Source organism: Ranitomeya variabilis, chromosome 2 (genome assembly GCF_051348905.1).
Source record: "Ranitomeya variabilis isolate aRanVar5 chromosome 2, aRanVar5.hap1, whole genome shotgun sequence".
NCBI lineage: Eukaryota > Metazoa > Chordata > Amphibia > Anura > Dendrobatidae > Ranitomeya > Ranitomeya variabilis.
The window spans coordinates 237,027,029-237,171,207 of NC_135233.1; the positions used below are offsets into that span (position 1 = coordinate 237,027,029).

Sequence of the window (144,179 nt, forward strand, 5' to 3'; positions counted from 1 at the left end):
TTGGAGTGTTTTTTTGTTTATTTTTCATGATTCCATAATTTTTTCCCACATAATTGAGTGAGTCCATAATTTTGCCCCTATACTTGTTCTAATAAACTAACAAATACTGACTACCACATTTTTTGTTCTTGATTTCTTTTAGTATTTATTAAAGCCAGAAAGTTGCCATTTGAAATGACTGTAGTTATGTGCCATGTCCGTGATCTGCTTTTTTTTAAAAAAAATAAACAACTAAATGAACATCCTCCAAAGGCCGGTGATTCCATAATTTTTGCCAGGGGTTGTATAGCAGAGGGAAGTGAGCTGAGACAATCTGGTTGGAAAGCTCCAAGAGCTTCAACTGAACAGATTATCCCTTGCACTCTTAGCACGGAAAAACCTGCACAGTTTAATACGGTGGTGAAGTACTTCTAACCAGTGCAGGAGTGCGTTAAAACAGGTGCCAATATATTCTGGCTTTTTCAGGGCCGGACTGGGACTAAAATTCAGCCCTGGCATTTGAAGTTACACAGGCCCACTTGTCACATGGTGACTGTATAATATCTTTGTACACTTGTAGGCAGGGCCGGCCCCAAATGCTAACATATTGCACATCACACAAAAGCATTTCTGTTGTATTTACGTGCGCTGAGTTCAGGCCGCTAAATGAGTTATCGACAATACGGAAGTTGTTCAACGCTTGTTTCCCGGCCTCTTTCCACCAACTGAGGAATAATGATGGGACAGAACGATCACTAATAGATCACTAACAGATCATCAGACAGTATCATGTTATCAGCAGCACATGTACAGTTTACGCTGGCGATGTGCTGCTGAGAACAATGATTTTTGTTCCAGCAAGAACAATCTGAATATGCAGCATTTTACTTGTTTAGTAAAATACACCCCATAGTCCTCCATATATTATAATGTGCCCCACAGTCCTCCACATAGTATAATACACTCCTCACAGTGCTCCATATAGTATAATGCACCGCCATAGTCATCCATGTACTACAATTCACTTCCCATAGTATAATGCACCCCATAGTTCTTCATATAGTATAACGTATTCCCCATAGTCCTCGATACAGTATAATGCAGCCCACATACAGTATAATGCAGCCACCACCCTACAGAGTATAATGCAGCCACCCCAGAGTATAATGTAACCCCCCATAGAATATAATGCAGCCCCCCATAGAATATAATGCAGCCCCCCATCTATATATATAATTGTCTAAGGGTTTTTCCGTCTGTGCTGTATATAGTACTCTGTGGGCTGTGCTGTATATAGTGCTCTGTGGGCTGTGCTGTATATAGTGCTCTGTGGGCTGTGCTGTATATAGTGCTCTGTGGGCTGTGCTGTATATAGTACTCTGTGGGCTGTGCTGTATATAGTACTCTGTGGGCTGTGCTGTATATAGTGCTCTGTGGGCTGTGCTGTATATAGTACTCTGGGCTGTGCTGTATATAGTTCTCTGTGGGCTGTGCTGTATATAGTGCTCTGTGGGCTGTGCTGTATATAGTTCTCTGTGGGCTGTGCTGTATATAGTACTCTGGGCTGTGCTGTATACTACTGTTTGGTCTGTGCTATATACTACTGTGTGGGCTGTGCTGTATACTGCTGTGTGGGCTGTGTTATCTACTACACGTGCTGTGCTGTTATGCAGACTGTGCTATATACTATACGGTTTGTGCTATATACTATGCGGGCTTTGCTATATACTATGGGGAGTATATTATATTCTATAGGGGAGGCCATGTTATGTACTATGTGGCTGTGTTATATACTATTGTGGGGGTATATTATATACTATGGGGGAGGCTGTGTTATATTCTATGGGGGAGGCTGTGTTATATACTACTAGACTGTGGCCCGATTCTAACGCATCGGGTATTCTAGAATATGCATGTCCCCGTAGTATATGGACAATGATGATTCCAGAATTCGCGGCAGACTGTGCCCGTCGCTGATTGGTCGAGGCAACCTTTATGACATCATCGTCGCCATGGCAACCATTATGACATCGCCAGGCCTCGACCAATCAGCGACGGGCACAGTATCGACGTAGATGTCATAATGGTTGCCATGGCGACGATGATGTCATAAAGGTTGCCTCGACCAATCAGCGACGTGCACAGTCTGCCGCGAATTCTGGAATCATCATTGTCCATATACTACGGGGACATGCATATTCTAGAATACCCGATGCGTTAGAATCGGGCCACAGTCTAGTCTATATATATAATTGTCTAAGGGTTTTTCCGTCTGTCTGTCTGTCTGTCTGTCTGTCTGTCTGTCTGTCTTTCTGTCTGTCTGTCTGTCTGTCTGTCTGTCCTGGAAATCACTCCATATAAGGTATGGTCTACAAACAGGATACCTTATATGGAGTGGTCGGCGGTTTGTAGACCATACCTTATATGGAGTGGTCGGCGGTTTGTAGACCATACCTTATATGGAGTGGTCGGCGGTTTGTAGACCATACCTTATATGGAGTGGTCGGCGGTTTGTAGACCATACCTTATATGGAGTGGTCGACGGTTTGTCGGGCGGCCTCGACCAATCAGAGATGGGCACAGCATGGCGACGATGATGTCATAATGGTTGCCATGGCGACGATGATGTCATAAAGGTTGCCTCGACCAATCAGCGACGATCTAGAATATGCATGTCCCCGTAGTATATGGACAATGATGATTCCAGAATTCGCGGCAGACTGTGCCCGTCTCTGATTGGTCGAGGCCGCCAGGCCTCGACCAATCAGCGAAGGGCGCAGTATCGACGTAGATGTCATAATGGTTGCCATGGCGACGATGATGTCATAAAGGTTGCCTCGACCAATCAGCGACGGGCACAGTCTGCCGCGAATTCTGGAATCATCATTGTCCATATACTACGGGGACATGCATATTCTAGAATACCCGATGCGTTAGAATCGGGCCACAGTCTAGTAGTATATAACACAGCCTCCCCCATAGAATATAACACAGCCTCCCCCATAGTATATAATATACCCCCACAATAGTATATAACACAGCCACATAGTACATAACATGGCCTCCCCTATAGAATATAATATACTCCCCATAGTATATAGCAAAGCCCGCATAGTATATAGCACAAACCGTATAGTATATAGCACAGTCTGCATAACAGCACAGCACGTGTAGTAGATAACACAGCCCACACAGCAGTATACAGCACAGCCCACACAGTAGTATATAGCACAGACCAAACAGTAGTATACAGCACAGCCCAGAGTACTATATACAGCACAGCCCACAGAGAACTATATACAGCACAGCCCACAGAGCACTATATACAGCACAGCCCACAGAGAACTATATACAGCACAGCCCAGAGTACTATATACAGCACAGCCCACAGAGCACTATATACAGCACAGCCCACAGAGTACTATATACAGCACAGCCCACAGAGTACTATATACAGCACAGCCCACAGAGCACTATATACAGCACAGCCCACAGAGCACTATATACAGCACAGCCCACAGAGCACTATATACAGCACAGCCCACAGAGTACTATATACAGCACAGCCCACAGAGCACTATATACAGCACAGCCCACAGAGCACTATATAGAGCACAGCCCACAGAGCACTAAATACAGCACAGCTCACAGAGTACTATATACAGCACAGCCCACAGAGCACTATATACAGCACAGCCCAGAGTACTATATACAGCACAGCCCACAGAGCACTATATACAGCACAGCCCACAGAGTACTATATACAGCACAGCCCACAGAGCACTATATACAGCACAGCCCAGAGTACTATATACAGCACTGCCCACAGAGAACTATATATAGCACAGCCCACAGAGCACTATATACAGCACAGCCCACAGAGCACTATATACAGCACAGCCCACAGAGCACTATATACAGCAGAGCCCACAGAGCACTATATAGAGCACAGCCCACAGAGCACTAAATACAGCAGAGCCCACAGAGTAATATATACAGCACAGCCCACAGAGTACTATATACAGCACAGCCCACAGAGCACTACATACAGCAGAGCCCACAGAGCACTAAATACAGCACAGCCCACAGAGCACTATATATAGCACAGCCCACAGAGTACTATATATAGCACAGCCCACAGAGCACTATATACAGCACAGCCCACAGAGCACTATATACAGCAGAGCCCACAGAGCACTATATACAGCAGAGCCCACAGAGCACTATATAGAGCACAGCCCACAGAGCACTAAATACAGCAGAGCCCACAGAGTAATATATACAGCACAGCCCACAGAGTACTATATACAGCACAGCCCACAGAGCACTACATACAGCAGAGCCCACAGAGCACTAAATACAGCACAGCCCACAGAGCACTATATATAGCACAGCCCACAGAGTACTATATATAGCACAGCCCACAGAGCACTATATACAGCACAGCCCACAGAGCACTATATACAGCAGAGCCCACAGAGCACTATATAGAGCACAGCCCACAGAGCACTAAATACAGCAGAGCCCACAGAGTAATATATACAGCACAGCCCACAGAGTACTATATACAGCACAGCCCACAGAGCACTACATACAGCAGAGCCCACAGAGCACTAAATACAGCACAGCCCACAGAGCACTATATATAGCACAGCCCACAGAGTACTATATATAGCACAGCCCACACAGTAGTATACAGCACAGCCCACAGAGCACTATATATAGCACAGCCCACAGAGTACTATATATAGCACAGCCCACACAGTAGTATACAGCACAGCCCGCATCTCTTCTCTTCCTCCCCCGCCCCAGAATGGCCCCACACAGTTCAGTAAAAAAAAAAAAAACTCTCCTCACCTCTCCTCGTGCCCCGCGTTGCTTCCTGCTCCTGTCTCAGCAGCTGCAGTCTGCCCGGGACACAGCAGGTGCGCGATGATATGACGTCATCGCGCACCCGCAGTGTCAGAGGCAGAGCGGGGAATGATGGGAGAGGGAGCGTCTTTAGACGCTCTCTCCTCCATCATTGCGTTCAACTGTGCCGGCGTCTATACGCCGGTATAGTTGAATGCGACGGCGGGGGCGGGGGGAGGCGGATCGAGCGGCCCACTACTGGCACCGGCCCTTCTGGCATTTGCCAGAAGTGCCCGATGGCCAGTCCGGCCCTGTACCCATATGACTCTTTTGACTTTTTCCTTTCTTTGCAGTTAGTTTTCTTCTGTGTTGGTTGTATTTTAGATCTGATCCAGTAGACAACAGCATAGATCAGTTTTTACCAGAAGGAGGTATAATGGGAATCTAGGGTTGTCTGAAATCAGCCTTATCAGATTCTTCTGCTAGGACCTGATCTGGACCTGGAAATCTACTGTAGGGAATATTACTGGCAGAAAGGGCCATGTTTTTACAGTTTGTGCACCTAAATTTAGTATTATGTTGATGCAAAGTAAAGGTCCATGGTCTTCCAATCACATGAGCCTCTACCCCTTCACTAAATATTCTGCTCATATGCATCAGCTAACGGAGACAAAGGTGTGTCTGGCTATTTAAATGTGTTTAAAAAACAAACAAAAAACAAACATTGAGAAGTGTGCCTCAATTTACCAAACCCCCAGTGCTGCCAAAGTCCCCTGCTAGTTTCTGTACTTCATGCTCCATTTGGACAGACATGTGACTGCTGTAGCCAATCAGTAGTGGAGACATGTTGGTCATCATTGTGGACTGTAATTGGCTGCAGTGATCACATGTCTGTCCAGATGGAGCAGGAAATACAGAGACCTGCAGTCGCCCAGAAATCGTCACCATTGGAACAACAGGTAAGTGAGCGTAAGGGCCTCACACACATTAGAAAGCTATTGGCCCTGAATCCCCCAAACACAGAATCTCTTGGTCTGCTCCTGTATTCTCTTTAAGGGGGCTGCTGACAGACTTTGGTGGCTTAATTCCCGGAGAACAAAGGATCTGACATTGCAAATCCAACCTGCTGGATCCTTCTCTAGGGTCCCATACATATTAAACTGCAGGCTGATCCCACTGATACTGGCGAGTTCAGCTGACCTTAGTGGAATGTGCTTCTAGGGTCTCATACACACTAGACTGTCAACCGATCCCACTAATATTGGCGAGTTCAGCTGACCTTACGGTAATTTGTTTCTAGGGTCCCATACACACTGCACTGTCAACCGATCCCACTGATATTGGTTCAGCTGACATTAGTGTAATGTGTATGGTGCCTTTTCCAGTTTCTTCTTTTCTACCATTGTGTTTGGTAAAAAATATAATTGCATAATAATCACTGATGTACTGGTCCGAGGAAAACGGGTCTTAGGCTTCTTTCACACTAGCGTCGGGCTCGGCCCGTCGCAGTGCATCGGGCCGAGGTTACCGACGCTAGCGTTGTATACGCCGCACAACGGGGGCAGCGGATGCATTTTTCCAGCGCATCCGCCGCCCCATTGTGAGGTGCGGGGAGGTGGGGGCGGAGTTCCGGCCGCGCATGCGCGGTCGGAAAAAGCGGACCGTCGGCAGCAAAAGCCGGATTACTCACCGGTAATGCTCTTTTAATGAGTCCACGACAGCACCCCACCCCATAGGAACAGGAAACCTACAGAATAAAAGGAGGCGGTCCCCTCTCCTCCTCAGTTTAGTTTACAGAGTATAAAAAGGGAACCGCAAAAGCTTTAGTATTAATTCTTATTCAGCAAAATATCTTAAAAACTCTATACAACCATTATTTGTGAATTAAAGAAAGGGCTGTGCATAATCAGGGAGGGTTGTAAATGGGTGCTGTCGTGGACTCATTAAAAGAGCATTACCGGTGAGTAATCCGGCTTTTTACCCTTCGCCACGACAGCACCCCACATGAGAGACTTTCAGAGAGTCATTACTCGGGTGGGATTACTGTACTAAGCACAGCTCTACCAAAGGTCAAATCAGAAGATGAAGATAGATCAAGTCTATAATGGTTGTAAAAGGTAGAAGGTGTAGACCAAGTTGCGGCCTTACATATTAGATGGATCGGGACATCCGCTTGTTCCGCCCAGGAGGAAGCCATGGCTCGTGTTGAGTGCGCTTTAATACCCACTGGAGGAATCTCGCCTTTCGATGTATAGGCCAAGCAGATAGCATCTCTGATCCACCGAGATATGGTAGCTCTCGTGACCCCATGTCCTTTCTTGTGGCCCTGAAAGGAGATAAACAGAGCCCTACTCTCCCTCCATGTTTGACACCTTTCTATATAAGTCAGGATGGCTCTTCTGACATCTAAGGTGTGGAACTTATGTTGTTCAGGGGTTACAGGAGAATCAAAAAAGGAAGGGAGAAATATTTCCTGTGACCTGTGGTAGGTGGATGCTACCTTAGGGAGGTATGAGGGGTCTGGTTTTAGGACTATTCGATCATGGAATATCAGTAAGAATGGTGGGTCTACTGATAGGGCCTGGATGTCGCTAACACGTCTGGCTGAGGTCAGGGCTACCAAGAGGGCTACTTTATATGTGAGGACATTTAGAGGTATAGAATCTAGAGGCTCAAATGGGGAGCTGGTTAAGGCTTCTAGCACTAAATTTAAATCCCACGGAGGTAGACGGGGAATATGTACCGGGTTACTTCGTTCACAAGACTTAATGAATCTGGAGACCCATCTATCAGCGGCTATATTATATCCATATAGGGCTCCTAACGCTGATATCTGGACTCTTAAGGTGTTCACTGATAATCCTAATTCTCTACCTTTTTGTAGGAACTCTAGAATAGGTGTTATCGGAACCTGTTTAGTGAATGGTATTGTATGAAAGTCTAAGAATTTTTTCCATACCCTGCTATATATCAGGGTGGTAGATCTTTTTCTACTTAGTAGCAGGGTTTTTACTAGCTGTTCTGAAAAACCCCTTGAGCTTAGTAACTGCCGCTCAAGTTCCACGCCGTCAAGTGAAGCCCTTTCACTTGCGGGTGGAAAAACGGCCCCTGGAACAGGAGTTCCCTGTCCAATGGAAGAATCCATGGATCACATAGACACATGCTTTGGAGGCAGGAGAACCACGGCCTCTTTGGCCAGAAGGGTGCAATGAGGATCACCCTTGCACGTTCCCTCCTGATCTTCCTGATCACTAGCGGAATTAGAGACATTGGAGGAAAGGCGTAAGCCAGTTTAAAGTTCCAAGGATGATGTAGGGAGTCCAGCATGTCTGGATGATCCATGGAGTTCAGGGAAGCGAATCTTTCTACCTGTCTGTTGCCTCTTGTGGCAAATAGATCTATCTGAGGCACTCCCCATGCTCTTGTTATTAGTCTGAACTCGGTTCTGTTTAAGGACCATTCTCCCTGGCGCAGCCTGTTTCGACTGAGGTAGTCCGCTTTGGTATTCTCTATTCCTCTGATGTGTAGGGCTGTTAGGGACGTAAGATGAGTCTCTGCAAACTGGAAGATCTCCCCTGCGATGGTCATCAGACTTCCTGACCGTGTACCGCCCTGACGGTTTACATAGGCCACTGTGGTGGAGTTGTCTGAGAAAACTCTTACATCTGCTCCTTGAATCTGTGGAAGAAAATATTTTAAGGCTTTCCCTACTGCTGTTAATTCTTTCCAATTTGACGAACATGATGATTCTGACTGCTTCCAGGTATCCTGGACTATGTCATCCTCCATATGTGCACCCCATCCCGTAGGGCTGGCGTCTGTAGTAATTATTTTGGATGGATCTACTATCCACGGTACACCCCCTGAGAGGTGTCACATATCTAGCCACCAGGATAGAGATTCTATGACATCTCTAGAGAGAGTTAGTTTACTCTCTAGGTGTCCTTTCCGTCCCTGGGCTGACAGTACTTCGTACTGTAATTGGCGGGTATGGAATTGAGCCCATGGTACAGCCGGGATACATGAGGACAATGATCCTAGTAAGGACATAGCCTTTCTTAGAGTCATGTAGGGGTTTTTTATTGCTTCTGACACCTTTGACTGTATAGTCGTTTTCTTTGAATGCGGGAGGAAGCTTTTTTGACTTACGGAGTCTAGCTGGATCCCTAGAAACATTTGAGTAGTGTCTGGATTCAGTCTGGACTTTTCGAAGTTGATAATCCAACCCAACTCCTGCAAGGATGAGATTGTGTTAGACAACCGCAATTTACATTGAGCCACAGAATTCCCTATCACTAAAAAGTCATCTAGGTAGGGTATTATTAAAGTGTCCCGTTGGCGTAGATGAGCCATTACCTCTAACATCACTTTTGTAAAAATGCGGGGGGCCATAGAAAGCCCAAATGGCATTGCTACATATTGGAAGTGACGAACCTGTCCCTCCAGGATGACCGCTACTCTTAGATACTGCTGGTGTTCGGCATGTATAGGAAGGTGATAGTAAGCATCTTTTAGGTCTATCCCGGCCATGACACACCTAGGAAACAAAAGCTTGATGGTAGAACTAATGGATTCCATTTTGAAAGTGTGGTTACGTAAAAAGGAGTTAGTTTTTTGAGGTTTATGATGGTTCTGAATGAACCATCTGGTTTATTGATCAAGAATAAAGGGGAATAGAACCCCCTCCCTTCTTGATCTCGGGGAACCTCTATCAATACTTTTTTAGAAGCGACAGGATCTCTGATTCTAGAGCTTCTTGTTGTTGTTGACCTCTCGGAGATGTTACAATAAAAGAATCCCAAGGGATCCTATCAAATTCTAATCTTAATCCATTTCCAATGATGTCCAGAATCCAAGGACTAGATGTTATCAACTTCCATTTAGAAAAGAAATATTTCAATCTACCGCCCACTTCATAATTAACGGTACTTATTACGTTTTTGGTTATAGGATCCGGAAAACAGAGCACCTCTTTGTTTTGGATCCTTTGCCTCCCAGCGCTCCCTTTGTTCAGTAGGTTTGTTCCTGGTGAAGGGGCGCCTCCTGAAAGCTCTCCTGTAAGAGGGAAGGTACTGGTTAGGGAAGCCTTTCTTCCGCTCTCCTGCCTTATTTAAGAGCTCATCCAGAGTTTTCCCAAATAGGAACTCACCCTGGCAGGGGATCGCACAAAGTTTTGCCTTGGCCTGTGCGTCCCCTTTCCAATTTTTCAACCAGAGTGCTCGCCGGGCTGTGTTTACTAGGCCGGCTGACCTGGCTGTTAGACGTAGCGAATCCACCGACGCATCGGCTAGAAATGCTACTGCATCTTTCATTAGAGGGATTTTCGACAGAATTGTATTTCTCGAAGCTCCACTTCTAAATTGTTCCTCCAGCTGCTCTGTCCATACTAGCAGTGACCTTGCAGTACAGGTGCTAGAGATGGCTGGTCTGAATGCCCCCGTATTAGCCTCCCATGACCTCTTAAGTAAGGCTTCTGCTTTTCGGTCTAGCGGATCAGTTAGAGTCCCTGAGTCCTCCACAGGCAAGTCCGACTGTTTAGAAGTTGAAGCCACTGCCGCATCAACTTTTGGTATCTTTTGCCAGGAATTAAGTTCTTCATCACTGAAGGGGTAGCGTCTTTTAGCAGAGGATGGTAAGAATCCTCTTGTATGTTGTTTCTCCCACTCTTTTTTAACCAGCTCCTTAATTGTGGGTATGGCGGGGAAGGACCTTCGTTTTCTTTGTCCTAACCCCGCGAACATGATGTCCTGCGCTGACTTCTTTCCCTTCTCATCTGGGCACCCCATCGTGCTCCTGACGGCTTTAATTAAACTGTCTACACTACTATTTGGTAGACAAAGCCCTCCTTCATATTCCGATGAACTTGGCTGGGACTCCTCTTCATCAGAGGATTTTTGTACTACCTCTGACTCCGAGCTTACTGGAGATCGGGACCTGCTAGGCTGACGGGTACTGGTGCTACTTGTATGCGCCAGACCCTGCATCTCTTCACGAATTATGGCTCTAACGACAGACGGAGTCATTACGTTTTCTTGTCGTAAGGTCAATATGATGCAGTCTGCACACAATCTCTTAGTATATGAGTCCGGGAGGGGTTGCAAACATAAGGCACATTCTCTGTGTTTGGTTTTATGTGTCCTTTTCTTAGTCTAGAGGAAGGGGATATAGGAGGAACATATATCAGCATATGGGAAGAGACTCTTTTAAAACTCACCCAGTGAAGCTGACAGGTACCGGTTCTGGAGGCGGATTCTTAGCTGAAAGACCTTTCTGTTTGGTGGCAGATCGCTTTTCCTGGGATCGATCTCCACTTTTGGTGCTGCTCCTGGCGCTTGTCTCCTTACTGGGAGACTGCTCTGTTGCAGACAAGTGCGCTACATCGGCCGGTGAAGCCATACTTACACACACCGGCCGACGCTAGTGCTGCACTTTTGAATCTGGCGCCGAATCTCCTGCCTCCCCGGACCCAACCCGGAAGTGCTCCAGCGACTTCCGGGTTAGACGCGCCGCTCCTCCTTACCATGCGGCGGCTGCTGGATAAGAAGCCGGCCGCTGAGCGCGCGCGTCCTCATGGATCCGGGCGGACCAGCGGCACCGAACCCGGACCATGGCGACGATCAGACGAGGGGGGAGGCTGCAAACAGTGGCTCCCCCGCCGCTGCCTCTGGTACCGCAGCCCCTGCCGTTCCCACAGAGACCGACGCAGGCGGGTGCATGGCCCAGGAATCCTCTTGGACTGCAGGTACTTCGGATTCCCATAGAAACAGGAAACCTAAACTGAGGAGGAGAGGGGACCGCCTCCTTTTATTCTGTAGGTTTCCTGTTCCTATGGGCGGATCCCTCTCTCATGTGGGGTGCTGTCGTGGCGAAGGGTAAAAAAAACGTTACATGTAGCTTTTTTTGTGCCGACGGTCCGCCAAAGCACAACGCATCCGTCGCACGACGGATGCGACGTGTGGCAATCCGTCGCTAATGCAAGTCAATGGAGAAAAAACGCATCCTGCAAGCACTTTTGCAGGATGCGTTTTTTGTCCAAAACGACGCATTGCGACGGAGGACAAAAAACACTTGTTTCCCGATAATCACCCACTGTGTGAACAGGCTCCAAATCACCCGACGAATTAACAAAATGCTTGATTGTCGCTAAGATGATTTTTACGCTTGCTTAAAATGAATTGCTCTCAGCGGCACATTGTCCTCTGTAAACGTGCTACCGAGAACAATGACAGTCTATGCACAAAGAACCATCTATTACTGATCCAGTGTCTAAACACTAACAAGTAGCTGATCAGCAGTCATTTAATGGACCTAGAACACAAAGTGTGAAGGCCCCTCAACTACAACACAAGCAGTCTGATATCAGCTGGGTGACAATACCAATAATGAGACACAAGACCAGACAGGAAATCTGTGGATGAGACTATCACGCTCACATCCTGCGCTGCTGATACTGCAATGCTAGATGCTTTTACATAAAGAAAATGTATAAGAACTGGGGTACAGATCCACCAGCAACTAAGAAAGTACTCTGTAATTGTGGAAGACCCCATCATGAATGAAATTCATGGTAAACCCCCAATCCAGACATCTGATTAGGCTTCATTCACATGTCAGCATTTTTCATCTGTCAGTTTTATCCACAGAGGACAGGCTCGTTATTTTAGCTGGGGCATTTCTCATGTCCGATTCACACTGCAGACTGATGATCCACATGAAGAACCGACCATGCTGTGTGCAGCAGAGCTCTACTGGAGTGCATGGCAATGACTGGACGCTGGGGTCCTGCCATGGGTTCTGCTTCACTTCCTTTATGAAGCGTCTGGTTTTCTGGGTCAGTTAACAGATGAACATTGAACAAGCTCCATCCTGTCGATCCCCCTCTGTTCTGAACTCCAGGAATCTCTGCCTGGAAACCACAAACAAGACGCCTTCCATTAGGTCTCAGGGCAGTGGGTCTCTGAGGGACAAACTCCAACCGGACTGATATTTCTATGTCACATAAGGTAATTATATTTATACTAGATGGAGACCCGATGTTATCGCATCAGGAGGGCGGTAATGTCACGATGGGGGCAGGCTTTGCTGCGTTGAGAATCTCTCCCCTCATGTGCTCACCCACCTATCCACTCTGTCTTTCCCCATGTGCTGACTTCTCCCATCTGTGCTCTCTTCTTTGACCTGTCTACCCCATGTGCTATCCCCCTTGTCTGTGTCTCTCCTTCCTGTGTTCTCCCCTTATGTGCTGTCCTATTTGAGCTATCTCCCCCCTGTGCGCTTTCTCTCTCCCCCATCTGCTGTCTTCTCCTCTCATGTCATCTCTTCTTTGATCAGCAGTAGATCGCAGAGGATACATTTTGTGAGGAAAAATATTGCTTAAAAACAGTCAGTGAAATATTTTGCCTGACAAAAGAAATCCTCTGTGATTCCCTGCTGTAATGTCAGTATTGTCTTTAGCTTCCTCCCCTGCCCAGGAGATGTGGTATGCTGCGTACACGGTCAAACACAGACAATTTTTAAAATGAACTTTCGTTCGTGGGAAAACCCCTTTAATGTGACCGTCTTCCTCTGCCTGTAGACACGTCGCACATCTGCTGCCAGGATCAGCCGAATGATTCACTGTGCCTGCGCGGAATTCGCGCAGGCACAGTAAATCAGACCGCCGCCATCTTTGTGCAGACAGATAGCGACGGTCACATTAAAACTTCGCATGCGCTCCACCTGTACAAAGATGGCGGCGGTCAGTGAATCATTAGGCTGATCCCAGTGGCAGCGTGTTCGCGAAGGTATTCCGCTGGTGGTACCACGCAAGATGCTGTGTACGGCGTATACAGTGTGTGTGTGTGTGTGTGTGTGTGTGTGTGTTTGTGTGTGTGTCGCGTACAGTGTATAGTGTGTGTGTGTGTGTGTGTGTGTGTGTGTGTGTATGTGTGTGTGGTGTGTATGTCATATACAGTGTGTGTGTGTGGTGCATACAGTGTATACAGCGTGTGTGTGCGTGTGTGTGTGTTGTGTACTGCGTATACAGCATGTGTGGTGTTTAGAGCAATGGCGTGGACACTGAAAAAAAGACACCAGGTGCAGGCTGAACTTGGAGTAGATCCAATTAAATCATAAATTTGAAGAAAACAGCCGCACTCTAAATTTGGATTTTCAAATGCGTATCAAAAGCAAGCGTTTATTGAAGTCACCACAGTAAAACATAAGGGTGTTGAGGTAACGTTTCGACCCAATAGCGGGTCTTTTTCAAATCTCACTAGAAAAAGCAATAGAGATACACCAAATTAGACATTATAAAGGCAAAAGCTTGCTGTGGAGAGCGATCTGCTGCCTGCAACATCCTTCAGCATGACCGGATTGGCAGTGGGTCAGTAATGGTGTGGGATGGCATTTCTTTGGAGGGCCGTACAGCCCTCCATGTGCTCATCAGAAATAGCCTGACTGCCATTAGGAACCGAGATGAGATCCTCAGACTCCTTGTGAGACCATATGCTGGCCCGGTTGGCCCTGGGTTCCTCCTAATGCAGGACAATGCCAGACCTCATGTGGCTGGAGTGTGTCAGCAGTTTCTGCAAGATGAAGGCATTGAAGCTATGGACTGGTCCGCCCGTTCCCCAGACCTGAATCCGATTGAGCATATCTGGGACATCATGTCTCGCACCATCCACCAACGTCACGTTGCACCACAGACTGTCCAGGAGATGGCGGATGCTTTAGTCCAGGTCTGGGAGGAGATCCCTCAGCAGACCATCCGCCGCCCCATCAGGAGCATGCCTAGGAGTTGTAGAGAGGTCATACAGGCTCATGGAGGCCACACACACAATATTGAGCATCTTTTCCTTGTCTTGAGGCATTTCCACTGAAGTTGGATCAGCCCGTAATTTGATTTTCCACTTTGATTTTGAGTATCATTCCAAATCCAGACCTCCATGGGATATTCATTTTGATTTACATTGATAATTGTTATGTTTTATTGCTCTGAACACATTCCACTATGCAATGAATAAAAATTTGCAACTGGAATATTTCATTCAGAGATATCTAGGAAGTGGTATTTTAGTGTTCCCTTTATTTTTTTTGAGCAGTGTATATATACACCATATTTTTATGTACTCCATGTATGTATGTATATATGTATGTATGTGATATATATATATATATATACACACACACACACACACACCCACCATGCTTGTATGTACTCCATGTGCATATATACACCATATTTGTATGTACTCCATGTATTTATATGGCATGCTTGTATGTACTCCATGTACAGTGCCTTGCAAAAGTATTTGGCCCCCTGGAACTTTTCATCCTTTTCCCACATATCATGCTTCAAACATAAAAATACCAAATGTAAATTTTTGGTGAAGAATCAACAAGTGGAACACAATTGTGAAGTTGAACGAAATTTATTGGTTATTATAAATATTTGTGGAAAATCAAAAACTGAAAAGTGGGGCGTGAGATATTATTCGGCCCCTTTACTTTCAGTGCAGCAAACTCACTCCAGTAGTTCATTGTGGATCTCTGAATGATACAATGTTGTCCTAAATGCCTAATGATGATAAATATAATCCATCTGTGTGTAATCAAGTCTCCGTATAAATGCACCTGCTCTGTGATAGTCTCAGGGTTCTGTTTGAAGCACAGAGAGCATCATGAAGACCAAGGAACACAACAGGCAGGTCCGTGATACTGTTGTGGAGAAGTTTAAAGCCGGATTTGGATACAAAATGATTTCCAAAACTTTAAAAACCCCAAGGAGCACTGTGCAAGCGTTCATATTGGAATGGAAGGAGTATCATACCACTGCAAATCTACCAAGACCTGCCCGTCCCTCTAAACTTTCATCTCAGACAAGGAGAAGACTGATCAGAGATGCAGCCAAGAGCCCCATGATCACTCTGGATGAACTGCAGAGATCTACAGCTGAGGTGGGACAGTCTGTCCATAGGACAACAATCAGTCGTACACTGCACAAATCTGGCCTTTATGGAAAAGTGGCAAGAAGAAAGCCATTTCTCAAAGATATCCATTAAAAAGTGTTGTTTAAAGTTTGCAACGAGCCACCTGGGAGACACACCAAAAATGTGGAAGAAGGTGCTCTGGTCGGATGAAACCAAAATCGAACTTTTTGGCAAAAATGCCAAACGATATGTTTGGCGTAAAGGCAACACAGGTCATCACCCTGAACACATCATCCCCACTGTCAAACATGGTGGTGGCAGCATCATGGTTTGGGCCTGCGTTTCTTCAGCAGGAACAGGGAAGATGGTTAAAATTGATGGGAAGATGGATGGAGCCAAATACAGGACCATTCTTGAAGAAAACCTGTTGGGAGTCTGCAAAAGACCTGAGACTGGGACAGAGATTTGTCTTCCAACAAGACAATGATTCCAAACATAAAGCAAAATCTACAATGGAATGGTTCACAAATAAACGTATCCAGGTGTTAGAATGGCCAAGTCAAAGTCCAGACCTCAATGCAATCGAGAATCTGTGGAAAGAGCTGAAAACTGCTGTTCACAATGATCTCCATCAAACCTCACTGAGCTCGAGCTGTTTGCCAAGGAAGAATGGGCAAGAATTTCAGTCTCTCGATGTAAAAAACTGATAGAGACATACCGCAAGTGACTTGCAGCTGTAATCGCAGCAAAAGGTGGTGCAACAAAGTATTAAGATAAAGGAGCCGAATAATATTGCACGCCCCACTTTTCAGTTTTTGAATTTCCACAAAAATGTAAAATAACCAATAAATTTCGTTCAACTTCACAATTGTGTTCCACTTGTTGTTGATTCTTCACCAAAAATTTACATTTGTTATCTTTTTGTTTGAAGCATGATATGTGGGAAAAGGTTGAAAAGTTCCAGGGGGCCAAATACTTTCGCAAGGCACTGTATATATACACCATATTTGTATGTACTCCATGTATGTATGTATATATATATATATATGCGCCTTGTATGTACTCCATGTATATATATGCCATGCTTGTATGTACTCCATGTACATATGTATATGCCATGCTTGTATGTATTCCATGTATATATATGCCATATTTGTATGTACTCCATGTATATATATATATATATATATTTATATATATGCCATGTTTGTATGTACTCCATGTATGTATATGCCATGCCTGTATGTACTCCATGTATATATATATGCCATATTTGTATGTACTCCATGTATGTATATGCCATGCCTGTATGTACTCGATGTACAGTATATATATATGGCATGCCTGTATGTACTCCATGTATATATATGGCATGTTTGTATGTACTCCATGTGTGTGTATATATATATATATATATATATATATATATATATATATATATATATATATATACATATATACATACCAAACAAAACACCCTCACATAAAGGCCAAATGATAGAAAATATAAACTTTTATTGATCTAAAAAACAGCGTATATAGCATATAAAATAGTAAGGGGTAGTGACCACCAGTGCAGGAGCAATGGTGGGTCACACACAGGAATCAACCTCAATAAACACAAAAGTGAGGCAGCAGAGAGTACTTATTGATGGAACACATATGGCAACAAATATATAGCAGGTATAAAAAATCCATCCGCATAGAGCATAATAGGTACATACATATGGCATATAACGCGATGTCCAAACATAGAGTCAGTCAGCTAAGGTAGCTTGGCAAAAGTACAAACATACTGCATGAGAATAACATAAATATAAATATAGTTACCAGGAGGAAGAACCCGGGGACCCACCACACCCGACGCGCGTCTCGCACCGAAATGCTTCGTCCGGGGACGAAGCATTTCGGTGCGAGACGCGCGTCGGGTGTGGTGGGTCCCCGGGTTCTTCCTCCTGGTAACTATATTTATATTTATGTTATTCTCATGCAGTATGTTTGTACTTTTGCCAAGCTACCTTAGCTGACTGACTCTATGTTTGGACATCGCGTTATATGCCATATGTATGTACCTATTATGCTCTATGCGGATGGATTTTTTATACCTGCTATATATTTGTTGCCATATGTGTTCCATCAATAAGTACTCTCTGCTGCCTCACTTTTGTGTTTATTGAGGTTGATTCCTGTGTGTGACCCACCATTGCTCCTGCACTGGTGGTCACTACCCCTTACTATTTTATATGCTATATACGCTCTTTTTTAGATCAATAAAAGTTTATATTTTCTATCATTTGGCCTTTATGTGAGGGTGTTTTGTTTGGTATGTCATTATGGTTGTACCTTCACGGCCTAATTAGGGATATCTGTTTGGTGTTTTTTATATATATATCTATATATATATATTAGCAAAAATTGGAACAGCACAAATCCTTTACTTATCCTCGGGTGTAAAGCCCCTAGACCACTCGTTCACCGGTTGTCTCTAGTCCATAGATTTCCAAAAAAGCAGGCAGCACTCCATTTTCTTAAAGGTAATATGCAGGAATTATTTAAGCCCACATGTCTCTGCGACGTTTCGGCTCTGAATGAGCCTTTCTCAAAGGCTCATTCAGAGCCGAAACGTCGCAGAGACATGTGGGCTTAAATAAATCCTGCATATTACCTTTAAGAAAATGGAGTGCTGCCTGCTTTTTTAGAAATATAAATATATATATATACACACCATATTTGTATGTACTCCAGTCTTTTACACCAGGATTAGGTAACTTCACATTATGTAGCCATTTATGGATATGGCCATGCAGATCACACAGTGTGGCCCCTTACTGTACTTTGTAGTGAATGGACTCCGCATTGGGGGTGTAGATGTACACCCTGGTGGTGTAGATTGTGGATGCACCCACAGATTTTCACTTGTCGTCACCCTTTATGCCAAGTTCAGACGTTACTGAGAAAGTGACCAGCTACGGCTACTTTCACACATCAGGTTTTTGCCGTCAGGCACAATCCGTCAAATGTTGAAAAAAACGGATCCGTCGCAGATTGTGAAAAACTGATGCGACAGATCTGTTTTTTTCTACGGATCCGACTAGCTGATCCAGCTAATTGGATCCCAAAAAAATTGAAGCATGCTCAGTTATAAAAAAACAGAATCTGGCATTTGACGGATTTGGCACCTTCCGGCGCCCATAGGCTTCCATTCTAGCAAAAAGCCGGATTCGCCGCAGACAAAAACGTTACTGTGCACGTTTTTTCCAGATACCGGAAAACAAATGTTCGCTGGATCTGGCGACAAATGGATGAAACGTATGGCCATCCGGCGCTAATACAAGTCTCTTTCGCCGGATCCGTTTTTTTCAAAATTAGCCAGATTGAGCCTGACGGCAAAAACCTTATGTGTGAAAGCAGCCTAACAAACACTATGGCGGCTTTATCAGCTCGTCACTTTATCTAAAATGGCGGCAGAATAGCCATCACTCTGGCTTTATTACTAACTAGCTGTACTACCCGGCTTCGCCCGGGTTAATGACTGCTGTTAGCAAAATAGAATGTGTTAACAAAAATTTATTCTGCACACAAAAACCACAAAACAAATAGATAGAAATGTAATTATTAAAAGGCAAAAACTAAGCAAATAGAAGCATTTCACAACATATATTAGCTTTGTTATACTGAGAATGTCTTTGTTGCCTATATTAACCAATCAGAGCTCAGGTTAATTAACTGTAGCAAAATAGAAGCTGAGCTGTGATTGGTTGCTATTGGCAGCCTGATAAATCCCCAGCCAACAGGAAGCCCTCCCCCCTGGCAGTATATATTAGCTCACACATACACATAATAGACAGGTCATGTGACTGACAGCTGCCGTATTTCCTATATGGTACATTTGTTGCTCTTGTAGTTTGCTTATTAATCAGATTTTTATTTTTGAAGGACAATACCAGACTTGTGTGTGTTTTAGGGCGAGTTTTATGTGTCAAGTTGTGTGTGTTGAGTTGCGTGTGGCGACATGCATGTAGCGACTTTTGTGAGATGAGTTTTGTGTGGCGACATGCGTGTAGCAACATTTTGTGTGTTGAGTTGCATGTGACAGGTTAGTGTAGCAAGTTGTGTGCAGCAAGATTTGTGCATGGCGAGTTTTGCGCGTGGCGAGTTTTATGTGTGGTGCATTTTGAGTATGTGCAAGTTTTGTGTGAGGCAACTTTTGCATGTGGTGCAACTTTTGTACATGTGGCAATTTTTCTGTGTGTGCAAGTTTTGCATGAGGTGAGTTTTCCATGAGGTGAGTTTTGCACGTGTGGCGAGTTTTGCGTGAGCCTAGTTTTGCATATGGCGAGTTTTGCATGTAGCGAGTTTTGAGTGGTGACTTTTGTGTTTCGACTTTTATGTGGCGAGGTTGGTGTGTGTGTGTGGTGAAATGTGTGCTGAGGGTGGTATATGTGTTCAAGCACGTGGTAGTGTGTGGCGCATTTTGTGTTTGTGTTCATATCCCCGTGTGTGGTGAGTATCCCATGTCGGGGCCCCACCTTAGCAACTGTACGGTATATACTCTTTGTCGCCATCGCTCTCATTCTTTAAGTCCTCATTGTTCACATCTGGCAGCTGTCAATTTTCCTCCAACACTTTTCCCTTCACTTTTTCCCCATTATGTAGATAGGAGCAAAATTGTTTGGTGAATTGGAACGCGCGGGGTTAAAATTTCACCTCACAACATAGCCTATGACGCTCTCGGGGTCCAGACGTGTGACTGTGCAAAATTTTGTGGCTGTAGCTGCGACGGTACAGATGCCAATCCCGGACATACACACATACATACATACACACATTCAGCTTTATATATTAGATATACCTGTATGTAATCTCCTGTATATAGTATATACCTGTGTGTCATCTCACCTATATATAGTATATATCTGTGTGTCATCTCCTGTATATAGTATATACCTGTATGTCATCTCCTCCTATACATAGCATATACCTGTGTCATCTCCTCCTGTATATACTATATACCTGTAGGTAATCTGCTCCTGTATATAGTATATACCTGTGTGTCATCTCCTCCTGTATATAGTATATACCTGTATGTCATCTCCTCCTGTATGTAGTATGTACCTGTATGTCATCTCCTCCTCTATATAGTATATACCTGTGTGTCATCTCTCCTGTATATAGTATATATCTGTGTGTCATCTCCTCCTGTATATAGTATATACCTGTGTGTCATCTCCCCTGTAAATAGTATATACCTGTGTGTCATCTCCTGTATATAGTATATAGCTGTATGCCATCTCCTCCTGTATTAGCCCTCGTTCACACGTTATTTGGTCAGTATTTTTACCTCAGTATTTGTAAGCTAAAATGGCAGCCTGATAAATCCCCAGCCAACAGTAAGCCCACCCCCTGGCAGTATATATTAGCTCACACATACACATAATAGACTGGTCATGTGACTGACAGCTGCCGGATTCCTATATGGTACATTTGTTGCTCTTGTAGTTTGTCTGCTTATTAATCAGATTTTTATTTTTGAAGGATACCAGACTTGTGTGTGTTTTAGGGCGAGTTTCGTGTGTCAAGTTGTGTGTGTTGAGTTGCGTGTGGCGACATGCATGTAGGGACTTTTGTGAGATGAGTTTTGTGTGGCGACATGCGTGTAGCAACTTTTTGTGTGTCGAGTTGCATGTGACAGGTTAGTGTAGCAAGTTGTGTGCAGCAAGTTTTGCGCATGGCGAGTTTTGCGCGTGGCGAGTTTTATGTGTGGTGCCTTTTGAGTATGTGCAAGTTTTGTGTGAGGCAACTTTTGCATGTGTTGCAACTTTTGTGCATGTGGCAATTTTTCTGCGTGTGGCAATTTTTCTGCGTGTGCAAGTTTTGCGTGTGGCGAGTTTTGCACGTGTGGCGAGTTTTGCATGTGGAGAGTTTTGCGCGTGGCGAGTTTTGAGCGGCGACTTTTGTGTTTCTACTTTTATGTGGCGAGGTTGGTGTATGTGTGGTGAAATGTGCACTGAGGGTGGTATATGTGTTCGAGCACGTGGTAGTGTGTGGCGCATTTTGTGTGTGTGTTCATATCCCCGTGGTGGTGTGATTATCCCATGTTGGGGCCCCACCTTAGCAACTGTACAGTATATACTCTTTGGTGCCATCGCTGTCATTCTTTAAGTCCCCCTTGTTCACATCTGGCAGCTGTTAATTTGCCTCCAACACTTTTCCTTTCATTTTTTCCCCATTATGTAGATAGGGGCAAAATTGTTTGGTGACTTGGAAAGCGCGGGGTTAAAATTTCACCTCACAATATAGCTTTGACGCTCTCAGGGTCCAGACGTGTGACTGTGCAAAATTTTGTGCCTGTAGCTGCGACGCCTCCAACACTTTTCCTTTCACTTTTTCCCCATTATGTAGATAGGGGCAAAATTGTTTGGTGAATTGGAAAGCGCGGGGTTAAAATTTCACCTCACAACATAGCCTATGACGCTCTCGGGGTCCAGACGTGTGACTGTGCAAAATTTTGTGGCTGTAGCTGCTACGGTTCAGATGCCAATCCCGGACATACATACATACATACATACATACACACACACACACACATTCAGCTTTATATATTAGACTAGCTGTACTACCCGGCTTCGCCCGGGTTAATGACTGCTGTTAGCAAAATAGAATGTGTTAACAAAAATTTATTCTGCACACAAAAACCACAAAACAAATAGATAGAAATGTAATTATTAAAAGGCAAAAACTAAGCAAATAGAAGCATTTCACAACATATATTAGCTTTGTTATACTGAGAATGTCTTTGTTGCCTATATTAACCAATCAGAGCTCAGGTTAATTAACTGTAGCAAAATAGAAGCTGAGCTGTGATTGGTTGCTATTGGCAGCCTGATAAATCCCCAGCCAACAGGAAGCCCTCCCCCCTGGCAGTATATATTAGCTCACACATACACATAATAGACAGGTCATGTGACTGACAGCTGCCGTATTTCCTATATGGTACATTTGTTGCTCTTGTAGTTTGCTTATTAATCAGATTTTTATTTTTGAAGGACAATACCAGACTTGTGTGTGTTTTAGGGCGAGTTTTATGTGTCAAGTTGTGTGTGTTGAGTTGCGTGTGGCGACATGCATGTAGCGACTTTTGTGAGATGAGTTTTGTGTGGCGACATGCGTGTAGCAACATTTTGTGTGTTGAGTTGCATGTGACAGGTTAGTGTAGCAAGTTGTGTGCAGCAAGATTTGTGCATGGCGAGTTTTGCGCGTGGCGAGTTTTATGTGTGGTGCATTTTGAGTATGTGCAAGTTTTGTGTGAGGCAACTTTTGCATGTGGTGCAACTTTTGTACATGTGGCAATTTTTCTGTGTGTGCAAGTTTTGCATGAGGTGAGTTTTCCATGAGGTGAGTTTTGCACGTGTGGCGAGTTTTGCGTGAGCCTAGTTTTGCATATGGCGAGTTTTGCATGTAGCGAGTTTTGAGTGGTGACTTTTGTGTTTCGACTTTTATGTGGCGAGGTTGGTGTGTGTGTGTGGTGAAATGTGTGCTGAGGGTGGTATATGTGTTCAAGCACGTGGTAGTGTGTGGCGCATTTTGTGTTTGTGTTCATATCCCCGTGTGTGGTGAGTATCCCATGTCGGGGCCCCACCTTAGCAACTGTACGGTATATACTCTTTGTCGCCATCGCTCTCATTCTTTAAGTCCTCATTGTTCACATCTGGCAGCTGTCAATTTTCCTCCAACACTTTTCCCTTCACTTTTTCCCCATTATGTAGATAGGAGCAAAATTGTTTGGTGAATTGGAACGCGCGGGGTTAAAATTTCACCTCACAACATAGCCTATGACGCTCTCGGGGTCCAGACGTGTGACTGTGCAAAATTTTGTGGCTGTAGCTGCGACGGTACAGATGCCAATCCCGGACATACACACATACATACATACACACATTCAGCTTTATATATTAGATATACCTGTATGTAATCTCCTGTATATAGTATATACCTGTGTGTCATCTCACCTATATATAGTATATATCTGTGTGTCATCTCCTGTATATAGTATATACCTGTATGTCATCTCCTCCTATACATAGCATATACCTGTGTCATCTCCTCCTGTATATACTATATACCTGTAGGTAATCTGCTCCTGTATATAGTATATACCTGTGTGTCATCTCCTCCTGTATATAGTATATACCTGTATGTCATCTCCTCCTGTATGTAGTATGTACCTGTATGTCATCTCCTCCTCTATATAGTATATACCTGTGTGTCATCTCTCCTGTATATAGTATATATCTGTGTGTCATCTCCTCCTGTATATAGTATATACCTGTGTGTCATCTCCCCTGTAAATAGTATATACCTGTGTGTCATCTCCTGTATATAGTATATAGCTGTATGCCATCTCCTCCTGTATTAGCCCTCGTTCACACGTTATTTGGTCAGTATTTTTACCTCAGTATTTGTAAGCTAAAATGGCAGCCTGATAAATCCCCAGCCAACAGTAAGCCCACCCCCTGGCAGTATATATTAGCTCACACATACACATAATAGACTGGTCATGTGACTGACAGCTGCCGGATTCCTATATGGTACATTTGTTGCTCTTGTAGTTTGTCTGCTTATTAATCAGATTTTTATTTTTGAAGGATACCAGACTTGTGTGTGTTTTAGGGCGAGTTTCGTGTGTCAAGTTGTGTGTGTTGAGTTGCGTGTGGCGACATGCATGTAGGGACTTTTGTGAGATGAGTTTTGTGTGGCGACATGCGTGTAGCAACTTTTTGTGTGTCGAGTTGCATGTGACAGGTTAGTGTAGCAAGTTTTGCGCATGGCGAGTTTTGCGCGTGGCGAGTTTTATGTGTGGTGCCTTTTGAGTATGTGCAAGTTTTGTGTGAGGCAACTTTTGCATGTGTTGCAACTTTTGTGCATGTGGCAATTTTTCTGCGTGTGGCAATTTTTCTGCGTGTGCAAGTTTTGCGTGTGGCGAGTTTTGCACGTGTGGCGAGTTTTGCATGTGGAGAGTTTTGCGCGTGGCGAGTTTTGAGCGGCGACTTTTGTGTTTCTACTTTTATGTGGCGAGGTTGGTGTATGTGTGGTGAAATGTGCACTGAGGGTGGTATATGTGTTCGAGCACGTGGTAGTGTGTGGCGCATTTTGTGTGTGTGTTCATATCCCCGTGGTGGTGTGATTATCCCATGTTGGGGCCCCACCTTAGCAACTGTACAGTATATACTCTTTGGTGCCATCGCTGTCATTCTTTAAGTCCCCCTTGTTCACATCTGGCAGCTGTTAATTTGCCTCCAACACTTTTCCTTTCATTTTTTCCCCATTATGTAGATAGGGGCAAAATTGTTTGGTGACTTGGAAAGCGCGGGGTTAAAATTTCACCTCACAATATAGCTTTGACGCTCTCAGGGTCCAGACGTGTGACTGTGCAAAATTTTGTGCCTGTAGCTGCGACGCCTCCAACACTTTTCCTTTCACTTTTTCCCCATTATGTAGATAGGGGCAAAATTGTTTGGTGAATTGGAAAGCGCGGGGTTAAAATTTCACCTCACAACATAGCCTATGACGCTCTCGGGGTCCAGACGTGTGACTGTGCAAAATTTTGTGGCTGTAGCTGCTACGGTTCAGATGCCAATCCCGGACATACATACATACATACATACATACACACACACACACATTCAGCTTTATATATTAGATATACCTGTAGGTAATCTGCTCCTGTATATAGTATATACCTGTGTGTCATCTCCTCCTGTATATAGTATATACCTGTATGTCATCTCCTCCTGTATGTAGTATGTACCTGTATGTCATCTCCTCCTCTATATAGTATATACCTGTGTGTCATCTCTCCTGTATATAGTATATATCTGTGTGTCATCTCCTCCTGTATATAGTATATACCTGTGTGTCATCTCCCCTGTAAATAGTATATACCTGTGTGTCATCTCCTGTATATAGTATATAGCTGTATGCCATCTCCTCCTGTATTAGCCCTCGTTCACACGTTATTTGGTCAGTATTTTTACCTCAGTATTTGTAAGCTAAAATGGCAGCCTGATAAATCCCCAGCCAACAGTAAGCCCACCCCCTGGCAGTATATATTAGCTCACACATACACATAATAGACTGGTCATGTGACTGACAGCTGCCGGATTCCTATATGGTACATTTGTTGCTCTTGTAGTTTGTCTGCTTATTAATCAGATTTTTATTTTTGAAGGATACCAGACTTGTGTGTGTTTTAGGGCGAGTTTCGTGTGTCAAGTTGTGTGTGTTGAGTTGCGTGTGGCGACATGCATGTAGGGACTTTTGTGAGATGAGTTTTGTGTGGCGACATGCGTGTAGCAACTTTTTGTGTGTCGAGTTGCATGTGACAGGTTAGTGTAGCAAGTTGTGTGCAGCAAGTTTTGCGCATGGCGAGTTTTGCGCGTGGCGAGTTTTATGTGTGGTGCCTTTTGAGTATGTGCAAGTTTTGTGTGAGGCAACTTTTGCATGTGTTGCAACTTTTGTGCATGTGGCAATTTTTCTGCGTGTGGCAATTTTTCTGCGTGTGCAAGTTTTGCGTGTGGCGAGTTTTGCACGTGTGGCGAGTTTTGCATGTGGAGAGTTTTGCGCGTGGCGAGTTTTGAGCGGCGACTTTTGTGTTTCTACTTTTATGTGGCGAGGTTGGTGTATGTGTGGTGAAATGTGCACTGAGGGTGGTATATGTGTTCGAGCACGTGGTAGTGTGTGGCGCATTTTGTGTGTGTGTTCATATCCCCGTGGTGGTGTGATTATCCCATGTTGGGGCCCCACCTTAGCAACTGTACAGTATATACTCTTTGGTGCCATCGCTGTCATTCTTTAAGTCCCCCTTGTTCACATCTGGCAGCTGTTAATTTGCCTCCAACACTTTTCCTTTCATTTTTTCCCCATTATGTAGATAGGGGCAAAATTGTTTGGTGACTTGGAAAGCGCGGGGTTAAAATTTCACCTCACAATATAGCTTTGACGCTCTCAGGGTCCAGACGTGTGACTGTGCAAAATTTTGTGCCTGTAGCTGCGACGCCTCCAACACTTTTCCTTTCACTTTTTCCCCATTATGTAGATAGGGGCAAAATTGTTTGGTGAATTGGAAAGCGCGGGGTTAAAATTTCACCTCACAACATAGCCTATGACGCTCTCGGGGTCCAGACGTGTGACTGTGCAAAATTTTGTGGCTGTAGCTGCTACGGTTCAGATGCCAATCCCGGACATACATACATACATACATACATACACACACACACACATTCAGCTTTATATATTAGATATACCTGTAGGTAATCTGCTCCTGTATATAGTATATACCTGTGTGTCATCTCCTCCTGTATATAGTATATACCTGTATGTCATCTCCTCCTGTATGTAGTATGTACCTGTATGTCATCTCCTCCTCTATATAGTATATACCTGTGTGTCATCTCTCCTGTATATAGTATATATCTGTGTGTCATCTCCTCCTGTATATAGTATATACCTGTGTGTCATCTCCCCTGTAAATAGTATATACCTGTGTGTCATCTCCTGTATATAGTATATAGCTGTATGCCATCTCCTCCTGTATTAGCCCTCGTTCACACGTTATTTGGTCAGTATTTTTACCTCAGTATTTGTAAGCTAAAATGGCAGCCTGATAAATCCCCAGCCAACAGTAAGCCCACCCCCTGGCAGTATATATTAGCTCACACATACACATAATAGACTGGTCATGTGACTGACAGCTGCCGGATTCCTATATGGTACATTTGTTGCTCTTGTAGTTTGTCTGCTTATTAATCAGATTTTTATTTTTGAAGGATACCAGACTTGTGTGTGTTTTAGGGCGAGTTTCGTGTGTCAAGTTGTGTGTGTTGAGTTGCGTGTGGCGACATGCATGTAGGGACTTTTGTGAGATGAGTTTTGTGTGGCGACATGCGTGTAGCAACTTTTTGTGTGTCGAGTTGCATGTGACAGGTTAGTGTAGCAAGTTGTGTGCAGCAAGTTTTGCGCATGGCGAGTTTTGCGCGTGGCGAGTTTTATGTGTGGTGCCTTTTGAGTATGTGCAAGTTTTGTGTGAGGCAACTTTTGCATGTGTTGCAACTTTTGTGCATGTGGCAATTTTTCTGCGTGTGGCAATTTTTCTGCGTGTGCAAGTTTTGCGTGTGGCGAGTTTTGCACGTGTGGCGAGTTTTGCATGTGGAGAGTTTTGCGCGTGGCGAGTTTTGAGCGGCGACTTTTGTGTTTCTACTTTTATGTGGCGAGGTTGGTGTATGTGTGGTGAAATGTGCACTGAGGGTGGTATATGTGTTCGAGCACGTGGTAGTGTGTGGCGCATTTTGTGTGTGTGTTCATATCCCCGTGGTGGTGTGATTATCCCATGTTGGGGCCCCACCTTAGCAACTGTACAGTATATACTCTTTGGTGCCATCGCTGTCATTCTTTAAGTCCCCCTTGTTCACATCTGGCAGCTGTTAATTTGCCTCCAACACTTTTCCTTTCATTTTTTCCCCATTATGTAGATAGGGGCAAAATTGTTTGGTGACTTGGAAAGCGCGGGGTTAAAATTTCACCTCACAATATAGCTTTGACGCTCTCAGGGTCCAGACGTGTGACTGTGCAAAATTTTGTGCCTGTAGCTGCGACGCCTCCAACACTTTTCCTTTCACTTTTTCCCCATTATGTAGATAGGGGCAAAATTGTTTGGTGAATTGGAAAGCGCGGGGTTAAAATTTCACCTCACAACATAGCCTATGACGCTCTCGGGGTCCAGACGTGTGACTGTGCAAAATTTTGTGGCTGTAGCTGCTACGGTTCAGATGCCAATCCCGGACATACATACATACATACATACATACACACACACACACATTCAGCTTTATATATTAGATATACCTGTAGGTAATCTGCTCCTGTATATAGTATATACCTGTGTGTCATCTCCTCCTGTATATAGTATATACCTGTATGTCATCTCCTCCTGTATGTAGTATGTACCTGTATGTCATCTCCTCCTCTATATAGTATATACCTGTGTGTCATCTCTCCTGTATATAGTATATATCTGTGTGTCATCTCCTCCTGTATATAGTATATACCTGTGTGTCATCTCCCCTGTAAATAGTATATACCTGTGTGTCATCTCCTGTATATAGTATATAGCTGTATGCCATCTCCTCCTGTATTAGCCCTCGTTCACACGTTATTTGGTCAGTATTTTTACCTCAGTATTTGTAAGCTAAAATGGCAGCCTGATAAATCCCCAGCCAACAGTAAGCCCACCCCCTGGCAGTATATATTAGCTCACACATACACATAATAGACTGGTCATGTGACTGACAGCTGCCGGATTCCTATATGGTACATTTGTTGCTCTTGTAGTTTGTCTGCTTATTAATCAGATTTTTATTTTTGAAGGATACCAGACTTGTGTGTGTTTTAGGGCGAGTTTCGTGTGTCAAGTTGTGTGTGTTGAGTTGCGTGTGGCGACATGCATGTAGGGACTTTTGTGAGATGAGTTTTGTGTGGCGACATGCGTGTAGCAACTTTTTGTGTGTCGAGTTGCATGTGACAGGTTAGTGTAGCAAGTTGTGTGCAGCAAGTTTTGCGCATGGCGAGTTTTGCGCGTGGCGAGTTTTATGTGTGGTGCCTTTTGAGTATGTGCAAGTTTTGTGTGAGGCAACTTTTGCATGTGTTGCAACTTTTGTGCATGTGGCAATTTTTCTGCGTGTGGCAATTTTTCTGCGTGTGCAAGTTTTGCGTGTGGCGAGTTTTGCACGTGTGGCGAGTTTTGCATGTGGAGAGTTTTGCGCGTGGCGAGTTTTGAGCGGCGACTTTTGTGTTTCTACTTTTATGTGGCGAGGTTGGTGTATGTGTGGTGAAATGTGCACTGAGGGTGGTATATGTGTTCGAGCACGTGGTAGTGTGTGGCGCATTTTGTGTGTGTGTTCATATCCCCGTGGTGGTGTGATTATCCCATGTTGGGGCCCCACCTTAGCAACTGTACAGTATATACTCTTTGGTGCCATCGCTGTCATTCTTTAAGTCCCCCTTGTTCACATCTGGCAGCTGTTAATTTGCCTCCAACACTTTTCCTTTCATTTTTTCCCCATTATGTAGATAGGGGCAAAATTGTTTGGTGACTTGGAAAGCGCGGGGTTAAAATTTCACCTCACAATATAGCTTTGACGCTCTCAGGGTCCAGACGTGTGACTGTGCAAAATTTTGTGCCTGTAGCTGCGACGCCTCCAACACTTTTCCTTTCACTTTTTCCCCATTATGTAGATAGGGGCAAAATTGTTTGGTGAATTGGAAAGCGCGGGGTTAAAATTTCACCTCACAACATAGCCTATGACGCTCTCGGGGTCCAGACGTGTGACTGTGCAAAATTTTGTGGCTGTAGCTGCTACGGTTCAGATGCCAATCCCGGACATACATACATACATACATACATACATACACACACACACACATTCAGCTTTATATATTAGATATATACCTCATTTGTTTGGGAATGTGATAATCCATGTGGGGATTCTAGATACCATTTTATTACATGTGAAGACACAAGCTGTACAGCGTCTCTGGTGACGCATGAGGTAACACTGGTGCTGACTACTGTCCTCCTGTCTCCATTCCTTTCCCACATCACTGAGGCACTGAGCTGTTACTTCAAACGACCGTTAACGCCAACTTCCCGCGCAGTGGGGGCCATGACCAACCAACCAATCATGGCTGTCCCAAGCAGCCTAGCAACCAATCAAAGAACGCACGCGCTATCTGTAGCGATTGCTAAAGATTGACTGGATGTCTTTTCCTTCGCGCTCTGCAATTTCATCCAATCAGCAGTGGCAGACATGCTCGAGCGCACCTCAAGTGTCTTATAAGCTGCGACCGTGAGCGGGAGACCTGGCAGTTGGCGAGGAGCGACGTGCTGACTGGAAGAGCTCTGAAGTGAAGCGGCGATACCGATCACCCAGCGCGGAACAAGAATCCTGCAGTAGACAGTACGTCCCTCTGCGGAAATAACTATGGTAAGAGAAAGCTTCCAGCCGCTCTCCAATGTGCGGAGCCCGGGCTCAGCTTAGAGGAGGGTAGCGCAGCAGCCATAGCCTAGCTGAGTGCAGGCCTGAAGCCAGCAGTGGATGACGGTGACGCACTATCAGTGGTGGAGGCGTGGCTACATTAGTGACCGCTGAGGGGAAAGTCAACCTCTCATGCTGCCGGTGTGTGATTGGCTGGCCCTATAATCAGTCCTGATAGGCTGGAGGGAGATGAAGAGCAGGGCTGTGTAATGTAAGGGATGTCGCTCATAAGGAAGGTCTATGGACAGGGCCCCCCTGTAATACCCGGCCCCAGTATATACCAGGCTGTAATACCAGGCCCCCCTGTAATACCCGGCCCCAGTATATACCAGGCTGTAATACCAGGCCCCCCTGTAATACCCGGCCCCAGTATATACCAGGCCCCCCTGTAATACCCGGCCCCAGTATATACCAGGCTGTAATACCAGGCCCCCCCCAGTAATACCAGCCCCCCAGTAATATCAGGCCCCCCTGCAATACCCGGCCCCAGTATAATACCAGGCTGTAATACCAGCCCCTGCCCAGCCACCTTCAGCCTGACAAACCAAGGGCAAGGTCATAGATATTAACATGAGCCCCTACAGCCGATTTCTACTTTCTGCAGACACTTGTGTTACTGGTCCCATTTTGGAACTTCTCTGCTTTTCTGTGGGATTTTTTCCACATCTTCGAGCCATAACTTTTTTATTTTTTTGATTGATAGACTTGTATCAAGACTCTTTTTTTTGTGATGTGAGCTGAAGATTTTATCATTAACTTTCAGGAGTTGGAAGTCACTAAAGAGAGCATATATATCTATTTATTTTTTTTCATTTTGGCATTCAATTACGGATAAATATACTGATATTTTATTTTAGTAGTTCGGACAAACCTACCAAATATGATATAAAAATATTTTTAGATTTTGTTTTTAAAATAATTTTTTTTTTTTATCGGACCTCTGACCACTTGAATGTGTTTACAACACATGAAAATACTGTATTATTTTAGGGTATTGTAAAATGACCTATTTTCTTTGAAGCCTAGCAGCATACTGGACTCCATAGGTGTAGAAACATGGCAGACACAGGGACTTAAGTAGACACCCCAGCTGCCCTGAAAACACCACCAATAAAATTGTAGGATGGGCGTCATTTTCAAATGCCACTGTCATGATTGACAGCGAAATATAAGAGGTTAAACTGCATTGATCAGAATTAGCCTCAGCTGTTAGACGCAGGGGCTGTCTCCGCTCCCTCTCCATAAGGGTCACATAATTTTCTAGATTGCACATAAAGATATAAATTCCACAGAAACTCACCCTTCACTACATTCTCTCGTTATTCTTGTAGCGCGAGTGCATTTCAGTCCACGTCGGCCAGGCCGGAGTTCAGATTGGCAATGCATGCTGGGAGTTATACTGCCTGGAACATGGCATTCAGCCTGATGGACAAATGCCCAGCGATAAAACCATTGGTGGAGGAGATGACTCATTCAACACATTCTTCAGTGAGACAGGAGCCGGCAAACATGTGCCCAGGGCGGTCTTCGTGGATCTGGAGCCCACGGTGGTTGGTAAGTAGTTCTTGTTCTATGCAACACCAAGATCTGACTTCATAATCACATAGTTAGGCTGCAGTCACGCGAGCGATTTCCGATTAAAATCGCAGAATGCTGCGTCTTTTTTCTGGTCCGATCGTGATCCGATCAGAGCTAGAAAAAAACCACAGATGAACAAACACACAATTGTAGAACAACATCGGTCCGAATTAATTCCAATTTTTTAATCGGACTGCATTCATCTGATTTCATAGCAAGTGGGAATGAGCCCTAATGGAGGATTTCCACATGAAATTACTAGACAAGGACACATCTCATTCACACTCAGCACCTGAATTTCTACTGTAGATTTTTGCTGCCGATTTCACCCCTTACTTTGGGCAAAGCCTTATGTACATGGACTCGCTCTAACAGTTTCTATGTTAGACTGTAATAACAGCAGAAATATTTCTTGCCCGATTGTCAGCTAGAGTCGTTTCTATAAGTAAAGCAGACGTTATGTTGGGTTACCGATTAGCTAGGAGCGGCTCACTACCTTCAGATCATGTCATGTATCATCTGGAATTAGTGCTTTTAGGGGTTGTTACTTATCACTGATGTGTTCCTGTGTAGATGAGGTGCGCACTGGCACATACCGCCAGCTATTCCACCCTGAACAGCTCATCACCGGAAAGGAAGATGCTGCCAACAATTACGCTCGGGGACATTACACCATTGGGAAAGAGATAGTTGATTTAGTGCTGGATCGTATACGCAAGTTGGTGAGTGCCAATAGCAAGTGAATGTGCTGCTGAATACTTATGTGGTATTATTTGCTTTAGTAATTAAAGGAAAAGTCAATTTATGATTTTGGGCTGCGCTGACGTGAAAATCCCTAGGATAGGTCATCAATATCAGACCAGCTCTGGCAGCTGATGGATGTAAGCGACAGCCACTAGCAGAGACTGCAGATCCTTGCATTAGTTAGTGACATCCTCTCTTATTACACCTTATGCTGACAGTATTAGAAGGGTCTAGTCATTGTTTAGACAACTGTCACACTCTCCAGGCTGAACTCAACGGCATCATAATAGCTATAAAAAGTGACAGCAGCCTCTATGGCCATGGACTGATTTATACATATTGAAGAGATTTACTAATGACAATTGTGTGTAATAGGTCAGCCTTGCCAGAACAATAATTACCTTCTTTCTTGCAGGCTGATCAGTGCACCGGCTTACAAGGTTTCCTCATTTTCCACAGTTTTGGAGGTGGTACAGGTTCAGGATTTGCATCTCTTCTGATGGAGAGACTATCTGTAGATTTTGGCAAGAAGTCCAAGCTTGAGTTTGCCATCTATCCAGCACCACAAGTGTCAACAGCTGTGGTGGAGCCATATAACTCCATACTAACCACGCACACAACGCTGGAGCATTCAGATTGTGCTTTTATGGTGGACAATGAGGCCATTTATGATATTTGTCGCCGAAACTTGGACATTGAGCGTCCAACATACACAAATTTAAACCGTCTCATTGGGCAAATCGTGTCCTCCATCACTGCCTCTCTAAGGTTTGATGGGGCTTTAAATGTTGATCTCACAGAATTTCAGACCAACCTTGTTCCATATCCACGTATCCATTTCCCACTGGTCACGTATGCTCCTGTAATCTCTGCAGAGAAGGCCTACCATGAGCAGCTGTCCGTGGCTGAAATAACCAATGCCTGCTTTGAGCCAGCAAATCAGATGGTAAAGTGTGACCCTCGCCATGGCAAATACATGGCATGCTGCATGTTATACAGGGGTGATGTAGTACCCAAGGATGTCAATGCTGCCATTGCGACCATCAAGACAAAACGCACTATTCAGTTTGTAGACTGGTGCCCAACAGGATTTAAGGTTAGTATTAAATGCCCATGTTACTGCAATAAATAAGACACATGTGACATTTTTCACACTATTAATATCCACAGGAAGCTATGTAGTCTTTGCTCTTCAGTCATCTGCTCCACCAGACAGGACTGCATGTAAAGGTTGATCATGAAAGATGATATCCTGCACAGAACTTATTAAATGAGTTTTTGCCAACTATTTTAGGTGAAGACGTGCCGCCATTATTATTAGTGGGAGTCCAATTTCTGGGACCTCCAGCGATCCTGAGAGTGAAGGTGATCCACACTATTATTCCTACACAGTGACATTTCAGCCAATTGCTGCTCTAATGCCTCTTCAGTCTCCAGATCGTTGTGGGTCTTAGAAAGTTGAACCCCACTGATCAAAAAGTGATGGCATATTCTAGCTAGGTAAAGATCATCAATATAGTAAGCCTGAAAACCGCTGTAACTGAGAGGGAAATTAGTCACTGCCTTATAGCATGTGAAAAAAAAAGTGCAAAGCAGCAGCTATTAGGCTATGTGCACACGTTGCGGATTTACTGCGGATCCGCAGCATTTTTTTCTGTGCAGAAACGCTGCAGATCCGCAAGTGATTTACAGTACAATGTAAATCAATGGGAAAAAAAAATTGCTGTGCTAATGGAGCGGAAAATTCCACGTGGAAAAGCTACAGATTTAAAAGAAGGAGCATGTCACTTTTGTGCGTATCTGCAGCGTTTTTGTACCCATTCCATAATAGAAATCCGCAGGGGTAAAAATGCATGAAATCCACACAAAATGCGCATAAAAAAAGCATCAAATTCCGCACCTTCTTTTCTGCCAAGAGATGCAGAATCCACACAAAAAATTCCAGAGGCAAATCCGCAACGTGTGCACATAGCCTTAGAGACATCGCTCAGGTATTAGTCTGGCCCTCTTGCATATTAAAATCTCAAATCTTTTTAAAAACTAGAAAGTGTAAAAATGAATGAAGAATAGGCCAAACTGCGTCTCCTCACTGTACAGAATCCTGTCAGTCTAGCTTACAGAACCATTGCTTTCTGTCTCCACAGGTCGGAATCAACTACCAGCCCCCCACAGTAGTGCCCGGAGGAGACCTGGCCAAAGTGCAGCGTGCTGTGTGCATGCTGAGCAATACTACAGCCATTGCAGAGGCCTGGGCCCGGCTGGACCACAAATTTGATCTCATGTATGCAAAACGTGCCTTCGTGCACTGGTATGTGGGAGAAGGAATGGAGGAAGGAGAGTTTTCAGAGGCCCGAGAAGATCTGGCAGCGCTGGAAAAGGATTATGAAGAAGTGGGAATTGATTCGGTTGACGGGGAGGCTGAGGAGGGAGAGGAATACTGAGGTGATAGAAGGAACCAGTCATATGTGATAGAACTGGTAGAAGTGTTATTTAGTTACTTGTTCTCTGTAGGTTTCAGTTTACAATTATTGCAATAAAAGTTCTGTTGACTGAATTGAGGATTCCCCTCGTTCTATAAAGAAATGTTTATTTACAGGCAACATACAAAACGCACAGATACTATTCATTGCTGAGATACTTCCTTTTCTTGGCCGTATTGGTATATGGATGCCAGCGCCACTCCACCTCTGCCGTGCCCTCATTCTCCAGGGTGCCCAGCTTTATCATATACACTGAAAAAAGTAACGGCCAGGTATAAGTAAGGATCACTGACACTGGGCCGATTCATCATTGCATTTCTGACAGTTTTTTTTGGGCATGCATACCTTTAATGACTTTGATTTGCAACAAATTAAAATCAAATTATTTGTTCTTTCATCAAGTTGTCGTTTAGTTTTCTTATTCTTACATCAATGTGGCTTTTCCCTGATACTTTAGACAAATTCATTAAATGCAACTTCTAAAAGGTTGCAAAATTTGTTGCAACTGCAATTCCCCTGGAGTGATTCTATCTACACCAGATATTTTGGCACATTATTTTTGCAACAATTTTGCACACGATGCAACTTTTCCCACCTGGTAGTTGCAAAACCAATTATAGACCAAAAAAATAAAAATAATGTTTTCAGTTTGGTGCAAAATTCATGAATCATGTCCGCTATTTTGATGAATTTGGATCAAACAATTTTAGCAGATTCCACTAATGAAAAAAAAAAAGAAAGGAGCTTAACCCCCCCCCCCCCCCCTGCAATTGGTGAATTGTGTCCTGTATGTGCAACTGAGAATGCTGTTGTGGGCCAGAAATCGGATGATCGAGGGGCATCTATGAGATAAAAAAAAAGCAACTGATCACCTTCCAAGTGTTCAGATTTCAGAGCTATATTGATGTCACCACCATTAAAATTAGTGGGATTATGGAATCTGCACTTATTGGAACCTGAAGATGTGGAACCCTGATCACGGACCATTACCTTATTACTGACAATTATCACACTTTATAGGGTGCAGGCATGTTGCTGGTCTATAATGTGGGTGTTGTAAAACTACAACTACAACTTCCAGCATGCCTTCACCATTGGCAAGTTCACAGCTGGAAAACCACATACTCCCTGGTGTATATTACTGCTGTTGATAAATGTACACTATGAATACCTCCTCATTCAAGAGTAGAGAATATATGATTAAACCTAAATCTTTCATTATTACTCACATTTCATCTCAAACCGCGGCCCAACTTCAGACAACTCAATATTGCGATGATCTGTCTTCTTGTAGACGTGGTGCCTGCAGTAAGAAACGGCTGTTATTTAGGTGAACCCTGGCACAGAGGGTACTGACCGACCAGGTCTGTCCCACATAACATACCTAAATGAAATGTAGTCCTCTTGATTTGCAAAAGTTATCACTCGTCTGCTCTCATCCTTGGGCACAGGGAATAAATACTTCATGATATTGGACACCTGGGGGGGGGTGCAGGAAAAGAAAGGTTTAGAAAAGGCAAATGACTGATGCATGTGGTGGTCTAGGAAGCCCATCTTACCCGCTGTCCAAGCCTGGAGGTGAAGTTGTGGAAGACAAGGTGTGGGTAAGCCTCCGACATCGTGCCCAGGTCTGGAATATCGTGCCTCATTACTACATTACAGAGGGTGAAATATGCAGTCGGCCCAAACGGAAGATGGCACACGATCAGCCCATCTAAAGAAAGAAATGAGCAAGCACTAATTACATGTGATTTACTGAGCCCAATACCTCCACATACAGCAGAGCTCTAGTTATTGAAAGGCAACCTCTCATCTGATTCATGCGCATCGGGAATCAGTGGCGGCATTACTGCAGCATCGTATGACTTGTCTGAAAAGCTGCAGAGTTTCAGAGAAAACACTTTAAGGCTAAGTTCACACTGGGCGATTATGCTAGGTTTTTAATGCTAATTTTCAGCTGCATTGTACAGTACCAGCTATGTCTATGAGATTGCAGAAATCTCATGCACATAGCTTGGTATTTTTTGTCATTGGTATTTAGTGCTTTGCTTGTTTTCTTGGACATGACGCATGTCACTTCTATGAATTGAAAAAAAAAAAAAGCATGAAAAAAAAAAAAAAACTGCAAAATCTGGATTTTTGCCGCAGCTTCTTTCCTGCCAAGCACTCAGGTTTTGCTGCAGAAAAAAAAAAACGCTGCAAAAATGCCCAGTGTGAACTTAGCCTAAAAAGATGACCACAGACTGACTAGACTGGCGGATTCTCCCTGCCCCCACAGAATGGTAGAGATCTTTCAGCCATGAGGATCAGGGGCAGGGAGAAGGGACTTTTGTCAGATTAGTCCCCAGAGATGCATGGTCCCTGACCTGCTTTTCATAATGTTTTCGCTGTAACACATACAGCTGCAGTGATGCAACCAGACTGATTCATGTTGCTGGTGATTTGAGCAGCATAAATCAGATGACAGGTTCCCTTTAATTCTGGATGAGTTTATAACACCACTTATGTTTCTGAAAACCACAAAAAAGGGATATTATGATAAACTCTGCTAATAATTATAGAGTGCCAACATATTCTGTAGCACTTAGGCTACTTTCACACTAGCGTCGTACGACGCAATGCGTCGTGCTGATGTACCGACGCATACTGTGAAAAAAAGCACAACGGGGCAGCGGATGCAGTTTTTCAATGCATCCACTGCCCCATTGTGATGTCTGGGGAGGAGGGGGCGGAGTTCCGGCCGCGCTTGCGCGGTCGGAAATGGCGGACACGATGCACAAAAAAAGTTACATGTAACAATTTTTTTGGCCGACGGTCTGCCAAAACACGACGGATGCGACGTGTGGCAATGCGTCGCTAATGCAAGCATATGGAGAAAAAACGCATCCTGCAGGCAACTTTGCAGGATGCGTTTTTTTCTCCAAAACGACGCATTGCGACGTGCGTCATACGACGCTAGTGTGAAAGCACCCTTAGTTAAGTGATCAGTCACCTAAAATCTGCAGGAGAGCCCAGCAGCAGCACCTAGAGGAAACCCTAAGTATTACACTGGTTTTATGTAAAAATAATAAGCTACCTGCATAATGTAGAAGTGTGACAGGTCCTCCACAACACATTATGCTCTAAATAGCTGCTCTGGTCTGGAGAATGACACAATATCCTCAAAATAGAATACATTATGACATAAGCAACATGTCAAATAAGGTCATATGTCTATATTACTTTGGACCTAGGACAGGCTCAGAAGGACACTCCTCTACTGGATTAGATACAGCGAACATGGGGTAGGAATCCAAAATCAGATGCAAACATTTAGGCTATGTGCACACGTAGGTCGGGTCCTCTGCGGGTTCTCCTGCAGCGGATTTGATAAATCTGCAGGGCAAAACCGCTGCGGTTATCCCTGCAGATTTATCGCGGTTTGTTTTGCAGTTTCCTCTGCGGGTTTACTCCTATACTATTGATGCTGCATATGCAGCATCAATAGTAATGTTAAAAATAATTTAAAAAATGGTTTATACTCACCCTCTGACGTCCCGATCTCCTCGGCGCTGCACGCGGCAGTCCGGCTCCAAAGATGCTGTGCGAGAAGGACCTTCGTGACCGCGACGTCATCTCAGGCCCTGCTCGCACAGCAACCCTGCAACCGGACGGCCGCGTGCAGCGCTGAGAGGGGAGTATATCATTTTTTTATTTTATTTCTTTCTTTTTTTTTTAATACAAATATGGTTCCCAGGACCTGGAGGAGAGTCTCCTCTCCTCCACCCCGGGTACCATCCGCACATTATCCGCTTACTTCCCGCATCGTGGGCATAGCCCCATGCGGGAAGTTAGCGGATCAATGCATTCCTATGTGTGCAGAATCGCAGCGATTCTGCACAAAGAAGTGACATGCTGCGGGTTGTAAACCGCTGCGTTTCTGCGCGGTTTTTCCCGCAGCATGTGCACAGCGGATTGCGGTTTCCATAGGGTTTACATGTAAATGTAAACGCAATGGAAACTGCTGCGGACCCGCAGCTGCAGAAACGCTGCGGATCCGCGGTAAAACCCGCAAAGTGTGTACATGGCCTTATTAAACACAAAGGCACATGAAAGATAAAAACGTAGCAAAACAAAGTCGTAAATATAGTGAGAGATGGGTAGAATAACATGGGTCTCTCTACCAAGGAGTAGTAAAGGGGCGGGAGGAGCAATCACAAGAAGCATATTGTAATTGGTTATAAAGTGCTAGTGCCACTATATGTGCAGGGATGCAGAGGAAGTGATAGCCACGTATCTGCCCAAATATAGGGGCCTGTATAATACCGTGTACAGTCCTGAACCATAAATCATCCTACATTCATACACATGATCATGACTTGCTCTTACCCATAGTTGCCCAGGAAAGACACCACGTGGATAGCCCCAACACGCATTTCGCATTGGTTTCTTCAGTGGGCTATACTTAGAAGTGTGTCTTAGATCTACCCTAGCGTGGATGTGCGCGCAGGTGATCTAGGTATAATGGTACGTGTCCCATCAATCACGCCGGAAATTATATCACATCCGACCGCCCATGACAGCGTGGCTCACGGGGAACTCCTCGATGACCCGCACGTGTCATCCTAGGGTGCCGCCGGCGATGATCCAGTATGTGAGAGATGGTAAACATGCGCACAGATCACTTCATGTCCAATGCTACAAACACTATATTAAGTGTGGGCACAAACCAGGGCAAGTATTAAGCAGTGTGTTATTGCCTATAATGCAGGAGAGGAGACTAGATGGAAAAAAAAATATTGTGTCACCCATAATGGGAACTGAACCTTGTCATAATACCGTCACTAAACTCTCCGCATCCAAGAGTAGCATAAAATGGTGAATACCCTAACGTATGTTAAAGTGACAGTGACATAATCAAGGACTACCACACAGGCCAATAATACATAATTGTGTACAAAAATCATGAATAATATAAGTGATGACAAAGAAAAAAGAGAGAGAAAATAAAAGGGAAGGAAGAAAAGAAAAAAGAAACAATAATTGTATAAGGGACCATACACGATGAAGCACAGGAGATACTGGAATGATTGAGACATCAGACTGTTAAAACCCTGCATCGTGTATGGCCCTTGATACAATACACACACACGTGGTCAAAATTGTTGGTACCCCTCGTTTAATTAGTCCATGAGCCAAGAACCAAATTTGACGATATCGGTACCAAGCGGAGTGACTAATTCTCTTTGGTATTTTTAGGTAGATGCATGTCTGTAGTTTATTTTTTGATATGATAGCCCTTACATATACGTAGCTTATTAACCCCTTCAGCCCTAGGCCTATTTGTACCCAAGTGCCTAAGCCAATCTGACCTGTGCCACTTCATGGGCTAATAACTTTGGAACGCTTTCACCTATCCAAGCCATTCTGAGATTGTTTTCTCGTGACATATTGTACTTCACGTCAGTGCTAAATGGGAGTCAATATATTTTACCTTTCTATATAAAAAAATGCTAAATATTCGGAAATTTTGGAAAAATCGGCAATTTTTTAACTTTGAAATTCTCTGCTTTTTACAAAAATACTGATACCCCCCATAATAGTTATTAATTTACACTCCCCACATGTTTACTTCATATTGGCATCATTTTGAAAATGAAACCTTATTGTTTTACGACGTAATAGGGCTTATAGTTTTATGCGCAATTTTTCACATTTACAGCAAAACCCACTTTTCAAAGGACCAAGTCACTTCTGAAGTCACTTTAAGGGGCTTACATAACAGAAACCACCCATAAATTACCCCATTTTGCAAACTACACCCCTCAAGCTGTTCAAAACTCATTTTTAAAAACTGTTAACCCTTTAGGTGTTCCACAGGAATTTTAGCATGAGCCAAGAACCAAATATGACGATATCGGTACCACCCGGAGTGACTAGATGTAGTATTTGTAACAAAATTTAATCCAAGTTATGTAAATACACACTGAACATGTCATGTGCATATATATATATATATATATATATATATATATATATATATATATATATATATATATATATATATATATATATATATATATATATATATATATATATATATATATGTTACTCCATAATATCTTCAACATCGGACTCTGAATCTGACTGTTGTTCTACTGGCTCGTCTTCAGTACCCTTGTTCTGGCATGTCTGTAATCTGCACATGTCTGTGCACTTCAGGCCATTGCTGAGGCAAGTACACTGAGGAAGTTCACATGACCGCACACACTTGCAGGACAGTAGCTGTATAATAGCTTCTGGTGCTGGTGCCCCTTGCATCCACTTGACAACAAGCTTTCCGTCGTTATCTATCATCCAACCGCAGTCTGTTGGGTTTGCAACCCATGGCTGGCTCTGCAGACTTCTCCTCCAGATCGCAGCCTGGTAGTTTGCACGCAGTGCATGCATGAAAAGGCAGTCCTGGCAAGGAGGGAGTTGACTTGACTCTACCACTCCACGTCTGGCACAGAACAGCTGATAACGGAGCCTGTTTACCTCAGTTGTTTGGGTAGTTGGCAGGTACATGTGGCAGGTGATTTCCTGTAACTTCTCAAAAAGTTCGGTAGACACTTCCCATGAACGACCAACTTCCTGAAAGGCATCCTGGTATGTCTTGTTCATCTTCAACTGCTTGAGTGTCGTCATCTTCCCACGGCCAGCGAATGCACTGACGGTGTCACAGCCTGTAAATGCATGCATACCAATCAATGAATCACATACGCTGCCTCCCAATGTTCGGCTCAGAGTGGTGATATCCAGGAATCTTGTCCGGTTCTGTGTACCGCATTTCTGGAACAGGTGGGATGGGATTTTGTGGCACATGCCCAGACACAGGACCATGACATCAGTATCCTCCGAAGTGATGATGACCGACTTGTAACCAGATTCTGCTGCATGAAGAGCATGGAGAAGGAGGCGTTTGTCTGCTTCTTCTTGATTTGACTTAAGGTCAGCAGCCTCTTCCCACTGTTCTTTGGTGATCTTAAAGCAGAGCTGCTCACATGTGACATACAGCTCCTTCTCCTCAAGCTTCTCCCTGTGGTGTTTCGCCTTCCATTCTTCTACCAGAAACTTTATGAGACTTGCCTTGTTGGAGGAACTACTTAGAAGCTTTTTCCACTGCTGGATGTTGTGCCCATGTTGAATGTTCTTGAAATGGATCCCTGTGCCTTCATATCTGTTGACTCTTTCTGTATCTTTGATGGATGTCTCCTTGTAGACGTCAAAGACAATATCAATGCGCTTGCTCTTAGCACCCTCATGGATAGCGCGACTCATTGCTGTGCCTGCTAGCTGGCCAAATGTTGCATTGTTTCCCTTCAGTTTCTGAACCAGGCTCATCCCATCAATGATGGTTGCAGAGGGCTCGGGGATCACTTCTGCAGGACGAGCATTCCTCTCCAACTCCCTTGCGAGGGCAGCCTTGTTGGTCTTGCGGATAGACCCATCACCATTGGCAAGTGCCCATGGCAATGGACCCAGGGGATGAGTCAAGACATCACTCATTTGTAGCTTTCTGTTCTCAGCTACAAGTATCATCTGGCCAAATAGGTTTCTGTCAGCCTTCAAAATTACCTCCTTGCCAAGACCTTGTCTGCGTGTCTTCATTTGGATGTTAGAGAACGTTTTAAGTTTGTTCTTCGTCATCTTGTCATGAAACAATGTAGTTGGCTTATCGGTACCCAAACGCTCATCCTTGAATGTTTGATATGCATCCTCTCCTATACTGTATGCCCCTTGAAGGTCTTTGGCTACATCTGGTGGTGCTACAGTCGCTGTTGACAAACTGATAAGTTCACCATTATGCTCTTTGTTGAAGGGGTTCACCCAACCTGTCTCCAGCAGTTGAACGAAAGATTGGACATCGGCTTCATCTCTTCTAATCCTAGACACCTGTAGGTCTGAATGGCTGAAGTCAGTATATTGTTGGCCTACCAGGGCCCTCAGCTGCCTCAAGTACATACTGCGGTACTCTGATGTCAGGTAGAACCTGGAAACAGCTCCAACTTTGAGGCTGAAGCCTTTTGTGCCCCCTGGTGTCTGGGTGTCTTTGTTGATTGTCTCTTCAATGGTCTGGTCCACAGGAATTCGTCCAAAAGGATTCTTGCTACCGATCTGGACCGAAAAGCCACCTTGCATGAAGTATTCATGGACCTCTGGGTGTTCTATGGGCAGCCGAGACATTGTGGCATAGTAATAGGTTAGGTATCGGGCATAGTTGACCTTGTCATAGGCAAAACACCATGGTATCATCTGTCGGATTGCTCCTAGGTGAAGCATCCAGTTGCCTTCTCTTGAAGCTCGAACCAGGGCCAGCATGGTCTCGACCATGTCCAAGTATGACATCCAGAATGCTGAGAGTTGTTCATTTCTGAGGGTCTCAAGATAAACTTGAAAGAGCTTCAGGGTAAGTGTGCAAGATTCATTATCCAAGAGCTTTTCGAAGGATCCCTGCGACACACTGATGCGAAAGTTTGTGATGTTCTTCAGTGTTTCATCCAGATGGTGAAGGTCCCTTGCATGGTTTTCTTCTAGCCATGGAAGGAAGTTTTTCCAAGCAAGCCTCATAAGTGCTTCATAGACCAGCTTGTGTAGTCTCACTGCTCTGCCTGGGAGGTGTCAGCCTCTACAGAGGGAGATAGGAGCTCTGCAGAGAAGACCGGAGAGTCCTGTTCAGCACAGAACGTGTATGTGTCAGTGTGTGTGCGTGTGTTGGGGCACCTCAGGGTGTCTTCAAATGTGACATAGCCCCCTAGATTTCTTCCAGTAAAATTTGCACTCCAAAAGTCATTTGGCGCTCCTTCCCTTCCGAGGCCTGCCGTTCCCCAATACTGCAGTGTACGACAACATATCGGGTGTTGTTGTGTTCGGGAGAGATTGGTGAACAAATAGTGGGGTGCATTTTTTGCTGGTACACCTCTTAAAAATAAAAAAATGAGCCTAAAATGACACCTTCATGTAAAAAATGCACTTTTTCCATTTTCTCAACCAAGTGTTTCCAACTACTGTGAAACACTGGTTGGGTCAAAGTGGTCACTATACCCCCTAAAAGATTCCTTGGGGGTGTAGTTTCCAAAATAGGGTCACTTTTTGGGGTTTCCACTGTGGGGGTACCTCAGGCAGCCTTCAAATGTGACATGGCCCCCTAGATTTCTTCCAGTGAATCCGCCACCCAAAAACCACATAGCGCTCCTTCCGTGTTGAGCTGTGCTGTGTGCCCATACTTTAGTTTACGAGTACATGTGGGGTGTTTCTATAAACTGCAGAATTAGGGTAACCAAGTTTGGGTTTGCCGTTAACCCTTGCTAGGTTGCAGGTAAAATTGGATTACAATGTAATATCTGGAAAAAAAATGAAATTTTGAAATTTCGCCTTCATTCTGCTAAAATTCCTGTGGAACACCTAAAGGGTTAACAGTTTTTAAAAATGAGTTTTGAACAGCTTGAGGGGTGTAGTTTGCAAAATGGGGTAATTTATGGGTGGTTTCTGTTATGTAAGCCCCTTAAAGTGACTTCAGAAGTGACTTGGTCCTTTGAAAAGTGGGTTTTGCTGTAAATGTGAAAAATTGCGCATAAAACTATAAGCCCTATTACGTCGTAAAACAATAAGGTTTCATTTTCAAAATGATGCCAATATGAAGTAAACATGTGGGGAGTGTAAATTAATAACTATTATGGGGGGTATCAGTATTTTTGTAAAAAGCAGAGAATTTCAAAGTTAAAAAATTGCCGATTTTTCCAAAATTTCCGAATATTTAGCATTTTTTTATATAGAAAGGTAAAATATATTGACTCCCATTTAGCACTGACGTGAAGTACAATATGTCACGAGAAAACAATCTCAGAATGGCTTGGATAGGTGAAAGCGTTCCAAAGTTATTAGCCCATGAAGTGGCACAGGTCAGATTGGCTTAGGCACTTGGGTACAAATAGGCCTAGGGCTGAAGGGGTTAATAAGCTACGTATATGTAAGGGCTATCATATCAAAAAATAAACTACAGACATGCATCTACCTAAAAATACCAAAGAAAATTAGTCACTCCGGGTGGTACCGATATCTGGCCCGGCTCATGGACTAAATGACAGAAAAACCCACAATGGTCACAGAAATAACTTGAAACAGACAAAAGTAATAATAAATAAAATATATATGTAAATGAACAAATGAAAGTCAGACATTGCTTTTCAGCCATGCTTCCACAGAATTAAAAAAAAATAAAACTCATGAAATAGGCCTGGACAGAAATGATGGTACCCTTAACTAAATATTTTGTTGCACAACCTTTTGAGGCAATCACTGCAATCAAACGATTTCTGTAACTGTCAATGAGACTTCTGCACCTCTCTACAGGTATTTTGGCCGACTCCTCAAGAGCAAAGTCCCCCAGTTGTCTCGTGTGTGAAGGTTGCCTTTTCCAGACTGTTTGAGCTCTTTCCAAAGATGCTCAATAGGATTTAGGTCAGGGCTCATAGAAGGCCACTTCAGAATAGTCCAATGCTTTCCTCTTAGCCATTCTTGGGTGTTTTTAGCTGTGTGTTTTGGGTCATTATCCTGTTTCAAGACCCATGACCTGTGACTGAGACCAAGCTTTCTGACACTGGGCAGCACATTTCTCTCTAGAATCCCTTGATAGTCTTGAGATTTCATTGTACCCTGCACAGATTCTAGACACCCTGTGCCAGATGCAGCAAAGCAGCCCCAGAACATAACAGAGCCTCCTCCATGTTTCACAGTAGGGACAGTGTTCTATTCTTGATTTGCTTCATTTTTCCGTCTGTGAACATAGAGCTGATGTGCCTTGTCAAAAAAGTTCCATTTTTGTTTCATCTGTCTATAGGACATTCTCCCAGAAGATTTGTGGCTTGTCAACATTTAGTTTGGCAAATTCCATTCTGGATTTCTTATGATTTTTTTAAACAATGGTGTCCGCCTTGGTCATCTCCCATGAAGTCCACTTTGGCTCATACAGCGACAGATGGTTTCGATCTGACACTGATGTTCCTTGAGCTTGAAGTTGACCTTTAATCTGTTTAGCAGTTTTTCTGGGCTCTTTTGTTACCATTCGTATTTTCCGTCTCTTTGATTTGTCATCAATTTTCCTCCTGCGGCCACGTCCAGGGAGGTTGGCTACAGTCACCTTTAACATGTTTGTCTATAATTTTCTTTCTCATCTCCTGAGACAACTCTATCCTTCGCTTCCTCTGGTCCATGTTGAGTGTGATACCCACCATGTCACCAAACAGCACAGTGAGTATCTGTAGCCCTATATACAGGCCACTCACTGATTCCAAGATTATAGACACCTGTGATGATAGTGGACACACTGCCACTTAACATGTCCCTTTTGTCACATTATTTTCAGGGGTACCATCATTTCTGTCCAGGCCTATTTCATGAGTTGGTTTTTTTTTCTTTTTAGTTCTGTGGAAGCATGGCTGAAAAGCAATGTCTGACGTACATTTGTTCATTTTCATAGATCTTTGATTTATTACATTTGTCAGATTCAAGTTATTTCTGTGACCTTTGTGTTTTTCTGTCATTAAACGAAAGGTACCAAGAATTTTGACCACGTGTGTCTGTGATCCCTTCTCTCCTCTGTGGGATGAGGGTAAGGAGCAGTTCATTAGAGGCAGATTATCCCAACTCCTGAACTATTCACATTTCAGGCAGACATAATGACTAGTCATGAGCGAGTATACTTGTTGCTTGGGTTTTCCCGAGCATGCTTGGGTGGTCTCCGAGTATTTGTGACTGCTCGGAGATTTAGTTTTTGTTGATGCAGCTGCATGATTTACGGCTGCTAGCCAGCCTGAGTATATGTGGGGGTTGCCTGGTTGCTAGGGAATCCTCACATGTATTCAAGCTGTCTAGCAGCCGTAAATCATGCAGCTGCGTTGACAAAAACTAAATATCCGAGCAGTCACAAATACTCTGAGATCACCCGAGCGTGCTCAGGAAAACCCGAGCAACGAGTATACTCGCTCATCACTAATAATGACCCTCATCATCCCTCCCAGTGCTGAGAACCAGCTGAAACCAATACATCTATGTGTGACCGATATCCACAATGATACTTTATAAGCTCGGGATATAGGGGTCTTATGAAGCACAACAGGTATCTTTTCACTTACCCGGCATGCCTCTGTGCTCGTGGACGATGACAAGGTCAGTGACATCATTGGCTTTGCAGGCCCGGACCAGCGCTCCCATCTCGTGCTTTCCTCTGTTCATACGCTGAGCATTGGGGAACACCAACTTCAACTCCTAAACAAGAGTATGAGATCACATCACAAGCTACAGCCTCATCCTCTCACTAACAACATACTGGGAGTTGTAGTCTTTTGTGTACACCTTATTGGATTCTATTAGTTATTGGGGTCACGTCTCGCTATGTTATGTCCTTATAGTTTGGACACATATGACCCACAGATGCCGTCCTGATTGGGTTACAGTACTCATTTTTAGTTTGTGAGTTGTACCCTGTTACCACAAGTTGGGGAAACCTGCCCTGTGCCACTAATACCTTGGCAAACATTTTCAGTCGTGAACTTGGGTCCCTTGATGTTGTGATCATGACCTTCGGATCTTCCACACCGGCCCACTTATACTCATCATCCACGTGCGAGGACACTCCTGTGAGGGGCAACAAAACAGTAAACTGAAATGATACCCAATTTCCGGTATAATATATAGTCTGGATTTAGGAGCGACCAGAAGAGCCTGGGTGGGAAAGGTGGCTCCCATACTCAAGTCCGGGTTTAACAGGTAGTTGGGTTGGCTCAGCAGAGTGTGTTGGAGCTGGAGAAAGACAGTTCATGGTGGACAGTCTATGCTACAGACTGAAGTGCCTGTGAAACCAAGCCAGTGAGACCGTTTTGATTTACTTTGCATTACCCATAGCAAGAACTTCATTTTCTTTTCAAATAAAAACCCTGGTTTCCATCAGGCACCACTGACACTTATAGTGCAACGACCCGGCATGACACAGATGTGTACATTCCACATCATGCTGGGTCTTGTAGTCCCCCATTTTTACCTTCACCACCTTCATCATCAAATTCGAGTTGCTTCTGAAGAGTGAGGGCTTCTCTGCGGATCTCTGTGGGGATAAGCCTGTTTTCTGTGGATATAGAGAAAGAGATGGGGGATCAGTGTCTGTATCCGGCATGTTTAGGGGTCATCTGATATCTACTGTCATGGCACTGACCTTCGAGCGCTCGCTTTAACCGCTGCTTCTTGTCTTCTATGCTGTGCTGTTTGGCCTCCTGGGCTTTCCTGTAGAGGTATTCCCTGCGTAGACGAGCCTCCCTGCGCAGCTACAGACAATAGAGGATTAGTCACTGGGAGCCCCGATCCCTGATGTGTAGAGGCCATGGACATATATAGCTCAATCCCTGTGCACAGAGGGGTCTCTGTACTGCGCCATGTGGGGGCGATTACACAACGCTACAAAGTGGAAGCCCTGCCTGACACAGGGGTAATATACGGAGCACTGTGAATGCAGCACAGCGCTTGGCTGGTCTCCGCAGGCCTATCAACTTTGCATCGGCCAGAGAGGACCATGCTCGACCACCACTCCATCCATATTCCTTCTAAGACCCCTTTAATAAAGCATCTGGAGATCTTACTGGGTCCGTGCCTGCTGTCAGCCAGTGTGAGAAGCAACTATGGAGTTCCCGGGCAATGGAGTACCACCAATGGCAGTAGGACATCTGCTACAGCCCAACCTCCCCCGACACGCGTCATACATGTACAGCAGCCGTGGGGGCATCTGTATGACACAGGCACGGACCCCGATCCATCCTCTGCAGGTGACGTTTACACCGCACACACCTCCCTAACCGCGGAGACTGGAGCAAACACAGTTTACGTAGATGCCGAGGTGACCAGTGACCCCACATCTGGTTACACGAGGGGTGGCGCATTGTCACTCCACACTGGGCTCCTGATGGGTTAATGGTAGCCAGGGGGGCTCGCTCCAATCCAGAATTTCACAATAGGGCCCCAAATACTAGGAGTGTGACTATGGAGGTCATCTGTTTAGTGCAATGCTCTCATCAGAGAAGGGACAGAAAGGTAAAGGGAGCTGGTCGGGCTGTGGTCAGCTCTGCTACCTCTCTATAACACGAGGTACAGGGGAGAAACACCCAGAGGCCGCGCACCCACTGCCCTCTATACACGGCCCATTATCCCACTGCCCTCTATATACGGCCCGTTATCCCACTGCCCTCTATACACGGCCCATTATCCCACTGCCCTCTATACACGGCCCATTATCCCACTGCCCTCTATACACGGCCCATTAGCCCACTGCCCTCTATACACGGCCCGTTATCCCACTGCCCTCTATGCACGGCCCATTAGCCCACTGCCCTCTATACACGGCCCATCATCCCACTGCCCTCTATACACGGCCCATCATCCCACTGCCCTCTATACACGGCCCATTATCCCACTGCCCTCTATACACGGCCCATTATCCCACTGCCCTCTATACACGGCCCATTATCCCGCTGCCCTCTATACACGGCCCGTTATCCCGCTGCCCTCTATACACGGCCCGTTATCCCGCTGCCCTCTATACACGGCCCGTTATCCCGCTGCCCTCTATACACGGCCCGTTATCCCGCTGCCCTCTATACACGGCCCGTTATCCCGCTGCCCTCTATACACGGCCCGTTATCCCGCTGCCCTCTATACACGGCCCGTTATCCCGCTGCCCTCTATACACGGCCCGTTATCCCGCTGCCCTCTATACACGGCCCGTTATCCCGCTGCCCTCTATACACGGCCCGTTATCCCGCTGCCCTCTATACACGGCCCGTTATCCCGCTGCCCTCTATACACGGCCCGTTATCCCGCTGCCCTCTATACACGGCCCGTTATCCCGCTGCCCTCTATACACGGCCCGTTATCCCGCTGCCCTCTATACACGGCCCGTTATCCCGCTGCCCTCTATACACGGCCCGTTATCCCGCTGCCCTCTATACACGGCCCGTTATCCCGCTGCCCTCTATACACGGCCCGTTATCCCGCTGCCCTCTATACACGGCCCGTTATCCCGCTGCCCTCTATACACGGCCCGTTATCCCGCTGCCCTCTATACACGGCCCGTTATCCCGCTGCCCTCTATACACGGCCCGTTATCCCGCTGCCCTCTATACACGGCCCGTTATCCCGCTGCCCTCTATACACGGCCCATTATCCCGCTGCCCTCTATACACGGCCCGTTATCCCACTGCCCTCTATACACGGCCCGTTATCCCACTGCCCTCTGTACACGGCCCGTTATCCCGCTGCCCTCTATACACGGCCCGTTATCCCACTGCCCTCTATACACGGCCCGTTATCCCACTGCCCTCTATACACGGCCCGTTATCCCGCTGCCCTCTATACACGGCCCGTTATCCCACTGCCCATTATCCCACTGCCCTCTATACACGGCCCATTATCCCACTGCCCTCTATACACGGCCCATTATCCCACTGCCCTCTATACACGGCCCGTTATCCCGCTGCCCTCTATACACGGCCCGTTATCCCACTGCCCATTATCCCACTGCCCTCTATACACGGCCCATTATCCCACTGCCCTCTATACACGGCCCGTTATCCCACTGCCCTCTATACACGGCCCGTTATCCCGCTGCCCTCTATACACGGCCCGTTATCCCACTGCCCATTATCCCACTGCCCTCTATACACGGCCCATTATCCCACTGCCCTCTATACACGGCCCATTATCCCACTGCCCTCTATACACGGCCCGTTATCCCACTGCCCTCTATACACGGCCCGTTATCCCACTGCCCTCTATACACGGCCCGTTATCCCGCTGCCCTCTATACACGGCCCGTTATCCCGCTGCCCTCTATACACGGCCCATTATCCCGCTGCCCTCTATACACGGCCCGTTATCCCACTGCCCTCTATACACGGCCCGTTATCCCACTGCCCTCTGTACACGGCCCGTTATCCCGCTGCCCTCTGTACACGGCCCGTTATCCCACTGCCCTCTATACACGGCCCGTTATCCCGCTGCCCTCTATACACGGCCCGTTATCCCACTGCCCATTATCCCACTGCCCTCTATACACGGCCCATTATCCCACTGCCCTCTATACACGGCCCATTATCCCACTGCCCTCTATACACGGCCCGTTATCCCGCTGCCCTCTATACACGGCCCATTATCCCACTGCCCTCTATACACGGCCCATTATCCCACTGCCCTCTATACACGGCCCATTATCCCACTGCCCTCTATACACGGCCCATTATCCCACTGCCCTCTATACACGGCCCATTATCCCACTGCCCTCTATACACGGCCCATTATCCCACTGCCCTCTATACACGGCCCATTATCCCACTGCCCTCTATACACGGCCCGTTATCCCACTGCCCTCTATACACGGCCCGTTATCCCACTGCCCTCTATACACGGCCCGTTATCCCACTGCCCTCTATACACGGCCCATTATCCCTGTGCCCTCTATACACGGCCCATTATCCCGCTGCCCTCTATACACGGCCCATTATCCCGCTGCCCTCTATACACGGCCCATCATCCCACTGCCCTCTATACACGGCCCGTTATCCCACTGCCCTCTATACACGGCCCGTTATCCCGCTGCCCTCTATACACGGCCCGTTATCCCGCTGCCCTCTATACACGGCCCGTTATCCCGCTGCCCTCTATACACGGCCCATTATCCCGCTGCCCTCTATACACTGCCCGTTATCCCGCTGCCCTCTATATACGGCCCGTTATCCCCCTGCCCTCTATACACTGCCCGTTATCCCACTGCCCTCTGTACACGGCCCGTTATCCCGCTGCCCTCTATACACGGCCCGTTATCCCACTGCCCATTATCCCACTGCCCTCTATACACGGCCCATTATCCCACTGCCCTCTATACACGGCCCATTATCCCACTGCCCTCTATACACGGCCCATTATCCCGCTGCCCTCTATACACGGCCCATTATCCCACTGCCCTCTATACACGGCCCATTATCCCACTGCCCTCTATACACGGCCCATTATCCCACTGCCCTCTATACACGGCCCATTATCCCACTGCCCTCTATACACGGCCCATTATCCCACTGCCCTCTATACACGGCCCATTATCCCACTGCCCTCTATACACGGCCCATTATCCCACTGCCCTCTATACACGGCCCGTTATCCCACTGCCCTCTATACACGGCCCGTTATCCCACTGCCCTCTATACACGGCCCATTATCCCTGTGCCCTCTATACACGGCCCATTATCCCGCTGCCCTCTATACACGGCCCATTATCCCGCTGCCCTCTATACACGGCCCATTATCCCACTGCCCTCTATACACGGCCCGTTATCCCACTGCCCTCTATACACGGCCCGTTATCCCGCTGCCCTCTATACACGGCCCGTTATCCCGCTGCCCTCTATACACGGCCCGTTATCCCGCTGCCCTCTATACACGGCCCGTTATCCCGCTGCCCTCTATACACGGCCCATTATCCCGCTGCCCTCTATACACTGCCCGTTATCCCGCTGCCCTCTATATACGGCCCGTTATCCCCCTGCCCTCTATACACTGCCCGTTATCCCACTGCCCTCTGTACACGGCCCGTTATCCCGCTGCCCTCTATACACTGCCCGTTATCCCGCTGCCCTCTATATACGGCCCGTTATCCCCCTGCCCTCTATACACGGCCCGTTATCCCGCTGCCCTCTATACACGGCCCGTTATCCCGCTGCCCTCTATACACGGCCCGTTATCCCGCTGCCCTCTATACACGGCCCGTTATCCCGCTGCCCTCTATACACGGCCCGTTATCCCGCTGCCCTCTATACACGGCCCATTATCCCGCTGCCCTCTATACACTGCCCGTTATCCCGCTGCCCTCTATATACGGCCCGTTATCCCCCTGCCCTCTATACACTGCCCGTTATCCCACTGCCCTCTGTACACGGCCCGTTATCCCGCTGCCCTCTATACACGGCCCATTATCCCACTGCAGATCTACTCACCATGGTCGCGGCCGGTCTCACACGTGGGAACAATCACTACAACTTCCCGGTCTGCCGCCAATCCCCAGCCAGAGATCAGATGCCCTCAGTAAACATGGCGCCGCATCATATCCGGAAGTGACTCATAAGACTACTTCCGGGGCTGGGAAGGTCATGTGAGAAGATCGTGTCAGAAGGTGAGGACAGGAGCTGGGGATGGGGTTGTGGCTAAATCCAAGTCGGCTAAAGGACCTGGTCCCTCTGCCGACTGGGAAATAGCCCACTCTCTGTGAGAAAGCTAAATCCCAGTCGGCTAAAGGCCCAGGTCCTTCTGTGCACTGGGATTTAGCTTTCTCACACAGAGTCGGCTATTTCCCAGTCGGCAGAGGGACCAGGTCCTTTAGCCGACTTGGATTTAGCCTGCTCTATATAAGAATGCTAAATCCCAGCAGATAGAAGGACCCTTATTGTGTATAGATAGATATGAATACTGTCATGTGATTTTTTTTGCAGTTATATTGAGCTGCAGCCTGGATATGACATCTGATTACATATTTATTTATATGTGACAATTATACACACAAATTTTCCCCGTAATCCCAGTGTGTACAATATTCTGCGCCAATCTCATCCTCGTCCCGTTTTATTTACTGCTGATCATTTTTGTAGATCACACAACCACAGATTTTTTTCCATGCATGCACCTAGGAGTGTTTTAACCCTCGGGCAATTTTCCGTTTTTTTTTTTTTTTAATTTCCTTCCCATAACTTATTTTTCCATCCACATCGCCATTGGGATTTTTTTGTTATTTTGGCGGGACGTTCTTATTGATACCATTTTGGCGCGGATACCATGTTTTGATCACCTCTTATTTCATTTTATTGCAATGTTGCTGCGACCAAAAAAAACGTAATTATGGCGTTTTTTTTCTCATTATGCCGTTTGCTGATCAGATTATTTTACATTTTGATTGGTCAGACCTTTCTGATCACATCAATTCCAAATTTATTTATTTTTTTAAATGGAGCAAAAGCGATATTTTTTTTTCTGATATTTTTATGATATATGATGTAAGGCTACGTTCACATTTGCGGTCCGCGCCGCAGCGTCGGGCGCCGCAGCGGCGCCACATGCGTCATGCGCCCCTATATTTAACATGGGGGCGCATGGACATGCGTTGTGCTGCGTTTTGCGCCGCATGGCCGCAAGCGTTTGATGCAAGAAACGCTTCAAGTTGCATTTTTTTTGCGTCCAACTTTCGGCCAAAAAGGACACATGCGGCGCAAAACGCAGCGTTTTAGCGTGCGTTTTGCCGCGTTTTTGTTTGCGTTGTGCGCTGCGGCGCACAACGCAAATGTGAACGTAGCCTAACTGCATCATGTGTTGTGAAGGGGTCAATACTATAATTATTGGCCAAATGGACCAGGTCCTTCTGCCGACTTGGAAATAGCCTGCTCTCTGTGAGAAAGCTAAATCCCAGTCGGCTAAAGGACCAGGTCCTTCTGTGCACTGGGATTTAGCTTTCTCACACAGAGTGGGCTATTTCCCAGTCGGCAGAAGGACCAGGGCCTTTAGCCGACTTGGATTTAGCCTGCTCTATATAAGAATGCTAAATCCCAGCAGATAGAAGGACCCTCATTGTATATAGATATATATGAATCTTGTCTTGTGATTTTTTGCAGTTATATTGAGCTGCAGACTAGATCTGACATCTGATTACACTTTTATTTATATGTGACAATTATACGCAAGAATTTTCCCCGTAATCCCAGTGTGTACAATATTCTGCACCAATCTCATCCGCGTCCCGTTTTATTTACTGGTGATCATTTTTGTAGATCACACAACCACAGATTTTTTCCATGCATGCACCTAGGAGTGTTTTAACCCTCGGGCGATTTTCCGTTTTTTTTTCTTCCCATAACTTATTTATTTTTCCATCCACATCGCCGTTGTGAATTTTTTTTATTTTGGCGGGACGTTCTTATTGATACCATTTTGGCGCGGATACCATGTTTTGATCACCTCTTATTTCATTTAATTACAATGTTGTGGTGACCAAAAAAAAGTAATTATGGCATTTCTAGTTTTTTTCTCGTTATGCCGTTTGCTGATCAGATTATTTTACATTTTGATTGGTCAGACCTTTCTGATCACGTCAATTCCAAATTTATTTTTTTTTAAATGGAGCAAACGCGATATTTCTTTTTCTGATATTTTTATGATATATGATGTAACTGCATCATGCGTTGTGAAGGGGTTAATACTATAATTATTGGCCAAATGGACCAGGTCCTTCGGCCGACTTGGATTTAGCCTGCTCTGTGAGAAAGCTAAATCCAAGTGGGATAAAGGACCAGGTCCCTTGGAGTGTTTTAATACTAGACCTAGCAGGCTAAAGGACCAGGTCCTTCTGCCAACTTGGATTTAGCCTGCTCACTGTGAGAAAGCTAAATCCCAGTGGGATAAAGGACCAGGTCCCTTGGAGTGGTTTAATACCAGACTTAGTAAGCTAAAACACCAGGTCCTTCTGCCCACTTAGCTTTAGCTTGCTGTATATAACAAAGTCTAGTGGGCAACGCAGTCCAACAGAGATTCATCAATGTGATGCACTGTAATGATTCCACTAGTTCACTGTCGGACTTCCATACTGTAGTGCCCCTGTGTCACGCTGGGGGCAGTCCGGCAATCCAACCTACTACAATGTTTCCGCCAGGTTATGCGTATTGCCGGTCACTGTGCTCCTTGAGTTCACCTCAAGTGACAGTTGACAGCTCAGAGGGTACTGTGATAACCGCAGACTGTCATCTCCAGTGACCTCGCAGGTGGCGGCTTCCATGCCCCCCTTAGTGTGTGTACGCCGGATACGGGGAGGGGTCACGTTTTATGATGTCACTGTGGCTTCTGTATGTATTGGAGCAGGGGATCGTCTTGGGACCTTGATGATGATGATAAATGGGTGAAAGAGGGTGTCTGTTTTTATATTTTAATTACCGTACATGTTTTTAATGTGTTTCTTTATTTTTACTTACAGTGTTAGTAAACGGGGTGTTTCATAGACACCTCTCTATTACTAACCCTGGGCTTGATGTCAGCTGTGATTTTTGACAAATCACAGTTGTAATTATACTTACAGCCCTGGCAAAAATTAAGAGACCACTGCAAAATGTCCAGTTTGTCTGATTTTTCTCTTTCTAGGTATATTTTTGAGTAAATTGTTCTTTTATTCTATAAACGTCTGACATGTCTCAGAATTTTCAAGAAATAAATTTAGTATTTTTTTCTAACAAAGAAAAATGGTCAAAATTAAAAAAAAACTGTGCTTTCAGACCTCAAATAATGCAAAGAAAACAAGTTCATAGTCATTTAGAAACAACAGTACTAATTTTTTAACTCCGGAAGAGTTCAGAAATAGTGATGAGTGAACGTGCTCGCCACTACTCGTTACTCGCCCGAGTATCGGGGTACTCGGCGAGCAGCGAGCATTTCCGGTACTATTCGGCGGTAACTGCAGTCTCCACCCAGAAGTTTTAGCGGACTTTAGAGACCCAATCATGGTGCAGAGATTGTCTGCCAGGCCTTGAAACGCGGCAGCCATCTTTGTTGTGTCGTGCAGTGATTGGCTGGGCCGTACAGCATCATCCCAAGTATAAGAGACCTGGTGCCGCCCTGCTCGCCGCATTCTGTTCCTGTTTCAGCGAGAATAGGGAGAGCTGCTGCCGAGATAGGGTCAGAATCGTGGTTTTAGAGTGTAGGTCTGCAACTCTTACATCCACAACTCCTCAGAAACCAAAAGTCCTTTTTAGGGCTAATTTGTGGGTCCCGATATTGCAGCACTAGGTAGGCAGGGCATAGCATATCCACATCAGTGCAAGGCCTGCAGGCACTGTATGTGCGTCCATTGCTCCCACTGCATCCCTCCCAAAGCTCCATAACTGCCTGCAGCTGCAGCTTATTTACTGTCTATATATTTATTTTTCCTTCATTTTTTTCAAAAATCCCCCCCCCCCCAAAAAAAAAATACACTCTGTTCTGTCAGACTGAGGCCTGTTGAAAAGTTATAGTTTGTCAGGCATACGTAGCATAGTTGTCTGTGCGACCCTTGTGCTCCCTTTTTTTTGGTGTTTTAAATTCACTGAAAAAGGCCTCATATATCTGCGTGCTCCATGTTTGGTCATTGGAGGCCGGTGTACTTATTTTTTGACTGTGTGATAGTCAAATTCTATACAGCACTATTTCGTATCAAAAAAATTCAAAGGCTACAGATTTGCCAGTGTGGTGTTTCCGTTACAGCCGTCATATATCTCTGTGCTCCAAGTTTGGGCATTGGAGGCTGGTGTACTTATTTTTTGGCTGTGTGATACTCAAATTCAATACAGCACTATTTTGCATAAATTAACTTAAAAAAAACATGAATACAGTCTGTTAGGTCAGGCTGAGGCCTGCCTGGTGTTTGGGTTTGAAAAATCATAGATTTGCAGGCATACTGATCACATATTATTTCGCTACTAATAAAGACATTTGTGTTGAGCATTTGAAATAGTGCAGTAGTCCATTTAAAATGGTTAAGGCAAGAGGCAAAGGACGGGGAAGTGGACGTGATGGTGCATCCATAGGATGAGGCCGTGGGCAAGGTGAAAGTGGGCAACAACAAAGACCCACATCTTCTCGCTCGACATTCCTGTCCCAGTTTCTAGGGTACCGCAGCACACAACTATTGAAGCCAGAGCAGTGTGTAACGGTTGTTGGTTGGATAGCGGATAATGCTTCCAGTCACTTAGCCATCACCACCACTACCTTGTCTTTCACACGGTCAAGTCTGAGTAGCCGTGAGTGAGGCCAGGATATTCCTCACCCTGATCCTCCTTCCTCCCACCATGCCGAGTGCCCTGAGACAACTGATCCCACACTTGGACACTCTGAAGAGCTGTTCAGTTTTCCATTTCAAGATTCAGAAATCTCTGCAGGTCAACTTGAAGTGGGGAAAGATGAGATCGCATGTAGAGCTGCCCAAAGCTTTGACCAGCCCCAGTCACACGAAGGCAATGGTGGGAAAGTGTCACAAGAGGTGGACCATGATGAGACCTAATTTCTAGAAAGTCAGGAGGAGGAGCAAGGTGCACATGTGGAAGACGAGGTGGTGGATGTCATAGTAAATGACCCAAGCTGGCAGGAGGACATGCGTAGCGAGGACAGCAGCACAAATGGGGAAGGAGGCATATCCCCCAACAGGCAGGAAGAAGCAGTGTGGTGGCCACAGACAGAAGGCGTGCATCCGTTCCCTGTAACACCAACATGAGTGAAGTTGCCATTCCACCTGTGAGATCTTCCCGAGTCTGGCTATTTTTTAAAGACTCTGCCGATAACCCTAAACAGGCCATTTGCAGCACCTGCCATGCCTGCTTCAGCAGGGGTAGCAAAACAACCAGCCTGACCACCAGCATGATCAGGCACATGCAAGCAAAGCACCTGACTTTGTGGGCCGAACCCCAGGCTCGAGGACCACTGCATGCTGGTCACACCACTGCTTCTTCCACTGTTTTGCATAGAAGCCAATCCCTAGTACACCGTGCATGTGAAGATGCCTCTAGCCCTGCACCTCTTGTGGCCCACAGTCAAGCAGCACCATCAGCAAGCCCGTCCACGTCCTTGACCCAGCACAGCATTCAGTTGTCTATAACCCAGTCTTTGGAACACAAGCAGAAATACCCAGCCAACACCCCACAGGCCACAGTCCTCAATTCTATTATTTCTCTTCTGCTTGTGCTAGAAATGCTGCCTTTTAGGCTTGTTGAGACGGAAGCATTCCGCAACCTGATGGGGGCGGTCATCCCAAGGTACTCGGTCCCCAGTCGCCACTATTTCTCTCGGTGTGCCGTACCGGCATTACACCAGCATGTGTCCCACAACATTACCCGTGCCCTCAACAATGCTGTTACCGGGAAAGTCCACCTAACCACGGACACGTGGACAAGTGCTTGTGGGCAGGGACGGTACATCTCAATGACGGCACACTGGGTTAACATAGTGGAAGCCGGGACCCAGTTGGACCTTGAGATGGAACACATCCTCCCCACGCTGAGGATTGCTGGCCCTATGTCAATCAGGGTTGCCCCCACAGTCTACAGCTCCTGCACCTCCTCCTCCTATTCATCCTCCATCTCTGAAATCAACACATCAGTCAGAAGCTGGAAGCACTGCAGCACTGCCTCAGCCAAGCGGCAACAGGCTGTGCTGAAGATAATCTGCATAGGTGACAAACCGCACAATGCAGAAGAGTTGTGGACAGCGCTGAAAGAGCAGTCAGATGTTTGGATGACACCGCTGAACCTACAGCCAGGCATGGTCATGTGTGACAATGGCCGAAACCTGGTGGCGGCTCTGAGGCAAGGTGAGCTCACACACGTACCTTGCTTGGCCCATGTGCTTAATCTCTTGGTTCAACGTTTTCTGAAAAGCTACCCGGAGCTGCCGGATCTGCTAGTGAAAGTACGCTGTCTGTCTGACCATTTTAGAAAGTCAGCTACAGCTTCAGCCGCCCTTGCCGTGCTTCAGCAACGTTTTCAGATTCCAGCTCACTGACTATTGTGTGATGTCCCCCATCCCCACGCGCTGGAACTCTACGCTGCATATCTTGGAAAGGAGCAGAAGAGGGCCGTTGTTGACTACCAACATTAACAAGGCCGTCGAATTTCAGGTCAGACTCCACACATAAGACCTCAGGAGTGGACATGGATGTCAGACATATATAACATCCTCCAAAACTTTGAGGACTGCACTAAGATGGTGAGTGGCGATGATGCCATAATTAGCATCACTATCCCGCTTCTCAGCATTCTGAAAAACTCTCTGCTCACAATCAAAGAGGATGCATTGCAGGCGGAGCACGAGGACATGGAGCAAGGAAACATACAGGGGGATTACACTCAGCCCAGCCTCATGTCTTCTCAACGTGGATTGGTAGGCAATCAGGAGGAGGAGGAAGAACAGGAGCTACTTTCATGTGCTATAGATGGTACTACAAACACATCTGTATTAGCTTCTGTTCAGTGGGGATGACCTGAGGACAGGGAGGAGGAGGAGGAGGACAGCATCGTCAGTCGTCCTGTTGATGAGGACACGGAAGTCTTGCCTGTTAGCAGTCTGGCAGGCATGGCTGACTTTAAGTTGCACTGCATTTCACGTGACCCTCGGATTATCAAAATTTTGGGTGACACTCATTACTGGTTGGTGACACTTCTAGACCCACGCTACAAGGAGAACTTTCAATCTCTTCTGCCTGAGGCAGAGAGGTGTACTAAAATTTTGCAGTACCACAGGGCCCTTGTAGCGGAATTACTTAGAAAATTCCCATGTGAGAACGCTGGCAGCAGACTTCAAGAGTTTGTTGTACAACCAAGGACTCCAAGCAAGAGAGAGACAGAAGTACAATCCAGCTCAGGCAGGGGAACAATGGCCAAGTTCTGGGACAGTTTTCTCAGACACTCCCATCGTGGCGGCACAGAGGCAAGGGGTGCTGTCACAAGAAGTGCAATGTTTGGGAAGATGGTGAGGGAGTACCTTGCAGATCGTGCAAACATCCTCCGGGATTCCTATGTGCCTTTGAATTATTGGGTATCCAAGCTGGACACGTGACATGAACTGGCTGTCTACACCTTGGAGGTCCTGGCCTGCCCTGCTGCTAGCGTTCTGTCAGAGAGGGTTTTTAGTGCCGCTGGTGGAATTATAACAGAAAAGCGCATCCGCCTGTCAACTGAAAATGCTGACAGGCTGACTCTTATAAAAATGAACAAGGCCTGGATTGGGAAAGACTTCTGTACACCACCAAGTGAAAACAGCAAAACATAACCTCAAATACATTCTCTCTTTTGGGGAGGCGTATTCTTATGCACCTCTTCACAACCCAACATGGGTATACGCTTACAGATTTGGTCTGTTTGTTCTTATCCTCCTCCTTATCCTAATCCTCCTCCTCCAGAACCAATATATCACCAGCGTGAACGTGGTCTGTACGGTGCATTTTGGCCAAGGATGCTCTGATGGCACTCTTTTATTTTTTTTTTAAAAGGACAACACATTGGGGAACTGGGCATGACATTACATTGGGCCTACTTCTTAACTCGGTCTCCTGCAAACTGTCATGTACCTGCCAGTAGATCACCAGGGTGAACGTGCTCTGTACTGTTATAGGCCAGTGAATTTTGGGCAAAGGGGCTGTGCTGGCAATATTTTTTTAAGTCCAAAAAGGACAACACATTGGGAAATTGGGCATGACATTACATTGGGCCTACTTCTTAACTCAGTCGCCTGTTGTGGATTCTTTTTTTGGGCTCCCTCTGGTGGTTACAAGTGGTACTGGGTGACTTTGGTGGGTTGCGGTCTCTGGTTTCCACCTGTCCATCATAGGCTGGGTGTTTCCTATTTAACCTAGCTTTCCTGTCATTCCCTTGCCGGCTATCAATGTAGTCAGAGTGTCTCTGTTTGCCTCTGCTACCTGCTCCTATAATCTGCTGGACAAGCTAAGTTCTGATTTTCTTGTTTTTTGTGTTCTGCCTTATCATGTTTTTAGTCCAGCTTGCATACATATGAGTCTTTGCTGCTGGTTGCTCTAGTGGGCTGAAATTACTCCCCATGTACCATGAGTTGGCACATGGGTCCCAGTAATTTCAGGATGGTTTTTTGAAGAAAGGGTTTTTCGCTGACCGCCTAGATCTCTTTTGTATCCTTCTGCTATCTAGCTTTAGCGGGCCTCATTTTGCTAAAACTGTTTTCATACCTGCGCATGTGCCTTCCTCTTAATTCACCGTCATTATATGTGGGGGGCTGCTATCCCTTTGGGGTATTTCTCTAGGAGGCAAGAGAGGTCTGCTTTTCATCTTCTAGGGGAAGTTAGTTCTCCGGCTGGCGCGAGACATCTAGAGTCCCCGTAGGTACGTTCCCCGGCTGCTGATAGTGTTTGTGTTAAGTTCAGGATCGCGGTCAGCTCAGGTTCCATCACCCTAGAGCTTGTCCTATTTTTGTGCTTGCCCTTTTGGTGATTCCCTGCCATTGGAATCATGACAGTCGCCTGCAATCTGTCCTGTATCTGCCAATAGATCACCAGGGTGAACGTGCTCTGTACGGTGCATTTTGGCCAAGGGGCAGGGCCGGACTGGGACTAAAATTCAGCCCTGGCATTTGAAGTCACACAGGCCCACTTGTCGCCTGGTGACTGTATAATATCTTTGTACAATTGTAGGTTACAAGAAGTGAGGGGAGTGTAACACGACTATATAACATATAATTACAGCTGTATCCAGCATTACAGCTCAGTCCCCATAGAATGTAATGCAGCACAGCCCCCATAGAATGTAATGCAGCACAGCCCCATAGAATCCTGTAATGCAGCACTGCCCCATAGAATTTAATGCAGCCCAGCCCCATAGAATCATGTAATGCAGCACTGCCCCATAGAATCATGTAATGCAGCCCAGCCCCATAGAATCATGTAATGCAGCACTGCCCCATAGAATCATGTAATGCAGCCCAGCCCCATAAAATCATGTAATGCAGCACTGCCCCATAGAATGTAATGCAGCCAGCCCCCCCTACAATCCAGTTATCACCCATTGATATGTAATAATAAAAAAACAAAGTCTACTCACCTTTCCTCTTGCCCCGCGCTGCTGCTCCTGGCTCCGGTCTCAGCAGCTGCAGTCTGCCCGCCCGGTCACACAGCAGGTGCGCGATGATATGACGTCATCGCGCACCCACAGTGTCAGCGGCAGGCAGAGCGGGGAATGATGGGAGAGGGAGCGTCAGCAGACGCTCTCTCCTCCATCATTGCATTCAACTGTACCGGTGTCTATGACGCCGGTATAGTTGAATGCGGGGCCGGGAGTGTGCCGACAACGGGGGGAGTGTGCTGACAGCGGCACACTCGAGTGGCCCACTACTGCCACCGACCCTTCTGGCATTTGCCAGAACTGCCCGATGGCCAGTCCGGCCCTGCCAAGGGGGCTGTGATGGCACTCTTAGTTTTTTTAAAAAGATCCCACATTGTGGAATTGGGCATGACATTCCATTGGCTGACTTCTTAACTTGCTCTCCTGCAATCTAAAATGTTCCTGCCACTAGATCACCAGGGTAAACATGCTCAGTACTGTTATAGGCCGTTAATATTTGGGCTAGGGGCATGCGATGGCACTAGTGTACTTTTAAAAAAGGTACTGTCGGGGTCGTCACGACAATAACCCTCATTCACCAGTCATCCCAAATTAAAGTATGAGCAGAGCATTTGGTACCGGGTAAGAATGAGTCAGACAAATAGCTGGTTCAATCTCAGTTGATGCTCGTGCGTCTACCAGTATCGGCCACGATCACAGCAACTGCGTTTATTTCCGGATACACAGTACTATATTGTGTGTTAGGAGAAGGAATGCATTGGGCGGGGTTTAAGCAGTATATGTCTAGTATTCAGTCTTTCTGATTTGTCCTGATGTCTCCTGGCGAATCCTCCTTTCTTCACATTCCTCAAGTTTCAATTTAAGAAGAAATGATACTTCTTTCCTCAGAGACAAAAAGTAGGGCAAAGGTGAATACTGGCAGCCATTTTAAATACAATTACATCTACATTAGCTAGCAGATGGGAAAAACTTATTATTTCACAGTATAAGAATACAACAGTACAAAAAGTGTATGAAGATATATCTTTTCACCTTGACAGTACCCCCTTTGGGGAATTGTTTGGCAGATCATGCACTGCATTACAAGTCTCAGAGACCCACACCACTACATTGGCCCTAATTCTTAACTGTCTCCTGCAATGTCTCTTCCTTATCTCCGACAACATGACCTGGGTGAACATGCTTTGTATTGTTATAGGCCCGTGAAGTTTGGGCATGGGTGGCTGTGATGGCAATAGTATATTTTTAAAAAAGGTACCCCCCATTGGTGAAACCACATCCTTGATAGCAAACACTTCACATTTGTGTACCTTAAAGAGCTCACTGGAAAAGCTCCTTTTTGTGTTGCCTGGTTGCGCAAATTGGACACAATACACTTCATATAAATTTGATAATGCAATGATGTTAGTTTGGCTCAGTAGTTTATTACAAATATTTCTTTGTCCACTATATTAGTTTCTCTCCTTGAGAGCGATAACTTTGGCTGCCTCAAATGTACAAATGGCGAATATACAAATGGCGATTTGTAAACAAGATTGAAATACTGTACACCGAATGCATTCAGACAATCACATTGCTGCATGTCTTGTAAAACATTTACAAATGTGACAGACAATGCTCATAATGCACCATGTTGATAATTGTTTGTTTTCTCACTTCAGAAACAGTTTGAAGCCTCTATATGTTTGCTGTTTGTCGTTGTAAAACATTAAGGTTTACTGAAACTCTGCCTGTGGTGGTTTGATCTAAATCCTTGTGGTTTTTATTTTCTAGTGGTTTATGGCCACTCGTCTGATGACTCCATGATATCTCAGTTTAATACACCCGTGAAAGCTGGTCACTTGAAGGTCTGGGTGAAACTAGAGTTACTACATAGTGTAAATCACTATATAAGACCAGAGAAACATGACTAAGACAGATACCAAAACTGGGGTACCTGTACATGTACAGTGTGCTGATACCTGCATAATTGGGGACGCCCATGCAGTGTAGGTAATCTCAAAGGGGTTCTCTGTCTTGGTGTTGCTTCTCGGATATTCCAGACGGATTATATTTAAAAGCCTCTTGGTGATGATCTAAGTAGACTGTATGAAGTTAATCTTCATATATACACGTAATCAGTATATCTATGTAATCCTTATATGTAATCATTAACTTTTGTATGTTATTGGTAACATATACAAAAATGTACGCACTCACACTATTCAATCTTAATATTCCTTGATTTTTGTAGTTTGCAATGAAATTGCTTTGTATTGCTAGGATTAGACTTTTTTAAAGCCGTATCTGAACCTTAGTGTTAAAAACATGGCAAACACAATTGCCAAATTTCCTGTAAATAATTCTGCAAAGAGGGAACCATCATACCATAAAAAATACGAGTGGATTTTCATGGGCACATCCAGTATGTGTGTTCCAAGGCCTAATGGGGTGCATATGACTATGCAGCAGGGCTGGCCTTGCCGCCAATGTGTAAAACAAAGGAGTACGGAGTACAAAATGCATATTGTGAAGTGGATTTTCATGGGCCCATCCACTATGTGGGTTCAAAGGCTTATTGGGGTGCATATGAATTGGTAGCAGGGCAGGCCTTGAATTCAATGCAACACTTTTTCAGGAGTCCCCCCTGGACATCTTATGACAGGGGTACTGTGGTGCGTCGTAATTCTTGGCAGCCCATCCACTCACAGCATAGGCTACAACAGCTTAGGAGACCCACTGTTTCATATTGGCCCTGTAAGAAGATTAATGCCGCCTGATGCCAGTAAAAATAGGCTCTGTGACTTTGAGTCCCTCCTTTATAAATGAAACAAGATGGGTCTGCTTATGTGTCACACACCACATGGCCAGTTAAATGTTACAATGACATTTCCCAGTGAATGCATTTGTAGTGGTTGAAAGCAATGTTAAAGTTGAAAAACGCTTCAAAAACGCTGCGTCTGAACTAAGCCTAAGGCTGCCGTCACACTAGCAGTATTTGGTCAGTATTTTACATCAGTATTTGTAGCCAAAACCAGGAGTGGAACAAATAGAGGAAAAGTATCATAGAAACACGTCACCACTTCTGCATTTATCACCCACTCCTGGTTTTGGCTACAAATACTGATGTAAAATACTGACCAAATACTACTAGTGTGACGGCAGCCTAAGAGGGAGAGGAAATTTTCGGCCTGGGGTTAAATATTTGGCCTTACAGGCCAGCAAAACCCATTTTGGTTTCATTTTAATGTGTTTTTTGTGGCACCAGGAAAAATGGCATGAATCTCGGAAAAAAATTATTAAGGCTGTGAACTAGGAGTGAGGAATTTTTTCAGGGGCGATCCCCATGATGTTCCTGTGTCTTTTGAGCAGTGTTTCCATCATTTTTAGACCTTAAAAGGACCCCCGGGGGAGATCGTAGTAAAAGTACTTGGGTCTCCCATAGACTTATATTGGGTTCGCTGTTCTGGCTGAGTACCCGAGTATTCCAATTTGCTCGACCCCATCACTATTCAGAAATTAATATTTTGTGTACTAACCATAATTTTTAATCACAGCTTTCATGCATCTTGGCATGCTTTCCAGCAGTGTTTCACACTGCTTCTGGCGCAAAAATGTAAGCAGTTCTTTGTTTGATGGCTTGTGACTATCCATCATCCTCTTGATTACATTCCAGAGGTTTCCAGTGGGGTTCAGGTCTGGAGAATGGGCTGCCCATGGCAGGGTTTTGATGTGGTGGTTTCTTAATTTTGGCCAGAGCTGTATATATTACCCCAGTTGCCACTGCACACATGCAATCAGGAAGAGCTGAGTCGATGCTCAAGAATTAGCGCTTCTTAGTGTATGTTTCCACGGTCAGGAAACGCTGCTTGTTTGACACTGCGCAGAGCTGCAGCGTCAAACAAGCAGCGTCCAGATGTTCCAGCATAGTGGAGGGGATTTTATGAAATCCCGTCTCCACTATGCGTGGAAACCCGCACGCGGCGGCCCTGCGACTCCGGACATGCTGCGCGTCTTTTCAGATCGCAGCATGTCCGTACACCTTGCAGGGACGCAGCGTCCCCGCAAGGCATATCACAGGGCCCTATGGGAGCGAGCGATCATCCCGGATGTGAAGAGTTAACACATCCGGCATGATCGCGTCACAGAAAGGGGGCGGGGCTTCGCCGCTGCGGCGATACCGCCGGCCATCCTGACAGTGGAAATATACCCTAATAGATGCTCCATTTCTCGTGCGGCTGAGGACTAGTCTCATTAGTGTTGGTAGGGGCCAATATCCATGGACCTTCACAGCTTTTTAATATCAGCCCTTAGCTGTTTGTTTTGCCGTAGCTGGTTATTAAAAATAGAGGGGGCCCCAATTAATTTTTTGGATGAGTCCACCCATTTTTTAATAACCAGCAAAGAAAAAGCAGACAGCTGTTCACTGATTAATAAGCTGAAAAGTTAAATCTTTATTGGGCCCTTCCCAGCATAATGAGACCAGCTCACAGTTAATGTGGTCTCGTACTTTCGCGTGGTAAAATGGGGGTAGTAAGCGGTAAAGGTGAAAAATAGAACAAAAAGGGGGTAAGCAGGACAATAGCCCTGAAAACAAATGTGGATAGTAAGATCACTTAAAATAACAGAGAATAAAAAGTAATAATAATCTTGAAAAAAGAGGCATAGGTCCAAATGTAGGAGGAGGTGTAGTAGGTGGATGAGCTTGAGGCGAATGTGGCGATGAAGGTGGAAGAGGCAGGGGATGAGGTATCCAACAGTTTTTTGGAAGATTTTTTTTTTTTTAGGGACAGCATTTAAAAGAACATAGTATAAAATAAAAAAGAACAATGTAGATACAGTAGTCGGATGTCCTAGTGGAGGAGGAGATGTAGGTGGACATTGGAGTGTAGGTGGAAGAGGCAGGCCATTATTTTGGTGGATTTTATTTCTCTTCCTTTTTGGTAAGGCCCCAAAATAAAACAAATGGCAAATAAAATATAACAATGTCTGGGTGCAGATGGTACCTTTGTCTGGTTTGCCAAAGGCAAAGACAAGTCCTGTGGACTCCACTCCTGGTTTCTTTTAATGAAGGCGAGAGTGGCCACGTTGGCTTTGGACAGGTGGATGCGCCTATGTGTGATATCCCCTGCTCTGATAAACAAATGTTCCAACATTACACTTGCCACGGGGCATGCCGGCACTTCCAAGCCTAGGCCATGTGTCCAGTTTGGAAACCAAGAAGTTAAATGGGCAGACCCAACTTAGTACATGCAGACGTGTGGACATAGACATGTACTCTTCCACCATGTTGTTATAACACTGGCACCTGGTTGTATAGACCGTATCAGATGGTGGTGCTGGATGCTGTGTCATGCTGATGAATTTTTTTCACATTTTAGCCATATTAACCCTCCCTTCTGAGGTGGTGCCACAGCTGCGTTGGCGACTTCCTCCTCCTCTGCGTTGTGTTTCTTCTGTCAGGTGGGAATGCCGTCAGTAGTGCCTCTACCAGCATGTGCTTGTATTCACACATTTTGCCATCCCGCTCCAGTGACGGAACAAATAATGGTACTTTGTCTTTGCAGCAGGGATCCAGCAGGGTGGCCACCCAGTAATCAGTAAGGAAGATCTGGGCAACTCTGCGGTCGTTGCGCAGGCACAGCAGACTGTATTGGCTCATTCCGCCCTCTCTCTGTTGGAGTCCCTCAAGGCTCTGGCCTGGGGCCCCTACTTTTTTCCATCTATACCCTTGGCCTAGGATAACTCATAAAGTCCCATGGCTTCCAGTATCACCTGTATGCTGATGACACTCAGATCTACCTCTCTGGCCCAGATGTCACCTCTCTGCTGTCCAGAATCCCGAAGTGTCTAGCAGCCATATCCTCCTTCTTCACCTCTCGCTTCCTAAAACTCAATGTAGACAATACCGAACTCATCTTTCCTCCATCTCGCGTATCCCCCCTACCTGATCTATCTATTATGGTAAGCGGCATCACGCTCTCTCCCACACCTGAAATACGCTGCCTCGCGGTAACTCTCGACTCTGCCCTGTCCATCAAACCGCACGTCCAAACTCTTGCCACCTCCTGTCGGCTCCAACTCAAACATATTGCCATAATCCGTCCCTTCCTCTGCCCTTAATCTACTAAAATGCTTGTGCATGCCCTCATCATCTCTCGCCTCGACTACTGCAACATCCTCCTCTGTGGCCTCCCCGCTAACTCTCTTGCACCACTCCAGTCTGTCCTCAACTCTGCTGCCCGGCTAATCCACCTCTCTCCTCGCTACTCCTGTTTCTCCCCTCTGCAAATCCCTCCACTGGCTCCCAATTCCACAACGAATCCAGTTCAAACTACTAACACTGATCTACAAAGCCATCCACAACCTGTCCCCTCCCTATATCTCTGAACTAATCTCCCACTATCTTCCCTCACGTAATCTCCGATCCTCCCAAGACCTCCTACTCTCCTCCACACTTATTCCTCACACAACCGCCTCCAAGATTTCTCCCCAATATCCTTCATCCTCTCGAATTCCACGCCTCAACACGTCCGATTATCCGCCACCCTTGGATCCCTCAGATGGAACCTGAAAACTCATCTCTTCAGGAAAGCCTACAGCCTGCAATAACCATTCTGCCGCCTCACCACCACCAGAGCTACTGCACCCCCGACCTTTTGTCTCTTCCCCATTATCCCATAGAACGTAAATCTGCAAGGAAATGAAATTTCAACTCATAGCTGTCAAACAAGTTTATTACAAGATGAATAGTTAGAAATAAAAAAGAGAAATATATAAGTATGCATACATACAAATCAATAATAAAGAGTTTAAGAAATCAAAACAATGAATTAAACATTAAAGACAGATTAATAACAAAAGAAAAACACATTTTTTACCAAAGTCCACTGTGCTTTAGCTGCAAAAATTGTATTGTGGTGCTTAAAGGCAACCTGTCACCCCCAAAATCGAGGGCGAGCTAAGCCCACCAGCATCAGGGGCTTATCTACAGCATTCTGTAATGCATTCTGTAATGCTGTAGATAAGCCCCCAATGTATCCTAAAAAATGAGAAAGAGGTTATATTATACTCACCCAGGGACAGTCCCAGTCCTGTCCGATGGGCATCGCAGTCCGGAGCCTCCTATCTTCATCAGATGACGTCCTCTTCGTGTCTCAATTCAGTAGACAGCAGGATGCCATACAGAAATAAAAACGATCACAATTGTGGGTATCCCCAACGTTTCGGCATCAAATAGCCTTTCTCAAGGGGTATCAGTTTATTTGTGATGCGACCAACAAGGTGAAAGGCTCCCGCTTAATCTTTTCAACGTCCGGAACAAGGCTCCAAGTAAGGACAAAATGCTGCGGTCAGGTTTTGTCCTTGTCATTTTGTCCTTACTTGGAGCCTTGTTCCGGACGCTGAAAAGATTAAGCGGGAGCCTTTCACCTTGTTGATCGCATCACAAATAAACCGATACCCCTTGAGAAAGGCTATTTGATGCCGAAACGTTGGGGATACCCACAATTGTGATCGTTTTTCTTTTCTGTATGGCATCCCGCTGTCTACTGAATTGAGATAATAAATATACATTTACTGCTGAAGATTTATGGTGTGCCGGAGTTATCTATAATACAGGTCCTTCTCAAAAAATTAGCATATAGTGTTAAATTTCATTATTTACCATAATGTAATGATTACAATTAAACTTTCATATATTATAGATTCATTATCCACCAACTGAAATTTGTCAGGTCTTTTATTGTTTTAATACTGATGATTTTGGCCTACAACTCCTGATAACCCAAAAAACCTGTCTCAATAAATTAGCATATTTCACCCGTCCAATCAAATAAAAGTGTTTTTTAATAACAAACAAAAAAACCATCAAATAATAATGTTCAGTTATGCACTCAATACTTGGTCGGGAATCCTTTGGCAGAAATGACTGCTTCAATGCGGCGTGGCATGGAGGCAATCAGCCTGTGACACTGCTGAGATGTTATGGAGGCCCAGGATGCTTCAATAGCGGCCTTAAGCTCATCCAGAGTGTTGGGTCTTGCGTCTCTCAACTTTCTCTTCACAATATCCCACAGATTCTCTATGGGGTTCAGGTCAGGAGAGTTGGCAGGCCAATTGAGCACAGTAATACCATGGTCAGTAAACCATTTACCAGTGGTTTTGGCACTGTGAGCAGGTGCCAGGTCGTGCTGAAAAATGAAATCTTCATCTCCATAAAGCATTTCAGCCGATGGAAGCATGAAGTGCTCCAAAATCTCCTGATAGCTAGCTGCATTGACCCTGCCCTTGATGAAACACAGTGGACCAACACCAGTAGCTGACATGGCACCCCACACCATCACTGACTGTGGGTACTTGACACTGGACTTCAGGCATTTTGGCATTTCCTTCTCCCCAGTCTTCCTCCAGACTCTGGCACCTTGATTTCCGAATGACATGCAAAATTTGCTTTCATCAGAAAAAAGTACTTGGGACCACTTAGCAACAGTCCAGTGCTGCTTCTCTGGTTCAAAAGTGGCTTTACCTGGGGAATGCGGCACCTGTAGCCCATTTCCTGCACACGCCTGTGCACGGTGGCTCTGGATGTTTCCACACCAGACTCAGTCCACTGCTTCCTCAGGTTCCCCAAGGTCTGGAATCGGTCCTTCTCCACAATCTTCCTCAGGGTCCGGTCACCTCTTCTCGTTGTACAGCGTTTTCTGCCACATTGTTTCCTTCCAACAGACTTACCATTGAGGTGCCTTGATACAGCACTCTGGGAACAGCCTATTTGTTGAGAAATTTCTTTCTGGGTCTTACCCTCTTGCTTGAGGGTGTCAATGATGGCCTTCTTGACATCTGTCAGGTCGCTAGTCTTACCCATGATGGGGGTTTTGAGTAATGAACCAGGCAGGGAGTTTTTAAAAGCCTCAGGTATCTTTTGCATGTGTTTAGAGTTAATTAGTTGATTCAGAAGATTAGGGTAATAGATCATTTAGAGAACCTTTTCTTGATATGCTAATTTATTGAGACAGGTTTTTTGGGTTATCAGGAGTTGTATGCCAAAATCATCAGTATTAAAACAATAAAAGACCTGACAAATTTCAGTTGGTGGATAATGAATCTATAATATATGAAAGTTTAATTGTAATCATTACATTATGGTAAATAATGAAATTTAACACTATATGCTAATTTTTTGAGAAGGACCTGTATATTGGACTCTTTTTCTCCAGAGCACCCCTGCCTAAGTATAGTGAGCACCCTTGACTTTTGTTTTGGTCCTCTTCGTGTCTTCACGCTGCGGCTCCAGCACAAAGTACTGCAGTGTGCAGGCCCCTCTGACCTTTCCCGGCGCCTGCGCACCACAGCGTGAAGACAAGAAGAGGAAGTCATCCTATTAAGATGGGAGGCCCAGGACCGGACCGCGACTTGGATCGGACCGCCAGCGTGAGTATAATATAACCTCTTTTTCTCATCTTTTAAGATACATTGGAGGCTTAACTACAGCATTACAGAATGCTGTAGGATAAGCCCCTGACGCTGGTGGGCTTAGCTTACCATCGATTTTGGGGGTGACAGGTTCCCTTTAACAGACGGAGCCGGGGCGGGGGAGACGGAGCCGGGGCGGGGGAGACGGAGCCGGGGCGGGGGAGACGGAGCCGGGGCGGGGGAGACGGAGCCGGGGCGGGGGAGACGGAGCCGGGGCGGGGGAGACGGAGCCGGGGCGGGGGAGACGGAGCCGGGGCGGGGGAGACGGAGCCGGGGCGGGGGAGACGGAGCCGGGGCGGGGGAGACGGAGCCGGGGCGGGGGAGACGGAGCCGGGGCGGGGGAGACGGAGCCGGGGCGGGGGAGACGGAGCCGGGGCGGGGGAGACGGAGCCGGGGCGGGGGAGACGGAGCCGGGGCGGGGGAGACGGAGCCGGGGCGGGGGAGACGGAGCCGGGGCGGGGGAGACAAATTTAGTAATTATACTCATCTATCTGACATTATCAGACGCCCACAGTGTCATCCCTTTGGGTCCTCACATGGATTGTGGGGGCACCGCCATTCCACTTGGTGAAAAGAAGTCCAGTGATGAAATGACATCTGCAGGGAGGTCACTGCTCTGGGGGGCACAGGATGGGGAAAAGTCACAATACCTAGAATAAAACAGAAAAAAAATCATGCAGAAAACTGGATACAAGTAGTGGCTGACACCAGTGGCCACCGGGCTAATACTGACCAGCACAGAGTGCGAGGGGAGAATAAAGTCAGGGATCTGGAGACATTGTTGTAAAGCTGCTTCGCTCCCAGAGGTCATAGCTCAGTCATCAACCTGACAGCATGTGTCCCCAATAATATTAATGAGAACACATTTTATGTATATAAAAAAAAAAAAAAACAGGACCGACCCCTCACCACCAGGCAGAGATTCTCATGCTAAGTAATATCAATCCCTCAGATCTCCATCATCATTCATCCCCTCCCCTGTTCGCCCCCACACACGTAGCACTATACTTTCCTGCACCCCCCCACCGCAAGTGACATCACACACACTGACCTGCACACCACACAGACCCATGCGAGTAACATCAGCCCCATTCTCCCCAGGCAGCCCCATGCAAGCAACACCACCCCATTCTCCCCAGGCAGCCCCATGCAAGCACCCCCCCCATTCTCCCCAGGCAGCCCCATGCAAGCAACACCACCCCATTCTCCCCAGGCAGCCCCATGCAAGCATCACCACCCCATTCTCCCCAGGCAGCCCCATGCAAGCATCACCACCCCATTCTCCCCAGGCAGCCCCATGCAAGCAACACCACCCCATTCTCCCCAGGCAGCCCCATGCAAGCAACATCACCCCATTCTCCCCAGGCAGCCCCATGCAAGCATCATCACCCCATTCTCCCCAGGCAGCCCCATGCAAGCATCATCACCCCATTCTCCCCAGGCAGCCCCATGCAAGCATCACCACCCCATTCTCCCCAGGCAGCCCCATGCAAGCATCACCACCCCATTCTCCCCAGGCAGCCCCATGCAAGCAACATCACCCCATTCTCCCCAGGCAGCCCCATGCAAGCATCACCCCATTCTCCCCAGGCAGCCCCATGCAAGCAACACTACCCCATTCTCCCCAGGCAGCCCCATGCAAGCAACACTACCCCATTCTCCCCAAGCAGCCCCATGCAAGCAACACTACCCCATTCTCCCCAGGCAGCCCCATGCAAGCATCACCACCCCATTCTCCCCAGGCAGCCCCATGCAAGCAACATCCCATTCTCCCCAGGCAGCCCCATGCAAGCAACATCACCCCATTCTCCCCAAGCAGCCCCATGCAAGCAACATCACCCCATTCTCCCCAGGCAGCCCCATGCAAGCAACATCACCCCATTCTCCCCAGGCAGCCCCATGCAAGCAGCAACACCCCATTCTCCCCAGGCAGCCCCATGCAAGCAACATCACCCCATTCTCCCCAGGCAGCCCCATGCAAGCAACATCCCCCCATTCTCCCCAGGCAGCCCCATGCAAGCAACATCCCATTCTCCCCAGGCAGCCCCACGCAAGCATCACCACCCCATTCTCCCCAGCAGCCCCATGCAAGCAACACCCCATTCTCCCCAGCAGCCCCATGCAAGCAACACCACCCCATTCTCCCCAGGCAGACTCCCACTTACCTGATCTATGACTTTGGAGAATGACCCCCATAATACCCCAAATCTTGCACAAAAATCCTCGAAATCCAGCCATGACATCCACAGCCTCCTCCTGTCTGCTCTGCTCTATGGAGGAAGAGGCAAATCCTGCACAAAACACTCCAAAACCAAATCCTGCACGAAATCCCGCCATGACATCCACAGCTTCCTCGTGTGTGCTCTGTCTGTTCTATGGAGGAAGAGGCGCCGCCCCTTCCGGTCACATGGGCAGAGGTCCTTTAGCCGACTTGGATTTAGCCTCACGAGGAAGCTGTGGATGTCATGGCGGGATTTCGTGCAGGATTTGGTTTTGGAGTGTTTTGTGCAGGATTTGCCTCTTCCTCCATAGAGCAGAGCAGACAGGAGGAGGCTGTGGATGTCATGGCTGGATTTCGAGGATTTTTGTGCAAGATTTGGGGTATTATGGGGGTCATTCTCCAAAGTCATAGATCAGGTAAGTGGGAGTCTGCCTGGGGAGAATGGGGTGGTGTTGCTTGCATGGGGCTGCTGGGGAGAATGGGGTGTTGCTTGCATGGGGCTGCTGGGGAGAATGGGGTGGTGATGCTTGCGTGGGGCTGCCTGGGGAGAATGGGATGTTGCTTGCATGGGGCTGCCTGGGGAGAATGGGGGGATGTTGCTTGCATGGGGCTGCCTGGGGAGAATGGGGTGATGTTGCTTGCATGGGGCTGCCTGGGGAGAATGGGGTGTTGCTGCTTGCATGGGGCTGCCTGGGGAGAATGGGGTGATGTTGCTTGCATGGGGCTGCCTGGGGAGAATGGGGTGATGTTGCTTGCATGGGGCTGCTTGGGGAGAATGGGGTGATGTTGCTTGCATGGGGCTGCCTGGGGAGAATGGGATGTTGCTTGCATGGGGCTGCCTGGGGAGAATGGGGTGGTGATGCTTGCATGGGGCTGCCTGGGGAGAATGGGGTAGTGTTGCTTGCATGGGGCTGCTTGGGGAGAATGGGGTAGTGTTGCTTGCATGGGGCTGCCTGGGGAGAATGGGGTAGTGTTGCTTGCATGGGGCTGCCTGGGGAGAATGGGGTGATGCTTGCATGGGGCTGCCTGGGGAGAATGGGGTGATGTTGCTTGCATGGGGCTGCCTGGGGAGAATGGGGTGGTGATGCTTGCATGGGGCTGCCTGGGGAGAATGGGGTGGTGATGCTTGCATGGGGCTGCCTGGGGAGAATGGGGTGATGATGCTTGCATGGGGCTGCCTGGGGAGAATGGGGTGATGATGCTTGCATGGGGCTGCCTGGGGAGAATGGGGTGATGTTGCTTGCATGGGGCTGCCTGGGGAGAATGGGGTGGTGTTGCTTGCATGGGGCTGCCTGGGGAGAATGGGGTGGTGATGCTTGCATGGGGCTGCCTGGGGAGAATGGGGTGGTGATGCTTGCATGGGGCTGCCTGGGGAGAATGGGGTGGTGATGCTTGCATGGGGCTGCCTGGGGAGAATGGGGTGGTGTTGCTTGCATGGGGCTGCCTGGGGAGAATGGGGTGGTGTTGCTTGCATGGGGCTGCCTGGGGAGAATGGGGGGGGTGCTTGCATGGGGCTGCCTGGGGAGAATGGGGTGGTGTTGCTTGCATGGGGCTGCCTGGGGAGAATGGGGCTGATGTTACTCGCATGGGTCTGTGTGGTGTGCAGGTCAGTGTGTGTGATGTCACTTGCGGTGGGGGGGTGCAGGAAAGTATAGTGCTACGTGTGTGGGGGCGAACAGGGGAGGGGATGAATGATGATGGAGATCTGAGGGATTGATATTACTTAGCATGAGAATCTCTGCCTGGTGGTGAGGGGTCGGTCCTGTTTTTTTTTTTTTTTATATACATAAAATGTGTTCTCATTAATATTATTGGGGACACATGCTGTCAGGTTGATGACTGAGCTATGACCTCTGGGAGCGAAGCAGCTTTACAACAATGTCTCCAGATCCCTGACTTTATTCTCCCCTCGCACTCTGTGCTGGTCAGTATTAGCCCGGTGGCCACTGGTGTCAGCCACTACTTGTATCCAGTTTTCTGCATGATTTTTTTTCTGTTTTATTCTAGGTATTGTGACTTTTCCCCATCCTGTGCCCCCCAGAGCAGTGACCTCCCTGCAGATGTCATTTCATCACTGGACTTCTTTTCACCAAGTGGAATGGCGGTGCCCCCACAATCCATGTGAGGACCCAAAGGGATGACACTGTGGGCGTCTGATAATGTCAGATAGATGAGTATAATTACTAAATTTGTCTCCCCCGCCCCGGCTCCGTCTCCCCCGCCCCGGCTCCGTCTCCCCCGCCCCGGCTCCGTCTCCCCCGCCCCGGCTCCGTCTCCCCCGCCCCGGCTCCGTCTCCCCCGCCCCGGCTCCGTCTCCCCCGCCCCGGCTCCGTCTCCCCCGCCCCGGCTCCGTCTCCCCCGCCCCGGCTCCGTCTCCCCCGCCCCGGCTCCGTCTCCCCCGCCCCGGCTCCGTCTCCCCCGCCCCGGCTCCGTCTCCCCCGCCCCGGCTCCGTCTCCCCCGCCCCGGCTCCGTCTCCCCCGCCCCGGCTCCGTCTCCCCCGCCCCGGCTCCGTCTGTTAAAGGGAACCTGTCACCCCCAAAATCGATGGTAAGCTAAGCCCACCAGCGTCAGGGGCTTATCCTACAGCATTCTGTAATGCTGTAGTTAAGCCTCCAATGTATCTTAAAAGATGAGAAAAAGAGGTTATATTATACTCACGCTGGCGGTCCGATCCAAGTCGCGGTCCGGTCCTGGGCCTCCCATCTTAATAGGATGACTTCCTCTTCTTGTCTTCACGCTGTGGTGCGCAGGCGCCGGGAAAGGTCAGAGGGGCCTGCACACTGCAGTACTTTGTGCTGGAGCCGCAGCGTGAAGACACGAAGAGGACCAAAACAAAAGTCAAGGGTGCTCACTATACTTAGGCAGGGGTGCTCTGGAGAAAAAGAGTCCAATATACAGGTCCTTCTCAAAAAATTAGCATATAGTGTTAAATTTCATTATTTACCATAATGTAATGATTACAATTAAACTTTCATATATTATAGATTCATTATCCACCAACTGAAATTTGTCAGGTCTTTTATTGTTTTAATACTGATGATTTTGGCATACAACTCCTGATAACCCAAAAAACCTGTCTCAATAAATTAGCATATCAAGAAAAGGTTCTCTAAATGATCTATTACCCTAATCTTCTGAATCAACTAATTAACTCTAAACACATGCAAAAGATACCTGAGGCTTTTAAAAACTCCCTGCCTGGTTCATTACTCAAAACCCCCATCATGGGTAAGACTAGCGACCTGACAGATGTCAAGAAGGCCATCATTGACACCCTCAAGCAAGAGGGTAAGACCCAGAAAGAAATTTCTCAACAAATAGGCTGTTCCCAGAGTGCTGTATCAAGGCACCTCAATGGTAAGTCTGTTGGAAGGAAACAATGTGGCAGAAAACGCTGTACAACGAGAAGAGGTGACCGGACCCTGAGGAAGATTGTGGAGAAGGACCGATTCCAGACCTTGGGGAACCTGAGGAAGCAGTGGACTGAGTCTGGTGTGGAAACATCCAGAGCCACCGTGCACAGGCGTGTGCAGGAAATGGGCTACAGGTGCCGCATTCCCCAGGTAAAGCCACTTTTGAACCAGAGAAGCAGCACTGGACTGTTGCTAAGTGGTCCCAAGTACTTTTTTCTGATGAAAGCAAATTTTGCATGTCATTCGGAAATCAAGGTGCCAGAGTCTGGAGGAAGACTGGGGAGAAGGAAATGCCAAAATGCCTGAAGTCCAGTGTCAAGTACCCACAGTCAGTGATGGTGTGGGGTGCCATGTCAGCTACTGGTGTTGGTCCACTGTGTTTCATCAAGGGCAGGGTCAATGCAGCTAGCTATCAGGAGATTTTGGAGCACTTCATGCTTCCATCGGCTGAAATGCTTTATGGAGATGAAGATTTCATTTTTCAGCACGACCTGGCACCTGCTCACAGTGCCAAAACCACTGGTAAATGGTTTACTGACCATGGTATTACTGTGCTCAATTGGCCTGCCAACTCTCCTGACCTGAACCCCATAGAGAATCTGTGGGATATTGTGAAGAGAAAGTTGAGAGACGCAAGACCCAACACTCTGGATGAGCTTAAGGCCGCTATTGAAGCATCCTGGGCCTCCATAACATCTCAGCAGTGTCACAGGCTGATTGCCTCCATGCCACGCCGCATTGAAGCAGTCATTTCTGCCAAAGGATTCCCGACCAAGTATTGAGTGCATAACTGAACATTATTATTTGATGGTTTTTTTGTTTGTTATTAAAAAACACTTTTATTTGATTGGACGGGTGAAATATGCTAATTTATTGAGACAGGTTTTTTGGGTTATCAGGAGTTGTAGGCCAAAATCATCAGTATTAAAACAATAAAAGACCTGACAAATTTCAGTTGGTGGATAATGAATCTATAATATATGAAAGTTTAATTGTAATCATTACATTATGGTAAATAATGAAATTTAACACTATATGCTAATTTTTTGAGAAGGACCTGTATTATAGATAACTCCGGCACACCATAAATCTTCAGCAGTAAATGTATATTTATTATCTCAATTCAGTAGACAGCGGGATGCCATACAGAAAAGAAAAACGATCACAATTGTGGGTATCCCCAACGTTTCGGCATCAAATAGCCTTTCTCAAGGGGTATCGGTTTATTTGTGATGCGATCAACAAGGTGAAAGGCTCCCGCTTAATCTTTTCAGCGTCCGGAACAAGGCTCCAAGTAAGGACAAAATGACAAGGACAAAACCTGACCGCAGCATTTTGTCCTTACTTGGAGCCTTGTTCCGGACGTTGAAAAGATTAAGCGGGAGCCTTTCACCTTGTTGGTCGCATCACAAATAAACTGATACCCCTTGAGAAAGGCTATTTGATGCCGAAACGTTGGGGATACCCACAATTGTGATCGTTTTTATTTCTGTATGGCATCCTGCTGTCTACTGAATTGAGACACGAAGAGGACGTCATCTGATGAAGATAGGAGGCTCCGGACTGCGATGCCCATCGGACAGGACTGGGACTGTCCCTGGGTGAGTATAATATAACCTCTTTCTCATTTTTTAGGATACATTGGGGGCTTATCTACAGCATTACAGAATGCATTACAGAATGCTGTAGATAAGCCCCTGATGCTGGTGGGCTTAGCTCGCCCTCGATTTTGGGGGTGACAGGTTGCCTTTAAGCACCACAATACAATTTTTGCAGCTAAAGCACAGTGGACTTTGGTAAAAAATGTGTTTTTCTTTTGTTATTAATCTGTCTTTAATGTTTAATTCATTGTTTTGATTTCTTAAACTCTTTATTATTGATTTGTATGTATGCATACTTATATATTTCTCTTTTTTATTTCTAACTATTCATCTTGTAATAAACTTGTTTGACAGCTATGAGTTGAAATTTCATTTCCTTGCAGATTTACGTTCTATGGGATAATGGGGAAGAGACAAAAGGTCGGGGGTGCAGTAGCTCTGGTGGTGGTGAGGCGGCAGAATGGTTATTGCAGGCTGTAGGCTTTCCTGAAGAGATGAGTTTTCAGGTTCCATCTGAGGGATCCAAGGGTGGCGGATAATCGGACGTGTTGAGGCGTGGAATTCGAGAGGATGAAGGATATTGGGGAGAAATCTTGGAGGCGGTTGTGTGAGGAATAAGTGTGGAGGAGAGTAGGAGGTCTTGGGAGGATCGGAGATTACGTGAGGGAAGATAGTGGGAGATTAGTTCAGAGATATAGGGAGGGGACAGGTTGTGGATGGCTTTGTAGATCAGTGTTAGTAGTTTGAACTGGATTCGTTGTGGAATTGGGAGCCAGTGGAGGGATTTGCAGAGGGGAGAAACAGGAGTAGCGAGGAGAGAGGTGGATTAGCCGGGCAGCAGAGTTGAGGACAGACTGGAGTGGTGCAAGAGAGTTAGCGGGGAGGCCACAGAGGAGGATGTTGCAGTAGTCGAGGCGAGAGATGATGAGGGCATGCACAAGCATTTTAGTAGATTAAGGGCAGAGGAAGGGACGGATTATGGCAATATGTTTGAGTTGGAGCCGACAGGAGGTGGCAAGAGTTTGGACGTGCGGTTTGATGGACAGGGCAGAGTCGAGAGTTACCGCGAGGCAGCGTATTTCAGGTGTGGGAGAGAGCGTGATGCCGCTTACCATAATAGATAGATCAGGTAGGGGGGATACGCGAGATGGAGGAAAGATGAGTTCGGTATTGTCTACATTGAGTTTTAGGAAGCGAGAGGTGAAGAAGGAGGATATGGCTGCTAGACACTTCGGGATTCTGGACAGCAGAGAGGTGACATCTGGGCCAGAGAGGTAGATCTGAGTGTCATCAGCATACAGGTGATACTGGAAGCCATGGGACTTTATGAGTTATCCTAGGCCAAGGGTATAGATGGAAAAAAGTAGGGGCCCCAGGCCAGAGCCTTGAGGGACTCCAACAGAGAGAGGGCGGAATGAGCCAATACAGTCTGCTGTGCCTGCGCAACGACCGCAGAGTTGCCCAGATCTTCCTTACTGATTACTGGGTGGCCACCCTGCTGGATCCCTGCTGCAAAGACAAAGTACCATTATTTGTTCCGTCACTGGAGCGGGATGGCAAAATGTGTGAATACAAGCACATGCTGGTAGAGGCACTACTGACGGCATTCCCACCTGACAGAAGAAACACAACGCAGAGGAGGAGGAAGTCGCCAACGCAGCTGTGGCACCACCTCAGAAGGGAGGGTTAATATGGCTAAAATGTGAAAAAAATTCATCAGCATGACACAGCATCCAGCACCACCATCTGATACGGTCTATACAACCAGGTGCCAGTGTTATAACAACATGGTGGAAGAGTACATGTCTATGTCCACACGTCTGCATGTACTAAGTTGGGTCTACCCATTTAACTTCTTGGTTTCCAAACTGGACACATGGCCTAGGCTTGGAAGTGCCGGCATGCCCCGTGGCAAGTGTAATGTTGGAACATTTGTTTATCAGAGCAGGGGATATCACACATAGGCGCATCCACCTGTCCAAAGCCAACGTGGCCACTCTCGCCTTCATTAAAAGAAACCAGGAGTGGAGTCCACAGGACTTGTCTTTGCCTTTGGCAAACCAGACAAAGGTACCATCTGCACCCAGACATTGTTATATTTTATTTGCCATTTGTTTTATTTTGGGGCCTTACCAAAAAGGAAGAGAAATAAAATCCACCAAAATAATGGCCTGCCTCTTCCACCTACACTCCAATGTCCACCTACATCTCCTCCTCCACTAGGACATCCGACTACTGTATCTACATTGTTCTTTTTTATTTTATACTATGTTCTTTTAAATGCTGTCCCTAAAAAAAAAAAAAATCTTCCAAAAAACTGTTGGATACCTCATCCCCTGCCTCTTCCACCTTCATCGCCACATTCGCCTCAAGCTCATCCACCTACTACACCTCCTCCTACATTTGGACCTATGCCTCTTTTTTCAAGATTATTATTACTTTTTATTCTCTGTTATTTTAAGTGATCTTACTATCCACATTTGTTTTCAGGGCTATTGTCCTGCTTACCCCCTTTTTGTTCTATTTTTCACCTTTACCGCTTACTACCCCCATTTTACCACGCGAAAGTACGAGACCACATTAACTGTGAGCTGGTCTCATTATGCTGGGAAGGGCCCAATAAAGATTTAACTTTTCAGCTTATTAATCAGTGAACAGCTGTCTGCTTTTTCTTTGCTGGTTATTAAAAAATGGGTGGACTCATCCAAAAAATTAATTGGGGCCCCCTCTATTTTTAATAACCAGCTACGGCAAAACAAACAGCTAAGGGCTGATATTAAAAAGCTGTGAAGGTCCATGGATATTGGCCCCTACCAACACTAATGAGACTAGTCCTCAGCCGCACGAGAAATGGAGCATCTATTAGGGTATATTTCCACTGTCAGGATGGCCGGCGGTATCGCCGCAGCGGCGAAGCCCCGCCCCCTTTCTGTGACGCGATCATGCCGGATGTGTTAACTCTTCACATCCGGGATGATCGCTCGCTCCCATAGGGCCCTGTGATATGCCTTGCGGGGACGCTGCGTCCCTGCAAGGTGTACGGACATGCTGCGATCTGAAAAGACGCGCAGCATGTCCGGAGTCGCAGGGCCGCCGCGTGCGGGTTTCCACGCATAGTGGAGACGGGATTTCATAAAATCCCCTCCACTATGCTGGAACATCTGGACGCTGCTTGTTTGACGCTGCAGCTCTGCGCAGTGTCAAACAAGCAGCGTTTCCTGACCGTGGAAACATACACTAAGAAGCGCTAATTCTTGAGCATCGACTCAGCTCTTCCTGATTGCATGTGTGCAGTGGCAACTGGGGTAATATATACAGCTCTGGCCAAAATTAAGAAACCACCACATCAAAACCCTGCCATGGGCAGCCCATTCTCCAGACCTGAACCCCACTGGAAACCTCTGGAATGTAATCAAGAGGATGATGGATAGTCACAAGCCATCAAACAAAGAACTGCTTACATTTTTGCGCCAGAAGCAGTGTGAAACACTGCTGGAAAGCATGCCAAGATGCATGAAAGCTGTGATTAAAAATTATGGTTAGTACACAAAATATTAATTTCTGAATAGTGATGGGGTCGAGCAAATTGGAATACTCGGGTACTCAGCCAGAACAGCGAACCCAATATAAGTCTATGGGAGACCCAAGTACTTTTACTACGATCTCCCCCGGGGGTCCTTTTAAGGTCTAAAAATGATGGAAACACTGCTCAAAAGACACAGGAACATCATGGGGATCGCCCCTGAAAAAATTCCTCACTCCTAGTTCACAGCCTTAATAATTTTTTTCCGAGATTCATGCCATTTTTCCTGGTGCCACAAAAAACACATTAAAATGAAACCAAAATGGGTTTTGCTGGCCTGTAAGGCCAAATATTTAACCCCAGGCCGAAAATTTCCTCTCCCTCTTAGGCTGCCGTCACACTAGTAGTATTTGGTCAGTATTTTACATCAGTATTTGTAGCCAAAACCAGGAGTGGGTGATAAATGCAGAAGTGGTGACGTGTTTCTATGATACTTTTCCTCTATTTGTTCCACTCCTGGTTTTGGCTACAAATACTGATGTAAAATACTGACCAAATACTGCTAGTGTGACGGCAGCCTTAGGCTTAGTTCAGACGCAGCGTTTTTGAAGCGTTTTTCAACTTTAACATTGCTTTCAACCACTACAAATGCATTCACTGGGAAATGTCATTGTAACATTTAACTGGCCATGTGGTGTGTGACACATAAGCAGACCCATCTTGTTTCATTTATAAAGGAGGGACTCAAAGTCACAGAGCCTATTTTTACTGGCATCAGGCGGCATTAATCTTCTTACAGGGCCAATATGAAACAGTGGGTCTCCTAAGCTGTTGTAGCCTATGCTGTGAGTGGATGGGCTGCCAAGAATTACGACGCACCACAGTACCCCTGTCATAAGATGTCCAGGGGGGACTCCTGAAAAAGTGTTGCATTGAATTCAAGGCCTGCCCTGCTACCAATTCATATGCACCCCAATAAGCCTTTGAACCCACATAGTGGATGGGCCCATGAAAATCCACTTCACAATATGCATTTTGTACTCCGTACTCCTTTGTTTTACACATTGGCGGCAAGGCCAGCCCTGCTGCATAGTCATATGCACCCCATTAGGCCTTGGAACACACATACTGGATGTGCCCATGAAAATCCACTCGTATTTTTTATGGTATGATGGTTCCCTCTTTGCAGAATTATTTACAGGAAATTTGGCAATTGTGTTTGCCATGTTTTTAACACTAAGGTTCAGATACGGCTTTAAAAAAGTCTAATCCTAGCAATACAAAGCAATTTCATTGCAAACTACAAAAATCAAGGAATATTAAGATTGAATAGTGTGAGTGCGTACATTTTTGTATATGTTACCAATAACATACAAAAGTTAATGATTACATATAAGGATTACATAGATATACTGATTACGTGTATATATGAAGATTAACTTCATACAGTCTACTTAGATCATCACCAAGAGGCTTTTAAATATAATCCGTCTGGAATATCCGAGAAGCAACACCAAGACAGAGAACCCCTTTGAGATTACCTACACTGCATGGGCGTCCCCAATTATGCAGGTATCAGCACACTGTACATGTACAGGTACCCCAGTTTTGGTATCTGTCTTAGTCATGTTTCTCTGGTCTTATATAGTGATTTACACTATGTAGTAACTCTAGTTTCACCCAGACCTTCAAGTGACCAGCTTTCACGGGTGTATTAAACTGAGATATCATGGAGTCATCAGACGAGTGGCCATAAACCACTAGAAAATAAAAACCACAAGGATTTAGATCAAACCACCACAGGCAGAGTTTCAGTAAACCTTAATGTTTTACAACGACAAACAGCAAACATATAGAGGCTTCAAACTGTTTCTGAAGTGAGAAAACAAACAATTATCAACATGGTGCATTATGAGCATTGTCTGTCACATTTGTAAATGTTTTACAAGACATGCAGCAATGTGATTGTCTGAATGCATTCGGTGTACAGTATTTCAATCTTGTTTACAAATCGCCATTTGTATATTCGCCATTTGTACATTTGAGGCAGCCAAAGTTATCGCTCTCAAGGAGAGAAACTAATATAGTGGACAAAGAAATATTTGTAATAAACTACTGAGCCAAACTAACATCATTGCATTATCAAATTTATATGAAGTGTATTGTGTCCAATTTGCGCAACCAGGCAACACAAAAAGGAGCTTTTCCAGTGAGCTCTTTAAGGTACACAAATGTGAAGTGTTTGCTATCAAGGATGTGGTTTCACCAATGGGGGGTACCTTTTTTAAAAATATACTATTGCCATCACAGCCACCCATGCCCAAACTTCACGGGCCTATAACAATACAAAGCATGTTCACCCAGGTCATGTTGTCGGAGATAAGGAAGAGACATTGCAGGAGACAGTTAAGAATTAGGGCCAATGTAGTGGTGTGGGTCTCTGAGACTTGTAATGCAGTGCATGATCTGCCAAACAATTCCCCAAAGGGGGTACTGTCAAGGTGAAAAGATATATCTTCATACACTTTTTGTACTGTTGTATTCTTATACTGTGAAATAATAAGTTTTTCCCATCTGCTAGCTAATGTAGATGTAATTGTATTTAAAATGGCTGCCAGTATTCACCTTTGCCCTACTTTTTGTCTCTGAGGAAAGAAGTATCATTTCTTCTTAAATTGAAACTTGAGGAATGTGAAGAAAGGAGGATTCGCCAGGAGACATCAGGACAAATCAGAAAGACTGAATACTAGACATATACTGCTTAAACCCCGCCCAATGCATTCCTTCTCCTAACACACAATATAGTACTGTGTATCCGGAAATAAACGCAGTTGCTGTGATCGTGGCCGATACTGGTAGACGCACGAGCATCAACTGAGATTGAACCAGCTATTTGTCTGACTCATTCTTACCCGGTACCAAATGCTCTGCTCATACTTTAATTTGGGATGACTGGTGAATGAGGGTTATTGTCGTGACGACCCCGACAGTACCTTTTTTAAAAGTACACTAGTGCCATCGCATGCCCCTAGCCCAAATATTAACGGCCTATAACAGTACTGAGCATGTTTACCCTGGTGATCTAGTGGCAGGAACATTTTAGATTGCAGGAGAGCAAGTTAAGAAGTCAGCCAATGGAATGTCATGCCCAATTCCACAATGTGGGATCTTTTTAAAAAAACTAAGAGTGCCATCACAGCCCCCTTGGCAGGGCCGGACTGGCCATCGGGCAGTTCTGGCAAATGCCAGAAGGGTCGGTGGCAGTAGTGGGCCACTCGAGTGTGCCGCTGTCAGCACACTCCCCCCGTTGTCGGCACACTCCCGGCCCCGCATTCAACTATACCGGCGTCATAGACACCGGTACAGTTGAATGCAATGATGGAGGAGAGAGCGTCTGCTGACGCTCCCTCTCCCATCATTCCCCGCTCTGCCTGCCGCTGACACTGTGGGTGCGCGATGACGTCATATCATCGCGCACCTGCTGTGTGACCGGGCGGGCAGACTGCAGCTGCTGAGACCGGAGCCAGGAGCAGCAGCGCGGGGCAAGAGGAAAGGTGAGTAGACTTTGTTTTTTTATTATTACATATCAATGGGTGATAACTGGATTGTAGGGGGGGCTGGCTGCATTACATTCTATGGGGCAGTGCTGCATTACATGATTTTATGGGGCTGGGCTGCATTACATGATTCTATGGGGCAGTGCTGCATTACATGATTCTATGGGGCTGGGCTGCATTACATGATTCTATGGGGCAGTGCTGCATTACATGATTCTATGGGGCTGGGCTGCATTAAATTCTATGGGGCAGTGCTGCATTACAGGATTCTATGGGGCTGTGCTGCATTACATTCTATGGGGGCTGTGCTGCATTACATTCTATGGGGACTGAGCTGTAATGCTGGATACAGCTGTAATTATATGTTATATAGTCGTGTTACACTCCCCTCACTTCTTGTAACCTACAATTGTACAAAGATATTATACAGTCACCAGGCGACAAGTGGGCCTGTGTGACTTCAAATGCCAGGGCTGAATTTTAGTCCCAGTCCGGCCCTGCCCCTTGGCCAAAATGCACCGTACAGAGCACGTTCACCCTGGTGATCTATTGGCAGATACAGGACAGATTGCAGGCGACTGTCATGATTCCAATGGCAGGGAATCACCAAAAGGGCAAGCACAAAAATAGGACAAGCTCTAGGGTGATGGAACCTGAGCTGACCGCGATCCTGAACTTAACACAAACACTATCAGCAGCCGGGGAACGTACCTACGGGGACTCTAGATGTCTCGCGCCAGCCGGAGAACTAACTTCCCCTAGAAGATGAAAAGCAGACCTCTCTTGCCTCCTAGAGAAATACCCCAAAGGGATAGCAGCCCCCCACATATAATGACGGTGAATTAAGAGGAAGGCACATGCGCAGGTATGAAAACAGTTTTAGCAAAATGAGGCCCGCTAAAGCTAGATAGCAGAAGGATACAAAAGAGATCTAGGCGGTCAGCGAAAAACCCTTTCTTCAAAAAACCATCCTGAAATTACTGGGACCCATGTGCCAACTCATGGTACATGGGGAGTAATTTCAGCCCACTAGAGCAACCAGCAGCAAAGACTCATATGTATGCAAGCTGGACTAAAAACATGATAAGGCAGAACACAAAAAACAAGAAAATCAGAACTTAGCTTGTCCAGCAGATTATAGGAGCAGGTAGCAGAGGCAAACAGAGACACTCTGACTACATTGATAGCCGGCAAGGGAATGACAGGAAAGCTAGGTTAAATAGGAAACACCCAGCCTATGATGGACAGGTGGAAACCAGAGACCGCAACCCACCAAAGTCACCCAGTACCACTTGTAACCACCAGAGGGAGCCCAAAAAAAGAATCCACAACAGGCGACTGAGTTAAGAAGTAGGCCCAATGTAATGTCATGCCCAATTTCCCAATGTGTTGTCCTTTTTGGACTTAAAAAAATATTGCCAGCACAGCCCCTTTGCCCAAAATTCACTGGCCTATAACAGTACAGAGCACGTTCACCCTGGTGATCTACTGGCAGGTACATGACAGTTTGCAGGAGACCGAGTTAAGAAGTAGGCCCAATGTAATGTCATGCCCAGTTCCCCAATGTGTTGTCCTTTTAAAAAAAAAATAAAAGAGTGCCATCAGAGCATCCTTGGCCAAAATGCACCGTACAGACCACGTTCACGCTGGTGATATATTGGTTCTGGAGGAGGAGGATTAGGATAAGGAGGAGGATAAGAACAAACAGACCAAATCTGTAAGCGTATACCCATGTTGGGTTGTGAAGAGGTGCATAAGAATACGCCTCCCCAAAAGAGAGAATGTATTTGAGGTTATGTTTTGCTGTTTTCACTTGGTGGTGTACAGAAGTCTTTCCCAATCCAGGCCTTGTTCATTTTTATAAGAGTCAGCCTGTCAGCATTTTCAGTTGACAGGCGGATGCGCTTTTCTGTTATAATTCCACCAGCGGCACTAAAAACCCTCTCTGACAGAACGCTAGCAGCAGGGCAGGCCAGGACCTCCAAGGTGTAGACAGCCAGTTCATGTCACGTGTCCAGCTTGGATACCCAATAATTCAAAGGCACATAGGAATCCCGGAGGATGTTTGCACGATCTGCAAGGTACTCCCTCACCATCTTCCCAAACATTGCACTTCTTGTGACAGCACCCCTTGCCTCTGTGCCGCCACGATGGGAGTGTCTGAGAAAACTGTCCCAGAACTTGGCCATTGTTCCCCTGCCTGAGCTGGATTGTACTTCTGTCTCTCTCTTGCTTGGAGTCCTTGGTTGTACAACAAACTCTTGAAGTCTGCTGCCAGCGTTCTCACATGGGAATTTTCTAAGTAATTCCGCTACAAGGGCCCTGTGGTACTGCAAAATTTTAGTACACCTCTCTGCCTCAGGCAGAAGAGATTGAAAGTTCTCCTTGTAGCGTGGGTCTAGAAGTGTCACCAACCAGTAATGAGTGTCACCCAAAATTTTGATAATCCGAGGGTCACGTGAAATGCAGTGCAACTTAAAGTCAGCCATGCCTGCCAGACTGCTAACAGGCAAGACTTCCGTGTCCTCATCAACAGGACGACTGACGATGCTGTCCTCCTCCTCCTCCTCCCTGTCCTCAGGTCATCCCCACTGAACAGAAGCTAATACAGATGTGTTTGTAGTACCATCTATAGCACATGAAAGTAGCTCCTGTTCTTCCTCCTCCTCCTGATTGCCTACCAATCCACGTTGAGAAGACATGAGGCTGGGCTGAGTGTAATCCCCCTGTATGTTTCCTTGCTCCATGTCCTCGTGCTCCGCCTGCAATGCATCCTCTTTGATTGTGAGCAGAGAGTTTTTCAGAATGCTGAGAAGCGGGATAGTGATGCTAATTATGGCATCATCGCCACTCACCATCTTAGTGCAGTCCTCAAAGTTTTGGAGGATGTTATATATGTCTGACATCCATGTCCACTCCTGAGGTCTTATGTGTGGAGTCTGACCTGAAATTCGACGGCCTTGTTAATGTTGGTAGTCAACAACGGCCCTCTTCTGCTCCTTTCCAAGATATGCAGCGTAGAGTTCCAGCGCGTGGGGATGGGGGACATCACACAATAGTCAGTGAGCTGGAATCTGAAAACGTTGCTGAAGCACGGCAAGGGCGGCTGAAGCTGTAGCTGACTTTCTAAAATGGTCAGACAGACAGCGTACTTTCACTAGCAGATCCGGCAGCTCCGGGTAGCTTTTCAGAAAACGTTGAACCAAGAGATTAAGCACATGGGCCAAGCAAGGTACGTGTGTGAGCTCACCTTGCCTCAGAGCCGCCACCAGGTTTCGGCCATTGTCACACATGACCATGCCTGGCTGTAGGTTCAGCGGTGTCATCCAAACATCTGACTGCTCTTTCAGCGCTGTCCACAACTCTTCTGCATTGTGCGGTTTGTCACCTATGCAGATTATCTTCAGCACAGCCTGTTGCCGCTTGGCTGAGGCAGTGCTGCAGTGCTTCCAGCTTCTGACTGATGTGTTGATTTCAGAGATGGAGGATGAATAGGAGGAGGAGGTGCAGGAGCTGTAGACTGTGGGGGCAACCCTGATTGACATAGGGCCAGCAATCCTCAGCGTGGGGAGGATGTGTTCCATCTCAAGGTCCAACTGGGTCCCGGCTTCCACTATGTTAACCCAGTGTGCCGTCATTGAGATGTACCGTCCCTGCCCACAAGCACTTGTCCACGTGTCCGTGGTTAGGTGGACTTTCCCGGTAACAGCATTGTTGAGGGCACGGGTAATGTTGTGGGACACATGCTGGTGTAATGCCGGTACGGCACACCGAGAGAAATAGTGGCGACTGGGGACCGAGTACCTTGGGATGACCGCCCCCATCAGGTTGCGGAATGCTTCCGTCTCAACAAGCCTAAAAGGCAGCATTTCTAGCACAAGCAGAAGAGAAATAATAGAATTGAGGACTGTGGCCTGTGGGGTGTTGGCTGGGTATTTCTGCTTGTGTTCCAAAGACTGGGTTATAGACAACTGAATGCTGTGCTGGGTCAAGGACGTGGACGGGCTTGCTGATGGTGCTGCTTGACTGTGGGCCACAAGAGGTGCAGGGCTAGAGGCATCTTCACATGCACGGTGTACTAGGGATTGGCTTCTATGCAAAACAGTGGAAGAAGCAGTGGTGTGACCAGCATGCAGTGGTCCTCGAGCCTGGGGTTCGGCCCACAAAGTCAGGTGCTTTGCTTGCATGTGCCTGATCATGCTGGTGGTCAGGCTGGTTGTTTTGCTACCCCTGCTGAAGCAGGCATGGCAGGTGCTGCAAATGGCCTGTTTAGGGTTATCGGCAGAGTCTTTAAAAAATAGCCAGACTCGGGAAGATCTCACAGGTGGAATGGCAACTTCACTCATGTTGGTGTTACAGGGAACGGATGCACGCCTTCTGTCTGTGGCCACCACACTGCTTCTTCCTGCCTGTTGGGGGATATGCCTCCTTCCCCATTTGTGCTGCTGTCCTCGCTACGCATGTCCTCCTGCCAGCTTGGGTCATTTACTATGACATCCACCACCTCGTCTTCCACATGTGCACCTTGCTCCTCCTCCTGACTTTCTAGAAATTAGGTCTCATCATGGTCCACCTCTTGTGACACTTTCCCACCATTGCCTTCGTGTGACTGGGGCTGGTCAAAGCTTTGGGCAGCTCTACATGCGATCTCATCTTTCCCCACTTCAAGTTGACCTGCAGAGATTTCTGAATCTTGAAATGGAAAACTGAACAGCTCTTCAGAGTGTCCAAGTGTGGGATCAGTTGTCTCAGGGCACTCGGCATGGTGGGAGGAAGGAGGATCAGGGTGAGGAATATCCTGGCCTCACTCACGGCTACTCAGACTTGACCGTGTGAAAGACAAGGTAGTGGTGGTGATGGCTAAGTGACTGGAAGCATTATCCGCTATCCAACCAACAACCGTTACACACTGCTCTGGCTTCAATAGTTGTGTGCTGCGGTACCCTAGAAACTGGGACAGGAATGTCGAGCGAGAAGATGTGGGTCTTTGTTGTTGCCCACTTTCACCTTGCCCACGGCCTCATCCTATGGATGCACCATCACGTCCACTTCCCCGTCCTTTGCCTCTTGCCTTAACCATTTTAAATGGACTACTGCACTATTTCAAATGCTCAACACAAATGTCTTTATTAGTAGCGAAATAATATGTGATCAGTATGCCTGCAAATCTATGATTTTTCAAACCCAAACACCAGGCAGGCCTCAGCCTGACCTAACAGACTGTATTCATGTTTTTTTTAAGTTAATTTATGCAAAATAGTGCTGTATTGAATTTGAGTATCACACAGCCAAAAAATAAGTACACCAGCCTCCAATGCCCAAACTTGGAGCACAGAGATATATGACGGCTGTAACGGAAACACCACACTGGCAAATCTGTAGCCTTTGAATTTTTTTGATACGAAATAGTGCTGTATAGAATTTGACTATCACACAGTCAAAAAATAAGTACACCGGCCTCCAATGACCAAACATGGAGCACGCAGATATATGAGGCCTTTTTCAGTGAATTTAAAACACCAAAAAAAAGGGAGCACAAGGGTCGCACAGACAACTATGCTACGTATGCCTGACAAACTATAACTTTTCAACAGGCCTCAGTCTGACAGAACAGAGTGTATTTTTTTTTTGGGGGGGGGGGATTTTTGAAAAAAATGAAGGAAAAATAAATATATAGACAGTAAATAAGCTGCAGCTGCAGGCAGTTATGGAGCTTTGGGAGGGATGCAGTGGGAGCAATGGACGCACATACAGTGCCTGCAGGCCTTGCACTGATGTGGATATGCTATGCCCTGCCTACCTAGTGCTGCAATATCGGGACCCACAAATTAGCCCTAAAAAGGACTTTTGGTTTCTGAGGAGTTGTGGATGTAAGAGTTGCAGACCTACACTCTAAAACCACGATTCTGACCCTATCTCGGCAGCAGCTCTCCCTATTCTCGCTGAAACAGGAACAGAATGCGGCGAGCAGGGCGGCACCAGGTCTCTTATACTTGGGATGATGCTGTACGGCCCAGCCAATCACTGCACGACACAACAAAGATGGCTGCCGCGTTTCAAGGCCTGGCAGACAATCTCTGCACCATGATTGGGTCTCTAAAGTCCGCTAAAACTTCTGGGTGGAGACTGCAGTTACCGCCGAATAGTACCGGAAATGCTCGCTGCTCGCCGAGTACCCCGATACTCGGGCGAGTAACGAGTAGTGGCGAGCACGTTCACTCATCACTATTTCTGAACTCTTCCGGAGTTAAAAAATTAGTACTGTTGTTTCTAAATGACTATGAACTTGTTTTCTTTGCATTATTTGAGGTCTGAAAGCACAGTTTTTTTTTAATTTTGACCATTTTTCTTTGTTAGAAAAAAATACTAAATTTATTTCTTGAAAATTCTGAGACATGTCAGACGTTTATAGAATAAAAGAACAATTTACTCAAAAATATACCTAGAAAGAGAAAAATCAGACAAACTGGACATTTTGCAGTGGTCTCTTAATTTTTGCCAGGGCTGTAAGTATAATTACAACTGTGATTTGTCAAAAATCACAGCTGACATCAAGCCCAGGGTTAGTAATAGAGAGGTGTCTATGAAACACCCCGTTTACTAACACTGTAAGTAAAAATAAAGAAACACATTAAAAACATGTACGGTAATTAAAATATAAAAACAGACACCCTCTTTCACCCATTTATCATCATCATCAAGGTCCCAAGACGATCCCCTGCTCCAATACATACAGAAGCCACAGTGACATCATAAAACGTGACCCCTCCCCGTATCCGGCGTACACACACTAAGGGGGGCATGGAAGCCGCCACCTGCGAGGTCACTGGAGATGACAGTCTGCGGTTATCACAGTACCCTCTGAGCTGTCAACTGTCACTTGAGGTGAACTCAAGGAGCACAGTGACCGGCAATACGCATAACCTGGCGGAAACATTGTAGTAGGTTGGATTGCCGGACTGCCCCCAGCGTGACACAGGGGCACTACAGTATGGAAGTCCGACAGTGAACTAGTGGAATCATTACAGTGCATCACATTGATGAATCTCTGTTGGACTGCGTTGCCCACTAGACTTTGTTATATACAGCAAGCTAAAGCTAAGTGGGCAGAAGGACCTGGTGTTTTAGCTTACTAAGTCTGGTATTAAACCACTCCAAGGGACCTGGTCCTTTATCCCACTGGGATTTAGCTTTCTCACAGTGAGCAGGCTAAATCCAAGTTGGCAGAAGGACCTGGTCCTTTAGCCTGCTAGGTCTAGTATTAAAACACTCACAGGGACCTGGTCCTTTATCCCACTTGGATTTAGCTTTCTCACAGAGCAGGCTAAATCCAAGTCGGCCGAAGGACCTGGTCCATTTGGCCAATAATTATAGTATTAACCCCTTCACAACGCATGATGCAGTTACATCATATATCATAAAAATATCAGAAAAAGAAATATCGCGTTTGCTCCATTTAAAAAAAAATAAATTTGGAATTGACGTGATCAGAAAGGTCTGACCAATCAAAATGTAAAATAATCTGATCAGCAAACGGCATAACGAGAAAAAAACTAGAAATGCCATAATTACTTTTTTTTGGTCACCACAACATTGTAATTAAATGAAATAAGAGGTGATCAAAACATGGTATCCGCGCCAAAATGGTATCAATAAGAACGTCCCGCCAAAATAAAAAAAATTCACAACGGCGATGTGGATGGAAAAATAAATAAGTTATGGGAAGAAAAAAAAACGGAAAATCGCCCGAGGGTTAAAACACTCCTAGGTGCATGCATGGAAAAAATCTGTGGTTGTGTGATCTACAAAAATGATCACCAGTAAATAAAACGGGACGCGGATGAGATTGGTGCAGAATATTGTACACACTGGGATTACGGGGAAAATTCTTGCGTATAATTGTCACATATAAATAAAAGTGTAATCAGATGTCAGATCTAGTCTGCAGCTCAATATAACTGCAAAAAATCACAAGACAAGATTCATATATATCTATATACAATAAGGGTCCTTCTATCTACTGGGATTTAGCATTCTTATATAGAGCAGGCTAAATCCAAGTCGGCTAAAGGACCTGGTCCCTCTGCCGACTGGGAAATAGCCCACTCTGTGTGAGAAAGCTAAATCCCAGTGCACAGAAGGACCTGGTCCTTTAGCCGACTGGGATTTAGCTTTCTCACAGAGAGCAGGCTATTTCCAAGTCGGCAGAAGGACCTGGTCCATTTGGCCAATAATTATAGTATTGACCCCTTCACAACACATGATGCAGTTAGGCTACGTTCACATTTGCGTTGTGCGCCGCAGCGCACAACGCAAACAAAAACGCGGCAAAACGCACGCTAAAACGCTGCGTTTTGCGCCGCATGTGTCCTTTTTGGCCGAAAGTTGGACGCAAAAAAAATGCAACTTGAAGCGTTTCTTGCATCAAACGCTTGCGGCCATGCGGCGCAAAACGCAGCACAACGCATGTCCATGCGCCCCCATGTTAAATATAGGGGCGCATGACGCATGTGGCGCCGCTGCGGCGCCCGACGCTGCGGCGCGGACCGCAAATGTGAACGTAGCCTTACATCATATATCATAAAAATATCAGAAAAAAAAATATCGCTTTTGCTCCATTTAAAAAAATAAATAAATTTGGAATTGATGTGATCAGAAAGGTCTGACCAATCAAAATGTAAAATAATCTGATCAGCAAACGGCATAATGAGAAAAAAAACGCCATAATTACGTTTTTTTTGGTCGCAGCAACATTGCAATAAAATGAAATAAGAGGTGATCAAAACATGGTATCCGCGCCAAAATGGTATCAATAAGAACGTCCCGCCAAAATAACAAAAAAATCCCAATGGCGATGTGGATGGAAAAATAAGTTATGGGAAGGAAATTAAAAAAAAAAAAAAACGGAAAATTGCCCGAGGGTTAAAACACTCCTAGGTGCATGCATGGAAAAAAATCTGTGGTTGTGTGATCTACAAAAATGATCAGCAGTAAATAAAACGGGACGAGGATGAGATTGGCGCAGAATATTGTACACACTGGGATTACGGGGAAAATTTGTGTGTATAATTGTCACATATAAATAAATATGTAATCAGATGTCATATCCAGGCTGCAGCTCAATATAACTGCAAAAAAAATCACATGACAGTATTCATATCTATCTATACACAATAAGGGTCCTTCTATCTGCTGGGATTTAGCATTCTTATATAGAGCAGGCTAAATCCAAGTCGGCTAAAGGACCTGGTCCCTCTGCCGACTGGGAAATAGCCGACTCTGTGTGAGAAAGCTAAATCCCAGTGCACAGAAGGACCTGGGCCTTTAGCCGACTGGGATTTAGCTTTCTCACAGAGAGTGGGCTATTTCCCAGTCGGCAGAGGGACCAGGTCCTTTAGCCGACTTGGATTTAGCCACAACCGTGTGTGCTCTGTCTGTTCTATGGAGGAAGAGGCGCCGCCCCTTCCGGTCACATGGGCAGAGGTCCTTTAGCCGACTTGGATTTAGCCTCTACCCTGGGGATGGGGAAACGTTATACAGGGAAGATTGTTGTGAGGGGACGGTGTCTGTGTGTCCTGGTACTAACTAGTGTATGGAGGGACTGCAGCTCAACCACGTGTTAGAGGCTTAGATACACAACTCAGCACACAGTATCACACAGGATACGATTAGATACACAGCTCAGCACACAGTATCACACAGGACAGGATTAGATACACGGCTCAGCAGACAGTATCACACAGGACAGGATTAGATACACGGCTCAGCAGACAGTATCACACAGGATAGGATTAGATGCTCAGCAGACAGTATCACACAGGATAGGATTAGATACACAGCTCAGCAGACAGCATCACACAGGATAGGATTAGATACACGGCTCAGCAGACAGTATAACACAGGATAGGATTAGATACACGGCTCAGCAGACAGTATCACACAGGATAGGATTAGATACACAGCTCAGCAGACACTATCACACAGGATAGGATTAGATACACGGCTCAGCAGACACTATCACACAGGATAGGATTAGATGCACTGCTCAGCAGACAGTATCACACAGGATAGGATTAGATACACAGCTCAGCAGACAGTATCACACAGGATAGGATTAGATGCACTGCTCAGCAGACAGTATCACACAGGATAGGATTAGATACACGGCTCAGCAGACAGTATCACACAGGATAGGATTAGATACACGGCTCAGCAGACAGTATCACACAGGATAGGATTAGATACACGGCTCAGCAGACAGTATCACACAGGATAGGATTAGATACACGGCTCAGCAGACAGTATCACACAGGATAGGATTAGATACACGGCTCAGCAGACAGTATCACACAGAATAGGATTAGATACACGGCTCAGCAGACAGTATCACACAGGATAGGATTAGATACACGGCTCAGCAGACAGTATCACACAGGATAGGATTAGATACACGGCTCAGCAGACAGTATCACACAGGATAGGATTAGATACACGGCTCAGCAGACAGTATCACACAGGATAGGATTAGATACACGGCTCAGCAGACAGTATCACACAGGATAGGATTAGATACACGGCTCAGCAGACAGTATCACACAGGATAGGATTAGATACACGGCTCAGCAGACAGTATCACACAGGATAGGATTAGATACACGGCTCAGCAGACAGTATCACACAGGATAGGATTAGATACACGGCTCAGCTGACAGTATCACACAGGATAGGATTAGATACACAGCTCAGCAGACAGTATCACACAGGATAGGATTAGATACACAGCTCAGCAGACAGTATCTGTCATGTCGGATGCTATTCACACTAGGGCGTCCGACAGACAGCGGTAATTTCTCATTCGTCCACTACACGCTCAGTGCCGCTGGCTAGACTTTATCCAGGTTGTCCGGGGTTAATCTAGCTGGTAATCGGGTTGGAGGCTGGGTCACGCCCGTCGCCTTTAAATAGTCATTCTGGACTTTGGGCGTCGCCGATTATAGCTTGTGTCTTGTGCCTGGTGATCTCGGTCTGGAGTGGTGGTCTAGGAGAAGAAATATTGTATCTGGTGGTGTATTATCCTTTGTCATATTTCTCCTTCCTATATTTGTATTTGTTTTGCCATGTGCACATTATAGTGTTTTCCTGTGTGTCTGCGGCGTGGTGCGTTTTTAGTTTTCCCTGTCTGTGCTTTCTGTAGAGGTTGGTGTGTGGTCTTATCACTGGGTGGTGGGTGGAGGTTTCAGCATAGGACTGAAACAGGAGTCAGGGTCAGGCCTGGCGGCCCAGACAAGCACACCATCAGTGTAAATTCTGGGAGAGGGACAGACAGGGTTTTCCCTAGTCTGAGGGATATCGCAGGGGCCCGGGCAATCAGCTGTAGTCTACCCAGTACCCGCATGACAGTATCACACAGGATAGGATTAGATACACAGCTCAGCACACAGTATCACACAGGATAGGATTAGATACACAGCTCAGCAGACAGTATCACACAGGGTAGGATTAGATACACGGCTCAGCAGACAGTATCACACAGGGTAGGATTAGATACACGGCTCAGCAGACAGTATCACACAGAATAGGATTAGATACACGGCTCAGCAGACAGTATCACACAGGATAGGATTAGATACACGGCTCAGCAGACAGTATCACACAGGATAGGATTAGATACACGGCTCAGCAGACAGTATCACACAGGATAGGATTAGATACACGGCTCAGCAGACAGTATCACACAGGATAGGATTAGATACACGGCTCAGCAGACAGTATCACACAGGATAGGATTAGATACACGGCTCAGCAGACAGTATCACACAGGATAGGATTAGATACACGGCTCAGCAGACAGTATCACACAGGATAGGATTAGATACACGGCTCAGCAGACAGTATCACACAGGATAGGATTAGATACACGGCTCAGCAGACAGTATCACACAGGATAGGATTAGATACACGGCTCAGCAGACAGTATCACACAGGATAGGATTAGATACACGGCTCAGCAGACAGTATCACACAGGATAGGATTAGATACACGGCTCAGCAGACAGTATCACACAGGATAGGATTAGATACACGGCTCAGCAGACAGTATCACACAGGATAGGATTAGATACACGGCTCAGCAGACAGTATCACACAGGATAGGATTAGATACACGGCTCAGCAGACAGTATCACACAGGATAGGATTAGATGCACGGCTCAGCAGACAGTATCACACAGGATAGGATTAGATGCACGGCTCAGGAGACAGTATCACACAGGATAGGATTAGATGCACGGCTCAGGAGACAGTATCACACAGGATAGGATTAGATGATGATGTGTGCAAACTGTAAAGCACTGCGGAATATGTTAGCGCTTTATAAAAATAAATATTATTATTATTATTATTATACACTGCTCGGCAGACAGTATCAGATAGGATAGGATTAGATACACGGCTCAGCAGACAACATCACACAGTGTAGGATTAGACACATCCGATAATCGATATCATGGTTATCACGATTCTTCTCAGTTTCCTCCACTGTAAACATGGCGCCTTCTGTGGATGAGACTACGGTAGATGTGAATCAGGGTCTGGATCAGCTGCTCCTGAGAGTTATGGATGATCTGGAAGATCTGAAGGAGAAGAGACAATGTCTGAATGCAGTCATTGAGAAGGTGAGTGGTGTCCTCACCTCATACACGTATGTACAACCTCTAATGGTATTATTTTATGTACTATCTCCGTGTCCGGCAGTATTGTTATGGATATGTACGATGGTGTTATATAGAATATCTCAGTGTCTGGTGGTATTATCACGGATATATATGGTGTTATATACACTGCTCAAAAAATAAAGGGAACACTAAAATCCCAGTGGAATGCGCTGAGAACAATAAAACATAAAAATTATCCATATAAATCAAAAATAATATCCCATGGAGGTCTGGATTTGGAATGATACTCAAAATCAAAAGTGGAAAATCATATTAAAGGCTAATCCAACTTCAGTGGAAAAGCCTCTAGACAAGGAAATGATGCTCAGTATTGTGTGTGGCCTCCACGTGCTTGTATGACCTCCCTACAGTACAACGCCTGGGCATGCTCCTGATGAGGCGGTGGATGTTCTAATGAAGGATCTCATCATCTTTCCTCCATCTCATAGATCTTCCTTACCTGACCTTTCTATCGCAATTAACGACATCACGCTGTCCCCCGTACCGGAAGTCCGCTGCCTCGGAGTAACCCTTGACTCTGCCCTGTCCTTCAAACCGCACATCCAAGCTCTTTCCACCTCCTGTCGCCTCCAGCTCAAAAATATCTCCAGAATCCGTCCTTTCCTCAACTGTCAATCTACTAAAATGCTTGTGCATGCCCTCATCATCTCCCGCCTAGACTACTGCAACATCCTTTTCTGTGGCCTCTCTGCTAACACCCTTGCACCTCTCCAGTCCATCCTTAACTCTGCTGCCCGACTAATTCATCTCTCTCCTCGCTACTCCTCCGCTTCCCCCTCTGCAAATCTCTTCACTGGCTCCCATTCCCTCAGCGTATCCAGTTCAGATTACTAATACTGACCTACAAAGCCATCCATAACCTGTCTTCTCCATATATCTCTGAACTAATCTCCCAATATCTTCTCTCACGTAATCTCCAGTCCTCCCAAGACCTCCTTCTCTCCTCCACACTTATTCGCTCCTCACCCAACCGCCTTCAAGACTTCTCCCGAATATCCCCCATCCTCTGGAATTCTTTGCCCCAACACGTCCGACTATCAACCACATTCAAATCTTTCAGATGGAACCTGAAAACCCATCTCTTCAGGAAAGCCTACAGCCTGCACTGACCCCGCTGCCTCCTCATCACTACCGGAGATACTGCCTCACCAACACCGGAGCTCCTGCAACCCTCAACCTCTTGTCTCCTTCCCCATCATCCTGTAGAATGTAAGCCCACAAGGGCAGGGTCCTCGCCCCTCTGTATCAGTCTGTAATTGTTAGTTTGTTTACTGTAAGTGATATCTGTAACCTGTATGTAACCCCTTCTCATGTACAGCACCATGGAATCGATGGTGCTATATAAATAATAATAATAATCTCCTCCCAGACCTAGATTAAAGCATCAGTCAACTGTGTCCTGGCCAGTCTATGGTGCAATGTGGCAGTGGTGGATGGAACGAGACATGATGTCCCAGATGTGCTCGAATGGATTCAGGACTGGGGAACAGGCAGGCCAGTCCATAGCAATAATGCCTTCACCATGCAGGAACTGCTGACACACTTCAGCCCCATGAGGCCTAACATTGTCATGCATCAGAAGGAACCCAGGGTCCACTGCACCTGCATATGGTCTCACAATGGGTCTGAGGATCTCATCCTGGTACCTATTGGCAGTCAGGGCACCAATGTCGAATCTGCCAATCTTGGCCTTCTCTGGCAAATGCCAACCAACCATCCTGCACGGTGTTGGGCTGTAAGCACAACACACACTTGTGGATGCTGGACCCTCATACTACCCTCATGGAGTCTGTTTCTGACAGTTTGAGCAGACACCTGGATGTTAGTGGCCTGCTGGAGAACATTTTGCAGGGCTCTTGTACTGCTCCTCTTGTTCCTCCTTGCGCAAAGGAGGAGGTAAGATTCATACTACTGAGTTGTTGCCCTCCTATGGCCCCCTCCACGTCTCCTGGAGAACTGGCCTGTCTTCTGGTATCTGCTCCATGCTCTGGACACTGTGCTGACACACAGCTACCCTTCTTACCACAGCTCGCATTGATGTGCCATACTGGATGAGTGAAATTACCTGAGCAGCTTCTGTTGGTTGTAGACACCGCCTCATGCTACTGTACAGTACCTCTACGGGTGAGAGCAATGACAAATGCCAAAGTGACCAAAACGGTCAAAGAGGATGAGAACAGAGAAATGGTCTATGGTCACCCCCTGCAGGACCACTCCTTGTCTTGCTAATTGCCTATCATTTCTGCCTGTTCTCTGTTCCATTTACACAACAGCAGGAGAAATTGATTCGCAATCACTGTTGCTTTAGAACTGGACAGGTTGATTTCACAAAAGTGTGATTGACTCGGAGTTATATTGGGTCGTTTAAGTGTTCCCTTTATTTTTTTTAGAGCAGTGTATAATATCTGTGTCTGGCGTTGTTGTTATATATAATATCTGTGTCTGGCAGCATTATTACAGATATAATCAGCATTATTGTGACTTGTGTTATTTTCAGGGATGGTTCTGCCTTTCTCAGTCTCGATATTCTATGGGGAATAAGTTTGTGTCCTCATTACAGTATACGCCGGAGATGACGCCTTCCACGTTTGTCCAGGACAGGTGAGGACGGTATTTTATTTCTTACCCTTAGGGTTCCTTTTCACTTGCGAAAAATACGTGCAAGTCTCGCATGTTAAAACCCAGCTCTGGCGCCAGCACTTGGGAGCGGAGCGTGCGGCTCCATGTATTGCTGTGCAGCCACACGTCCGCTCCGGAGTGCCGGCGCCAGAGCTTGGTTTTAATTTGCAAGACTCATACGTATTTCTCGCATGTGAAAAGGAGCCCTTATTCTGTAATCTGCTCTATATGGCAGGGCTGTGGAGTCGGTAGGCTAAATCTCCGACTCCGACTCCTCAATTTCCATGACACCGACTCCCTCATACATGGCTCATGTTTAAGTGACAAATTTACTGTGGTAAAATGGTAACATCAGGCTTTTATTCATTATTATGATACAATAATCAGGCCCTTTAGATAGAGCATACAATATATTTATTGGGATACAACTTTTAGAACAAAAAGCTTTTCCATGTTTACAATTTATTATACACTAAGTGTAGTAAGTGTAGAGAAAAAAAAAAAAATTCAACAAAATCTTACCGAATAACTTTTGTGCAGTCTTTGAATTTGTTCTGAGAAATAGTATCGCCTCTATCAGATCCTCCTTCATAGATTACCTCAAATCTGACATAATTATTTTAAGGCTAGAGAACAATCTTTCTACACTAAATTGGGTTGGTGGCAAAGTGGTAACGACATGGGCAACATCTCTAACAAGTTCAGGGTGTAAAGGAATTGCCTCGTGCACAGTCAGTTTGGATGAACGATTGAACTCTCCTACTACTTTGAGAGCAAGTGAAAAACATTGCTGAAATATGGTCAATCTGTTTTCTATGGGAGTGGCATCTTTTTCCCTGCAGCAACGCTTTGCCTGCTCCATGTCATCCAAATACTTTTCAAAATCAAACTCTTCATCTGATGAGGATGAAGGAACGGCAGCAGCATCACTGGCAGGACCCAAGTCCTCTTGCTCTTGGCCGTCCTGTGGCCCACTCATCCTAACTGCTACCTCAATCAGAGCTTCTTTTCCTTTAGTAAGCTGTTGATCATCCAGCAATATACGATGACTCTGGTTCACATAAACAGCTGCCACAAGAATTTTATTTTGTAATAGCATTGTCTCTCTCCGTTTCATTGAAGCAGCAATTGCCATCTGCGATTAAACCTCCTCTTTGGGACAGGCAAACAACAAGTTCTTCCACTCCTTTATAAAAATGCCAGGCGTTAAATCCTCAGCTTGTAACTTCTTAGTCACTGTAAATGGGTGATGAAACAATTCCTTCAATTCAGCCACCTGTGTACATTGACCTTCATGTAGTGTTACCTGAGGTTTGGCCATATCTACAAGGAAGGGTTTCAGCTCAAGCAATTGCTCAATCATTAAATAGGTGCTGCCCCACCGAGTGGCTTGATCCACAATTGCCCCTTTTCCAGCACGTCTCTTCAAGATGGAATCAACTTTAGGGGTTTTGGCAGCAATAGCCTATTTCCTCACTTTGCTAGTCCGCAAGAGAGACATGCTGGAACTCTGATTATCTCTTATTGCCAGCTGCAGCGTGTGCACAACACAGTGCATGTGCTGAATAGGAAGGAGGTGTGAAGCAGCTTCAACAAGATCATCTAATTGTAAAGAATCATTTTGCTGTTCTCCTGTAGTAATATATGTTTGTTCCTCCGTTATGGGAACAGGACTGTGGCCTTCCATCTCCAACATACTGAATGTGAAATGTTCTTCTAGCTGCTGTTCACCATCATTCTCATTCATCAGTTTAATTGTACTTATCATGTTTGCAGCATTATTAGTTACAATAGCAAGAACCTGTTCTTTTTTTTTTTTTTTAAGTTTATAATCTTGAAGAACTTTTTCAACTAAGGTGTGGAGAAACTGGCTGCTGTGAAGAGCTTTAGTGTCTTTTACTGCCAGGGTCTTAGTAACAATCTTTTTGTTGTCGCAAACATATCGAACGTTGATAGCAAAATAGTTCACTATGTGCGTGTGCAGGCATCCATTTTAAGAAACAGTGTCTCGAGAGTCTTTTTAAGATCTTCCTTTTGGTTAAGGGCTTCTTCAATCACTAATTTTCTAATACCTTATATACTCGACTATAAGCCAAGAGTTTCAGCCCATTTTTTTTTTTTTTTAAGGCTGAAATTGCCCCTCTCGGCTTATACTTGAGTCATTCCCAGGGGTCAGCAGGGAAGGGGGAGCAGCAGCTGTCTAATAATACCTGCTCCTGGTGCGGTCCCTGCAGGTTCCTGGTTCTCCGGGCGCCGACAGCTTCTTCCTGTATTGAGCGGTCGCATGGTATCGCTCATTACAGTAATGAATATGGACCCGACTCCACTCACGTAGGGGTGGAGCCGCATATTCATTACTGTAATGAGCGGTACCATGTGACTGCTCAATACAGGAAGAAGCTGCCGGCGCCCGGAGAACCATGGACCTGCAGGGACAGCGCCAGGAGCAGGTGAGTATAACGGGGGCATATTCACCTGTTCCACCGTCAGCGCCGCTCCGTCTTCCGCGTCCTCTGCAGTGATGCTCAGGTCAGAGAGCGCGATGACGCGATTAGTGTGCGCACCGCCCTCTGCCTGAACAGTCAGTGCAGAGGACGCGGAAGATACATCGGCGCTCAGCAGTGGAACGGGAAAGGTGAGTATAGCAAGTGTCGGGGGGCCTGAGCGACGAGAGGTGAGTATGTGATTTTTTTTTTTTTTTTTATTATTGCAGCAACAGCATATGGATCAAATATCTCTATGGAGCACCTTATGGGGCCATGTGCAGCATTATATGGGGGCAAATATCTCTATGGAGCATCTTATGGGGCCACAATCAGCATTTGTGCAGCATTATATGGGGCATATTTTAATATGGAGCATCTTATGGGGCCCATCATAAACTGTATGGAGCATTATATGGGGCATATTTTGTATGGAGCATTATATGGGGCCCATCATGAACTGTATGGAGCATTATATGGGGCTCCTGATTCAATATGGATATTCAAAAACACCTAACCTACTGATGTCTCAATTAATTTTACTTTTATTGGTACCTATTTTTATTTTTGACATTTACCGGTAGCTGCTGCATTTTCCACCCTAGGCTTATACTCGAGTCATTAAGTTTTCCCAGTTTTTTTTTTTGTGGCAAAATTAGGGGTCTCTGCTTATACTCGGCTTATACTCGAGTATATACGGTACTTTCTCTTTCAAGAGAAACACCAAGTTTGTGGGCCATTTCTCCATTAAGAGCTGTAAGAGCTGGTCATGCAAATAATGATAATGGTACACTGTCCTTCACAACAAGCTTGATGAGCTGTCTTTTAAACACATCTTCTGTCATTGTTACAGTAACTTTGTCACTTACAAAATATCTTGTCTTGTGACTGATGTTTGAGACGCTCTTTCCTCCTCCTTTGCCTGGCGGGAAGTGCTGATCTCTGGTTTCTTGGTGCTGCTGTGATCTTTTTCAATCACAGCTTTGTAAACTTTTGGGTGGCAGTGTTGTAAATGTCTTCTTAGATTGGAAGCTCTTGAAGGAGCATTTTTATCACTGCCTGATTTTTGACATCGCAGCATTTGTTTTAATCTGGGTCACCTATACACTGACACACACAATGTTTTTATCTTAAGTCACTGTAAAATGCTCAAATACAGCTAACTTCATAAGATGCTTCTTAGACATTTTGTAATTATGTAAATTCGCTCTCAAAATAGTTATGTCCTGTAAAAAAAATAAGGTATATTGTAATACTTGCAAGAATAAGAATAGGGAGTCATGCACTGTTTTATTTATATCCTAAATTATAATCTTTGCATAAATCAATAGGGCAGATGATAAATATAAAGTTTGTAAAATATGTTGGATAGCTTTATGCTGAACTTTCAATGTCAGGCTTGTCTCAGGGTACAGCTCACTATATGCTTCGCATCATATTTCTTCACAGTTTATGAAGAGGGAGGGAGCATGTTTGTGCTTAATCATATCGCAGAAAACACACACACACACACACACACACACACACACACACACACACACACACACACACACACACACACACACACACACTTTCACACTTTTTTCCCCTTATATTCTATGTATAGTGTATATAAGTCATCAGGGCAGCTAATTTCTCCAAGCATGAGCTATAGGGGAAAAACAAACTAGAACATCAAGAATACAGGGACACCATACAGTATACTGGACTATTGATTTATGCACAGTTTATTGAAAGTTTAGATATGTACTTGCCTTAATCCTGCTTTCCTGTTCACTGCAGAAGTTCTGAGATAAATGCAGGCATTCCTTCCCTGTGTTTATTTTTCCCTTTATCTGTAGAGGAGGAGCTGCACTACTTATGAACATAAACTGCAGCGTTGATTCATCTCAGCTAAAAGTCTAGACCTTAGATCAGGAATAGGACAGACATTTATAGGACATTTCATAACTTTCCCAAATTCTTATGATAAAAATATTCCCCACAAACTGCATTGTACTACTGTACCGAATTTATTATGTATTTTAGGAGTTGGAGTTCGTCCATTTTATACCGACTCCACCAAAATGGGCTCAAACTCCGACTCCACAGCCCTGCTATATGGTCATAGCAGTAAAAGCCCACCATGAATTCATCTGGTCAGATTCTCTTAGTGGTAAGGGTGTAAGATGCTGAGGTATGGGGAGTTGTTTGCATGGTCCACATATTATGAGCCTTCTTCCACTGTCCCTGTGCTGTCCATTGGTGTGAATCATGCTGATCAGTAGGATTGTTCTTAACCCTATTAACCGAATGGCATCTGTGCAGGATTGGGAAGTCACCTTGCAAAGATGATATTTGATTAATCAGGGTCACATGGACACCGTGAGCAGGTCTACATTGTCAGCCGCCTGCAAACAGCACTCCGTATCTCAGCTTCCCTGACCTTTGTGTATAATATACAGGGTTAACTACAGTCATAAAGCAATTCTCCTAATTTGTAGTACCGTAGCCTATGACCTGTCTCTTCAGCTTTTGTGTAACTACAACTCCTATCATGTCCTAACAATCTCTCAGGAGCAGTAATCAGTTAATTTTGAATGCATCACTGAATTTTCCTCCATGCGCCTTCTCTATGTCCAGCACTGCGGAAGATGGGCTGACGACATTCACTGCAGAACACGTACAGCCGGACACGCAGGACAAAGTGATGGAAGAGAAGCTCCCGGAGGTGGAGAACATTGGAGCTACAGATCAAGGCGAGTCCATATTTTGTTAAAGCATTCAACAAATGATCAGTATGAACAGTCTTTTAGGAAGTGCAGTGAATTCTGGAAGCTCGTGCCTGCAGACCACCTGGGGGGGTTGCTCTGTAAGTGAAGGTTGTAGTACTGAGCAGGAGTGAGGGTCACCCACAATGGGTGGGGTTGTGCGGGGTTCGGAGATTAGATTGCTTGGACGTGAGTCATCATGTTTTATTGTATTTTATCTGATTTTGTTCTAGTTCTCCGACATCGGGGTCATAAGAGCATCAAGGAATCACCGAAACCCACTACAGCAGAGGACCATGAGAAGCCAAAATCTCCTGTGGCTAGCGACCCCCTGCGATGGTTTGGAGTTTTGGTCCCTCAAAGTTTACGGCAAGCTCAGAGTAACTTTCGACAAGGTCCGTGAATAGACTAAGTGACGGTGGTCTCAGGTCTCCTCCTGGCCAGTATTCATATTTTGTCTTTTTCCTGCAGGGACTATCCTGGCTGCTGAAGTCGCCTCTCTCCAGAACAGCATTGAGGAGAACCGTCAACAATATCGGGCTTTGCTTGCCCAGAAGAAACGGGAACAAGTTCAGTCCGGCTGAGCGTCTCCAACTTTCCCAAGATGTTGATACAGGGCCAAGAATGAATCCCACCAGTACGGGGCATTAGACTTTTGGGACGTGGTGAAACTTCACTGTTTTTTTTTTTTTTTTTTTACTTCTTCACCTATGGCCTGGAAGATGGATAAAAAGATTATATATATATATATATATATATATATATATATATATATATATATATATATATATATATATATATATATATATATATATATATATATATATTCTCAAAATAATAAGGGGAACACTTAAACAACAGAATATAACTCCCGAGTTAATCAAACTTCTGTGAAATCAAACTGTCCACTCAGGAAGCAACACTGACAATCAATTTCACATGCTGTTGTGCAAATGGAATAGACAACAGATGGAAATTATTGGCAATTATCAAGACACCCTCAATAAAGGAGTGGTTCTGCAGGTGGGGACCATAGTCCACATCTCAGTACCAATGCTTTCTGGCTGATGTTTTGGTCACTTTTGAATGTTGGTTGTGCTTTCACACTCGTGGTAGCATGAGATGGACTCTACAACCCACACAAGTGGCTCAGGTAGTGCAGCTCATCAATGCGAGCTGTGGCAAGAAGGTTTGCTGTGTCTGTCAGTGTAGTATATCCTACAAAAAAAACAACGGAGTTGTCCATAAATTATTTTCTTAAAACTTTCCTTTTATTATTTTAAGACAGACATAAAAGTACATAAATACATGAAAGATCAAAACCTCTACAAAGGCTCAGGTGTGAGGACCTAACTGCCTCCCAAATATACACCGAGTCATGGGGAGCTCATCCACCTCAGTTGAAGTAACATATGTAGTGTATAGAGAGCAAAATGTAGAGCAAAGTCTTATCCCCTGCTATCCTATATCCCACAAATGGGGGAAGGAGATCCAGTAAAATCACTGTACTGACCAGAGTGCTCAGACGCTTAATCAAATAAACAGCTGTCCTAAATCAAATGGAGGCGCAGCTTACCTATAACTGTCTCTGTGGGGCTTGTGGTCCAGTGCAGCCCCGACGTGCGTTTTGCGTGGGCTTCATCAGGGGGCTGTGATATGGTGTGTCCTGGCAAACTTTATATAACGTCCGGATCAGCTGCCGCATACATGATTAAGTGGTGCATGCGCATCGCGTATGGCTCCTGGAGATGGCGACGCCTCGGGCATCAGCAGCGGCGAGACGGGTCAGGAGGAAAATCCTCCATGACGTCAGAAGACCACGTCCAGCCGCTTACAGGTGCCGGAAGCGACGCCCCATGGAAACCATCGCAGTGGGCATGCGCACCCATGGAGCGGCCATTTTGGATGTGGGCAAATGTAAGGGAATAGAATCTACACTGTTTAGATGGCTATATACGGAACGTTCTCCCTGACAAATACATAGTACAAATATCAAGTGTGTGGTTTAAACATTGTTTAAAGCAATAGGAGTAGATTAAAGTGACATGTGCATAGATAATATTATTCCTATCTAACTGTGTGATCATACCTCACATTTAATATAGATATCGGAATATAATTTAATACTATTAAAGTGAAAAAAGTGAATAAAGTGACATGTGCATGGGTAATATTATCCCTATCAACTCCTGTCATCACGTCTCACATATACCAAATATATAATAAAGTAGAACAAGTATGTTAAAGTGACATGTGCATAAACAGTGTTGTCCCATTACTAACTATTATCATCAGTATACAATATAGACCTATTGGGACAGGAAAATTAAAAAAAAAAAGAACCACAAAGAACAGTTCCCTTAAGGTGAATCTTCTTAAGGAGATTGTTCATAGCCAATACGTATTGAACCGGAACTTCTCAAAAAGAGAAAGAAACAGATATTTCCAGTGTAGATACCTTCCCAAATTCACCTCACATCTGTGCAGAAGATCCAGGCGACACGGACAACAGACCTTGTGAGCCATCAGAATAAACAAAATAACTAAAAAATAAATAAACAACGCACCAATTAAAATCCAAATCAGGGAAACATATTTTATAGAAATGGAGCAAAACTGAGTTGCTCGTTTGGACCCGCTGGAGTCATAGTGCCTAACACTGTGATCCAACGGCATTCAACCTGCGCAAGTTGGCGCTTCATATTGCCTCCCCTGATTCCACCGTGAACCCGATCGATACCAAAAACCTTAAAGTCCCTAGGGTTACACCCAAGGTGTAACTTAAAATGCCGCGGAATCGTTTTGAGACTTGCGATGTCATCCACCTCGCCAGCCGCCACAATGTCTCTCACATGTTCGCGGGTTCGCACCCGAAGTTCCCGCAAAGTGAGACCAACATAAATTTACATGTATAAGTGGCATAGTATACCACAAAAGTTGTATTACATGAAATGTAGATGGTGATCTTATATTCACTGTGGCCATCAGCCGAGATGAACGACTTCGCACGTATATGATTCCGACAGGCCTTACACTCACCGCAGGGATAGAAGCCCCACTTACGCTTCCCAGCCTGGAAGACATCTGGTACTTGTGCCACATAGTGGCTCCTGACCAGAATGTCTCTCAGGTTTTTACTTCTGCGTGCAGTCACCATAGGTCGGTCTGATAGATGTTTTGCAAGAGTAGTTTCTGTTTTCAGAACCGACCAATGCCTCTGCATGATCTTAGAATATAGTACACCGCACACTCTGTATGTGTATTGCAATAGTGAAAATTTATTAACAAACAGCTATGAGATGTGAAAGCGACCAGAGGTAATTATGACGTTTCGGCCCTACCAGGGCCTTAATCATATAATCGCTAGGAAAAAACAAAAATAAAATACATAAGTATACAGTATATACAATAAACAATAATCAACGTAAATAAATAAGATCCCAACTTGGATAAAAACAAAAAAAGGGGGAGAAAACAAGAACAAATAAAGGAAATCAAATATAGTAACTGAGATCATGATCAGCATAATATAGGTAACACCGCGTACATCTGCGAGACAGGGGATATATGCGTTATCACAATCGCAGAGAAGAAAAGGCCAGGGTAGCTAGGTCACATGACAATACACATATGTGCAACAAAAAGGATATTTTTACCTTTATTGTGCAGAGTAGAGAGGATAGAGATCCTTGAAGGAAGAAGCATACACTGTAGGAAAGATGGTGGATGCAATTAAGTAGGAGGAGGTACACAAAGGACATATCGAACAACCTGATAGAGAGGTGTGCAATGTACCTTATGTGCCTGATTGCTGGGGACGTAGAGTCGCATAGACTGCCCTATTATGGGGGTCTGTTGATAAATGAGAGCATGGGTAGGTAATGGACATAAAAACTGCCATAGTGCCCAAGTACCCTAGTGGTGGTGACCAGGCATATAGTGAGGGAGGAGGATTACCTCATAGTATAAGTTGCTGAGCGGCGCTCCCGCGCCCTGCTGTCAGTATGTAGCGTGACCGGCGGTGTTGTGTCTTAAATCCGCGTACCGGAAGTGGGGTCCGCGGTACCGGAAGTGACATCGGTAGTGTGGAGATGTAACTGCGCATGCGCGGCCGGCGCTTCTGTATATGCCTGGTTGCTAGGGAACCCAGGAATTGCACTGGGTCAGCGGCGTGGAGTATAACCCCTGGGGGTATGGCGTAACAGCGTGTGTGTTGCTGTTAGGTGACGCAGGCGCTGCAGTGTACGGCTCCTGGGCCGGTTAGAGAATTACCCAGCCTGTGTGCGTGCCTGCATAGGAATAATGATTATCAGTGGCCGGCGCCATAACGCCCCTAATGTTGTAATTGGTGGGACAGCCTGCTGTGGAATGTGTGGTGTAATAGAAGAACCACGTCCCTGTAGATGGATATGGAGATTAAAAGTGACTAAGTCTGCAATATGGCTGCGGGACAGAGTTTTAAAGGTACAAGGGGGAGGGGCCTATAAGTTGGTGACCAGTATCAGGACTCTGTAGGGTAACTTCTGATAATTAATATTTTAAAGGGAATGGTAGTTAATGAAGAATAACACTATATCTAGAGGAACTCACCAGGGGTTTCAACGGATCTGTAAGGGAAGAGAAGAGAATTAGTGAAATAAAGGATAATTAAAGTAGCCAGTCAATTTCCCTATTGAGACCCCTGGGTGCGAGAGTATCCAGTGTGTAAATCCAGTATGTTTCCCTGGCCCTCAGCTGTTTAACGTGGTTACCACCCCGTCTGGGGCGAGGTACTTGCTCCAATATTTGGAATTTTAATTGAGCCACTGAATGTCTAGCTCTGGAAAAATGGTCAGGGAGAGGAAGCCAGGTTTTATTACACCTGATCGTGGATTTGTGGCTAGCGATCCTGTCACGTACATGCTGGGTGGTCTCACCTACGCAGAGCAGGCCGCAAGGGCATTTAATGACATAAACCACAACATTCGTGTCACACGTGTAAAAACCACGGATCGGGTAAGATTTCCCCGTCCTAAGGTGGGTCACGTTGTCAGACTTGATCACGTTCGAGCAGGCGGCACAGTTCAGGCAGGGGCAAGTGCCATTACGGCGTGAACTTAGGAACTGTTGAGTCGGAAGTCGATTTGTACTACCCATGTCTGCCCTGACTATTTGGTCACGGATGTTAGGGGGTCTCCTAGTGCTCATGAGTACAGGTACCCTGAAGGACGCGATCTCTGGGTGGGCTCTGCCAAGAAGGGGCCAGTGCTTTTTGATGATGGAATAAACCTTAGGCATAAAAGGATGGTGGGTGTGCACGAACGGAATCCTCTCTTGGGGTTGGCGTGGTGTTGGACTCATGGGGGGACCAGAGAACCTATCAAGTTCCTGTGCCAAAAGGGTGGAGTGGTAGTCCCTGTCGCTGAACTTCTGTGCCATAGATGCTAGCCTGATTTGTCGTGTTTCGGGCTCCGTGACGATGCGGGAGACCCTTTTAAATTGAGAACGAGGTAGACTATTCTTAGTGGTAACCGGATGGCAGCTTGAATAGAGTAATAAGCTGTTGCAATCCGTAGGTTTTGTGTACAGGTCTGTTTTGAGGAATCCATTAGTATCCTTGAGTACCAGGGTATCCAAAAAAGCTATTTGTGTGTCATGGGAGTGGACGGTGAACTTGAGTTCCGGGAAAACAGAATTAAGAGTAGAGTAGAATAAATCCAGGGTTCCGGATGTCCCGGTCCAGACCAGGAAGATGTCGTCTATGTACCTACAGTAGTTCAGGACATATCTGGAAAAAAGCTCATTGTTGTAGACGTGGTGTAGCTCAAAATAATTCATGTACGCATTAGCGTAGGCCGGGGCTACATTTGAGCCCATTGCGGTCCCGCACGCTTGGACGTAATAGGTGTCCTCATATAGGAAATAGTTCTCCAATAGGACTGTTCTGAGGAGATCAAGACAAAGGGAAATGGCATTCTGGGACATGTCCGTCTGTTCCAGAAGGTCCCTCGTGGCACGCATTCCCTTCTCATGGGTAATGGATGTGTATAAGCTGTTAACGTCCATTGTGACGAGAAGACTATGGGAGGGTACCTGATGTATTAGTTTCACTTTTTCAAGGAAATGGCTCGTGTCCAACAAATAGGACCTGGCGTTTTTGGTCAAAGGGGTCAAGACTTTTTCCAAAAATATGGAGAGTGGTGAAAGGACCGAATCAGTGGAGGCCACGATAGGTCTGCCTGGTGGATTATGGAGGGATTATGTATTTTGGGGAGGACGTAGAAGACCGGGATAATTGGATGAGGGTTCTGCAGAAAGGTGGCAGTCCTGCCATCGATGGTTTTGTTGTCAAGGTACATTTCAATCAGTTCCTTAATTTTAATGGTAATGGCAGCAGTGGGGTCCCTAGGTATTACCCTATAGGTGTTGGTATCGGAGAGTTGTCTAAGGATCTCACCCCGGTACTGTGACCGATCCATGACAATTGCGCCCCCTTTGTCCGCGGGTTTAATAATGATGGTGTCATTGGACCGTAGTGAAGAGAGTGCCTGTTTCTCCTCAAGTGTCATGTTAGTATGTGTTGGGAATAAGCCTAATCTCTGTTGGTGAGATAAGGATTTAACGTCACGATCCACGAGAGAGATAAAGGTTTCAATGGCGTGATAAGAATGAGGAGGTGAAAAAGTGCTAACATTGCGAAGACCCAGAGAGGAAATTGACAATTCTGAATTAGCATTCGTACATGCAGGGGATCCCACCTCTGGGTCCGGTATGGGCATGATACCAAAATGAGTCTTAAGTCTAATAGTCCTGTAGAAACGATGTAAGTCTTTCTCCAGTTGAAATGGATCCCAGTGGGGTGTTGGACAAAACGATAGTCCCTTCTGGAGAACTGTCAGTTCCGCTGGTGACAAGGAATAACTGGAAATGTTGACAACCTGACTGGTGGGCTTACCTGACTTCGGGTCACCATTCTTTCGTCCTTCAGGGTACCTGTACTCATGAGCACTAGGAGACCCCCTAACATCCGTGACCAAATAGTCAGGGCAGACATGGGTAGTACAAATCGACTTCCGACTCAACAGTTCCTAAGTTCACGCCGTAATGGCACTTTCCCCTGCCTGAACTGTGCCGCCTGCTCGAACGTGATCAAGTCTGACAACGTGACCCACCCTAGGACGGGGAAATCTTACCCGATCCGTGGTTTTTACACGTGTGACACGAATGTTGTGGTTTATGTCATTAAATGCCCTTGCGGCCTGCTCTGCGTAGGTGAGACCACCCAGCATGTACGTGACAGGATCGCTAGCCACAAATCCACGATCAGGTGTAATAAAACCTGGCTTCCTCTCCCTGACCATTTTTCCAGAGCTAGACATTCAGTGGCTCAATTAAAATTCCAAATATTGGAGCAAGTACCTCGCCCCAGACGGGGTGGTAACCACGTTAAACAGCTGAGGGCCAGGGAAACATACTGGATTTACACACTGGATACTCTCGCACCCAGGGGTCTCAATAGGGAAATTGACTGGCTACTTTAATTATCCTTTATTTCACTAATTCTCTTCTCTTCCCTTACAGATCCGTTGAAACCCCTGGTGAGTTCCTCTAGATATAGTGTTATTCTTCATTAACTACCATTCCCTTTAAAATATTAATTATCAGAAGTTACCCTACAGAGTCCCGATACTGGTCACCAACTTATAGGCCCCTCCCCCTTGTACCTTTAAAACTCTGTCCCGCAGCCATATTGCAGACTTAGTCACTTTTAATCTCCATATCCATCTACAGGGACGTGGTTCTTCTATTACACCACACATTCCACAGCAGGCTGTCCCACCAATTACAACATTAGGAGCGTTATGGCGCCGGCCACTGATAATCATTATTCCTATGCAGGCACGCACACAGGCTGGGTAATTCTCTAACCGGCCCAGGAGCCGTACACTGCAGCGCCTGCGTCACCTAAGGCTGGGGTCACACATGCGTATTTTACGTACGTAAGAGCGCAAAAACTACGTACGTAAAACTCGCATTACATACGGCACAATGCTTCTCAATGGGGCTGCTCCTATTAGCCGTATATTACGGTTCAGTATTATACGGCTTTCTACGGCCGTACAAAATCGCAGCATGCTGCGTTTGTCAGCGTATTGCGCAAATAATACGCCAATAAAAGTCTATGGGGGCGAGAAAAATACGGATTCCACACGGACCAGCAGTGTGACTTGCGAGAAATACGCAGCGCTGTTAGTGAAAAGTCGGTAATTCAATTGCCGGCTTTTCATTTCTTCTTCACAAACCCGACAGGAAATGAGACATGGTTTACATACAGTAAACCATCTCATATCCCCTTTTTTTTTGCATATTCCACACTACTAATGTTAGTAGTGTGTATGTGCAAGATTTCAGCGCTGTAGCTGCTGAAATAAAGGGTTAAATGGCGGAAAAAATTGGCGTGGGCTCCTGCGCAATTTTCTCCGCCAGAATGGTAAAGCCAGTGACTGAGGGCAGATATTAATAGCCAGGAGAGGGTCCATGGTTATTGGCCCCCCGTGGCTAAAAACATCTGCCCCCAGCCACCCCAGAAAAGGCACATCTGGAAGATGCGCCTATTCTGGCACTTGGCCACTCTCTTCCCACTCCCTGTAGCGGTGGGATATGGGGTAATGAAGGGTTAATGCCACCTTGCTATTGGAAGGTGACATTAAGCCAGATTAATAATGGAGAGGCGTCAATTATGACACCTATCCATTATTAATCCAATTGTATGAAAGGGTTAAAAAACACACACACACATGATTTAAAAGTAGTTTAATGAAATAAACACAGCGGTTGTTGTAATAATTTATTGTTCTCGCAATCCATCAGGAACACCCTCGCTTGGAAAAATAATAAACGCACAAGATACATACCTTCTGGTGAACCGTCTCGTCCCACGAAGTAATCCATCTGAAGGGGTTAACTAATATTACAGGCAGGAGCCCTGCTAAATGCAGCTGTGCTCCGTGCCTGTAATCCCCGGCGAATGAATGAAATGTAGGTCATTGACCTACATTTCCTTCAGTCGCGGTGATGCGCCCCCTGGTGGATGTCCTCATATGACCTGGAGCGTGGGAAAAAGTTCCCAGGCTGCAGTTCATGAGAACATCCACCAGAGGGCGCCTCACCGCGACTCAATGTAAGTACAGATCACTGCTTTCCTTTCAGCACCCGGGGATTACAGGCACGAGCGAGTGGTTTATCGCAGCTCGTGACTGTAATATTAGTTAACCCCTTCAGATGGATTACTTCGTGGGACGTGATCTGACATCAGAAGGTATGTATCTTGTGTGTTTATTATTTTGCCAAGCGAGGGCCTGGAAATGGATTGCGAGAACAATAAATTATTACAACAACCGCTGTGTTTTTCATTAAAATCCTTTTTAATCGTGTGTGTGTGTTTTTTAACAGTTTCCAACAATTGGATTAATAATGGATAGGTGTCATAATTGACGCCTCTCCATTATTAATCTGGCTTAATGTCACCTTCCAATAGCAAGGTGGCATTAACCCTTCATTACCCCATATCCCACCGCTACAGGGAGTGGGAAGAGAGTGGCCAAGTGCCAGAATAGGCGCATCTTCCAGATGTGCCTTTTCTGGGGTGGCTGGGGGCAGATGTTTGTAGCCAGGGGGGGGCCAATAACCATGGACCCTCTCCTGGCTATTAATATCTGCCCTCAGTCACTGGCTTTACCGCTCTGGCGGAGAAAATTGCGCGGGAGCCCACGCCAATTTTTTCCGCCATTTAACCCTTTATTTCAGCAGCTACAGCGCTGAAATTTTGCACATACACACTACTAACGTTAGCAGTGTGGAATATGCAAAAAAAAAGGGGATATGAGATGGTTTACTGTATGTAACCATGTCTCATATCCTGTCGGGTTTGTGCAGGAGAAATGAAAAGCCGGTAATTGAATTACCGGCTGTTCACAGATATCGCGCTGAAGTAAATATAAATACAGAATATATATATATGTGTCTCAATGATATATATATATATATATATATATATATATATATATATATATACTGTATATATGTTTTCCCTAACATTTGAGCACATAAATCCATTAGATGTCGGTTTTGCAAGCCTGCGCGAAAATCTCGCAGTACGGATGCCATACGGATTACATACGGAGGATGCCATGCGCAAAATACGCTGACACACCCTGACTACGGATCACTATTTTGGGAACATTTCTCCGTATTACGGCCGTAGTACGGACGTATAATACGTGGCGTATTGTCTTACGCCATGTGTGACTCCAGCCTAACAGCAACACACACGCTGTTACGCCATACCCCCAGGGGTTATACTCCACGCCGCTGACCCAGTGCAATTCCTGGGTTCCCTAGCAACCAGGCATATACAGAAGCACCGGCCGCGCATGCGCAGTTACATCTCCACACTACCGATGTCACTTCCGGTACCGCGGACCCCACTTCCGGTACGCGGATTTAAGACACAACACCGCCGGTCACGCTACATACTGACAGCAGGGCGCGGGAGCGCCGCTCAGCAACTTATACTATGAGGTAATCCTCCTCCCTCACTATATGCCTGGCCACCACTAGGGTACTTGGGCACTATGGCAGTTTTTATGTCCATTACCTACCCATGCTCTCATTTATCAACAGACCCCCATAATAGGGCAGTCTATGCGACTCTACGTCCCCAGCAATCAGGCACATAAGGTACATTGCACACCTCTCTATCAGGTTGTTCGATATGTCCTCTGTGTACCTCCTCCTACTTAATTGCATCCACCATCTTTCCTACAGTGTATGCTTCTTCCTTCAAGGATCTCTATCCTCTCTACTCTGCACAATAAAGGTAAAAATATCCTTTTTGTTGCACATATGTGTATTGTCATGTGACCTAGCTACCCTGGCCTTTTCTTCCCTGCGATTGTGATAACGCATATATCCCCTGTCTCGCAGATGTACGCGGTGTTACCTATATTATGCTGATCATGATCTCACAGTTACTATATTTGATTTCCTTTATTTGTTCTTGTTTTCTCCCCCTTTTTTTGTTTTTATCCAAGTTGGGATCTTATTTATTTACGTTGATTATTGTTTATTGTATATACTGTATACTTATGTATTTTATTTTTGTTTTTTCCTAGCGATTATATGATTAAGGCCCTGGTAGGGCCGAAACGTCATAATTACCTCTGGTCGCTTTCACATCTCATAGCTGTTTGTTAATAAATTTTCACTATTGTAATACACATACAGAGTGTGCGGTGTACTATATTCTCAGTGTACGTGGGGCTCTACATAGCCCACTACACCTGCACCTCGCTCCCTTATTATCCTGAGTGCGCGCCAATTTTTCCTATTCTGCATGATCTTACGCATAGTGTCCCATTGGTGATTGTATGTAGAAATAAATCTTGTTTCTAATTCTTTGGGCTTCTCAGTTTTTTTGGGAATAAGTAAATCGTTCCTCTTTGATTTTTTTAGGCGGAGAGTAGCCATGTTTAATACTTCTGTTGCTACACCCTCTGTCTCGGAACCTCTCCCCAAGGTCCATTGCCTGCTTTTCAAACGTCTGTCAGTCTAATGTCCAGAGGCTGGAGGCGCTACCAGGAGACAGGCCAGGAGACATGGAGGGGGCCGTAGGAGGGCAACAACCCAGCAGCAGGACCGCTACCTCAGCCTTTGTGCAAGTAGGAACAGGAGGAGCACAGCCAGAGCCCTGCAAAATGACCTCCAGCAGTCCACAAATGTGCATGTGTCTGCACAAACGGTTCAAAACTGACTCCATGAAGATGGTCTGAGTGCCCGATGTCCACAGATGGGGGTTGTACTCACAGCCCAACACTGTGCAGGACGCTTGGCGTTTTCCACAGAACACCAGGATTGGCAAATTCGCCACTGGCGCCCTGTGCTCTTCACAGATGAAAGCAGGTTCACACTGAGCACATGTGACAGACGTGAGAGTCTGGAGACACCGTGGAGAGCGATCTGCCTGCAACATCAGCATGACCGGTTTGTCAGTGGGTCAGTAATGGTGTGGGGTGGCATTTCTTTTGAAGGGCCGCACAGCCCTCCATGTGCTCGCCAGAGGTAACCTAACTGCCATTCGGTACCGAGATGAGATCCTCAGACCCCTTGTGATAACATACGCTGGTGCGGTTGGCCCTGGTTTCCTTCTAATGCAGGACAATGCCAGACCTCATGTGGCTGGAGTGTGTCAGCAGTTGCTGCAACATGAAGACATTGAAGCTCTGGACTGGCCCGCCCGTTCTCCAGACCTGAATCCGATTGACCACATCTGGGACATCATGTCTCGCACCATCCACCAACGTCACGTTGCACCACAGACTGTCCAGGAGTTGGTGGATGCTTTAGTCCAGGTCTGGGAGGAGATCCCTCAGGAGACCATCCGCCGCCTCATCAGGAGCATGCCCAGGCGTTGTAGGGAGGTCATACAGGCACATGGAGGCCACACACACTACTGAGCATCATTTCCTTGTCTTGAGGCATTTCCACTGAAGTTGGATCAGCCTGTAACTTCATTTTCCAGTTTGATTTTGAGCATCATTCCAACTTCAGACTTCCGTGGGATATTAGTTGTTATTTATGTTGATCATTTTTAGGTTTTCTTGTTCTCAACACATTCCACTATGTAATGAATAAAGATATACAACTGGAATATTTCAGTGATATCTAGGATCTGGGATTTTAGTATTCCCCATATTTTATTTTTTGAGTAGTGCATGTTTGTTTATATGTATGTATGTATGTATGTATGTATGTATATGTATGTATGTATATGTATATATATATATATATATATATATATATATATATATATATATATATATATACTAGCTGTTTCCAGCCAGCTAACGCTCAGCACGCTCATTGCTATCTAATGTGGTGGGGGGTAGGATTATTTGTGGTAATGTGGTGGGGGGGCGGAATTATGTGTGGTGATGCGGTGGGGGGGTGGGATTATGTGGTGATGTGGGGGGTGGGATTATCTGTGGTAATGTGGGGGGTGGGATTATCTGTGGTAATGTGGGGGGGCGGGATTATGTGTGGTAATGTAGTGCGGGGCGGGATTATGTGTGGTGATGTGGTGGGGGGCTGGATTATGTGTGGTGATGTGGGGGGGCTGGATTATGTGTGGTGATGTGGGGGGGCGGGATTATGTGTGGTGATGGGGTGGGAAGCAGGATTATGTGTGGTGATGTGGGCGGGCGGGATTGTGTGTGGTGATGGGGTGGGGGGTGGGATTATGTGTGGTGATGTGTTTGGGGCAAGATTATGTGGTGGTGGGGGGCGGGATTACGTGTGGTAATGTGGTGGGGGCGGGATTATGTGTGGTAATGTGATGGGGGTGGGATTGTGTGTGGTAATGTGGTGGGGGGCGGGATTATGTGTGGTGATATGTTGGGCAGGATTATGTGTGGTGATGTGGGGGGCGAGATTATGTGGTGATATGTTGGGGGGCGGGATTGTGTGTGGTAATGTGGTGGGGGCGGGGATTATGTGTGGTAATGTGGGGGACGGGATTGTGTGTGGTAATGGGGTGGGGGCGGGATTGTGTGGTGATGTGTTGGGGGGGCGGGATTGTGTGTGGTAATGTGGGGGGTGGGATTCTGTGTGGTGATGTGTGGGGGCGGGATTGTGTGTGATAATGTGGTGGGGTGGGATTGTGTGTGGTGATGTGGGGGGCGGGATTGTGTGTGGTGATGTGGGGGGCGGGATTATGTATGATAATGGGGTGGGGGCGGGATTATGTGTGGTGAGGGCGGGATTATGTGTGGTAATGTGGGGGGCGGGATTGTGTGGTGATGTGGGGGCAGGATTATGTGTGGTAATGGGGGCGGGATTGTGTGTGGTAATGTGGGGGCGGGATTATGTGTGGTAATGTGGTGGGGTGGCGGGTTTTATGTGGTAATGGGGTGGGGGCGGGATTGTGTGTGGTGGTGGGGGGGTGGGATTGTGTGGTAATGTGGGGGGCGGGATTGTGTGTGGTGATGTGGTGGGGGCGGGATTGTGTGTGGTGATGTGGGGACGGGATTGGGTGTGGTAATGGGGTGGGGGGCGGGATTGTGTGGTGATGTGGTGGGGGGCGGGATTATGTGTGGTGATGGGTTGGGGGGGCGGGATTATGTGTGGTGATGGGTTGGGGGGGCGGGATTGTGTGTGGTGATGTCGGGGGCGGGATTGTGTGTGGTGATGTGGGGGGTAGGATTGTGTGTGGTAATGTGGTGGGGGCGGAGCTACTGTGCAGGGGGCGGGATTAGCGAGTAGTCACGATGCCTCTTATATATATAGATATATATATATACAGTTATATGAAAAAGTTTGGGCACCCCTATTAATCTTAAGCTTAATGTTTTATAAAAATTGTTTTTTTTGCAACAGCTATTTCAGTTTCATATATCTAATAACTGTTGGACACAGTAATGTTTCTGCCTTGAAATTAGGTTTATTGTACTAACAGAAAATGTGCAATCTGCATTCAAACTAAATTTGACAGGTGCATAAGTATGGGCACCTCACCAGAAAAGTGACATTAATATTTAGTAGATCCTCCTTTTGCAAAAATAACAGCCTCTAGTCGCTTCCTGTAGCTTTTACTGAGTTCCTGGATCCTGGATGAAGGTATTTTTGACCATTCCTCTTTACAAAACAATTCCAGTTCAGTTAAGTTTGATGGTCGCCGAGCATGGACAGCCCTCTTCAAATGATCCCACAGATGTTCAATGATATTCAGGTCTGAGGACTGGGATGGCCATTCCAGAACAGTGTAATTGTTCCTCTGCATGAATGCCTGAGTAGATTTGAAGTGGTGTTTTGGATCATTGTCTTGCTGAAAGATCCATCCCCTGCGTAACTTCAACTTTGTCACTGATTCATGAACATTATTGTCAAGAATCTGCTGATACTGAGAGGAATCCATGCGTCCCTCAACTTTAACAAGATTCTCTGTGCTGGCATTGGCCACACAGCCCCAAAGCATGATGGAACCTCCACCAAATTTTACTGTGGGTAGCAAGTGTTTTTCTTGGAATGCTGTGTTTTTTTGCCGCCATGCATAACGCCTTTTTGTATGACCAAACAACTCAATCTTGGTTTCATCAGTCCACAGGACCGTCTTCCAAAAAGAAATTGGCTTCTCCAAATGTGCTTTTGCATACCTCAGCCGACTCTGTTTGTGGCGTGCTTGCAGAAACGGCTTCTTTCGCATCACTCTCCCATACAGCTTCTCCTTGTGCAAAGTGCGTTGTATAGTTGACCGATGCACAGTGACACCATCTGCAGCAAGTTGATGCTGCAGCTCTCTGGAGGTGGTCTGAGGATTGTCCTTGACTGATCTCACCATTCTTCTCTGCCTTTCTGATGTTTTTCTTGGCCTGCCACTTTTGGCCTTAACAAGAACAGTGCCTGTGTTCTTCCATTTCCTTACTATGTTCCTCACAGTGGAAATTGACAGGTTAAATCTCTTAGCTTTTTGTATCCTTCCCCTGAACAACTATGTTGAATAATCTTTGTTTTCAGATCATTTGAGAGTTGTTTTGAGGAGCCCATGATGCCACTCTTCAGAGGAGATTCAAACAGGAGAACAACTTGCAAGTGGCCACTTTAAGTAGCTTTTCTCATGATTGCATACACCTGGCTATGAAGTTCAAAGCTCAATGAGGTTACAAATCCAAAAAAAGTGCTTTAGTAAGTCAGTAAAAAGTAGGTAGGAGTATTTAAAACAAGAAAATAAGGGTGCCCATACTTATGCACCTATCAAATTTAGTTTGAATGCAGATTGCACATTTTCTGTTAGTACAATAAACCTAATTTCAAGGCAGAAACATTACTGTGTCCAACAGTTATTAGATATATGAAACTGAAAAAGCTCTTGCAAAAAAAGCAATTTTTATAAAACATTAAGCTTAAGAATAGGGGTGCCCTAACTGTATGTATGCATGTATATATATGTGTGTATATATATATATATATATATATATATATATATATATATATATATATATATATATATATATTCTATATCTCTGTTTTCTTTCCAATGACCATTTGTGTGTATCTGGAGGTGCCTATACCCATGTATGCAGCCCGACATGTTCAAGTGGGTGTCGGGCGATGTCTATAATGTTTCTATATTGTCATGGCCGGCTGGTGCTGCAGCAAGGTCAGAGCTCAGCAGGCACTTACGAAATCCGATCATACACTGCTGAATGTGTTGGGATTTCCAGGCGTTGATTAAACAGTCTGGCATTATTTGGGCACTATATGGTGATAACTTTCCTAGGCCGTGCACACATTCTTCTCCAACAGAAAATCACAGGGACTTGTCAATAGGCTTTATGCAGAATTCTTTGATCCTGTCAAAATCTACAAATTTTTCAAGTGGAAACCATTTCAGGAAAAGCTTCTTCTCTGGAGAGTTTTTTTATCAGAGATTTTTCATATCCTGAAGCAGTTCTGTTTTTCAGATGTTTAGGAACAGTTTTGTTTCCTGATTGGACGGTTTCTAGTTTGGAACATTTTTCATCAGGAGCCGCTTTGAAGAACTGATGTGCACTTTCTTTTTTTTTGTTTCAGCCCAATAGGCTTTTTTTCAATATTTTAAGTGGAAAAAATGCTCAGAAACACCAAACATCTGACCATAAAATTAAATAGGAAGAGGGTTTCAAGTGTTTTTTGAACCATTATCCTGGCATAATTAGAGCAGCTAAGAATCCTCTACATACTGTGTGCTCAGAGGCTGCGGGTACGTCCTCACGGTGGAGACCAGGCTGATACAGCTGGATGGAACCAGTTCTGGCTGCAGTTGCATTATGTTTTCTTCTGTAATCTTGGCATAAATGCATAATTTTGCTGTGATTTTTCCAAAAATGCTCTTCTATCACAGTCGCAGACACAACGTGACAACATAGTCTTAGGCTATGTGCACATGTTGCGGATTTTTCCGCACTGAATTCACATCTTTTGGCAGAAAAGGTAGGTGCATATTTGATGCATTTTTTTGTGCGGATTTAATGCATTTTTTATGCGTTTTTGAAAGCTAAATAAAGATCTATTATTGAACAAAAAAAAAGATTTGTGATGTCATTTCTTGTCCAACCTTCTTTTACATTTGTCCAACCCACACTCCATTACACACAGATAGATTGAAGGAATGAGAGATAGATGATAGAAGGAATGAGATAGATAGATCTATAGATGGATATATAGATAGATCTATATATTAATGGATCTATAGATACATAGATATATCTATTCATATATCTATCTATAGATATATGTATGGATAGATATATCTATGGATAGATGTAGACATATGGATAGTTAGATATATCTATAGATAGATATATCCATAGATATGTAATAGCAAGGCCGATGTTTATTAATGAACAAAATGTTTAATTTTGAACAAAAATGGGAAAAAAATGGGGTGAGCTCCCGCGCAATTTTTCTGCTTCAGAGGGGGAATGCCGACGGCCGGGGCCCAATATTTGTAGCCTGGGAAGGGGGTTATACCCATGGCCCCTTCCCAGGCTATGAATATCAGCCTGCAGCTGTCTGCATAGCCTTTACTGGCTATTAAAATAGGGGGACCCCCCAAAAAAAGACGTGGGGTCCCCCTATATTTTATAGCTAGAAAGGCTACGCAGACAGCTACGGGCTGATATAGCCTAGGAAGGGGCCATGGGTATTGGGGCCCCCCCTGGCTACAAATATCAGCCCGCAGCCGCCCCAGAAATGGCACATCTGTAAGATGTGCCTATTCTGGCACTTAGCCCCTCTCTTCCCACTTCCTTGTAGTGGGATATGGGGTAATAAAGGGTTAATGTCACTTTGCTATTGTAAGTTGACATTAAGCCCGGTTAATAATGGAGAGGTGTTGATAAGACACCTATCCATTATAAATCCTATAGTAGGAAAGGGTTAAAAAAGACACAGCCAAAAAGTTTTAATATTTTTAATTTCCCCATACTTACAAGCATGCCTAATTCCTGCAACGCCCTCGATCGCCTGCAAAAAATAAGAAATAATAAACCGACCGTATACTCCCTGTCCAACAGTCCAATTAATAACGAGTGTCCCAGGACTATCTCCCATATAGAGCTGTCACATCAGGAGATGTGACAGCTCTATAGGCCTCCAGTGACACACTTACCCAAAGGAAAAGAAGTACCACCCAATAATAAAATATAAAATATTTTATTGATAACAATTAAAAGCAAGATAATTGAAAATGTATACAAAACAAAAAGAGTGGGAACAAGGCAGAGTGACCCCTAAGCAATCCATATTTTAGATAAAACAAACAAGTAAGTATACTAGAAAGGTCATATACAATAAATAGTAAAAGTACATGTAACAGCAGGCTCAGGATTTGTAATGGCCAAATGTCAGTATAGACACAACAATGTCAAGAGGTTTATGTATATATATATATATAACGGTGTAACTCATGAAGACATATAAGTCAATAGTCCCATAGTAGATAAGAGGTATAGGAAGTATATATGTAGGTGTGCTAAAATCCTCATATATTGCTACACCAAAAAGAGTATTAATAAAGTGTCAGTGCATTCACAAAGTTAGATATAGGTTATAGTAACCATGCAATTATAAATGTACATAACGTGCACGTGCATTCCATAGACCATGAATAGAAGTCTATGCACAATGATTTAAGGGACAAAAGAGAGTTATAGATAGAGTATTCAACACCATGTATCTACCTGCTGTGGGAAGGACTGCCGTGGGGAGGATAACCCCGACGCGCGTTTCGCAACGTAGCTTCTTCCTGGGGGTCGTAGTGATATGGGGGACATAGTGCAGACCTTTTATATGCGGCGGTTGTCTTGGCGCTGGCGTCCATCAGGCACAAACCAGGAACTAGGAGAATTTGCTCCACTGAATCTTCATTTCAAACCCAGTCCTCTGAACTAGCACAACGGTTTTTACAGAGGGGATATTCAAACCGGGTAATCCACCAGGGTTGGTCCAAGGCAAGCAATAAATCAAGACGGGATTTGTTGAAACAGAAACCAAAAAATCTACCAGGTACACCAGGTACGCCACGGTGAGGTTTATTTCAAACTACAATGAAAAGTGGAAATTAATGAGACAAGCCCTTTCCAAATTCTGGCCTATCATTATAGATGACCCTCTTTTGGCAAAAAGTATCTCTACAACACCAACAATCACATATAGGAGATCACGAAATCTTAAAGACATGCTGGTCCATAGCCAATACAAGGGTGTCACTACTCGTAATGCTTTCAACTCCAGAGGACCGAGTTGGGGTTTCTTCCCCTGCAACAAGTGTTTAGCCTGTAATAACATGGATAGGGCCCGAGAATTTAAGGACATACAGGGTAATAATTTTCAAATCACCCATAACATCACATGTGGCACGGACTGTGTGATATACTATGCCACGCGTCCGTGCCACCTTATATATATAGGCATGACTTCCAGACAACTTAGGATATGGACTCGGGAACATGTCCGAGACATTATCAATGCACGTGAGGTTACTGATTTGACCCTGTTGAAACCAATACCGCGGCATTTTAAATCGGCCCATAACTGTGATCCGAATGTACTAAGGATAATCGGCATCGATAGAATTTTGAAGGACTTGAGAGGTGGTAACTAGGGTTGAGCGAAACGGGTCGATCATTTTCAAAAGTCGCCGACTTTTGGCTAAGTCGGCGTCTCATGAAACCCGATCCGACCCCTGTGCTTGTCGGCCATGCGGTACGCGACTTTCGCGCCAAAGTCGCGTTTCAATGACGCGAAAAGCGCCATTTCTCAGCCAATGAAGGTGAACGCAGAGTGTGGGCAGCGTGATGACATAGATCCTGGTCCCCACCATCTTAGAGAAGGGCATTGCAGTGATTGGCTTGCTGTCTGCGGCGTCACAGGGGCTATAAAGGGGCGTTCCCGCCGACCGCCATCTTACTGCTGCTGATCTGAGCTTAGGGACAGGTTGCTGCCGCTTCATCAGAAGCAGGGAGAGCGTTAGGCAGGGTCCACTAACCACCAAACCGCTTGTGCTGCAGCGATTTCCACTGTCCAACACCACCTTCGGTGTGCAGGAACAGTGGAAGCTATTTTTTTTTTTTTTTCCCCTCAGCGCTGTAGCTCATTGGGCTGCCCTAGAAGGCTCCGTGATAGCTGTATTGCTGTGTGTACGCCACTGTGGAAACCAACTGCTTTTTTCAAAGCACATATCCTCTTGTTCCTTCCTTTCTGCACAGCTATCTTTTTTGTTTGTCCACACTTTTTATTTAATTTGTGCATCAGTCCACTCCTATTGCTGCCTGCCATACCTGGCTTACATTACTGCAGGGAGATAGTAATTGTAGGACAGTTTTTTTTTTTTTTTTGTTTTTTTTTTGTGGGAGATTAAGATTGGCATTTCTGCTACAGTGCCATCCCTGTGTGTGCCATCTCTCACTGAGTGGGCCATAGAAAGCCTATTTATTTTTTCCGTGATTTGTGTTCTAAAATCTACCTCAACACAGAAACACTACATCAATCAGTGGGAGAAAAATATTGGCCTCAGTCAGGGCTTGTGTGCCACTGCTGTGTGTGCGCTATCTCTCATTCAGTGGGCTATAGCAAGCCTATATTTTTTTTTTTTTTTTTTTTTTAATATTATTTGGTTTCAAAAGTCTCCCTGAAAAAAAAAAAAAACCTAAAAAAACAGTGGGAGAGTAATATTGCCCTTTCAGCTTGTGTGCCAGTCTTGACTCCTGGGTGTGCCACCTCTCTCCCTCTCATTCAGTGGGCCATAGAAAGCCTATTTATTTTTTTTTTTAAATATTATTGGGTTTCTAAAGTCTCCCTGAAAAAAACAAAAAATACATAAAAAAACAGTGGGAGAGTAATATTGCCCTTTCAGCTTGTGTGCCAGTCTTGACTCCTGGGTGTGCCACCTCTCTCCCTTTCATTCAGTGGGCCATAGAAAGCCTATTTATTTTTTTTTTTAAATATTATTGGGTTTCTAAAGTCTCCCTGAAAAAAACAAAAAATACATAAAAAAACAGTGGGAGAGTAATATTGCCCTTTCAGCTTGTGTGCCAGTCTTGACTCCTGGGTGTGCCACCTCTCTCCCTTTCATTCAGTGGGCCATAGAAAGCCTATTTTTTTTTTTTTTTTAATATTATTTGGTTTCTAATTCTCCCTGAAAAAAAAAAAAAAACCTAAAAAAACAGTGGGAGAGTAATATTGCCCTTTCAGCTTGTGTGCCAGTCTTGACTCCTGGGTGTGTCACCTCTCTCCCTCTCATTCAGTGGGCCATAGAAAGCCTATTTATTTTTTTTTTTAAATATTATTGGGTTTCTAAAGTCTCCCTGAAAAAACAAAAAATACATAAAAAAACAGTGGGAGAGTAATATTGCCCTTTCAGCTTGTGTGCCAGTCTTGACTCCTGGGTGTGCCACCTCTCTCCCTTTCATTCAGTGGGCCATAGAAAGCCTATTTTTTTTTTTTTTAATATTATTTGGTTTCTAATTCTCCCTGAAAAAAAAAAAAAAACCTAAAAAAACAGTGGGAGAGTAATATTGCCCTTTCAGCTTGTGTGCCAGTCTTGACTCCTGGGTGTGCCACCTCTCTCCCTCTCATTCAGTGGGCCATAGAAAGCCTATTTATTTTTTTTTTTAAATATTATTGGGTTTCTAAAGTCTCCCTGAAAAAACAAAAAATACATAAAAAAACAGTGGGAGAGTAATATTGCCCTTTCAGCTTGTGTGCCAGTCTTGACTCCTGGGTGTGCCACCTCTCTCCCTTTCATTCAGTGGGCCATAGAAAGCCTATTTTTTTTTTTTTTTTAATATTATTTGGTTTCTAATTCTCCCTGAAAAAAAAAAAAAAACCTAAAAAAACAGTGGGAGAGTAATATTGCCCTTTCAGCTTGTGTGCCAGTCTTGACTCCTGGGTGTGTCACCTCTCTCCCTCTCATTCAGTGGGCCATAGAAAGCCTATTTATTTTTTTTTTTAAATATTATTGGGTTTCTAAAGTCTCCCTGAAAAAACAAAAAATACATAAAAAAACAGTGGGAGAGTAATATTGCCCTTTCAGCTTGTGTGCCAGTCTTGACTCCTGGGTGTGCCACCTCTCTCCCTCTCATTCAGTGGGCCATAGAAAGCCTTTTTTTTTTTTGGTTTTTTTAATATTATTTGGTTTCTAAAGTCTCCCTGAAAAAAACAAAAAAAACATAAAAAACAGTGGGAGAGTAATATTGCCCTTTCAGCTTGTGCGCCAGTCTTGACTCCTGGTTGTGCCACCTCTCTCTCTCTAATTGTGGGCCATAGAAAGCCTTTTTTTTTTTTTTTTTAATATTATTTGGTTTCTAAAGTCTCCCTGAGAAAAAAAAATAAATAAATTAGGTGGGAGATTAATATTGACATTAGTGCTTGAGTGACAGTCCTGCGTGTGTGTCATCTCTGTGATTTTGTGCCACAGAAAACAGAGTGTGTAACATTGTGCCTGATTTTCCTTGTGGTCTCACCAACCTGTTAAGGGATATTGAAATCATACTGAAGTTATAGCTCACCGTGTAAGTTGTTTGATAGCAACAAATAAAGTTACTTTGGTTAAGATTTTAAAACAATGAGGAAGTCTGGTGCAAGAGGTCGTCGTGGGCGTTCATTGTCAGCTGGTAATGATGGTAGTGGTAGTGGAGCATCAGGTGGTCGTGGGGATAAAAATATTCCACCTAAGTCTGGAGCTGTGGAGCCAGTTTCGTCGTCAGGCTACACAAGGCCTCGAACGCTCTCTTTTCTGGGAGTAGGAAAACCGCTTTTAAAGGCGGAGCAGCAACAGCAAGTTTTGGCTTACATTGCAGACTCAGCCTCTAGCTCTTTTGCCTCCTCTTCCGAAACTGGTAAATGTAAAAGCAGCGCGTCGCTTGTGGATGTTCACGGTCAGGGACAAGTCGCTTCCTTGTCCTCCTCAGCAAAAACTACAACAAGAGAGAAGGATGCAGCAGGCGACACAACGGGTCACTCCATGGAGCTCTTTACACATACCGTCCCTGGCTTAGAAAGTGAAACATTTAACAGGCCATGCCCATTACAAGTATATTCTGACATGGAGTGCACTGATGCACAGCCACAGCCAGAGTACTATGCTGCTCCTTTGACTCAGACCACCACATTGCCCTCTCAGGGTACAGATCCACAATCAGACCCTGATGAGACTATGTTGCCCCGCCACGAACGCTATACCACCGACCGACACAGTGACACAGACGAAGTTGCACACGAGCTCGAAGAGGAGGTAATAGATGACCCAGTTATTGACCCCGATTGGCAGCCATTGGGGGAACAGGGTGCAGGCGGCAGTAGTTCAGAAGCGGAGGTGGAGGAGGGGCCGCAGCAGGCATCAACATCGCAACAGGTTCCATCTGCCGGGCCCGTATCTGGACCAAAACGCGTGTCAAAGCCAAAACCTGTTGGAGCACAGCGTTGCCATCCGGTTAAAGCTCAGTCTGCAATCCCTGAAAAGGGATCAGAGTCTAGGAAGAGTGCAGTCTGGCATTTTTTTAAACAACATCCAACTGATCAGCGCAAAGTCATCTGTCAAAAATGTTCAACTAGCTTAAGCAGAGGTCAGAATCTGAAAAGTCTAAATACTAGTTGCATGCATAGACACTTAACCACCATGCATTCTCAAGCCTGGACTAACTACCAAACGTCCCTCAAGGTTGTAGCACCCTCGGCCAATGAAGCTAGTCAGCAACGCAACATCCCTTCCGTCACTGTAAGGCCACCATTTTCCGCACCACCGGCAGTATCTGTGCAGGTTTCTTTGCCAGCCAAAAGCAGTCAGGGTCAGGGAATCACCAGTTTTGTAGGAGGAAATATTGCATGTAGGGCACCGGCGGAAACAATACCGTCTCCAACCGTCTCTCAGTCTGCCATGTCCACCGGCACACCCGAAAGTTCCACGATCTACAGCTCTCCAGTCCAGCTCACCCTACATGAGACTCTGGTTAGAAAAAGGAAGTACTTATCCTCGCATCCGCGTACACAGGGTTTTAACGCCCACATAGCTAGACTAATCTCGTTAGAGATGATGCCCTACCGGTTAGTTGAAAGCGAAGCTTTCAAAGCCCTGATGGAGTACGCTGAACCACGATACGAGCTACCCAGTCGACACTTTTTTTCCAGAAAAGCCATCCCAGCCCTGCACCAGCATGTTAAACAGCGCATCGTCCATGCACTCAGGCAATCTGTGAGTACAAAGGTGCACCTGACTACAGATGCATGGACCAGTAGGCATGGCCAGGGACGTTATGTGTCCATCACGGCACACTGGGTGAATGTGGTGGATGCAGGGTCCACAGGCGACATCAATTTAGGGACAGTTGTGCCTAGCCCACGGTCTAGGAAACAGTTGGCTGTAGGCGTTCGCACCCCCTCCTCCTCCTCCTCGTCCTCCTGCAGAAGCTACAGCTCTTCCACAGAACGCAGTCGGCCAACCACTCCATCGGCAGATGACACTGTTGCACACCAGTTGTCCCATTATGGGCCAGCTACTGCCAAGCGTCAGCAGGCTGTATTGGCTATGAAGTGTTTGGGCGACAACAGACACACCGCGGAAGTTCTGTCCGAGTTCTTGCAACAAGAAACGCAGTCGTGGCTGGGCACAGTAGATCTTGAGGCAGGCAAGGTAGTGAGTGATAACGGAAGGAATTTCATGGCTGCCATCTCCCTTTCCCAACTGAAACACATTCCTTGCCTGGCTCACACCTTAAACCTGGTGGTGCAGTGCTTATTGAAAACTTATCCTGGGTTCTCCGACCTGCTCCTCAAAGTGCGTGCACTTTGCTCACATATCCGACGTTCGCCTGTACACGCCAGCCGTATGCAGACCTATCAGCGGTCTTTGAACCTTCCCCAGCATCGCCTAATCATAGACGTTGCAACAAGGTGGAACTCAACACTGCACATGCTTCAGAGACTGTGCGAACAGAGGCGTGCTGTTATTTATTTGTGGGAGGATACACGGGCAGGCAGTAGGATGGCAGACATGGAGTTGTCAGGTGTGCAGTGGTCGAAGATACAAGACATGTGTCAAGTCCTTCAGTGTTTTGAGGAATGCACACGGCTGGTTAGTGCAGACAACGCCGTAATAAGCATGAGCATCCCCCTAATGCGTCTGCTGATGCAAAGTTTGACGCACATAAAGGAGCAGGCGTCTGCACCAGAGGAAGAGGGAAGCCTTGATGACAGTCAGCCATTGTCTGGTCAGGGCAGTGTACAGGACGAGGTAGCGGGCGAAGAGGAGGTGGAGGACGAGGAGGATGATGGGGATGAGTATATTTTTAATGCGGAAACTTTCACGGGGGCACAGGAAATTGGTTGCGTGTCACGGCCGGGTTCTGGTTTTTTGAGGGACACAAGTGACGTAGATTTGCCTGCAACTGCCCCTCAACCAATCACAACCGGAGATTTGACAAGTGGAACTTTGGCCCACATGGCGGATTATGCCTTACGTATCCTACAAAGGGACACACGCATTACGAAAATGATGAACGATGACGATTACTGGTTGGCCTGCCTCCTTGATCCACGCTATAAAGGCAAATTGCAAAATATTATGCCACATGAGAACTTGGAACTAATATTAGCAACCAAACAATCAACTCTTGTTGACCGTTTGCTTCAGGCATTCCCAGCACACAGCGCACGTGATCGTTCTCACACGAGCTCCAGGGGGCAGCAGACTAGGAGTGTTAGGGGTGCACACATCAGAAGTGGCGTTGGACAGAGGGGTTTTCTGACCAGGTTGTGGAGTGATTTTGCTATGACCGCAGACAGGACAGGTACTGCTGCATCAATTGAAAGTGACAGGAGACAACATTTGTCCAGTATGGTTACTAACTATTTTTCATCCCTTATCGATGTTCTCCCTCAACCGTCATTCCCATTTGATTACTGGGCCTCCAAATTAGACACCTGGCCAGAATTGGCAGAATATGCATTGCAGGAGCTTGCTTGCCCGGCAGCAAGTGTCCTATCAGAAAGAGTATTCAGTGCTGCAGGGTCAATATTAACCGAAAAAAGGACTCGTCTGGCTACCCAAAATGTTGACGATCTAACATTCATTAAAATGAACCACAACTGGATTTCAAAATCTTTTGCCCCACCTTGCCCGGCCGACACCTAGCTTTCCTATGAAAAGCTCTTGCCTGTGAATTACTTTTCTAATGTCTAATTTGCTGCTGCAGATTGTACAGCATACGACATGTTTACACCTCCCTAAATGGCCAAACTCCCCACACGGGGCCGTGGTATCGCGACTTGGCGCAAGCACCCGTGAGACTGCTGTTTGTCTGAAGAGGTGGGTGTGCTCGCTTTTGGTTGACGGCATTGCTACTGGGTCCCTCATAGTACAATGTAGTGTCTCTGGCGGTGGTGGTGCGCACCCAACGTCAGACACACCGTTGTAACATGAGTGGCCCTGGGGCGGTCCCGCCGGCCTCAAGAGAGTTCCCCCCTACCCCAGCTCAAACTGGGCTCTACTACGTGCAAAATTATGTCGCACAGCTCCACCAATCTTTAGTCTATTCGCTGACATCATTCAATGTCTGGCACTGACAATACAAATTTGTAGACATCTATGATGCAACTTAAAGTAGTCTGTGTCTGTGTCCTATATTGGCACCATTAAATAGTTACTGCCAAATTACTATGTCAGAAACACAGCAGATGAGCCCACCCCTGTACCTAAGTATGCCATCTTTTTTTTTGTTTTGGTTGTTTTGCGAGACATTAACATCTATTTATATTTTGGGAGTACTGGGACAGACACTCCTTGCACTACTCCTCCACTCAGCACCAAGCTGCCTGCCCGTGTATCCATGTAACCGCTGTAAAACTGCCATGAGCCTATTGTTTGTTATTTTAGGCCTTTGATAGCCTGTCTGCGGTCCCTACTCCTCCACTGACCACCAAGCTGCCTGCCCGTGTATCCATGTAACCGCTGTAAAACTGCCATGAGCCTATTGTTTGTTATTTTAGGCCTTTGAAGCCTTTCTGCGCTCCCTCCTTCCACTAGTCCTCCACTGACCAGACCACTGCTGCCCGTGTACCCCTGGAACCAATTTTAAAGTGCCTACAGCCAGCCCATTTTATTGTGTTAGGCCTTCGAAGCCTGTCTGCGGTCCCTCCTTCCACTAGGCCTCCACTGACCAGACCACTGCTGCCCGTGTACCCCTGGAACCAATTTTAAAGTGCCTACAGCCAGCCCATTTTATTGTGTTAGGCCTTCGAAGCCTGTCTGCGGTCCATACTTCCACTAGTCCTCCACTGACCAGACCACTGCTGCCCGTGTACCCCTGGAACCAATTTTAAAGTGCCTACAGCCAGCCCATTTTATTGTGTTAGGCCTTCGAAGCCTGTCTGCGGTCCATACTTTAAATACTCCTCCACTCAGCACCAAGCTGCCTGCCCGTGTATCCATGTAACCGCTGTAAAACTGCCATGAGCCTATTGTTTGTTATTTTAGGCCTTTGATAGCCTGTCTGCGGTCCCTACTCCTCCACTGACCACCAAGCTGCCTGCCCGTGTATCCATGTAACCGCTGTAAAACTGCCATGAGCCTATTGTTTGTTATTTTAGGCCTTTGAAGCCTTTCTGCGCTCCCTCCTTCCACTAGTCCTCCACTGACCAGACCACTGCTGCCCGTGTACCCCTGGAACCAATTTTAAAGTGCCTACAGCCAGCCCATTTTATTGTGTTAGGCCTTCGAAGCCTGTCTGCGGTCCATACTTTAAATACTCCTCCACTCACCACCAAGCTGCCTGCCCGTGTATCCATGTAACCGCTGTAAAACTGCCATGAGCCTATTGTTTGTTATGTTAGGCCTTTGATAGCCTGTCTGCGGTCCTTACTTTAAATACTCCTCCACTCACCACCTAGCTGCCTGTGTATCCATGTAACCGATGTAAAACTGCCATGACTGCCTACTGTTTGTTATTTTAGGCCTTTGATAGCCTGTCTGCGGCCCCTACTTGCAATACTCCTCCACTGACCACAATGCTGCCTGGAGTGCCTGCCTGTGTATCCATGTAACCGATGTAAAACTGCCATGACTGCCTACTGTTTGTTATTTTAGGCCTTTGATAGCCTGTCTGCGGCCCCTACTTGCAATACTCCTCCACTGAGCACAATGCTGCCTGGAGTGCCTGCCTGTGTATCCATGTAACCGATGTAAAACTGCCATGACTGCCTACTGTTTGTTATTTTAGGCCTTTGATAGCCTGTCTGCAGCCCCTACTTGCAATACTCCTCCACTGACCACACCAATGCTGCCCGTGTACCCCTGGAACCTATTTAAAAGTTCATAGAGCCTAGTTATATATTTTATTTACTATTAATAAGGCCATGATGGACTACGCTGTACCACGCTACAAGCTAACCAGTCGACACTTCTTTTGCGAGAAAAGCCATCCCAACCCTCCACCAGCATGTAGAAGACCGCATTGTCCATGCACTCTGGCAATCTGTGAGTACAAAGGTGCACCTGACAACAGACGCATGGACCTGTAGGCATGGCCACGGAAGATTACGTGTCCATTACGGCGCAATGGGTTAATGTGGTGGATGCATGGTCCACAGGGGACAGCCTACTAAGTCTGTCTGCAGTCCCTAATTCAAATTGTCCTCCACTGTCTAAATCGGAACTTCCACCTTCTGGCTTTCGGCCTATAGTATCAGAAATTAAACTGCATTTGGCCTTCAACTTTGGTTAGGGCCTACTAACGGCTTCTGCCCCTCCCTGGTGTTGCCCTCAACTAAATAAAGCTGAGCTTCAACCTTCCGGCTCTCATTATGTGGTTTTAAAAAAAAAAATGGTGGTTAGGGCCTACTAACGGCTTCTGCCCCTCCCTGGTGTTGTCCTCAACTAAATAAAGCTGAGCTTCAACCTTCCGGCTCTCATTAAGTGGTTTTAAAAAAAAAAAAATTGGTGGTTAGGGCCTACTAACGGCTTCTGCCCCTCCCTGGTGTTGTCCTCAACTAAATAAAGCTGAGCTTCAACCTTCCGGCTCTCATTATGTGGTTTAAAAAAAAAAAATGGTGGTTAGGGCCTACTAACGGCTTCTGCCCCTCCCTGGTGTTGTCCTCAACTAAATAAAGCTGAGCTTCAACCTTCCGGCTCTCATTAAGTGGTTTTAAAAAAAAAATGGTGGTTAGGGCCTACTAACGGCTTCTGCCCCTCCCTGGTGTTGTCCTCAACTAAATAAAGCTGAGCTTCAACCTTCCGGCTCTCATTAAGTGGTTTTAAAAAAAAAATGGTGGTTAGGGCCTACTAACGGCTTCTGCCCCTCCCTGGTGTTGTCCTCAACTAAATAAAGCTGAGCTTCAACCTTCCGGCTCTCATTATGTGGTTTTAAAAAAAAAAAAAATGGTGGTTAGGGCCTACTAACGGCTTCTGCCCCTCCCTGGTGTTGTCCTCAACTAAATAAAGCTGAGCTTCAACCTTCCGGCTCTCATTAAGTGGTTTTAAAAAAAAAAAAAATGGTGGTTAGGGCCTACTAACGGCTTCTGCCCCTCCCTGGTGTTGTCCTCAACTAAATAAAGCTGAGCTTCAACCTTCCGGCTCTCATTATGTGGTTTTAAAAAAAAAAATGGTGGTTAGGGCCTACTAACGGCTTCTGCCCCTCCCTGGTGTTGTCCTCAACTAAATAAAGCTGAGCTTCAACCTTCCGGCTCTCATTAAGTGGTTTTTAAAAAAAAATGGTGGTTAGGGCCTACTAACGGCTTCTGCCCCTCCCTGGTGTTGTCCTCAACTAAATAAAGCTGAGCTTCAACCTTCCGGCTCTCATTAAGTGGTTTTAAAAAAAAAAAAATTGGTGGTTAGGGCCTACTAACGGCTTCTGCCCCTCCCTGGTGTTGTCCTCAACTAAATAAAGCTGAGCTTCAACCTTCCGGCTCTCATTATGTGGTTTAAAAAAAAAAAATGGTGGTTAGGGCCTACTAACGGCTTCTGCCCCTCCCTGGTGTTGTCCTCAACTAAATAAAGCTGAGCTTCAACCTTCCGGCTCTCATTAAGTGGTTTTAAAAAAAAAATGGTGGTTAGGGCCTACTAACGGCTTCTGCCCCTCCCTGGTGTTGTCCTCAACTAAATAAAGCTGAGCTTCAACCTTCCGGCTCTCATTAAGTGGTTTTAAAAAAAAAATGGTGGTTAGGGCCTACTAACGGCTTCTGCCCCTCCCTGGTGTTGTCCTCAACTAAATAAAGCTGAGCTTCAACCTTCCGGCTCTCATTAAGTGGTTTTAAAAAAAAAATGGTGGTTAGGGCCTACTAACGGCTTCTGCCCCTCCCTGGTGTTGTCCTCAACTAAATAAAGCTGAGCTTCAACCTTCCGGCTCTCATTATGTGGTTTTAAAAAAAAAAAAAATGGTGGTTAGGGCCTACTAACGGCTTCTGCCCCTCCCTGGTGTTGTCCTCAACTAAATAAAGCTGAGCTTCAACCTTCCGGCTCTCATTATGTGGTTTTAAAAAAAAAAAAAATGGTGGTTAGGGCCTACTAACGGCTTCTGCCCCTCCCTGGTGTTGTCCTCAACTAAATAAAGCTGAGCTTCAACCTTCCGGCTCTCATTAAGTGGTTTTAAAAAAAAAAAAAATGGTGGTTAGGGCCTACTAACGGCTTCTGCCCCTCCCTGGTGTTGTCCTCAACTAAATAAAGCTGAGCTTCAACCTTCCGGCTCTCATTATGTGGTTTTAAAAAAAAAAATGGTGGTTAGGGCCTACTAACGGCTTCTGCCCCTCCCTGGTGTTGTCCTCAACTAAATAAAGCTGAGCTTCAACCTTCCGGCTCTCATTAAGTGGTTTTTAAAAAAAAATGGTGGTTAGGGCCTACTAACGGCTTCTGCCCCTCCCTGGTGTTGTCCTCAACTAAATAAAGCTGAGCTTCAACCTTCCGGCTCTCATTAAGTGGTTTTAAAAAAAAAAAAATTGGTGGTTAGGGCCTACTAACGGCTTCTGCCCCTCCCTGGTGTTGTCCTCAACTAAATAAAGCTGAGCTTCAACCTTCCGGCTCTCATTATGTGGTTTAAAAAAAAAAAATGGTGGTTAGGGCCTACTAACGGCTTCTGCCCCTCCCTGGTGTTGTCCTCAACTAAATAAAGCTGAGCTTCAACCTTCCGGCTCTCATTAAGTGGTTTTAAAAAAAAAATGGTGGTTAGGGCCTACTAACGGCTTCTGCCCCTCCCTGGTGTTGTCCTCAACTAAATAAAGCTGAGCTTCAACCTTCCGGCTCTCATTAAGTGGTTTTAAAAAAAAAATGGTGGTTAGGGCCTACTAACGGCTTCTGCCCCTCCCTGGTGTTGTCCTCAACTAAATAAAGCTGAGCTTCAACCTTCTGCTCCAAATTACCATTTTAAAAAATGCAATAGGCTTTTCCGGCCTACTAAAGGTGTCTGCCCCTCCCTGGTGTTGTCCTCAACTGAACAAAGCTGAGCTTCCACATTCTGGCTTTCGCCCTATACTATCAGATATTAAACTGCATTTGGCCTACTAGTGTGGTTAGGCCCTTGAAACAGTGTCTGCTGCTCTTGGGTTTGCTACTCCACTGAACAAAGCAATGCCGCCTGTTTAGTCCTGTTACCAATTTTGAACTGCATGTAGCCTACTTTATTCTTTGGCCCTATATCTGTTTCCTCCTCATCCTGCCCATTGCCCAGCCACTGCTAAATGAGTCTGCTGGTACATTGACCTAGACCACTACATTCCCCTTGTACTCTACACAGCCAGAATCTGTCCCTGCTGAAAGTAAGGTTCCCCTTCCCGCATGTTATACCACCTTACACAGGGACAAAGAGGAAGGTGCAGATGAAAGTGCAGGTTCCTTCATCAGGTGGGGGGGCATACTCGTTGGCGACGTCACTGGCACAGGGCCCCTCAGAGTACGCAAAAGTGTCGCTGCTGGTGGGAGGCGCCCCCGCCATGCAAACACACCGCCGTACTTTGAGGGGCCCTGTGCCAGTGGCAATGCGAACGAGTGGGCCCCCCCTGCTTGCTCAGGATCACAGCACTTGCAACTTTTAAATACTTACCTTTCCCTGCAACACCGCCGTGACGTAGTCCGCATTTCCTGGGCCCACGAAAAACTTGAGCCAGCCCTACTCCCCCCACAACTTTCCCCCAATTCCCTATGCCCAACTATTATTATACAGTTAATTAAGATTGGCAAGCTTCAGAAACAAGAATGGATGTTTTTGGCATTAAAATGGGCACTGTAGGTGTTTTCCTGGCCTCCACTCACTGCCGACTATGCTTCCCCATTGACTTGCATTGGGTTTCGTGTTTCGGTCGATCCCCGACTTTTAGCGATAATCGGCCGACTGCACTCGACTCGACTCTGGACAAAATCGGGTTTCCCAAAACCCTACTCGATCTTAAAAAAATGAAAGTCGCTCAACCCTAGTGGTAACGTTAAAACCAGACTGGCTCAACTTGAGACTAAATGGATCTCTAAAATAGGCTCGCTTCAACCTAAGGGCCTAAATGAAGTTATGAGCTTTGCTCCCTTTCTTTGAATAATTCTTTAAATAACTCTTTGGGAAATTTGATAGTGCTCTTTTCGGTTTTAATCATTAACTTTTTATCTTTTGCATACTTGTGCATGTGTGGTATCACTTTACATATGCATATGTTATGCACTTTTTTATAACATTCTTGTGTTTGTATGTTTTATATATTTGATATTAATTTTATGTGTTGTCTCTCTTTTTCTAGTTATTTACGCTTTATATATGTGAATATGATCTGACCAGTTGCCGCTCACTCATTTTCTTCACGTGATGTCATCCATCCAGGCTTCACTTGTTTGCACGAGAAGGATTCTACTTCAAATTAATATTTATTTTATTTTTATTTTTTTGTCTTTGGTTTATGCATTAAATATTTTCCTTTCACTTATTACACTGCAAATTGTATTTCACTATATATTTTATATATATTATACATATATTTATTAATTTTTATATATTAATATTTATAATACACCTGCTACCTATACATACATATAGGTCTCTATGATTCTGTATACTTCCATCTTTGGCCAGCCATTGGTCCTTCTATACACTTATTTTTCTTTTTGTTCCCATCACCTTTCACGCCCCCACTATTGGCCTTTCCCTTGACTTTACCTAGCTCCTCATCAGTGCTTCCTTGCTGCAGCGTAGTGCGCTTGCGCCCATCTGCCGCCTCGGGTTGCCGTGGTAACGTGTCCCGCAGCGTCATCCTGTTCCTCACCTCTCTGACGCGTCGGAGTTGGGCGGGACTTGATGACGTGGGACGCCGGACCCACCGCTTCCTGGTTTGTGCCTGATGGACGCCAGCGCCAAGACAACCGCCGCATATAAAAGGTCTGCACTATGTCCCCCATATCACTACGACCCCCAGGAAGAAGCTACGTTGCGAAACGCGCGTCGGGGTTATCCTCCCCACGACAGTCCTTCCCACAGCAGGTAGATACATGATGTTGAATACTCTATCTATAACTCACTTTTGTCCCTTAAATCATTGTGCATAGACTTCTATTCATGGTCTATGGAATGCACGTGCACGTTATGTACATTTATAATTGCATGGTTACTATAACCTATATCTAACTTTGTGAATGCACTGACACTTTATTAATACTCTTTTTGGTGTAGCAATATATGAGGATTTTAGCACACCTACATATATACTTCCTATACCTCTTATCTACTATGGGACTATTGACTTATATGTCTTTATGAGTTACACCGTTATATATATATATATATATATATATATATATACATAAACCTCCTGACATTGTTGTGTCTATACTGACATTTGGCCATTACAAATCCTGAGCCTGCTGTTACATGTACTTTTACTATTTATTGAATATGACCTTTCTAGTATACTTACTTGTTTGTTTTATCTAAAATATGGATTGCTTAGGGGTCACTCTGCCTTGTTCCCACTCTTTTTGTTTTGTATAAATTTTCAATTATCTTGCTTTTAATTGTTATCAATAAAATATTTTATATTTTATTATTGGGTGGTACTTCTTTTCCTTTGGATACATGTGAATTTTTGGTAGTACACCATATACAACTATTGGTCTATTGTTTTTGGGTACACTCCAGTGACACACTGACAGGAGACAATGGCTCCTGCAGTGCATCACTGAAAAGGTTACTTGAGTTAATTGCGCTAACTTTATGGCAAGGCTGCGTGGGAATTTTCCCATGCAGCAGTGCCGCAAGTGACAGTATGAACTATACTGTACTCACAGCGGAGGGATACAGTGCGGAAGGATACCTTCCGTCATTGTATCCTGGAGCTGTCGCATCAGCTGATGTGGCAGCGCTCCATGGGAGATAGTCGTGGGACACTCGCATTAATTGGATTACTGCGGATCAGGGAGTATATTGTTGGTTTAGTATTTTAATCTTTATTACAGGTGAGCAAGGGCCTCGGGATCAAGGTGATTGGTGAGTATGTACTCTATGTTGTATGTACTGTACAGTACAGACCAAAAGTTTGGACACACCTCATTTAAAGATTTTTCTGTATTTTCATGACTATGAAAATTGTACATTCACACTGAAGGCATCAAAACAATGAATTAACACATGTGGAATTATATACTTAACAAAAGTGTGAAACAACTGAAAATATGTCTTATATTCTAGGTTCTTCAAAGTAGCCACCTTTTGCTTTGATGACTGCTTTGCACACTCTTGGCATTCTCTTGATGAGCTTCAAGAGGTAGTCACCGGAAATGGTCTTCCAACAATCTTGAAGGAGTTCCCAGAGAGGCTTAGCACTTGTTGGGCCTTTTGCCTTCACTCTGTGGTCCAGCTCACCCCAAACCATCTCGATTGGGTTCAGGTCTGGTGACTGTGGAGGCCAGGTCATCTGGCGTAGCACCCCATCACTCTCCTTCTTGGTCAAATAGGAGGTGTGTTTGGGGGTCATTGTCCTGTTGAAAAATAAATGATGGTCCAACTAAACGCAAACCGGATGGAATAGCATGCCGCTGCAAGATGCTGTGGTAGCCATGCTAGTTACATAGTTACATAGTTACATAGTTATTAAGGTTGAAGGAAGACTGTAAGTCCATCTAGTTCAACCCATAGCCTAACCTAACATGCCCTAACATGTTGATCCAGGGGAAGGCAAAAAAACCCCATGTGGCAAAGAGTAACTCCACCATGGGGAAAAAAATTCCTTCCCGACTCCACATACGGCAATCAGACTAGTTCCCTGGATCAACGCCTTATCAAGGAATCTAGTGTATATACCCTGTAACATTATACTTTTCCAGAAAGGTATCCAGTCCCCTCTTAAATTTAATTAATGAATCACTCATTACAACATCATACGGCAGAGAGAGTTCCATAGTCTCACTGCTCTTACAGTAAAGAATCCGCGTCTGTTATTATGCTTAAACCTTCTTTCCTCCAGACGTAGAGGATACCCCCTTGTCCCTGTCTCAGGTTCATTATGCCTTCAATTTTGAATAAATCCCCAACAGTGTCACCAGCAAAGCACCCCCACATCATCACACCACCTCCTCCATGCTTCATAGTGGGAATGAGGCATGTAGAGTCCATCTGTTCACCTTTTCTGCATCGCACAAAGACACGGTGGTTGGAACCAAAGATCTCAAATTTGGACTCATCAGACCAAAGCACAGTTTTCCACTGGTCTAATGTCCATTCCTTGTGTTCTTTAGCCCAAACAAGTCTCTTCTGCTTGTTGCCTGTCCTTAGCAGTGGTTTCCTAGCAGCTATTTTACCATGAAGGCCTGCTGCACAAAGTCTCCTCTTAACAGTTGTTGTAGAGATGTGTCTGCTGCTAGAACTCTGTGTGGCATTGACCTGGTCTCTAATCTTAGCTGCTGTTAACCTGCGATTTCTGAGGCTTGGTCTTCCTGGAGCGCCCCCACTGCCGCAGGGCTGAGGGGTACCCGGTACCGGGCCTCTCTGTCTCAGTTCTGGGGTTGTCACGGTGGCTAGACCCGGCCCGTGACCCTGCTGAGGGGCGTCCAATGAAGGTGGAGAGTGATGCTGTTGTGGTGTGGTGTCGGTCGCAGTAAATAACAAGGACACCAGGTTGCAGTCTCTTTACCTCTTTACTGAAGGCTTCCGGATCCTCAGTCCGAAATACGGTTAACCGGGCTGCGTGAGTCCTGCCGGTCCGATGGCACCTCCAGAGTTCCCTTTGCAGGTGGAAATCTGTGCCTACCTTCTAGCGCTTGTGTGTTGTAGTCCTTCCCTGCTGTGCTTACGGGATAGTCCTCACAACTGTTGTGTCTGTTTCTGAAGTTCCCTCACAACTCGATTATGACGTTCTGTTTCGTCCCCCAGATGATATGGCTAGGACGCACCCGTATGACGGGTAGGCTTGGAGGTCTTCCGGGACCCTAGAGTCGCCCCTCTCCAGATGTTGCCCCTGTGTCTGCTTAGGTGATGT

General features: G+C 45.7%; 4 protein-coding genes and 3 long non-coding RNA genes across 10 annotated transcripts; 4 read left to right on the forward strand and 3 right to left on the reverse strand.

Annotated features, from left to right (window-relative positions):
* Positions 1-6,568: 6,568 nt before the first annotated feature.
* LOC143805188 (uncharacterized) lies at positions 6,569-9,539 on the reverse strand. Its single transcript, XM_077284161.1, has 3 exons — positions 9,265-9,539; positions 8,980-9,063; positions 6,569-8,508 (listed from the first exon to the last, which is right to left on the reverse strand). The coding sequence occupies exons 1-3, from the start codon at positions 9,406-9,408 to the stop codon at positions 7,870-7,872; spliced, it is 867 nt and encodes a 288-aa protein (XP_077140276.1). The 5' UTR covers positions 9,409-9,539; the 3' UTR covers positions 6,569-7,869.
* Positions 9,540-12,719: 3,180 nt separating this feature from the next.
* On the forward strand, positions 12,720-36,028 carry LOC143805190 (tubulin alpha chain, testis-specific). Of its 2 annotated transcripts, none has more exons than XM_077284164.1 (6): positions 12,720-12,833; positions 30,591-30,778; positions 32,161-32,383; positions 32,981-33,129; positions 33,567-34,247; positions 35,296-36,028. In XM_077284164.1, exons 2-6 carry the CDS (start codon positions 30,776-30,778, stop codon positions 35,590-35,592), a joined length of 1,353 nt encoding a protein of 450 aa, XP_077140279.1. In that variant the 5' UTR covers positions 12,720-12,833; positions 30,591-30,775; the 3' UTR covers positions 35,593-36,028. The 2 variants fall into 2 exon arrangements, with proteins under 2 accessions (XP_077140279.1, XP_077140278.1); XM_077284163.1 differs by lacking the exon at positions 12,720-12,833 and having other exon boundaries at positions 30,605-30,778; positions 35,296-35,593; positions 35,748-36,028.
* Positions 35,722-53,818, reverse strand: IMP4 (IMP U3 small nucleolar ribonucleoprotein 4). Its single transcript, XM_077284166.1, has 9 exons — positions 53,679-53,818; positions 48,860-48,968; positions 48,689-48,772; positions 48,176-48,285; positions 47,784-47,916; positions 37,191-37,345; positions 37,016-37,110; positions 36,861-36,934; positions 35,722-35,883 (listed from the first exon to the last, which is right to left on the reverse strand). Exons 1-9 carry the CDS (start codon positions 53,679-53,681, stop codon positions 35,771-35,773), a joined length of 876 nt encoding a protein of 291 aa, XP_077140281.1. The 5' UTR covers positions 53,682-53,818; the 3' UTR covers positions 35,722-35,770.
* A 10,148-nt stretch (positions 53,819-63,966) lies between these two features.
* On the reverse strand, positions 63,967-75,183 carry LOC143809292 (uncharacterized). 2 transcript variants are annotated; one of them, XR_013222196.1, is made up of 3 exons: positions 74,942-75,183; positions 73,313-73,602; positions 63,967-64,201 (listed from the first exon to the last, which is right to left on the reverse strand). It is a non-coding gene; the product is annotated as an uncharacterized LOC143809292 (long non-coding RNA). The 2 variants fall into 2 exon arrangements; XR_013222195.1 differs by lacking the exon at positions 74,942-75,183 and having other exon boundaries at positions 73,313-73,915.
* Positions 75,184-75,226: 43 nt separating this feature from the next.
* LOC143809293 (uncharacterized) lies at positions 75,227-86,425 on the forward strand. Of its 2 annotated transcripts, XR_013222198.1 has the most exons (3): positions 75,227-75,413; positions 76,829-77,118; positions 86,191-86,425. It is a non-coding gene; the product is annotated as an uncharacterized LOC143809293 (long non-coding RNA). The 2 variants fall into 2 exon arrangements; XR_013222197.1 differs by lacking the exon at positions 75,227-75,413 and having other exon boundaries at positions 76,515-77,118.
* Positions 86,426-99,620: 13,195 nt separating this feature from the next.
* VMA22 (vacuolar ATPase assembly factor VMA22) lies at positions 99,621-108,367 on the forward strand. The gene is made up of 5 exons (XM_077284167.1): positions 99,621-99,766; positions 102,324-102,427; positions 107,551-107,666; positions 107,912-108,073; positions 108,150-108,367. The coding sequence occupies exons 1-5, from the start codon at positions 99,638-99,640 to the stop codon at positions 108,260-108,262; spliced, it is 624 nt and encodes a 207-aa protein (XP_077140282.1). The 5' UTR covers positions 99,621-99,637; the 3' UTR covers positions 108,263-108,367.
* A 9,726-nt stretch (positions 108,368-118,093) lies between these two features.
* LOC143809294 (uncharacterized) lies at positions 118,094-140,653 on the forward strand. Its single transcript, XR_013222199.1, has 4 exons — positions 118,094-118,238; positions 118,341-118,397; positions 118,485-118,536; positions 140,457-140,653. It is a non-coding gene; the product is annotated as an uncharacterized LOC143809294 (long non-coding RNA).
* The last annotated feature ends 3,526 nt before the right edge of the window (positions 140,654-144,179 follow it).

Coding starts and splice junctions, on each gene's coding strand:
- LOC143805188 (XM_077284161.1), bottom strand. CDS start 9,408: ATGGAATCCATTAGTTCTACCATCAAGCTTTTGTTTCCTAGGTGTGTC. Junction 9,064..9,264: donor CGGTCATCCTGGAGGGACAG/GTTCGTCACTTC, acceptor TCATCCTTGCAG/GAGTTGGGTTGGATTATCAA. Junction 8,509..8,979: donor TAGGGATCCAGCTAGACTCC/GTAAGTCAAAAA, acceptor TTTCTTCCACAG/ATTCAAGGAGCAGATGTAAG.
- LOC143805190 (XM_077284164.1), top strand. Junction 32,384..32,980: donor TCTGGAGCCCACGGTGGTTG/GTAAGTAGTTCT, acceptor GTTCCTGTGTAG/ATGAGGTGCGCACTGGCACA. Junction 34,248..35,295: donor GGTGCCCAACAGGATTTAAG/GTTAGTATTAAA, acceptor CTGTCTCCACAG/GTCGGAATCAACTACCAGCC.
- IMP4 (XM_077284166.1), bottom strand. Junction 48,773..48,859: donor GTTAAAGCGAGCGCTCGAAG/GTCAGTGCCATG, acceptor CTATATCCACAG/AAAACAGGCTTATCCCCACA. Junction 48,286..48,688: donor TGATGATGAAGGTGGTGAAG/GTAAAAATGGGG, acceptor TGCCCCTCACAG/GAGTGTCCTCGCACGTGGAT.
- VMA22 (XM_077284167.1), top strand. CDS start 99,638: ATGGCGCCTTCTGTGGATGAGACTACGGTAGATGTGAATCAGGGTCTG. Junction 107,667..107,911: donor CATTGGAGCTACAGATCAAG/GCGAGTCCATAT, acceptor ATTTTGTTCTAG/TTCTCCGACATCGGGGTCAT. Junction 108,074..108,149: donor TCAGAGTAACTTTCGACAAG/GTCCGTGAATAG, acceptor TTTTTCCTGCAG/GGACTATCCTGGCTGCTGAA.